The sequence below is a fragment of the Rhinoderma darwinii genome, chromosome 2 (assembly GCF_050947455.1).
Source record: "Rhinoderma darwinii isolate aRhiDar2 chromosome 2, aRhiDar2.hap1, whole genome shotgun sequence".
Taxonomy (NCBI): Eukaryota; Metazoa; Chordata; class Amphibia; order Anura; family Rhinodermatidae; genus Rhinoderma; species Rhinoderma darwinii.
In genome coordinates, this window is record NC_134688.1 from 401,639,666 (window position 1) to 401,783,844 (window position 144,179).

Consider the following 144,179-nt stretch of genomic DNA (forward strand, 5'->3'; position numbering starts at 1 on the left):
ATTAAAATCACCCAGGGCAGAATGGCAGGAGACACTAACCACACATATATGAATCACATAAACAACACAAAAATTTGTACAGCACATTCATACAAAATGAAACAATACGTGTATGCAGGTGCAAGAACGCCTGTGACTGCAAATTTATACAGCAAACAAGAAAATGGCGACAGCACACTGTGAACACTAATGCCACCTAAACCGCTAAATATAAATAAATATGCATCACTGCTAAATCTACTTACAATAGGAAGGTTCTTAGTGCACATTTTGATCAAATTGTGTTTGCCCACCTGCCACGACAATGTATATATATACAGGGTGGGCCATTTATATGGATACACCTAAATAAAATGGGAATGGTTGGTGATATTAACTTCCTGTTTGTGGCACATTAGTATATGGGAGGGGGGAAACTTTTCAAGCTGGGTGTTGACCATGGCGCCCATTTTGAAGTCGGCCATTTTGTATCCAACTTTAGTTTTTTCAATGGGAAGAGGGTCATGTGACACATCAAACTTATCTATAATTTCACAAGAAAAACAATGGTGTGCTTGGTTTTAACGTTACTTTATTCTTTCATGAGTTATTTACACGTTTCTGACCACTTATAAAATGTGTTCAAAGTGCTGCCCATTGTGTTGGATTGTCAATGCAACCCTCTTCTCCCACTCTTCACAATAAAGTGCAGTAACGTGAAGCAGTGAGAGCCTGGGATATAGTTTAGGAAGGCTAACAATCAGTCAGACAGCACGACAAATAGGACCCCCAATTATGGATAAGGTAGCCAGAAACGATGGGTAACCGCCATGGAGAAGATGACAAAAAATGTTATGGTTTTGAACATATAATGATGCAGTAAGATTATTTGAGGACAGGGGAACACAATGTGGGACTTTTAAAAAAAATGAAATGTGATGATAAAACCCCTTTAACTATTGCGTAGGGAAACACAAGAACAGTTAATAATGATAGCATGAATCCACAAGAAGGTGGCGCTGTTACTTCTCCTCAATGCATTATGTATATTATCACGCCTCACATATCTGCATGTCATCAAATGTTTGCAAAGTTTAAAAAAAAATAAAAAAATAACATAGCAAGTGACAACAGGGAATAATAAGAATACATCAAATTCACATAAATGATAACCATGTATCTGTATATAAATTATGTTCACACTATTCCTCAGTTAGGGTGTTTTAAATACATTCTGAATCATTATTTATTAAATATACAGCAATAGGATTAAAAATTATTTCCATACAATTCAATTAGTGTTATGTTTGTATTTTATCCCCTGAATAGCACAAGCTCATAGACGCTGCCCATGGTGCTGAACTTGCTGAATGACATGGATGCTGTGCTGTCCAGATAATTGGAAAATGACCCATCAGTTTAGATACAACACTGCACATTTCTGCACACATAGGGGGTATATTTTATTCTGTATGTATAAAGAAGCCAGCATAATGTTTGCATTTTTTTTTTCCCCCACTGTCTAAGACACATGTAAGGCATATGGTGCAACATGAAGGAGAAATCAAATTTCAAGCCATTGTAAAATACCAATGCATCCCACATTACCTATGCTGGAGTCACCAGTACAAGTCAGTAGTCATTAAATCAGCCTCTTGAATTTCCCACATGACCTGTTTTTGCACATGCATCAGTGATTCTATACCATGCCTCTTTGAGCATGGTGATGCTTGAGAGTTAAACAGACCATTGTTATAATTAGCAGTAGGTTGCTTAGGCAGAAGTTCACGCTTTTCACATCTTTGAGGCTTAAAGCAAGATCATATTATTTGCATATTTTCAAGATGAAATAGACAGAAAACATAAATATACTTGAGGTTATGAAGGACTTAGCTCTCCTGTGGCTATGGGATTTTAGTAGGTACTTGTCTCATCATTATGCTATGTTCATGTAAAAGCTGAGAACTATTCATGGAGTGATGCTGCTCTTCACCTACATTCTCTGTGCAGACTGCAGTTTCACATCCAGCATTAAAGCCTGTTGCTAATCTCACTGCTTCTCAGCAGGACTGAGGACAAAGAAAGAGTAGCACATTCCCCATTTGATTTACATGTTACAGACTACAGGCTATGGCTGAAGAAATAGGCTGCCAATATATTCATCAGTATTGCCAACATTTGTCCAGCTAAGGATGACATGCAAGAAGATATACGGATGATTTCTATAATTGTTCTCAGATTACAGACATTGGGTAGGGTGAGCCCTTCCCAGTTTTCTTAATAGTAATTGCTTAGAAATGAGAAATCTCACTGCAGGGTTATCACATCACTGCCATGAGACCCAGCTAATGCTAGGCAGGGCTTACATGATGTTAACCACCCATGGCACGTCCGTTTGCGTTTGTTTGCTCTTTCCTATATATTAGTGGCTGTAGAACACAATTCATCCTGGCATTCTCTTTGTCGTGAATCAGCAATGGATCCATGAAGCAGCAGTCATGGGGGATCCTGAGATGGGGGTGGCAGTTTAAGGTGAGTAAAGGTGTGAATTCAGCATCGGGGTGGAGGGTTCTGGTGCCAGTTCTCAAAGTATTTCACGGTAATTTATTCTTCTCTCCTGTATTTATTTCTCTCTTGAAGGAGGGAGTTGATTCAGGGAGGAGTGGCTGGAGAGGGGGGAGGATAGGGATGCGCTATAGATCATGCTGCAATAGAAGACAGCTTCCTGATGTATGGGGCTTAGATTTTATTATTATTTTGGATTTGCGTAGATGAGCGTTCATTCATTGAGCCTTTTGCATATACTTCTCTTAAGCTGTAAGTTTGTCAGGGCATTTAAGCAGTCTTACCTTTTCTAAGTAGTAACCCAAAGGCATGGGTGTTTGGGGTGGGAATGGTCAGGACTATATCTGTGCCCCTGCATTTTCCATTTATTTGTATGTCACCACTGCATTCTCTTTATTTCAGGTATTAACGCGCTGTATGAAAATGCCAGCTCCCGGCGAGTACCCTAAGAGGAGATTGCAGCTGCATACAGGAGAGAGATAGAGAGGTTTGGGAATAGCCTAGACGTTTCTGGCTGCTAGGATTTTTGCAGTCTTCTCTAGTCATGTGTTGACAGTCTAAATAATCGCCTGAGACCAATGAAATACACAAAACTGTATCTATGCGATGATCAAGCCTCTTTAATGATGGAATTCACCAATTCTCGTCTATGGCTGAGACCTCATCAAAGTAGTGAAAGGGATTTAAGACAGGTCTTGGAACATTGCAACTTTTAAATGCATCAGATCAACACTATCAAGCCAGGCGGGTGTATTTGACTTGTAGCATTTGTCTGCATTTCAGCGAAATTCTACCTCCTGCTACAGAAGAAGACGCAGCAATGGGACTTACCTAAAGTGGATTGCACTTTCCTTGACAGAACACTCATTCTGTTTCATTCAGCTGTCTTGCTTCTCTTTTCCAGCCTTCAAAATGGTCAAGTAAATGATCGACGTTAACCCTGATCCTAAAAATGGCTCGGGCACTAAGGACTGGCTCCCTTTAAAGCCTGAATAATTCAAGACATCATTTCCTCATCATCAGCAATTAAAAATCAATTCTCATCCTGAGAGTAAATAGTAAATGGATGGAACTGTTTAAACACAACTTTCTGAATACCTGATGAGTTTGTGTAGACTAGCGCACCCATCTAAAAGCCAGAGGGTTGTAGATTTTGGATTTGAAGCGCATGGTTACTCTGGTCTACCATGCCTTGAGGTGTGAGGAAAACATTATATTTCAACCAAACCACATACTTTGCACAGAAATGTTGCCTTAGTGATAAAGAAGAGATGTTTTGTTCCATGACTCTTTAATAAGACAAGTTTTGTCAGCAGCATTGTAAAGTCTATGTTGAGGTTTCTTATGACTAGGGAGTCTCTCCGCATGTTTGTGGTCCCTGATGGTCCTAGCCAGGCTCTGGGAGAGCCTCAGATCTCAGCCTGTGACTCTCCCCCTCCTTAGCTCCCTCTGCACTAGGATGTTGCGGAAGGTTCTGCACAGGGGGCTGAGATCGTGCTTTTCAAGATTGGGGTTTTTCATTGCTAGTCATCCAGTGTTTTTTGTATCAGCCCCAGTGCTGATCTCAATCTTGCTGGGGGCTAGTTTTAGCAGGTATAAGGTTGAAGAGAACATCGAATATTTGCTAGCCCCTAAACATAGCCTAGCCAAAATAGAGAGAAACCTGGTGGATAGTCTATTCCCAGTCAATCGCTCAAAGCACCGTCTATACTCGGATCTCCAGACTCCTGGGAGGTACGGCAGAGTCATCATCACATCATCCAGGAGAGCAAACATGTTGGACCAACACCACACGGATCTCATTCTGAAGGTAATTCTGCTGCATAGACTTGTTTCTCCAACCACCTGTTAGCACACAGCTACTCAGCATATTAATACTGCTCTCCAGAGATGCTGGATTATAATATCAGATTAAAAATGTCTTCCAGTTTCAAATGACAGAATATTTGTAAATAATTTGTAACGATGCTAACTAAATAAACATCACAACATCATGCAGTTTACAGAACATCTAGTTCAATGTGATTTATCATAAAACAGCCTTTGCTAAGCTAGTGCAGATGTGCAGGAGACTGAAAAACGACAACAGATTAAGATTAATCTAGATTACTTATTCACAAACTAAGGCAAAAAGCACTGCTTATAATGTGCTTTCACTTATCTCCTTAAATCATAGAAACGACTACATGGGCAGAGTCTTGCATTACAGTATCTATATTTGAGAGATGTGTGAGATATACTCATATAAACATGTATTCATTACTGTTTATTTGTTTCTTTGTTGGTTTGTTGGTTTGTTTGTTTGTTTGTTTGTTTGTTTGTTTGTTTGTTTGTTTGTTTGTTTATTGACTGGTGTAAAATATTGAAAGTGATAGTATAAGCTTCCTGTTTATAAGATAGTGAACATTATGCAGACTAGCTGAATACATTTGCATCCTTTTTGAAAGTTTTGATAAAAAGTTTTAGAATGTTAGAGTGTAGGAGTAACCATGGTCAATTTTGGCCACATTATAGGGATCTTTGATCCCTTATATCCTTTTTTTTTTTTTTTTTTTTTAATTGTCTAGGCTAGGTCAACTAGAATACAAGTGGAAAATTATCCATTGCCATGTTGTAATCCAATGACATACTACAATTTTTTAGTTATTTTGTTGATAGAATGTAAGGAGAAATTAAATATGGACAAAATTGCATAATGGCCAATGTATTAATCTCACATATCTCTCATTGCCTATGTCTTGCAGAGTATTTTATTTTTTGTTAGATATATCTCCAGTTTTGAATTTATTTTGGCTTCAATGTTAGGAAATTGCTCATTATTAACAATTCCCTCATATATTGCTAGTTTGCTCTCACATAAGTATCTAAGCACAGAGTAGAGAAGCTTCAGGGCATTAAAATTCCCCATGGATGTCTTTAGCTCTCAAAAGAAAACTGTTCACGGGATGCAGGGAAACCACAAGGAATTTAAATTTCCTTCCTGCTTTCTACACTGTGAGTATATATTACTCCTAGTTGCAGCTGAGATCATCTGGATTCTTCCAATATTAGGGAACTGCTTATAATTCAATAGCCTAGTATCTTAACAAAGTACTTTTGAAAGTGAAGTTACACATTCATTTCAAGTATTATGCAAAACTGACAATTTATGAAAGTAGTTTTTGCACAGTTGCATGACTTTGACCTATGATTTATAAAAGCCACAATGTGAAAAAAGACGCATTAATTATTAATATAGATTATATTTTTGTTATTGTTCATGCTCATTAGTACTCTTTATGGTTCTTGCATTACCTATTCCTAAGAATATTGCATTATGCAAAAAAAAAATAACCAGGTCCTTATAATGGTAAATTACAGTTTTTTATAGTTTATGCCATAAACATATGATCTCCAAGTGCCAGCCCGGTTTGGCATTGTATTTATGGGTCTAAAGACCTGCGTGTAAACCTTGCTCTTTTACTGTCTAATAGATTATACTGAAATGTTTGTAATATAACTTGACAGTATTAGGTTTTTCAAAATGTTGCATTATAATTGTGCATCTCTGTAATGAAACTAGCAAATGTGACATCTTAATAGTTGTCTGAAAGGCAAAACAGTTTAACTGAAGCCTATACCTAGAAACATCTTAAAATTGGTAGAATGTAGGCAGGCAGAAAACTGGTGGTGTGCAAAGATGGAAACTGTATTCAAAACTTGGTATAGTCATGGAACAGTCATTTATCAGTAGAAATTTATATATATATATATATATATATATATATATATATATATATTGACCATTGGTATAGCAGTAAGAGGTATTTTACATATATTTAGTATCATTGAAAAGAACTGTTGATAGTAAAATGAGTATTCATCCCTTAAAACAATGACGTGTATTTGCTAAATATTTAACATTGCAAATTTTAGGACAGGCCCCTTTAATTAATATACCCTAATAAGGCCAAACTAGCAGGAGTAATTCCACCCTTTAAATGCCTTTGTGGCAATAAATGGCACACGTATGTTTTAATAAACCCATGTGATAGCTTTCTTGTCCTAAATGGTCTCTCACAGCCAGTAAGCAATTCCAAGAGACATTATGTGACAAGTTGCATGGCATTCCTAACGAGTCTGAAAGAGTATCTGATGATCTCTGCCAGCACTGCTGATTGGCCAAGAGGGATCACTAAGTAAACAGAAACCCCCTCCTATGCTCAGCAGCGTGAGACCTGCTTTGCTCATTCTAAATCTCTGTTTGACATCTTATAAAATTCCACATCCCTGTTAAATTTTTTAGAATGGAAAGAATAATCAAGGAATACTCCTCTAGGGTACGTCTATTGTTGTCGGCATTCTCATCTCCATTCAAAAGTCCTAACCTGTGTGAGATGCAGACAGCAGATCGAGTGGCACTGTTGCCAAGGCAACCGTACGACGCCTAAAGCCTCTACTGCATTAGAAGTTTGCAGCAGAGGCTTAAGGCGTTATAGGGTGGCCTCATCAAAAGTAGCATCACATCTGTTAGGTGTGTCTCTCATCCTAATATTTAGGCTTCTGCTGGGAGATGAGAGCGCCAATCACATTAGAGGAACCCTTTAAAATGTCTAAATACTAGAGTAGGTAATATTGACAATATATCGTTGTTATTATTATTCTGAGGCTATGATCATCTGCATTTGAGGCTCCATTAGAGGTCTCCTTCACAGATCCGGTCCAAAACGCTATAAAATATAGTGCAGCATGCTGCGTTATTTCTTCCGGTAAAATTATGGACACCATGATAGAAACCCAATGGAGCCCATTAAGGTCGATGAGTTCCATTGGGGCACCGTTAGTGTCCGTCATGCATTGGATCCGTCACTGACATTATAGCAACGCAGTTGTGAACAGAGCCTTCATTTTCATGACAGTTAATTTTTAAGGGACTCAAAGTCGTCAGTTTCCATTAGTCGTGCCTCACGGATCAGTTTTGCTACAGGATACATTATGATCACTTTTTTTTTTATCAATGAGGTAAAGGGCCAATGTAATGAAAAAACTTATGTAAACTGATGGACCATGGTTAAAACTGATGTCAAATCATCATCAAATTTCCAGCGGTTTACATTAATTTGATAGTACAAAAACTAAAGTAAACCCTTAAAGGTGTATTCTGACCATAGACATTTATGGTGTATCTGTAGGATATATCATGTATGTCTCATAGATGGGGGTCCAGTGACAAATATTCAGCTGAGCAGGCAAGCTGCTTCTCTTCTCTCCTAAAGTCTATGGGAGTAGCTTAAATAGTTGCGCAACTGAGACATAACAGTCTATGGTCAATAAACCCTTTAACATGTGCCCTCCAGACAATATGGCTTGAAAATGAATAAAAGTGAATTGCAATATTATTATACTTATTCTCTGGGAATTTATTAGAATAAATCTTAGATTTTTAATGTCTGAATAACTATTAAAGATGGGTTCATTGAATCGTACATAGGAAGTGCTGAAACTCCACAATGGCGCACCACAGTGGACCATGTGATTTACTGTACTTGTTCCATTTCTGACATTTTAAACAAATGATGGAGATTTTACATGTAGAGAGATGCACCATATAGATCATTTAGCCTATTATAACTTTATATGAGGAGAATGCATGTCTTGTGCTACATACAATAAATGTTTATATCAACAATTGGAAAACACTATTCCAAAGTAATAGTACAAGACTCTGTTTAAAGAGTACCTAACAAATAAACGTATGTGCAACTGTGCAACTGTAATATTGTATAACCACAAAGCAAGCATTATGTAAGTGTATAAGTTATGAAATATGGTTTATAAGTAGTCTAGTTTATTTTTAGCTTGCAGATGTTAGATCAGATGCAGATAAAAAGTCCATCTTTTCAGCCGGTCTTTTTGGTTAGTGTGGTGACATATGTTAAAAAGTAGACTGAAAGGGGTTGACTCATCACAAACGACTCCTCTAATATGGGAGCAATACCTGCAGGGAAAATATTGTATTCAATGACGACCATTTAGATGTAATTCTAACTTGCATAATTTGAAATCTAGTTCTGGGCACCAGTTCATAAAAACGATGCCCTAGAGTTAGAAAAAGTGCAGCCCAGCTGATCAGGGGCATTGAGGAAAGATAACAAGAGTTAAAAAGCTTAAGTGGGGACATGATCAAACTGCCCAAATGTATATATGGTCTATACCAAAAAGCTGCTGTTTCGTTTAATCTGAGGTCCCCTGTAAGAAAAAAGTACACCCTTTCCAAGTGGGGGACAAAAAGTTGCATTTCTAACAGCAAAAATAAATAAATTAAAAAAAGTTGTTTTCTGTAAGTGCAGTTAGGTCCCTTGCACACAGTCATATGATGGATTCATGTTGTACACATGTTGTTATACAGCAGCCATAGACTGCTATGGGCCTGTATTGTATCCCTGTGTGCCTCTGATTTTAAAATGAAGGCATGCAAAGGTTGTTTTTTTCACAGATTCATATGAAATAGAAAGAATTTTCTCATTTTTAGGGAAATTGATCCATGCACTTAAAATGGGCTTTCCCACTAAGCAAATCTATCACCTATCCACAGAATAGCTGCTAAATGTATAATTGCAGTGAGCCCCACCACTGGGTCCCCCACTGATCTCTTAATCAGTAATCTCTGAACTCGATCCCCTCTTCCTCCTCACTGCACGATCGCATGCAGGAGGATTTTGAATGGAGCGGCAGTCGCACGTGTGCCCTGCCACTGCATTCAATGTTTATGGGCCGAAGGAGACAACCGTAATCATTTCAGGTTATTAATGATCAGTTTACAAAGTCATATAACTATTTATCCATCTGGAGAATTTCTTAAATTTCCCAAACATTTACCATGTCTAATGGAAAAAATAAATAAAACATTTCCGAATAACAATTAGCAAAAAATTGCTACGCCTAGTACATGTTGCAGTTATATAAAAGTGTACTTAAACCACCCAAAATTTTGTGATTATAGCCATTCGGAAATGTAGTCTTTGCAATCCTATTAGTTAGTCTCACGGCTGTTCACAGGTTTAACTGATCAATTTCGTATTCAATCTCTTTGCTCCATGTTGAAAATTGATGTATACTATTGTGTGATGCTAGGTGTGGTTCCAGAAATTAACTACACTTTGCCCAGCACAATAAGACGTGCGCCATTAGTCAATAAACTCTGGTTCTTAATGTGAAGCTAACATATGATACAAAGGAAACATAATTATAGCAGTTTGTTCTTGTTTTATTTTATTAAACTGTTCTCCATAAGTATCTCATTCAATTAGAAATTACTTTAAGGAAAGGTTAAAAGGAAAAAAAAAAAAAGTTTTTTTAAAAAATTCTTGTCGATGCAATTATGGGAGTTTTCCAGTTTAAATCAACTTAAAAGAATTGCTGAGCTACACTTTTTCTCATACTTAGGATAAGTTCACACAGATCGGATATGCTGCGTAAAGGTACACAGTGTATCCACCCTGTCGGCCAAAGGGAATACCGGCCGAAAAACCGCAAAAAATTGGGGTACAGTTTTTCGGCTGGAATGTACGTTGCGGAAACCAGAAGAGAAAAAAAAGTGCCCATACTTATATTCTGACGTCCTGCAGACCGGCTCCCTGGGATGACGTTTCATCCCATGTGACCGCTGCAGCCTGTAAACGGGCTGCAACAGTCACATGGGATGAAACATCATCCCAGGAGGCTGGCCTGGACGAAGCAGAACAGAATTCAGGTTAAGTATAAGATTAAATTTTCCTTCTGAGATCCGATTTTTGTGGTGGAATCGATGCTTTTACGCTGCAAAAATCGCAACATCTGCTCTTTGTTACGGGTTTTACATCCCCATTGAATTCAGTGGGGAAAACCTGCAACAAAAAAGCAGCGATTACGCAAATGCAATTGACATGCTACGGATTAAAAAAACGCACCGCAGGTCAATTTTGAAATCGTTTTTCCGCTCATCATTTACGCAGCGTTTGGATGAGATTTGTTCAAATCTCATCCACTTTGATGCTACTGTATTATGCTGTGGGTTTTACGCTATGTGTGAACGTACCCTTACAAATTTACTTATACATTTTAAGTAAATGTCTGTAAAGAAAACTACAAGTGGAACATTTTTCCACCGCTTTTGCTCACAAAACTGTGGCAGAGAGCTACACCAGGTACAACCTGGCATAGCTCAGTAGACACATCATTGCTCTTAGGGCATGACCACACATGGCGGAATTCCTCCGCAACTGTCCGCATCAATGCCGCACAGAATCTGCGTTGCAGATTCTGCAGCGGATCTGCACAAAATGTGCAGAAAATTGATGCGGACTGGCCGCTGCGGACTGCAGGAAAAGTGCTTCTCTTCTCCCTATTCAGTGCAGGATAGAGAGAAGGGACAGCACTTTCCCTAGTGAAAGTCAAAGAAATTCATACTTACCGCCCGTTGTCTTGGTGACGCGTCCCTCTTTCGGCATCCGGCCCGACCTCCCTGGATGACGCTCCAGTCCATGTGACCGCTGCAGCCTGTGCTTGGCCTGTGATTGGCTGCAGCCGTCACTTACACTGAAACGTCATCCTGGGAGGCCGGACTGGAGACAGACGCAGGGAGTTCTCGGTAAGTATGAACTTATATTTTTTTTTACAGATACATGTATATTGAGATCGGTAGTCACTGTCCCGGGTGCAGAAACAGTTACTGCCGATCGCTTAACTCTTTCAGCACCCTGGACAGTGACTATTTACAGACGTCTCCTAGCAACGCTCCCGTCATTACGGGAGCCCCATTGACTTCCTCAGTCTGGCTGTAGACCTAGAAATACATAGGTCCAGCCAGAATGAAGAAATGTCATGGTAGTAAAAACAATACGCTCCGCAGCACACATAAGATCTGCGGACTTCATTGCGGAATTTTGACTCTCCATTGAAGTCAATGGAGAAATTCCGCCATGAGTCCGCAACCAGTCCGCCACTGCTCCGCAACAGACAGAGCATGCTGCGGACACCAAATTCCGCTCCGCAGCCTATGCTCCGCAGCGGAATTGTACGCATCGTGTAAACGAACACTGCTAAATTAAAGTGAAAGTCAATGGAGAAACGGCTCCGCTGCGGATTAACGCTGCGGAGTGTCCGCAGCGGAATTTAAGTGAAATTCCGCTATGTGTGAACCCGCCCTTATAGTGCATATAGAGATTGGCACTATTCACATAAGTCCCTGTCCCCAATAGGGTTCACAATCTAATGTCCATATCTCAGACACATGAACACTAGGGCTAGTCTCAGGAAGCCGATTGCTCAGTATGATTTTTGGAGTGTGAGAGGATACAAATTCCATGCAGATGTTGTCCTTGGTCGGAGTAGCTACAAAGCAACAGTGCTAACCAATGAGCCACTTTGCTGCCCATGGATAAAGCTTTTTTCACTTTTCTTCTATTCCAAAGGACAAGCAGATATATTTTAGGAAATGATTGATAATATATTTCTTTAATGTAATGACTAAATTGGTTTAAAGTGGAGCATTATTTAACTGAAATGCATAATGCGTTTAACTTCAGTATGGAGAAGATAGAAAACTTTTTTTATAAAAACAAATGTGTAGCTTTTTATTTTTTTAAATATCCATGGGTCTGCTATATTAGAAACACATACTTTATTCCTGTATTGTCTTATAAACAGTGCAGCATGATGTGTGCGCTTTATGGCAACTGCCATGAATGAGAGTTAGGGTATGTTCACACGCCCTATTTACGGACGTAATTCGGGCGTTTTACGCCTCGATTTACGTCCGAAAATACGGCTCAAAACCGCCGGCAAACATCTGCCCATTGAAATCAATGGGGTTACGATGCTCTGTGCACACAGGCTTTTTTTTTACGCGCCGCTGTCAAAAGACATCAATGGGAGAAACAGCATTTAGTTCATACGGGGCGTCTTTTTACACTGGTGTTTTAAAAAACGGAGCGTAAAAAGACACTCTGTAAAAAGAAGTAGCATGTCACTTCTTGAGTTGTTTTTTGGAGCTGATTTTTCATTGAACACTATCAAAAATGCCTCAAAAAACGCCTCAAAAGAAGCCTGAAAAGAAGCTCCAAATTAAAAGAAGCTTCATTTTCAGCTTCAAAAATGCCTGAAAATTAGAGGCTGTGTTCTCTGAAAACAGCTCCGTAATTTTCAGCCGTTTTTGACTCAGCGTGTGAACATACCCTTAGGGTATGTTCACACGCAAACTCAAAAACGTCTGAAAATACGGAGCTGTTTTCAAGGGAAAAAAGCTCCTGATTTTCAGACATTTTTTAAGCCACTCGCGTTTTTCGCAGCTTTTTTTGCGGCTTTATTTACAGCCGTTTTTGGAGCTGTTTTCTATAGAGTCAATGAAAAGCTGCTCCAAAAACATCCCGAGAAGTGACCTGCACTTCTTTAAAACGGCCGCATAAAAAAACGGCCCATCGGAACAGAACGCCGTTTTTCCCAATTAAATCAATGGGCAGATGTTTGGAGGCGTTCTGCTTCCGATCATTCGGCCGTTTTTCAGGCGTTTACAGCCCAAAAAACGCCTGAAAATAGGCCGTGTGAACATACCCTTTATGGTCAGAAAAGTAACAATAAACTAATACAATCTCAAAGAAAAAAGTACAGTTCCCAGGAAGATGCATATAAAACCTTATCTCTATGCATAGTGTACATATCCCATAATTTAGTTAGGCTGCAACGCTCGGTATTAAGGCCCTATTACACCGGCCAATTTTGGCAGGTGCAACGAGCGCCGATCAACGAGACAGCTTGTTGATCGGCGTTCGTTTGCTCCTGTCACAATGAGCTTTGTATGTGGACGAGCGGATTTTACGCCGATCGCTCTTCCCCATACATTATTATCATGTCGGCAGTGTGTCTCCCTGTTTACACAGAGAGATGTGCTGCCGACAATGATAATATTTCAGTTTTTTTAAAACGACACAATCAGCAGATGAATGAACGTTTGCTCATTAACCTGCTGATCGCTGCCCTGTTTACACAGGGCAAATATCGTCAATGAGCATTCTATGAATGCTTGTCTGCATGATAATTGCCCAGTGTAAAAGGGCCTTTAGACTATAAGCTGACAAGCCTATCTGAATGCTGATCCTTGGCTAGTGTAGTGAGAACTTGGTTGGTGTTTCAGGGACAGTGATACAGGGCAGAGGCGTTACTAGGTTCTCCAGCACCCCTGGCAAAGATTCAGTTTGGCGCCCCCCCCCAACCTCTTTCCCGACATCTCCTTCCCCCTCGCCGTGTTTGTGTTTTCTACCAATCGACGTGTCATTTCTTTTCCACATTTCTTTTTATGTAACGCGATCATAAAAACATTTGTACATTTTACAAGCAATAGGGTTCTATACACAACACCAGAACCAAGCTCAGTACATATATACAGCCCCAGAACCAAGCTCAGTACATATATACAGCACCAGCACAAATACAGCTCAATTTAGTGCAACCCCTGCTGTATAGGTGTGTACGGCGTAAAACTACAGCTCCCAGCATGGCCCGAACAATGGTAAGGATATGCTGGGAGATGCTGTTTCACAAAAAATAAATCATATCATAATCACACCACTCATCATCTCGCTGCAGATCATACAGTGAACACCGAAAAAGGCCATACTTACAAATGGACACAGCCAGGCCAGAAATGCTGATGAAAGGGCGAGCAGGTGCTTTAAATAATAATAGCCACTCCCACTAGTCTTGAGGGGAGTGGTGTGTGGTGCATGGGATGTGTAGTAAGAAATAATAAATGAATAGTGTGTGTGCAAGTGTAATACTATAAGTGAAATATAGGGGGCAGTAATAAATGAAGTGCCTCAATAGAAATAAATGGATAATGGGGTGCAAGTGAGTGAAACATGGAGGGATAGTGTGTACGTCATGAGGCACAACGTGTATAGCCAGGTAGAAGCCTATTTGTGACGCCTTGATAATTCATAGAGCGGGCTACCCTGCTTGCTATGCCAAACAACAACACACCATGCTCTCCCAGCATCAAAGACCCGGCTGTGTCCAAGAGAAGCGAATATACATAATAATGAAAAATACCTGGGGTATTGGTAATCATTTTGGCCAAAAGGACGCAAGCTCAAGACTAGTGGGAGTGGCTATTATTATTTAAAGCACCTGCTCGCCCTTTCATCAGCATTTCTGGCCTGGCTGTGTCCATTTGTAAGTATGGCCTTTTTCGGTGTTTTTGTATATGTCCCTGTGTTTTGATCATACAGTGACTACAGTACTGATTAGAGGCAGAATAAACATTTACGTTAAGTGACTCACCGGTGACGTCTCAGATTCTAGTTATTTTTCTCCATCCGATCCAGACCTCTATGATGAATTCTCCCGGTCACAGCCCATTTCTGCAGTTTGCCGCTCACATGTCTTCAGCTTCTCACTTTTACAACATTTCTGCACCTATAAATAAATATAAAGTTATCATTATACCACACACTACGCCCCTAAATATAATAGCGCCATACACTGCACCTCTAATTATAATAGCCCCATATAACCGTGTCCCACACACACACACACACACACACACATACACACACACACACACACACACACTGTGCCCCCTATAGATAGTGCCCCCATAGAGCCCCCTGTAGATAGTGCCCCCCATGGAGAGTGCCCCCATATAGCCCACCCCTGTATATAGTGTCCCACAAATAGCTCCCCCTATAGTGCTCCACAGATAGCCCAACCCTGTATATAGCCCCCGTGTAGATATAGCCCACCCCTGTATATAGTGCTCCACATATAGTCCACCCCTGTATATAGTGCTCCACATATAGTCCACCCCTGTATATAGTGTTTCACAGATAGCCCACTCCTGTATATAGCCCCCCTGTACATATAGTCCACCCCTGTATATAGTGCTCCACTAGATAGTCCACCCCTGTATATAGTGCTCCACATATAGCCCAACCCATGTATACAGGGGTGGGCTATCTTTGGAGCACTATATACAGGGGTGGACTATATGTACAGGGTGGCTATATACAGGGGTGGGCTTTTTGTGGAGCACTATAGGGGGAGCTATTTGTGGGATACTATATACAGGGGTGGGCTATATCTAAAGGGGGACTATATACAGGGGTGGACTATATCTACAGGGGGACTATATATACAGGGGGACTATATCTACAGGGGGACTATATCTACAGGGGGACTATATCCGGGGTGGGCTATATCCAGGGGTGGGCTATATCTACAGGGGGACTATATATAGGGGTGGGCTATATCTACTGGGGGGCTATATCTACAGGGGGCTATATCTACAGGGGGCTATATCTACAGGGGGGCTATATCCAGGGGTGGGCTATATCCAGGGGTGGGCTATATCCAGGGGTGGGCTATATCCAGGGGTGGGCTATATACAGGGGCACTATATCTACAGGGGTGGGCTATATTTACAGGGGTGGGCAATATACAGGGGTGGGCTATATCTACAGGGGTAGGCTATATCTACAGGGGTGGGCTATATCTACAGGGGTGGGTTATATACAGGGGTGGGCTATATCTACTGGGGTGGGCTATATCTACAGGGGGCTATATTCTATATAGCCCCCCTGTAGCTATAGCCCTCCCCTGTATATGGTGCTCCATAGATGGCCCACCCCAGTATATAGCCCACCCTGTAGATAGACAACCCCCCGTAGATAAAGCCCCCCCGTGTAGATAAAGTCCCCCCTCCGTAGATAAAACCCCCCGTGTAGATAAAGTCCCCGTAGATAAAGTCCCCCTTGTAGATAAAGGTCCCCCCCGTGTAGACAAAGTCCCCCCATGCAGATAAAGTCCCGTCCCCCCCGTAGATACACCCACACTTTCATTACAATTAAAAAAAAAAAAAAACGATTGAAACTCACCTTAATCCCGCTCCCACGCCGTCCGGCAGCCATGGAAACCTGCTCTCTTCTGTGCAGGTCTCCTGGTACTTGAACGCAGCGTCTATGAAAGGCACTGATTGGCTGGGCAGGATGACTTTCCCTGTCAGTCAGCGCCTTTCATCGACGGAAGCTTCACTGGTACAAAAGGTACCAGTTGCTTCACTCGTGGAAAGGCGCTGAATGGCCGGGCACGGAACGTGCCCGGTCATGCATTGCTTCTAATTGTACCTGTGTCCTATAGACACAGGTACAATTATAGTGCAGGAGGAGGTGGCGCTGGCGCCCCCTCTAAGGTGCGCCCGGGGCACATGCCCTGCCTGCCCCCCCCCCAGCTACGCCCCTGTACAGGGTACCACAGTGTATCAGGAACAGACTTGTCAGAGAAGGAGTTGCACTTCAGTGCAAAATAAGTTTGGAAGCAGGCACGAACAATAAGCCATTGGGACGGTTATTGAGTTGGTGCAAGCTAACCTGAGGTGTGGAGTTCAAGGGATCCCCCGTTGATCCCCCTTTAAAACCTGCAAGGAGGTTTGGACTTTGCCGAAAAGATTCCCAGGATAGTCTCCAACAGTCCGGGCTATAGATGGCGGCTATGAAACTTTTCATGGTCAAACAGATCTGGGTCGCTAACTAGTGGGCAGTGTCAGGTCTAGTAATTGGTATCAGAAACAAGGTCAGGTTCAAGCCAGAATTCAGAACACAGATAAATCAGATCATGCAGAGTCAATACGAAAACCATGTTTAACACAGTGTAGATTAGAAAAGAGACACGGCGCCGCAAATGAGAATCTGATAATTATCAGAAGAATGGTGAGTGCGGTGATTCCGCTTACCTCGGGTGGTGGACACCTTAAGGTGTCAATAAGGCTTGGAAAGCTGCAGCCAGGTCCACGTCACAGTCAAAGCTTGTTTGCTGTCAATGTTATGGTGCGATTAGGTTGAGAAAAATGGGACCAACGGCGCTGCTTGGTTAAAGATAATCCACAACTATTCCAGTGGGTAAAGTAATAAAAGGATTTAATGATGACAGGCTACGCGTTTCGACGCCGTACCGGCGTCTTCCTCAGGCCAACAAAGGTTTGGCCTGAGGAAGATGCCGGTACGGCGTCGAAACGCGTAGCCTGTCATCATTGAATCCTTTTATTACTTTACCCACTGGAATAGTTGTGGATTATCTTTAACCAAGCAGCGCCGTTGGTCCCGTTTTTCTCAACCTAATCGCACCATGTTTAACACAGGGAATCACAGGGAATGATAGGAAGAAATGCAAGGAAACTCATCATGAGGGATAATAACCAAGCACTGCAATACTGGAGCTGTTCCCCTTTAAGGTCCAAGGGGAGTGACATCACACGCTGTACAGTGACCGTATTCTGCGGCTGGAGCCATGTTGTCCCGCCATTAAGGTGATATTAGAGCTCCGGGTGGGCCTATGCACTGCCCGCTGATCAGGGAGAACGCTGCGGCTGACATAGGTTTTCCTTCACCTGGCACATAGATTCAGTTTGCTGACCTAGTCTTGTATATAAATACCGTGGTTAAGGCAGAGTGGCTTGTTGATTTCACCCCCAACACATGGCCCATTTTTACCCCCACCCATAACGCCCCTGAATGGAGCGGTCATCTGTTATTAAATGCAACAACAAAAAAAAGTGCCACAAAAATGTAAAAAAAAAATATGTTTAGTAAAAAATGTAAATAATATATTAATTGCTGATGATACATTCTGGTAAAGTGTATTAGTAACCATTTGTTATATAGGCAATATTTTTTATATACACTGGTATGAACATAGATACCTGTGCAAGTTAAACTTTTAAAGGGAACCTGTTATTTTGGTTATTCTGCCGTCATTCCCTCAGAGAAGAATCTGATGTATTCATGAGCTAACATTCGTTTGGTTAGGATCGTTTTTTTTTATAACACACAGGGAGAGTACACTATCTAATAATTTTCTTAAACAATATGATTGTGTAACACTCAAGCCAAAGATTTACTCCCGCTAACTGTGTGATAATAATATTTATTTAAACAAAAAACTTTATTGACATAAATAGTGAAACATATTTGGTTACTGTATTAACCACACATAGGACATACAAATGTGAGTTAAAAGGTGTCCATGGACTGCCATTTTTTAAATATTTGTCGCTATTGTTACAATATTGGTAGTTGGAGAAGCCGAGGAAGAAATTTTCCAAATATTCCCCTAGAAATACAAGAGCTTTAATAGACTAAAGGGTTAATAAATTGCCAACTAATAAATAGATGCTGAAATATGTAGGGAGGTTGATTAGGGATTTGTAAAGGATTTGCCTGACACAGCTTCTGTGTCGACGCCCGTGGTTAATCAGCCTGCATCTGTTCCTAGGTCTGTTAGAGTGACTCGATCTCCTATCACTCAGGCTGGTGGGCTGAGGAGTGGGAGAGCCTTTCGCAGCCTGGCCAGACGGTTCTAGCTCCCGCCCTTGGTCTACTTATACCTTCATTTGCTGCTTGTCCTTTGCCTGTGATTCTCCTGTTTCCTGGCTCTGCTGTTTCTGCTGTTACCATTGACCTCTGCTTAATATTGACCCTGGCTTGACTGACTAATCTCCTGCTCTGCATTTGTTACCACGTACACTCCTGGTTTTACTCGGCTCGTCCACTACTCTGTTGCTCACGGTGTTGCCGTGGGCAACTGCCCCACTTCCTTGCTTTTGTGTACCCTGTCTTGTTTTGTCTCCCTATCCTGACATTACATAATCACAGGCCCATTTACCTTTTCTACCCTGGTCCCTGACACACTATGGACCCCCTTGAGGCCCTGGCTCAGCAAATGCAGGGTCTCTCCCTACAGGTCCAAGACCTGGCTCAGAGGTGCAACCAGCGTGATGCTACCCAGGTAGTACCCTCCACACCACCTCTTGAACCCCACCTCAAGTTGCCTGACCGGTTCTCAGGGGACCAGAAGACTTTTTTTTCCTTTCGGGAAAGTTGTAGGCTCTATTTTCGTTTAAGGCCCCACTCCTCAGGTTCTGAGAGCCAGCGAATGGGTATAATTATGTCCCGGCTCCAGGACGGCCCCCAGGAATGGGCCTTCTCCTTGGCCCCTGATGCCCCTGAACTCTCTTCTGTTGACCTTTTCTTTTCGGCTCTCGGATTCATCTATGACGAGACTGACAAGACTGACTTTGCCGAAAGTCAGCTGGTACCTTACGTCAGGGTAAGAGACCCGTTGAAGAGTACTGTTCTGACTTTAGGAAGTGGTGTGTAGCTTCTCGGTGGAATGACCCAGCCTTGAGGTGCCAGTTTAGATTGGGTCTGTCGAACGCTTTGAAAGACCTGTTAGTTAGTTATCCTTCTTCTGACTCTCTAGATCAGGTTATGGCTTTAGCGGTACGTCTTGACCGACGTCTCAGGGAACGACGACTTGAACGTTTTTGTGCCTTCTCCTCTGGTTCCTCTATGATGGCTCCCGAGGCTCCGTCGCTCCATTCTTCCACGGAAAACTCGGATGAACCGATGCAACTCGGGTCTCCGTGTCTCCCCAACAACGTAGAGAGTTCCGCAGGAGGAATGGTCTCTGCTTCTACTGTGGGGATGGCAAGCATCAAGTGAACGACTGTCCTAGGCGTAAGAATAAGCAGCCGGAAAACTTCCGCGCCTAAGTGACCATCGGGGAGGTCGCTTGGGCGCACAGGTATTTCCCGTATACATGAAACCTAATAAGATCTTGCTTCCCTTTCAGGTCTCTTTTTGTGGTAGGTCTGCCACCGGCAGTGCCTTCGTGGATTCAGGGTCTTCTGCTAATATTATGTCTGTGGAATTTGCTATGTCTCTAGCTATGCCATTGATTGATTTGCCTAAACCTGTCCCGGTAGTGGGTATCGACTCCACTCCTCTTGCTAATGGTTATTTTACGCAGCATACCCCTGTTTTTGAACTCATTGTGGGCTCCATTCATTTGGAGCAGTGTTCTCTGTTGGTGATGCAGGGATTATCGTCCGATTTGGTTTTAGGCCTTCCTTGGTTGCAGATGCATAATCCCACGTTTAACTGGAATACTGGGGATCTCACTAAACGGGGTAATGAATGCATGACGTCCTGTTTTTCTATTAATTTGGTTTCTCTCGCTGAGGAGGTGGACACCCTACCTGAGTTTATTCAGGATTTTGCTGATGTTTTTTCTAAAAGGTTTTCCGAAGAGTTACCTCCTCATAGAGAGTACGATTGCACTATCGATTTGGTACCAGGAGCTAAGCTCCCTAAGGGTAGGATGTTTAATCTCTCTTGTCCCGAACGTGAAGCCATGAGAGAATATATCCAGGAAAGCCTGGCCAAGGGTTATATTCGCCCCTCTACTTCTCCGGTAGGTGCTGGCTTCTTTGTAGCGAAGAAGGGTGGTGGTCTTAGGCCGTGCATCGATTACCGAAACTTGAATAAGGTCACTGTAAGGAACCAATATCCCCTTCCTCTGATTCCTGATCTCTTAAATCAGGTTCAGGGGGCCCAATGGTTCTCTAAGTTTGATCTTCCGGGGGCTTATAACCTTATCCGAATCATAGAAGGGGATGAGTGGAAGGCTGCGTTTAACACGCCTGAAGGCCATTTCGAATACCTCGTCATGCCCTTTGGGTTGTGTAATGCTTCCGCGGTCTTCCAGAATTTCATAAATTAGATTTTAAGAGACTACCTGGGGGTATTTCTTGTAGTGTACCTTGATGATATACATGTGTTTTCCAAGGACTGGTCCTCCCACATTGAGCATGTCAGGAAGGTGCTCCAGGCCCTTCGGGAAAACAAACTCTTTGCTAAAACCGAAAAATGTGTGTTTGGGGTGCAGGAGATACCTTTTTTGGGTCAAATCCTCACTCCTAACGAATTCCGCATGGACCCTGCCAAGTTTCAGGCAGTGGCTGAATGGGTCCGACCTGCCTACCTGAAGGCCTTACAGTGCTTCCTGGGGTTTGCTAATTATTATAGGAGATTTATTGCTAACTTCTCGGTCATCGCTAAGTCTCTTACGGACCTTACTCGCACTCTTCCACTGGCCTCCGGAGGCGGTCCAGGCTTTTGAGGTTCTTAAGGGGTGCTTTATCTCTGCCCCAGTGCTGATTCAGCCTAACCAGATGGAGCCATTCATCGTGGAGGTTGACGCCTCCGAGGTGGGAGTGGGTGCTGTCTTGTCCCAGGGTACTAGGTCTCTCACTCAACTCCGTCCCTGTGCCTACTTCTCCAGGAAGTTCTCCCCCACTGAGAGTAACTATGAAGTTGGCAACCGCGAACTCTTAGCCATTAAATGGGCATTTGAAGAGTGGCGCCACTTTCTGGAGGGGGCTAGGCAAGAATCTGATTTTCCTAGAATCTGCCCGGAGACTAAGCTCGATGGGCGTTGTTTTTTTACTAGATTCAATTTTGTGGTCACCTATAGGGCTGGGTCTAAAAATATTAAAGCTGATGCGCTGTCGCGTAGCTTCATGGCTAGCCCTCCTACGGAGGAGGATCCTGCTTGTGTTTTGCCCCCAGGTATAATCATATCCTCTGTTGATTCTGACTTAGACTCCGAAATTGCAGTTGATCAGGCGTCAGCTCCCGAGAACCTTCCTGAGAACAAGCTATTTGTTCCCCTGCAATTCCGGCTAAGGGTACTCAGGGAGAATCATGACTCTGCACTGTCTGGCCATCCAGGCATCCTGGGTACCAAGCACCTCATTTATAGAACCTATTGGTGGCCTGGGTTACCTAAAGACGTTAAGGCCTATGTCACCGCTTGTGAAATTTGTGCTAGGTCCAAGACTCCCAGGTCCCGACCAGCGGGCTTACTATGTTCTTTGCCCATTCCCCAGAGACCTTGGACCCATATCTCCATGGATTTTATCACCGATCTGCCTCCATCCCAAGGCAAGTCGGTGGTGTGGGTTGTAGTAGACCGCTTTAGTAAGATGTGCCACTTTGTGCCCCTCAATGCCAAGACGTTAGCTACCTTGTTCGTCAAACAGATCCTGCGTCTCCATGGGGTTCCTTTCAATATTGTTTCTGACAGAGGGGTACAATTTGTTTCATTGTTTTGGAGAGCTTTTTGTAGGAAGTTGGAGATTGATCTGTCCTTTTCCTCAGCCTTCCATCCTGAAACTAATGGCCAAATATTAATATTTAAGGGTTTTATCTCTGACTGCCAAGATGATTTGGTCTCCTTCATTCCCCTCGCCGAATTTTCCCTCAATTACCGGGTCAGTAACTCGTCAGGGGTCTCCCCCTTCTTCTGTAATTTTGGATTTAATCCACGATTCTCTTCCGTTTCCCCTGGTGGTTCTAAGTATACTGAGGTAGGTGTCGTTCATCGGGAACTGTGCACAGTCTGTGCCCAGGTTCAGAAGAACCTTGAGGCGTCCCAGAGCATAAAAAGGACTCAGGCAGATAGAAAACGTTCTGCTAACCCCTTGTTTGTGGTCGGGGATCTGGGGTGGCTGTCTTAAAAAAATTTGCACCTTAAAGTTCCGTCCGAAAAATTTGCTCCCCGGTATATAGGGCCGTACAAGGTCATTGAGGTCCTTAACCCTGTCTCCTTCCGGCTGTAGTTGCCCCCGTCTTTTCAAATACACAACGTGTTCCATGCCTCCCTCCTGAAATGCTGCTCCCCGTCCTTGGCTACCTCGAGGAAATCTCCTTTCCCTGTTCTTACCCCTGAATGGGTGGAATTCGAGGTGGCCAAGATTGTGGACAGCAGGATGGTCCACGGCTCCCTCCAGTACCTGGTCCATTGGAGAGGATACGGGCCTGAGGAGAGGACTTGGGTACCCGCCCGGGATGTTCACGCTGGGGTATTGCTCAGGAAGTTCCACCTTCGGTTCCCCAACAAGCCAGGTCCACCTAGGAAGGGTCCAGTGGCCCCTCATAAAAGTGGGTGTACTGTAAAGGATTTGCCTGACACAGCTTCTGTGTCGACGCCCGTGATTAATCAGCCTGCATCTGTTCCTAGGTCTGCTAGAGTGACTCGATATGCTACCACTCAGGCTGGTAGGCTGAGGAGTGGGAGAGCCTATCGCAGCCTGGCCAGACGGTTCTAGCTTTGTCTACTTATACCTTCAGTCGCTGCTTGTCCTTTGCCTGTGATTCACCGGTTTCCGGGCTTTGCTGTTCCTGCTGTTACCATTGACCTCTGCTTAATATTGACCCTGGCTTGACTGACTATTCTCCTGCTCTGCATTTGTTGCCACGTACACTCCTGGTTTGACTTGGCTCGTCCACTACTCTGTTGCTCACAGTGTTGCCGTGGGCAACTGCCCCACTTCCCTGCTTTTGTGTACCCAGTCTTGTTTTGTCTGTCGTGCACATATTCAGCGTAGGGACCGTCGCCCAGTTGTACGCCGTTGCCTAGGACGGGCTGTGCAAGTAGGCAGGGACTGAGTGGTGGGTAGATTAGGGCTCACCTGTCTGTCTCCCTATCCTGACATTACAGGATTTATATTTTTAATATCACAATTCCATGTAGACTAGCCAGAAGGTATTTAGAAGGGTCCAGAGGGTGCGAGCGTTGAGCTCAGCTCACAGTATAAATGGAAGGAATGCCTCCATTTATTAGTTTTTTGTTTTAATAAATATTATCACACAGATATTGTTATCAAGCTGACTACCTTAGCAGATTGATCCTTTAAAATAGGCAGAATGAAACCCCTTCTCATGTTGAACTAGAGAGATCCCTTCTGGGACGTAAGATACTTTGCTATGGGGTCGATTCACTGCTCACATACCTCTGACTAATCTCAACCCCATTTCTAAGAGTACCATCTTAGTTTTTCATAAATATTTGTCACTGAATTAACCTGGTTCTTTTTCCTCAATGATGCCTACAAATTTCCTTCCCTTCACCTTGGGAATTCCCCACTTTGAAGGCAGTATCTAGATGAGACTTAATGGTACTCCTCTACATACTGTATTTCAAGATTTCACGATCCCTAACATTACAGACGTGCTCTTCTCCCCAGGTACTGACACGAGTAACTTTCTAAATTAAGCTGGGTTTGAGAGCTTATGCCTTAAGTTTAGCCAAAAATTCCCCTCTCTCACAGAAACCTCTTGGATAGATAACTTATTTCGCCTCCCTTCCACACCCACCAAACAGCCCACTAAAATATATTCAGACCTTATCTTCCATTATGTACCCCCTAAACTGGTATATATTTTAGCGTGGGAGAAAGAGCTCAACACCTCCTGGTCTCCACTATTTTACGACGCTCGCATGGCATCTCGGGGTGTGTGAGCATACAAGAGAACTCTTTGAAAACCCTTACCATAGAATAGAACACCTGAATGATAAGTCATGCTTGCGTTGTGGCTAAGGTACCGGGTCTCTCACACATATCTGTTGGGATTGTCCACCTATTAAACCTTTTTGGAAAGCAGTATCCGACAAAATCTGTTATATTACTTGGAAAACTTTATCTTTATCTGCTCCTTTGATATTGGTTTGGGCTCCTACCCCTTCCTTTCAGCCAGCCAAGAATGATCTAGCCACCCACCTTCTTACTGCTATTAATTCCTATTAATTCCACTTAGTTGGAGATCCAGGGACCGCATCCATAACACAGTGGTATGATAAAATAGATCACATTTGCAGAATGGAAGAACTAGCTAGCTGGGAAGTTAGAAATCAATCTAAATTTGTGTCAATCTGGAACCCCTGGAGATACTTCAGAAATACAACTCCTCCTCCTCCTTTTACTTCTTTTGTAAACTTTATTTTGCCTGATCACTTTATTGTAAATATTTTATATTAAAAAATGTATTGAATTAAAAGATTTACACTCGTCCTCTTCCATAGCTCCGTGTGACAGGAGCAAACGAGCGCCGCTTAACGATGACTCATTGATCGCCTATGGCTGCACCAGACGAACATTGGCGGGTGTAAAAGGCCCTTAATAAGGAGAGATTTATCAATCAGTGACAGAAGGGCGGGGGGTGCGGCAGATCATGAATACACACAGACTCTTGTCTGGCTCCACTGGCCACATACTGCCACGGATTAAAGGGGTTTTCTTGTCATGAGGCATTTTTTTTATACTGATGACTGATCTACTGAATAGGTCACTAGTATATGATCAGTGAGGGTCCAACACCCGGCCCCCACACCGGTCATCTGTTCCGGCTGCCACCGGCAGTTATACAGTGTTCAGAGCCGGAAGCAGAAGGCTCTGATCACTGTATAGCAGCCGTGCTGGGTTACTGCAGCTCTGCTCCTATTTACTTGAATAGGAGCAGAGCTGAAGTAACCCAGTACATCCGCTATACAGTGGTCAGAGCTTTCTGCTTATAACTCTAAATACTGTATAACTCCCAATGCCTGGAGGCAACCAGAACAGCTTATCGATATGGGGTCCAGGTGTCGGACTCCCATCAATCATGTACTGATGAACTATCCTGTGGGGAGGTCATCAATATAAAAAAAAATGCCCCGTGCCACCACAAATCCTTTAAAGTGCAAGTTATACAAAACTACCTACCACCATTAGCACATAAGTGACAGTCCACTGAAATCAGAGCGTCTGTCACTACTTTATGTTGCTCTCAGTGAGCGCAGCATAATGCAGATGACAGGTTCCCTTTAAATCTTTAAAAAAATCACACCAAGTATTCAAGTTCCTGCAGATTTTAAAATATGGAGGAACCTATTGTTAGATTTTCTAGACTTATACTCGTGTTTCTAAGATTACAATGGAAGAACAAAATCTTAGGAAAACTTTTCCATGGTAATTGTGTATTTCTCACATTATAATTATTTTCCAGTACAATTGGATGCACCAAGGGAGGTTCTCTTGTACAATGTGGATACAAAGTCCTCATTCATTTTCTCTCTTTATCTGCCCTAAGCCTATAATTGTTGATAATAATGTAGCAGTTAAATGATGAGGCCGAGCTTCACATATATCTAGCACTAATACCTATTTGAGCACAATAATTAATTAGCAATTAGTTTGTCAGGTTCTGTGGTCTATGATAAACTTCACAACCTTGTCTCCTGGGATTTACTGGCAAAATCACACTGCAATATATTTTCAGCATACAGTATTTCATTATCATTCATGACCTTCAGTTACACCAAAGCAGCTAACTTTAAAGGGGCTGTCCAGTTTAGAAAACCCATTTTTATATACCCAGTTAGGGACTTCTGAGTCCTCATTTTTGGGCCAAAATGGCATTACACAGACAACATATTGATTTGAATGGGCACTGTGTAATCCGTTATTTTCCCTGTGGTGTCGCTGCAGGAAAATCGAACAGACAAACGATGGGGTCCCCGTAGGGGGATACTTAGTTCTGCTTATCCAAGACACACTTCTAACAAGAAGGGAATGTCCAAAGCGGACAAGCCCCTTAAATATAGATACAGTATGACTGTAGGTAGATGAGTAAGCTAAATAATACAAGGGAAGTAATAAATTAATTAATTATTTTATAAAACGAAAAACTGTGATACTGGCGCCATTTAAATCCTTTTGCTTTGGGCCTCATTCACATGAACTGTTGACTTGTATGAAGAATATTGAAGCAATATGGGCAACAATTAAGCCTACTGCATATTTTAAATATGAGCATAAATTTACCGCAAAAAACAGAATAAAGCATGCTCCAGATCGAACCGCCACAAAATGCCTATAAAACTGCATGATTATATGCTATTTTTATTTATAAATTTACTTCTATTGATTATACAGTGCCAACATGTTCTGTGGCACTATATAGAGATTATCAATCACATTAGACACCGGTTCCCATAGGAGCTCGCAATCTAATTTTTCCCAGACTCATACAATAGGGTCAATTTAATCGAAACCCATGCCAATATGGGGAGAACACATGTAAAATGTAATGTAGATTCATTCTTAATACCTTTCTGATCACATTGACGAACAACTATTATGTTTTTATATAAAACAGATGTCTCTGTTCATTTTTAATTTGACGATACTATTTTGTACGCAATATTCCTATTCTACTTAGAGCCCCAAGGATTTAGCATTCAAAGCTTGTAATGGGTTTAATGTACCATTTCTGTACCAGGTCAAACTTGTGAACTGATTAATGAGGTTGATTTTAACCATGCTATGCCCATTAACTCTGGTAACTTTAAGGCCTGTAAAATTGCCGGTAACTTAATCCCGATGGAATGCTAATATTTCATCTCTGTCAGCAGAAAGGACAAAAACTGCCAGAATACAGGATAGATATTTATGATCAAGCAATCTATTACTTTCAGGACAGGATAATGTACAAAAAAACATATTAAACGTTTTACAAGACTCCAGAGAAAGGTAATAAGTGAAATGCAGAACTAGAAAAACTCCTCCTGTGAAAACCAGAGTTCCCAATTGTGATCATTCATTAGCAAATCCTTCAGCCAGACTAATAAATAATGTCTGTAAGTGCTGCGCTTGCTACATGAGTCCAGGCGGCTGCCTAGCAACAGTCTCCGCCACCGGAGGTGACCACGTTGAGTGTAAATACTTTTTGTGGAGGTCACATGATATGTGACAGAAGTGCTGGTGGTATTGCTGACATTCTTTTGACATTTTAAATGGGAAGATAATTACAAATCCTTAGTCTTTTTTACTAAAATAAAGTAGAGTGGGGGAGGTGCTTGAGATACAGCGTGGGTCGTGTATGAAGGCTTACCTACTGACTGAGCAGTGCATTAGTCTGAGGAGAAGGCATAGTGGGCACTGTATTTATGAACAAAGTCCAGGCGCCTGAACAACACCAGGTATGCCAAGATAACGCTCAATGTATGTTTAGTAAACCTTTTCCCAACGCAAGAGAAAACGTTGTTCGTGTTGGGAAAGTGGGACCTTATAAATGTATTCATGAACGCCATTTTTTCATACAGTCATGCCATGACCTCTATTGTCTTCCTGTCTGTAGTGTTTCCCAAAGGCCATGACAAAAAGAAAAATGGAACATATGACCTTGCAGAGCTAGTTTGAGCTTATGTCGCGCACACAACAATATCTGCAGTGACTACATTTCACTATTCTGTGTTGGGAGCACTGGGGGAGGGGGAGGGGGAGTTATGAACATAAGGTATGTATCCCTGAATTTATTATCACATGGGAAAATATTGAATAATTATTTTATGTATTACAATTTACAGAATACTTTATTCTGTATTTTTGTGATAATATATACATCTTCTCCATAAGGCATCCATTTATGTAACATCAGTGAGCGAACAATAAATATGCCATCATTAGAGCCGACGGTGCTCAGTGTTTGAGGACCAGGTTTTAACCAAGCCTACATTGTATTAGAAAGGACTGATATGGATAATAATTTGTTATTTTAGTTCTGTGGTATATGGTTCCTGAGGACCGCATGAAGAAAGAGCAATAAAGAGGAAATGATCTCGGAACATGTGTCTTTCTGGACACTAAGTGGAATATTTCTCATTCTAGTTACAAATAGTCAAGAAATGTGAAGATATTTATGTTACTTCGATCTGGCTTTTTAATGGGATATCTATCTATCTATCTATCTATCTATCTATCTATCTATCTATCTATCTATCTATCTATCTATCTATCTATCTATCTATTTATCTATCTATCTATCTATCTATCTATCTATCTATCTATCTATCTATCTATCTATCTATCTATCTATCTATCTATCTATCTATCTATCTATCTATCATCTATCTATAAATCGCAGCACTCCAAAATAGTCAAGTGCAACGTTTCAGCTCTGTGGCAGGACCTTTCTCAAGCAATGTGATACAGCAAAGAGATAGATATTTATACCATGTTTGGCAATATAATTATATCTACAGTATCTCTTTACAGAACTTGGGAATAAAGAATGGAACACCACCTACATCACATGAAACTAGCGTAATTTTTTGCTAAGTGTTCTCTTTTTGTTAAACGGAAGTATTTTCTGTGGGTTGGGCTCTATGGTAGAGCGGAAATAAATATATTAAAATCGTTGCCAATTTTTTGTAACACCCTTTTAACCTTTATATAAAATTATGGCATAGACTTAAAAGATATGAAAACCTTCGAAAGCAATTAAGCAATTTATTTATTTTTTTAAATTAAAAGGTCAATCAGTGTGTTTTGTGCAACTTTATAATTAGTTTTTATTAAAAATTATTTTAACATTTTGAGACAGAGCTGCTTTGTATTCTGTATACAGAGCAGCTGTATCGTGCGCTAAGACCTGAATCTATCAGATCCGCGAGACTGACGGGTTTAGTGTCAGGGGGTCCTGTGTGTCTCTGCCACCTGTTATCGATCATATTTACATTATGTACTTAGATGTGATGGATAACAGTCCCGGGACCTGACGGCAGTGTTCCCTATAAGGTGTGCGGCCGCGTGGCCGCGCACATTACACAGTCCACCCGCTCACTAAGGTTTAAAGTTCGTTCACTGTCACGGGTGGCGGGTGGATGCAGTGGCGTCGTTAGCACTGTACAATTGAATACAATAAGTTGCAGGCCACATTAGGCTTGCAGTCTATAAGGTGCTGGGAAGACGTCACATAATCACTCGCAGGTCTGCGCATGCGTACCGCCCGAGAGTCAGTGTAGCGCTCCGTCCATCGCGGGAACGGGGCAAGGTATGTACAAGCTTTTGTTTTTTGAAGGGGCTGTGTGGTAATATACCGGGGGGGAATTGCTGTGTGGTAGTATATACAAGGGGAGATGGGGGCTGTGTAGCAGTATATTGTATTAATTTGTATCTACATCCTGAGGACACACATACAAGTGAATGTGGCTGTTGCTAGCACCCGAAACCCCCTCCGGCGCTAGCGACGCCACTGCAGCCACCCGTGACAGTGCACGGGCTTTAAACTTTAGTGAGCGAGTGGACTGTGGAAGGTGTGCGGCCGCTTATAGGGAACACTGCCGTCAGGTCACGGGATTGTTATCCATCACATCTAAGTACATAATGTAAATATGATCGATAACAGGTGGCAGAGACAAACAGGACCCACTGACACTAAACCCGTCAGTCTCGCGGTTCTGATAGATTCAGGTCTTAGCGCACGATACAGCTGCTCTGTATACAGAATACAAAGCAGCTGTGTCTCAAAAGTAAAAATAATTTTTAATTAAAACTAATTATAAAGTTGCACAAAACACACTGATTGACCTTGAATGAATTCAGAAGGATTCTTTTATTGAGTGTAATTGTAATAAGATTACAAGTTATGGGCACTAAATTATGTGAGATAGGTGGTTGATCCAGGGATTTATTCTGATTGCCATATTTGAAGTTGGGAAGAATTTTTTCCCTAAAATTAGGAAAATGGCTTTTGCCTCATGAGGGTTTTTTTTCCTTCCTCCAGATCAACATTACAGAATAATCGGCTGAACTTGATGTACTTATGTCTTTTTCAGAAACTATATTTCTATGTAACTATGTATCTATTTCTATATATTTAATTTACATAGAGAGATAGAGAGATATCAGTAATATTGATAGCTTGACTTGGACAACATTGACTATGCTATTGTTTCTGCAAAGAAAACGGAAACAAACGCAAACCAATTGTAATGGCTTCATTACCATTTAAATCAAAGGTAATGCAAACGGAAGCTATGGTTTCCACTTGGGTTTCCGTTCATCGGTTCCTCCGAAGGAAAGGTTGAAAGGAGGCCTGAGGCTGATGTGAACACACCCTAAAGTATGCAGTTTGGAGAGGATGTTAAATGTGTGAGTAATAAGAATCAACTGATAACAATTCCATCCAGCATATACTCAACATAACAAACTTGGTGACATTGTGTGGTCAGTAAGAGCTGGACAGCAACAATGGCTGCATAAACAAAATAAGTAAGAAATAAGAAAAATGTGCCATTGGCAGTAATTTTCTTGCCTGTTAACTTTAAAGGGTAGCTAAACATATTAAAAACTTTTGACATGTCATAGTCACCTGTCAGAAGTTTTCATTGGTGTGGGGGGGTCTGAGCACTAAGACCCCCACGATCGCTAAAACAAAGCGGCAGAAGCGTTGTGCTGCTTCGTTTCAATTCGGCTTTCCTTGGTAAGCCCAGCAAGTGGTGTACAGACTCCTAGACTGTTGAGTCTGTAAGCTAATCAGAAAATAAACTGCACATTGCTCACCCGAGCGCTTCTGCTGCTTTGTTTAAGTGATCACTGGGGCTCTCAGTGCTCGGACCCCCACCAATCAAAAATTTTGACATGATACTATGACATGTCAAAACTTTTTCAAAAGTTTAGTTACACTTTAAAGCAAAGCAGTGCCAAATCAGTGAACAACTAGCTAGGACTAGTATTTTGTCATTGCTACTATGTGCATACCATATGCACTGTGGCATTAACGTGTTGCAAAACTTTATCTATGAATCTGCTCTGTATAAACATCTTGTCTCGTACAATTGCATAGCTTTATGTGTACTGCTGCCTGGATGCTATTCACTTGATGGGTATATTTGCTATGTGTACACATTGCAACAGTGGTACAGTATATATATATAGGGAGATATTGCTAGAAAGATGTGTGTGAGAAGAGCTGAGGAAATACAATTTGCATGTCCACTGCCAGCTGTAACATGTTTATTATGAATCTAAGCTCTGTTCACACTGGCGTTTTCGTCAGGTTTTCTTTGTATTTTGACAGCAAGAATAGCGAAGTCTTAAGAGCTATTCTTTGCGTCAAAAATACCAGAACCCTTACGGAAATCTGAGAGATCCCACATTATCATTATTGGTTTCTTTGAAAAATGAGATTGGGAGGTAAAAGGGAAAGGGGAGGGGAGACAAAAAAGAGGCAGAAACAGTCGCTCCTCTAAGGTAATAACGTACGAGTAATTGGTTGGATGAAGAGATAGACGTGTGAGCTGGAGGTTTTGTTTTCATTTACCTTCTATAGTTGTGCAAGATGGTCGACACAACTTAATTGTAAAGCGTGTTAAGTCAATGGACTCTGCGGATGTACAGTCTGCAGGCCTCCAGAGTGGGCACCTATAGCTGGTGAAACACGATAGCAAATTAATTTTGAAAAAGATCACTTCTTCTTTGGGCTCTCCTGTAGTGATGATAGTTGCCTATGAGTGGCAATAACATTATTGATATTATACCCTAACCCTGGTTTTATTTTTTAGAGGTTTTTTTTACAGCATTTTAGTGATAATCAACTCAGACACTATGAGTAGAAATAAAGAAGCATGACATCAGAGAAACTGACCACTCCCCCTTTGAGCTTAGACCTACACCATTTCACCAGTCTAGGTAATCAATACAGGAGTACTTAAAGAGGCTCTGTCACCAGATTTTGCAGCCCCTATCTGCTATTGCAGCAGATAGGCACTGCAATGTAGATTACAGTAACGTTTTTATTTTTAAAAAACGAGCATTTTTGGCCAAGTTATGACCATTTTCGTATTTATGCAAATGAGGCTTGCAAAAGTACAACTGGGCGTGTTGAAAAGTAAAAGTACAACTGGGCGTGTATTATGTGCGTACATCGGGGCGTGTTTACTACTTTTACTAGCTGGGCGTTGTGTATAGAAGTGTCATCCACTTCTCTTCACAACGCCCAGCTTCTGGCAGTGCAGCACTGTGACGTCACTCACAGGTCCTGCATCGTGTCGGCACCAGAGGCTACACTTGATTCTGCAGCAGCATCAGCATTTGCAGGTAAGTAGCTACATCGACTTACCTGCAAACGCCGATGCTGCTGCAGAATCATCTGAAGCCTCTGGTGCCGACACGATGCAGGACCTGTGAGTGACGTCACAGTGCTACACTGCCAGAAGCTGGGCGTTGTGAAGAGAAGTGGATGACACTTCTATACACAACGCCCAGCTAGTAAAAGTAGTAAACACGCCCCGATGTACGCACATAATACACGCCCAGTTGTACTTTTACTTTTCAACACGCCCAGTTGTACTTTTGCAAGCCTCATTTGCATAAATACGAAAATGGTCATAACTTGGCCAAAAATGCTCGTTTTTAAAAAATAAAAACGTTACTGTAATCTACATTGCAGCGCCTATCTGCTGCAATAGCAGATAGGGGTTGCAAAATCTGGTGACAGAGCCTCTTTAAGAACCGTGTAGTAGATCCATATTTTAGGCCAGAAGAAGACCTAAGTGCTAGGTGGAAACGCGTTGCATGGTGTTCATACACATCTGTCATCTCTTTTTTTTTTTTTATAAATTCTCTTTTATTAAGGATATTGACATATAAAACAACAATTAACAACATTCCGTACATCCATCGTAATAACATTCTTACAATGAAGCAGGTTACATGAATCATAATATCATTAGTAAGATTGTCTCTGAGCGAAAGGGATAATTCCCGACACATCTTCATGAAATAAATTGTGAAAGAAAAAATCAGAGGTATGCATTACATGTCAAATATCAATAACCTACTGTGCGCTTACATCAACACAAAATATAGGAAAGAAAACAATAATACATAAAAGGTTAGATACAAAACAAAAAATATACATTCATATACATTCATGTACAGTCTCCCTGATGGCGGAAAAAATTTTGTAATGTCAACACTTTGCTACGTCCCTAGTTTCTTCCGTCAAAATAAATCCATTATCATGGTGTAGAAGTTATTCATCCCGTATTCCCCTCATATTAATTTACCTTATCACAACAGGGCTACCAGAGTTATTTCAGGAAAATTTTTCTAAATATTGCTTCCATGGTAGCCATGTCTTAAGAAAGCTGTCCCTTGTGAAAGTATTCCAGCCTACCAACTCCTCAAGTCTATATAGTTGATGCATTTTAGACCACCAGACCTCTATCGTAGGAGGATCTGTTTTCCTCCAATACAAGGGAATTAGAAGTTTTGCAGTGGCAACCAGAAAAGTAATCAGATTCTTTTTCGAAGGCGTAAAATCTTTCACTGGTAGCCACAACAGAACCAACTCCGGAGTTAACCGGATATTATTACCTGTTATCTTTCCTATAGCTGTTTCCACCTCCTTCCAAAAAGTCTTAATTTTAGGGCAAGACCACCATATGTGTGCCTGCGTCCCTGTCTCAAGGCCACATCTCCAACAAACATCCGTGCCAACTAGATGTATTCTATAAAGATAAGCAGGTGTCCTATACCATCTCGTCACCAGTTTATACGAATTTTCTTGATACCTCACACATCTAGAGAACCCGTGAGCGTAAGAGAGTATCGTATCAGTCTCCATTTGCGAGAAAATGGAGCCCAGCTCTACCTCCCATTCTCTAATGAAATGTGGTTTAGATGGAGCTCTTTGTAGGAGGAGACCAGAATATATCCTAGACAGAGGCTTAGTCGGGGTATTGGGTAAGAGAGAATAATTTTCAAGCCACGTAGGATCCGGATATGAGCTTAGGTTAGCTGACAAAAATTTACGACATACTGATTTAAAATTAAGTTGATGTAGAAAGGGGGCTTTAACCTTATGAGTAGGAGAATTCGGATCATTTCCCCTAAGTCTTGTCCTAAGAACATCCAATTCAGGTAGATCTGCTACCCCTAAAATCTCCGCTACTTTATAAGTTTTAAGTGTCCGCCACATTGAAGAGCTCATACTATGCGTTTTATTTACATAATGTGGTAAAACAGCCAATGGAGCCAATGAAGAAAGATTTCCACTAGACATGGCCAAAGCACCCGATTTCTGGCAAACTCTAAGCATTCCCCTGGTCAGTACACTAACCAGTGCCTTTGGTGGAGGTAATGGTAATTTCACCCACAGCAAGTGAGCCAAATCCTCCGAAAGGAGCGCTCTTTCCATATCCAGATGAAGAGCTCCTATAGACAAATTAGCTAATTGTGACCATCTAGACAACTGGACCGCTTCGTAGTATGTCTTTAAATCAGGCAATGCCATTCCCCCTTGCTTTTTTTTAAGAGTGAGGAGCCGATAAGCCAACCTGGGGTGTTTATCCTTCCACAAGAATTTAACAAAAATACTCCTGAAACTGTTAAAGAAGCTATTTGGCATCTCAATAGGTAGACTCTGCAGCATATACAATATCTGTGGGAGCACATAAGTCGCCAATAAATTTTTTCGTCCTATCCAAGAGACATAAGGTATGTTCAACTGAGAAATATATCTATGGATCTTGGAGAGAAGGGGTTTAAAATTAAGTTCGAAAAGCTGGGACACATCAGCTGAAATCATTATCCCCAGGTATTTAATAGCCTGCAAAGGCCATTTAAAGGGCGACATAGATTTCAGAACCAAGAGCTGACCAACCGGTACATTAATGCTCAAGGCCTCCGACTTATCGTAATTAATCTTAAAGTTAGATATCTCTCCAAATTCATTAAAGACGTCTATTATTTTTGGAAAGGCCTCCATTGGATTTGTAATCAACAATAGCAAATCATCCGCAAAGGCTGCCAGTTTATGATTATGACTCCCCACCTTCAATCCTTCAATCTCAACGGTTTGTCTTAATTTCGCAAGCAATGTCTCCATCACCATACAGAACAGAGACGGGGACAAGGGGCAACCTTGGCGTGTTCCATTTGTAATAGAAAAATAGTCTGACAAAGAACCGTTCACTTGAATTCTAGCAGATGGGGAAGTATATAGAGAAAATATAGCCTCAATAAACACAGGAGGAAAGTTAAATTTAAGTAAGGTAGCTCTCATGTACTCCCAACAGACCCTATCGAATGCCTTCTCTGCGTCAGTACCAAGGAGAACCATAGAGTGCCCCCGACGCCTTATTTGACATATTGCATGTAACACCCTGCTCACATTGTGTCTACCTTCTCGACCCTTCACAAATCCCACCTGTTCTTCATTAATTAGTTTCGGCAATATTGGTTGAATGCGAAGAGACAGAATTTTAGCCCACCACTTCACATCACAATTCAAGAGCGAAATAGGTCTATAGCTCCCACAGCATTCTAGGTCCTTTCCCTCTTTAGGAAGAATAGTTATAAAAGCTTCCAATGCTTGCTTAGGCAATGAAGCTCCCTTCATCAGGGAATTACATACTTCCACAAACCTTGGTACTAATTGCTGACTAAATTTTTTGTAGTACGAAATAGGTAGACCATCTGGCCCCGGGCTTTTTCCAGACGGTATCGAATGCAACACTTTCTCAACCTCCTCTTTAGTTATAGGCGCCAGGAGCTCCCCACAGTCTAACTCAGAGAGGCCAGGAACCGTGATAGAATCTAAAAAACTCCTTATTTTGCTAGTCTTCTCCTGTGGTGTCAACCCCTTATCCCCAACCGGGTTTCCCAGATTATACAGTGAAGAGTAAAAGGATTGAAAAGTCTTTGCTATAAGCGGAGTGGTGTTCACCTTTACCCCTTTGTCATCTTTTATGGTCTCAATAAATGTTTTGGACTGTCTTTGACGAATCAAACGGGTCATTAATTTGGAGCCTTTGTCTCCATGGAGATACATGTGGCTTTGAGCAGCCAAAAAGGCCTTCGCCGCCTTTACATTCAAATGATCCTTAAGTTCCTGACGTAACTGACTTAATTCCCTATAATCCTCAGACGAGTTAGTATTTTTATGTGATACTTCCATTTGAGATATCTTATGAAGCAAGTCTAGAATTTGAGCATTTCTTTGTTTTTTAACCCGTGAGGACAGGGCAATAAGTTCTCCCCTCATAAAAGCTTTTTGCGTCTCCCAAAGAATTGGCCTGGAGATTTGTGGAGTATCATTAAAGCCATAAAATTCTTCTATTTTTAGGCCAAGTGCTTGACTATGCTCTTTGTTTGCGATAATGGTATCGTTCAATCTCCAGGTCCATTCCCTACGAGGTAAATTAATCAATTCTAAGGAAAGCGAAATCGGAGCATGGTCTGAAACCGTAATGTTTCCTATATCCGCCTGGAGTAACGAAGGAACAAGGACCGTGGGAATGAATATATAGTCAATTCTATGATAAGTCTCGTGTGGTGCAGAGTAAAAAGTGAAGTCTTTTAAGGACGGATTCCTAACACGCCAGGCATCTACTAACCCCAATTGTGACAGGCTAAGTTTAAGGCGACGCATGGCAGGTATGGAGAACCTCATGTTAGAAGAAGTGGAATCCAGAGCGGAGTCTAAAGATACATTGAGATCTCCCCCAAAAACAAGATAGCCTTCGCTAAACGTTTTAAGAGAACAAAGAGTTTTGCGCAACCACTTCAATTGTCCTACATTAGGTGCATATACAGCTGCTATCGTAAACTTTGTGTTGGAGATGTGGCCCTTCAAAAAAACAAACCTTCCCATAGGATCTAGCAAAGAAGCTTCTACTTTAAAAGGAGTGTCTTTGTGTATGGCAATAGAAACCCCCCTCGATTTTGAAGAGTAAGTGCTATGGAACCATTGTGTGTATAAATGCGTAGGTAAGTTTGGGATATGTGTAGGCCGAAAATGAGTTTCTTGCAGCATTAAGACATCCGGTGTATTCAGCTTTAAGGAATGAAAAATACGAGATCTCTTTTGAGGAGAGTTCAACCCCTTCACATTGAAGGAGCAAATACGTAATCTACCCATGATATTTTACATTTAGAACCATTCTGACTGTAGGAACATTCGTTAAGTGCCCCCACCAGGGAGATGAGACCAAATCAACAATAAAACGTATAACAACAAAACAATAAGGAATGGTATCAAAAGGAAACCTCCATATCATCCCGGAAATAGGAGGTGCTATCATGATGCACCTAAGCATCCAACAAATCCCCTGCCAGAGGGGAGGGGGGGAGAAGAAAGTTGCCATTTTGTACAAAACAACACACCAATTCTTCATAACTCTTCAGACATGAACCAAATACTAATTCACTTATTAATACTAAATTGAGTCACTGCATGATAACACAGGAGGATTGAGAGAAATACATACACATAAAGTGAGTACAAGTCATGGCCTACTTTATCTTTGTTATAACAATCGCCTTCCTCCCCCTTATCACCGTGAATTTGCTACAGTATATTGGATCTACCTGAGTACAATATATAATGCCCAACATATATAAACAATCTCAACATTCTCAGCATTTCTGTGAAGAAATATAAACTAAATCACGTTAAGACATCATTCAAGTGTCCTCTGCCATACGCGTCTTCTTGCCTCTCGGAGACTTGGGCTTGGGAGTAGGTTGCCAAGGTTCTTGCACTGAAGGCAGTCCCAAATCCAGCGACACCGGCATCCAGGACGGAATCTCCATAGGCTCTATACCCAGCTTTTTCCATGCAGTGTCCAGGTCTTCAGGTGTGCGGATGGTGATCTGCCGCCCTTCTTTCATTGTAGCCAGACCGAATGGATAAAGCCAACGAACCGGTAGTTTCTTAGCACGTAGCGCCTCTGTAACCGGCTTCAGAATGCGGCGTTTGGCCAGTGTGCTTGCAGCCAGATCTTGGAAGAGTAAGATCTTAGTCCCTTCATATACAACTTCCGGAGCATCCCTTGCAGCTCTTAAAATGGCCGCTGTGTGAACATAGCTCAGGATCCCACATATGACATCACGTGGAGGTTCACCAGCCCCAGGCCTGGGGCACAGGGCCCGATGTACCCTTTCTACCGTGATATCCAAAGCCAGCTCGGGACCTATTAATGAGCGAAAAATAGAATCCACCGCTGCAGGTAAGGTATCATGGTCAGTTGACTCGGGGATACCTCGAAGGCGAACATTCCTCCGTCTACTCCTATTTAGAAATATGAGCATCCTCCAGCGCCATTACCCTATGGCCAATGTGATGCATATCGGTTTTGATATCAGATAAGTCTTTCATCACAGGCATAAGTGCCTGAAGCAGTGTTTTCTTCAGATAAGCCCTAGATATCGGTACAGAGTCTGCATCCCCCGCCGAGTCTGAAGGCGCACATGAGCTATCTGAATCCTCTCCCTGCTCACAGCGTGAAGATGTCGGCGCCATCTTGGATCTGCTCTCTGCAGGCGGCATCTTTTTGCCGAAGTATTTGTCCATGTCGGACGATTGTTTGTGGGATTTGGGGGTACCTGCATGTTCCTTGGACTTATCTCGACCTGTCCTCACCATTTTAGCCGAATGAAGTGGGCAATATCCTGAAGAATCGGTGGATGTAGTGTGGAGCGCCGGGATTACACGTCCATCACCTTGCTCGGCAAGCTCCGCCCCCCTCTGTCATCTCTTTTAAACAAATAATTTATTGTTATTAAGACTGTGGTGTTACCTATTGTCACAAACTAGCACGGCAACTATCATCACTACAGGAGCGCCCACAGAAGGAGTGATGTTTTCAAAATTGGTTTGCTAACATGATCATTATTGATATGGGATCAATTGGGATTCCTTGGTATCTATTTGAAAACCAATCTGTCATACCTGTCATGGCTCCATTATAAGAATAAACCATGAAGCTAGTAAGAACAGAGCCTTATTGACACTCATTGGCATCAGTATATGTGTGGCCCGGGCTGGCCTTCAGTTGGACGATGACTTGTGTGGTACATTCTGTCCATGGTACCCCCACAATATGATGTACGATCATACAGCGTATAAATAACCATACCATACAGTGCCTAATTATAAGCTCCATACAATGTAGTGCCCAAAAAATAGTTTTATACATTGGCCAAAAATAGTTGGCTAAAATACATCGCTATACGGTGCTGCCAACACCATACACAGCAAATATAGTATACTGTACAGTGCCTAAGTAGTGGTGCCACACAATGCCACCATATTGTGCTCAAGTGATACTACCATACCATGACCAAATAACAGCTAAATACATACAAATGTAGCATCCATATCTTAATTCTGATAACTTGCTGCAGCGTGATAACTTATCACTTAAGCTATTGAAAAAGCAAAAAGTTAATGTTTCTTGCCACAGTGTATTTAACTCGTGAAAAGTCAAGTTAAAGATTGCTACATCTGTAAGACATTCTAATTACAGTGCTATACAATGTCGAAATAAAACTTCTATACAATTATAATTTATTGGGGTAAGAGTCTCAGGTACCAGGTCATCAGTGATGCCCACTTCAGAAGTGGCAGATTATGAGCCCTGCGCTTCCACATATATCACATATACCCTAAGCCTGGCACTGTCTGTGGCAGTTTCCAATATTTTCTTTCACTGGTGATTTTGCTGCTTATATTATATAATTGTTCTGTTCTTGTTGTAATGCACATCAGCTTACTATTCACTGGCTTTCTGGTTAGCTTCAGTTTATACACAGCAGCAAATCTGAACAATAAGAGCTGCAATTTAAAGCATGAGGGAGGGACAAAGCAGTACCCTGTGTGGATAACCCAGAAAGAAAATCACGAGCTCACATAAGACATAGCAGCTAAGCAGAAGTCCATGATCATTATTGTACCCTAATAGTACAGAGCTAAAAAGCAGCTAAACAGTAAACCATGAAGCAGATGGTCAGGGGAATTAGAATTACATGCTCTATATCTCTATTATGGTAGCTATCCTGTGTTATATTTCTCTTGTAGGCTTAATTAGCATTTCATAGAAATGTCATAAATATTACATGATATAAAATATACCGACGAGAAAATAGAGCTTATAGTCAAAAATTATGGAAATATATCAATTTTATTACACAAAATAACACACATTTAAAAACACATGATAATAAAGACTCTAGTACTAACACTGTGGTACATGGTTCAGCACGGAGACATAATAGTTAAACGTTATACTGGCATAGAATGCAGGCTATATACACTGCCCACATAGATACTACACTATCACATAAAAATGGATTGTGTATTGGTAGCCCATAGTGACCTCACAATCTTATAAAGTTTAAAGGCAAATGCCGGGTATAGGGAGGATCAACAGGGGGTACCCCCTGAGGAAGCAACCATTAACAGCGAAACGCGCGTTGGGGTTCCCTGTGGTGGATCCTGCACGGATGTGCATAGATATTTTTCATCCCTTCAAAATGGGTAAGTTTGCATTGCTATAGTGCCCACCTAACAATTGTTTGGCCCCTGTTGATCCTCCCTATACCCGGCATTTGCCTTTAAACTTTATAAGATTGTGAGGTCACTATGGGCTACCAATACACAATCCATTTTTATGTGATAGTGTAGTATCTATGTGGGCAGTGTATATAGCCTGCATTCTATGCCAGTATAACGTTTAACTATTATGTCTCCGTGCTGAACCATGTACCACAGTGTTAGTACTAGAGTCTTTATTATTATGTGTTTTTAAATGTGTGTTATTTTGTGTAATAAAATTTATATATTTCCATAATTTTTGACTATAAGCTCTATTTTCTCGTCGGTATGGTCTAATAACTATGGAGTAGTCGATCCGATAAATTATGGGGGGAAGTTGGTGTCTTAAACTTTACCCAGCCTGTAACAAATATGTGGTCAGAGTCTATTTTCTTATGATATAAAATATGTTGTTTTTTTCTGGCCTTCTGAACTTAAGTTTACATCTCTTTTTACTTTATTTAAATGCTGTGCATAAATCTTTTGTATGATTTTCTTTTTTAGAATATGCAGTAAGTACCACTGCCAGAGATTTATTTTCAATCTAGAAAGTCAAACATTATTTTCCATTCTGTGACACATGGACAAGTCAAATAACAATGTCATTTTTCATTATACTGTCACTTGATTTGAAAAAATGAGATTCTGAGATTGCAACAACTATTGTAAAGATGCTCCAAATATAATGATAAGTCTATAGATAAAAAGATACATAAGGTGTTGCAATACATTAATACCAAAGTGCATATGGTAGTGCCATATAAATAGTACCAATTACCAATGATCAAAGACTAGCTCTTGTTAGTGGTTCACTCATTTGGTGCTGCTTTGCTTTAAACTTAACAGGACAGTAAAATAGCTGCCAGTGGTTAATTTTCCTAGTTTCCACAGCCGTTGTCATTGTCCAGCTCTTACTGACTACACAATGTCACCATCTTTGTTATGTGGAAGGTGCAACAGTATATACTGTAAGTGCTTATATGCTGGATCTAAGGGTATGTTCACACGCACTGTTTTCAGACGTAGTTCGGGCGTTTTACGCCTCGAATTACGCCTGAAAAAACGGCTCCATTACGCCTACAAACATCTGCCCGTTACTTGCAATGGGTTTTACGGTGTTCTGTTCCCACGAGGTGTTATTTTACGCGTCGCTATCAAAAAAGGTGCCCGCGAAAAAAGAAGTGCATATCACTTCTTGGGACATTTTTGGAGGCGTTTTTCATTGACTCCATTGGAAAACAGCTCCAATAACGTCCGTAAAATACGCCACGAAAAACGCGAGTTGCTACAAAAACGTCTGAAAATCAGGAGCTGTTTTCGCCTGAAAACAGCTCCGTATTTTCAGACGTTTTTGGTCACAGCGTGTGAACATACCCTTATTGTTATCAATCACATCTTAGAACTCACACTCTTCACATCCTCTCCAAACGGAATGTTTTACTGTATCTGAGGCTATCTATGTTGTCTCGATCAATCTATCAATATTACTGATACATATCTCTCTATATAAATTAGATTTACAGAGATTGATACATAAACACCTATATAAGAAATCACACATGAACCATTATTAGCGAAAAATAGACAATATTTTATTGAAAGACAAAATCTTTGAAAATAAGTACATTGGCGGTAACATTACCCATAGAAAAAGGATCCCCACATAGGTCGGGTCCCCTCTATAGTAAAGTGCAAATAGTGCATGCAAAGACTAGTACATAAGTAATACGCTGAATATGGATAGAAACCATCCGAAGCAAAGTAGTATAAAAAAAAACAGACAGCAGAAAGGTACAATTAAGGAGGCATACAGACCAGAACTATGAGGGGATCAACCCCCAACATGTGTTTAGCACGTAGCTTCTTCCGGGGGCTATATGAGATTGATGCATAGTAACAAAGTTTGTAAGGCTAAAAAAATACATAAGTCCATCCAGTTCAACCTATTTTTCTGCAATGTTGATCCAGAGGAAGGAAAAGACTAATCTAAGGGAAAAAACGGATTCCCAAATTCCTGGATCAACCACCCATCTCCAGTAATCTAGTGCCCATAATTTATAATTGTATTAAAATTATACTCATGAATGGAATCCAGTCCCCATTTGAACCGTTTTAGTGAATTCATGATAGATAAATATCATCTTGTAGTATCTGTGTATGTATTATTGATCTTTAAAGATCCATCACATACTATCGTAGGGAGTGGAGATAATTTCTGGATAGAACCACAGGTCCCAGCAATTCCACAAGGAGCAACATATGCAGAGCTATATGTCTATTCACTAATGGTGGAGACCAGATTATAACAAACAAAGGTTGCCATTATTGGTACAAATATGGACTATTTAAACAGTAAAGTACATACTGTATATATTTCTTCAGGCACCTTGGACTTTGCTTGTCTTTACCTGCTCCAAACCAAGGTGAATGCATTTTTTGGACAGTATTATTTAGACAGAGATATATAGATAGATAGATAGATAGATAGATAGATAGATAGATAGATAGATAGATAGATAGATAGATAGATAGATAGATAGATAGATAGACAAGAAAATGGCGACAGCACTCTGCGAACACCAGTGCCACTTAAAACACTTTATATAAATAAATATGCATTACTGCTGAATCTACCTAGAATAGTGAAGTTCTTAGCACACATTTTTATCAAATTGTCTGAGCCCACCTGCCACGATAAGGCGAGCTCACTTATACGGTGGGTCCCTACACTGCTCATACACCCAGACCAGCGACTAAGACTGCAGAATACACTTGGGAATGGTAGGAACTAGCATTAAACTAATTAAAAGCACTCTAGGGCAGAATGGGTGGTGTGCAAGGTCAAAAATAGAGGCAGTCACTACCCCTTTGTATATACAATACACAAGAGAGTATGATCAGCACATTGCAGCAAAATGAAGAAAACGTGTATACAGGTGCAAGTACGCCTGTGACTGCAAAACAATACACAAGAAAATGGCGATAGCACTCTGCGAACAACAATGTCACCTAAAACACTATATATAAATAAATATGCATTACTGCTGAATCTACCTACACTAGTGAGGTTCTTAGCGCACATTTTGATCAAATTGTGTGAGCCCACCTGCCACAACAAGGGGACCTCACTAACTCACTTATAAGGTGGGTCCCTACACTGCTCATATAGAATAGATTAGATGATAGATAGATAGATAGATAGATAGATAGATAGATAGATAGATAGATAGATAGATAGATAGATAGATAGATAGATAGATAGATAGATAGATAGATAGATAGATAGATACACAAGAAAATGGCGACAGCACTCCGCGAACACCAATGCCACTTAAAACGCTATATATAAATAAATATGCATTACTGCTCAATCTACCTACAACATTGAGGTTCCTAGCAAATGTTTTGATCTAATTTTCTGAGCCCACCTGCCACAACACGGCGAGCTCACTTATATGGTGGGTCCCTACTCTGCTCATACACCCAGACCTGCGACAAAGACTGCAGAATACACTTGGGGAGGGTAGGAACTAGCATTAAACTAATTCTAGCAAAATGAAAAAAAATGTGTATACAGATGCAAGTACACCTGTGACTGCAAAACGATACACTACAAAATGGCAACTGCACTCTGCGAACAACAATTCCACCTAAACCACTATATATAAATACATATGCATTACTGCTGAATCTACCTACAATGGTGAGGTTCTTTGCGCACATTTTGATCAAATTGTGTGAGCCCACCTGCCACGACAAGGTAACCTCACTAACTCACTTATAAGGTGGGGCCCTAAGCAGGATAGGACAGGACAGGACAGGATAGGATAGGATAGGACAGGATAGATGTGATCTCAGCATCATACTTTGAGACGAGTAAATACTAAATAGATTCAGTACTATGCTATCTTGTTTGCTACAGTTGGAGGGTAAGAGATATGAGATGAACAGAAACAAATTGCAAAACATAATTTGGGACCAATAAAAAAAACCTCAGTTTTAATCATTTATAACCATAGAGTTCCCATTTACAGTAGTATCATGACATAGTAAAACTTATATACAATAGCAGCAATACAATATACTTTTACACAGTAAAGTTTGCACAATATTGCCTACAAAAATATTCCAATAGAAGCAGCAACTAATACTTTTTTCCAATTTTTTTATTTTTTTTTCCCCATTCCCAAATCCCATCTATCGGGAAGCTTGGAGATGATAGACTTTATTTGAATATGGGTTTCTCAATAGATCCTTGTGTATTGCCACCGCAAAGATAACTTAGAGGGCTATATTCCCCAACATGTGTATATAGACTAAATTCTTAAATGTTAGACCTGATTTACTAGTCGCTAGTCAATTTAGGCTGATAACCAGAACTATGAAAGAACAGTCAAGTCATCCATAGAGACTGGCATACTGACTTGACTGTACTTTCATAGATCTGGTTATCAGCCTGAGATGACTAGCGACTAGTAAATCAGGTCTAACATTTCAGAATTTATTTAAAATGCAGAGTAAATAGAATTTGCAATCTGAATGGTATACAATCTCATCTAACAAGTTAAATATGTAACATAATAATATAACATAGTTCTAGTTTTTACCCATTTTTTTGAGAATATGGAATCTTTATTCACAAATTATAGCTGTGGATTTTAAACTGGGAAAGATAAATCAATTCTTGCGTCCTGCTATTTGACACCTTCTAACAAATTGAATTGTTTCCACCCTTTTACTCTCCATATTGCAAATTATTTTATTTAATAATTTACTTTATCTGGCTTGTATTTCCGTTTGCAAACCCTTTAACCTTAGTTTCACTTTAACATTTCTTATCAATAACTTTGGCTTCTACTTGTAAATTGGTTCCTGTGGTTTATTTAGTTATTGATAAAAAAAAGTATTGTTTTAAAATTTATTTCTCTTGTGGTTTTAAAAATTAACGGCAAAATATCATATTATGTTGTACATAGGAAGATGTTATTTATAATGTGACTCATTGCTCACTATAGTCTATGTACCTGCTACCATGAAGGTAGAGGATTATATCCTTTAGATATATCTTATGTATAATTAATACATAACACGTAAACTACTATTTAGAGGACTGTAAATATTGTCATAAAAAAACAAAGTAAGCTATAAGTTTGAAATTTGTAACAGTGACACATTCTCATATTGGCCAGTTGACCTGATAGTAAACTGGACCCAATGTTGTTGCGTTCACCTCTAGAGATAAGCGAACAAACTCTACACAAATTTAATTGGGTCCAAATTCCCCAAATCCACAACTTGTGGTGTTTGCGGTGTACAAATCGCAGCAAAATGGTGGATACTGGCAAACCATTTTACAGATTAGAGATCGGATCATCAGACCTTGAAGAGCCGTTTCCATAAAGCCTTGTAGGCAGCCTTCCCAAAATACACTGCAGTAATCCCTCCCCCTACCTATATATGTTGCTTTCACTTTGACTTTCTTAACCCTTTCATGACCAAGGGCCATTGATGCTCCTGTGTCCAGGTCAAACCTTCCATTTTTGATATGCACTATTTACAGGGGGGTGGAGAGACATCACGGGTTCCCTCTAGGAACGGAGTCCCCAGCTAGAGCGGGATGGTGTATTCAGGGGATCTCAAAGCCCCGGCAGGCATGGGAGTGCAGGGCTGCTCACACTGAAGCAGCACTGCACTTATTAAACCCCGTTCTAGCCTGCCAACGTTTATATGCGAGACAACAGCACGAGGCATCGGCAGTTAGAACATATATAGCTGTATGGCTGTCATGAAGGGGTTAATGCTGGCTTGGTATTCAAGAGCTTGAAATTGGTTGGACACAGTCTTAGAAGAAATCAGAGGGTCAGACGTGGGTTTTCAGGGCAATTGGGACACTTGCAACATGTGGTGAAATTAATCAGATCCGAAACAAATTTAGGGAAATTCGCTTATCTTTATTCTCCTCCCATTCACATTTTTTAACTGTGTTTCAGAATACATAATTGGTAGTCCATTTCATGTAATCAATTGACCAAAATTATTTTGTCATTAAGACAACCATTTTTTTTCATGTAACATTTATTTTGTAATGGAGTAAAAAGCTGCATTGAACAATGACATACCTCCCTACCACTCCCCTGCAAAGACTACTTTTTTTTTAAATTGAAGCTGGCCGACTGATGAGGTGATGGACATGGATCCAGCTTCAGAAATCGCTGTTTTCTCTAGAAGAAGTGGCGGCTGGCCTTTAAATTTGCTTTGTAGTTTTACATGCTTGCCATTCAAAGGATTGGCCACCATGTCAGACAATGATGGGTGAAATATGCCACTGCAACAGGCATTGTGTGATGTATATGTGCCTAGTACCAGATTTACATATCAGGATGTTTTAGGCACAGAAAATCTGATGCCTTAGACTCCATCCATGAACTAGGCCAAACCTTAAAATAAAGGAGAACATTGCAGGGCACTTCTTCATCAAGCGCCATCTGTAGCATTCCTCCCTGGATGTCCTTCTTTCACAGGATTTCATAATTAACACATAGAGACCTAGAATTTACATATGAATAAATACTTTTCAGTGTACTCATATGTGCATTTTCTATAGTCACACTCACATTATACCTATAGGTAAATCCAGCCCTTCACGTGCCATAATAGGTCATCAGAAGACAGCCCCTTTAAGTGGAAATTCCTAGTGTCCCAGTTTGTTTGTTTTTTGTATTTGCCTTCAAGTAGCCAGTTTAAAGCACCAACGTTTCTAAAACGAAAACTGTCATTGGCTGATTGCTCTCAGTTTCCTTTGTGACATCAAGCAGATGTCACTGTGCGAATTGTAAAGGTGAGGAATACTGGAGCAGCTGTCAGATATCAGCTGCTCTATTCGTTGTGATCAGACACAAACACTCAGTATAGACCAGTGGTTCTTGTTTCAAATGCCAGCAAAAAGATTCAAGTTTTAAGTATTGGTCATAGAGAGAAACACCTGTGGCAATACTTCAGCACTGGAGCAACAAGCTTTCCTGTCAAATTATTCAACAGGGCACTTACCCTGGCATCTGAAACACAGATCGTAAAGATATTTGATATCAGTTATTTAACAGGGAACACAGAACTGATTTTGCTTTTAATTAACTAATCATCAGTACCAAGAAATAAAGCAAATACAGTAATCGTTCTCTATGTAATTTCTATTAATTTACGGTAATGTTTTGCCTGGTACATCGGTTATAAGAACATTTCCCTTTGTCATATATTTCTATGATTAATTCTCTTTAAAATACTACTGTAAAGGATATATGAGTTTGAGGTGTCTGCATTGGGAATTAATTTGTTTCCAGCATTAAAGCAAAAATAATTTATCATTAGACGAGTTGATGATGTACAGGACAAGCCATGATAACAGCAGATTAACATGATGAAGGATCTTTCAGGATTTAATAGGATCTGCCTATTACCCAGGAAATGTATGCACATTTCTATTATGTAGAAAGCCCTGTTCTAAATTGCTCTTCATTTTTTAACTGTTGCCATTGTTTTGCAAATCTGTATTAAGCAACAAATCACATTTTTTCCTAGAAGCGATTTCTTGGAAATAAAAGGCACATAACCTCAGAAATTAATTGGTTCATTCAATTGCTACTCCAAAGATCTGAGATGAAGATATGGTAATTAATCAGAAAAAGTAGCTTTTGTAGCGTGCAATTATTAGTAGAAAAAGTACTGTTGGAGGAGGGTTAATTGCCACTCGTGATATATAAACTATAGATAATGGAATGCAGCAGTAGATACTCAAAGGCTGCAGGCTTAGTTGTATACAAGAATAAAGACATTTTTTAATATAATATAATTGTGTATAAGTTGCTGTTTTTATTTTTGCATAGAACAGGTTTAAGCTTTCAATTTATTAGCAGTGGTTCAGTATGACTGCAGTAAAATATAATACTGCAATAACTGAATAAAATATAAGGGCAACTTTTTGGAGTATAACTGTACTGTAGGTTAGATGGGTGATACAGAATGTGATTCTAGTGAAGGCTGCTGTTGAATAGAACTGGCAGATGCTCATACATACTATTCTTCATTTTTTGCTGCTTTAATGAACATTTGAACTGTTTTATTAAGGTGTCACCGAAAACCTACTTCAGTTGCAAAATAAAAACATCATAAAAAATGAAAAGTCACAGGGGAGTTCCAAACTTTTAAAAAAGGCACAAAACTCCAAGATAGTCTAAAACTATTTATACTGTATAGTTGGGTTCATTATTTCTTACAATACACACCTAGAAATATAGTAACAAATAAAAAAGACTGCATGGTCTATCTAGTCTACCTTTATATTATTTTTTTTTAAATTTTTATTTTAGGATAGATTTATGGTTATCCAGGCATGTTTAAATTCACTTAGGCCCCATGCACACGACCATATTTTTCATCCGTAATTACGGACCCATTTATTTCTATGGGTAATGGACACCTTTTCATATTTTTACAGATAGATGTCAGTTCCGTAGAAAATATAGAACATGTCCTATTCTTGTCGGTAATTACGGCACAGACTCCACATAGAAGTCTATGGGTGCTTCCGTAATTATGGACGGCTATGGATATGCACCCGTAGCCGTCCGTAATTATGGAAGTGATGCTATGCGATGCCAGGTTTGCAGATGTTGCACATCATTTGTGGTTTTCTTCTTTTTGGGGATCCGTATATACTGATGAATTACGGACCGTATTTGCGGATACCGTTCCATATATTCGGATAAGTTGCAGATGACTATGGATTTGTTTTTACGGACAGTATTTACGGATGGATGACAATACGGTGCATGGGGCCTTACTGTTAATTTTCCAACCACATCTGCAGGAAATTTGTTTCAAGCATCAAGTACTCTTTCAGTAAAATATTATTTATGACTCAGATACTGCAGAACCTCTTATTGTAGTAATCTAATAATATGAACTGTTTTCTGTCTTAGTCTAGGACAGCAGCATGATGTCTTTATTAAATTGCCACCGATTTTGTCCCATAGAGTGCAAACTACATTGTGCCCAAAACAGTGGCAGCCACATTGTGCCTCCAAGAGTCAGCTATAGTCAACAAAATGCAATTTATACTTAATTTGCATTTCCCCCAGTACTGTCCACCTTTCCTCCTGTGCAAGGGAATACTTACCATGTAGGAGTGGATTTTACTATAGACAGAGAATTATTTATTAACATGTAATTATTAACTGGCAGAATTTGTTTTTCTTTAACAAGTAGAACATGTATTACTGGGGTGTAATCACATGTGGAAATATGGTGGAGCTCACCAACGGCTGATCTTAGGCCTTAGCCCTATTATTGCTCCATTTCGTAAAATACCTTTAAACTTTTTTGTGCTCCGCATTTTGAGTCAACATTGCCAAACATTGATGATCCACTTTAAAATTGACTGGTAGAATTTTAAGAATACTTTTATATTTAAAAAGGCTCTTTTGAGTAAAATACCGTAAGTAATATTAGCTCACCCAAAAAGTTATTATCTGTGTTTATGCTCTGGGTCACCCTCTGGGTTTCTTAATGCTAGGCTTCTCAAGGCAACAAAAAGAAGTGAGCGGTGATGCTAATCACATTCTCCTCACTCATGCAAATTCTTTTCCCTGAAGGGCAGTGTCTTGTGAATTGCAACCCAAGTCAACACAACCATGGAGCTTAGATCATTTAAGAAAATATGCATATCACACTTAAAGAGGACCTGTCACTAGGTCATATACGTTAAACCGGTTTATTTACCTGAATAGTTCTGTCACCCTTATTCCAGCACTGGTTTTCTTTTTCTTTTTTCTATACCCCCCTGTTCCAGAGATATGGACACTATTGTATTGGCTCTCTCTATATGCTAATTTCCTGTACATAGCCAACAGGGCATATACTACCCTCAAGTTACCTTACACTGATTGGTCAGCATCAGAGGCAGGAAAGCTAGCTCCACCCCATTGGCTAACTACAGAAAATGAGCACAAAGGGAACCAACAAAACACAAACCGCTTCAACTTATATGACCTAGTGACAGGTCCTCTTTAACACTGGAAAGTGTATCTGGAGGCAGATGTTCTCTGATATACTGGATAGGATAGCATGGAGTGGTTGCGGAAGTGCTGAAGTGAAGGTTAGAGGCGTGCTGATATGCAATAGGCAATACCGCTATTAGATTGGCAATGGCTGACTCAAGGCATGGAGTCTAAGAAGCCCCCCTTATCTTCACCATAGACCCCAGCAATAGCTGAGAGGAACATGGTCAGGCAAACCAGGTCAGAAACATATGGATAATTATTGGTACCAGATCAGTGGACAAACTCATAAGAAGAATCCTAGCAAAAGATTAATAACATGGTAAGAGCGATCAAAATGGGAACAGCAGGCATAAAACAAAATCCAAGAAGCAAACCAGGGTCAAACACAGAAGATCAATCAGAGCTGAGGAAGCACCAGAGAATATGCAATATGGGAAAGATAATTTAAGCAATTATCTGCAAGTAGAGTGCTCTTTTAAAGCCCTGGTCATCAAACAGCTATTCGTCGGCTTCCTAGGTATCAGCATTGCCTATGCAGTACAACACTAAGACTGGGTTCACACAACCTATTTTCAGGCGTAAACGAGGCGTTTTACGCCTCGAATTACACCTGAAAACACTGCTCAAATATGTCGGCAAACATCTGCCCATTCATTTCAATGGGTTTGCCGACATACTGTGCCGACGACCTGTAATTTTACGCGTCGCTGTCAAAAGACGGCGCGTAAAATAACAGCGTCGTCAAAGAAGTGCAGGACACTTCTTGGGACGTAAGTTGAGCCATTTTTCATTGACTTCAATGAAGAACAGCTCCAAATTACGTCCGTAATTGACTCCTCGCAAAACGCGAGTACGAGCAATTACGTCTGAAATTCAGGAGCTGTTTTCTCCTGAAAACAGCTCCGTAATTTCTGCCGTAATTGACGTTATCGTGTGCACATACCCTAACACTACTATTCCTTGCACCCTTCTCCCATTAGCAGTGGTGTAACAATGCAATGTGAGAAAACATAACCACTTTACTATTATTTCTATCTGAAATGTATTCTTATGAAAATATAGCTTCCAAAAATCTCTCACCACTTGTGCATGTTTCTTAGATGCATTTACAAATACACACATGGGAATAAAGATTTGTTGCAAGGATTTCTTCTACTGAAAATCTGTTTCATATGTTTGAATAGATTTTCAGCATGTTCATGAATTTCTGCATGCCCCATTTGGATGAATGGGAAAGTTGCAGACATTTCTGCAACAAATCTGCCACGTGTGATCATACCCTAAGGGTATGTTCACACGAGGGCGTCCGTAACGGCTAAAATTACGGGGATGTTTCAGCCTGAAAACATCCCCGTAATTTCAGCCGTAACGGCATGTGCAGGCGCTTGAAGGCTGCGTCCATTACGGACGTAATTGGCGCTGCTATTCATTGGAGTCAATGAATAACGGCTCCAATTACGGCCAAAGAAGTGACAGGTCACTTCTTTGACGCGGGCGTCTATTTAAATTAAATTTAAATTACGCCTCGTGTGACCAGACAAACGTCTGCCCATTGCTTTCAATGGGCAGATGTTTGTCAACGCTATTGAGGCGCTATTTTCGGACGTATTTCGGGGCAAAAACGGCCGAATTACGTCCGTAAATAGGCCGTGTGAACATACCCTAAGAGATCCTCATTATTAAGTAGTTGTGCTCTGTTTTATTTTTATTTAAGCACTGATCTAGAATATATGTCACATAGACATGCTTAGTCCATAGTGTAGTCCCTAGCAAATAGGTTCAAAGCAGAAAGTATAATTTACCGTATAATATAGTGTAATTTATGAAGTTTAATCAGCACCATACTATATAAGCTGGCAGCAGAATTTTTACCTTTTAAAATCTTGTCGCTTGTGGGCCTAACATACTGTGCTGATTCATTTTTTAATGTAGCTTTGTGGGGTTTAAAGTGCAATTTTTCTGACACAGAGCTACAAATACCCTACTTTACTTCTTACTGCCATAAAATTAAATTATAACATTCTGGCTGCAGCTTCAACTAGGGTGTGCTTAAAGTTTATTATTTTATTCAGTGGCGGATTAAGTAGACGATAGGCCCTGGGCTGTTCCACAGACTTGGGCCCCCCTTCCCCACCGCCGCTCTGCCGTGTCTATAGTGAACACCACCTTTTTGTGTGAGCATTGAAAAATTGTTGTTATGATTCCCCTTGTCAAAGGACTGTGTCCCTACAAACTGACATTTCCAACCATCGCTAACTGTATCACACTGTTCAAGAACACTTCCTCCTGACAATAGGAATTGTAACACGCATTAGTCTATTAGTCCTGGGTACACAAAGATATGTAGAATACAAGGATTACCTGTAACAGACATGTCAGGAGAGGGGACTGATCCTCTATAGATCCAGTGACTCACAAGTGATGTCTTCTCTGATGGGAGTCGGTCTCTTTTCTTCTCCATCTGACACAGACCATTATGGTGACTTCTCCTGATAATTCACCTTTGCTCATGGCTTCTGCAGCCATTTCCAGCCTCTATAGAAAAACACAAATTCCGACAACAAGGTCCAGGACCATACATTAAAAGAGTTGTCCGGGCACGGACCGTTCTTTTATACTGATGACCTATCGATGTTCCATTGACAACCCATTTTACTCATACTAATAAATTCGGACCCCAGACTAGATCATAGAATACACACAGACACCAGATGTTCTAAACGAATGCAGTCCCCAGCCCAGAGCCCCCTAAAAAAAACAGCCCCCATCACAAGCACCCTAAATAAATACAGACCTCAGACCTGACCACCTACACTAATAATGACCCCAGACCAGACCCCCTAAACTAATACAGACCCCAGACCAGACCCCTAAATACAAACCCCTAAATAAAGAACCCCTAAATAAAGACCCCTAAACTAAGACAGACCCTAGACCAGGCCCACTAAATACAGACCCCATAAATTAATACAGACCCCAGACCAGACCTCATCTAATACAGACCCCCTAAATACAGAACCCAGACCAGACCCCTAAATAAACAAACCCTAAACCCCTTAAACTGATACAGACCCCAGACCAGACCCCCTAAATACAGACCCCTTTAACTAATACAGACACCAGACCTCCTAAATACAGACCACACCCCCTAAATACAGACCCCCACACCAGACCCCTTAAATACAGACCCATTAAACAAATCCATCTACTTATACTTACATAGCAGCTCTCCTCAGTCTTCTCTGGAATTTTGCTGCTGTTCAAGGACCTGCAGTAATGTGACCAGCAGGTCTCTAAACAGTAGTAACAACTTCAGAGATAAGGTCATGTGACCTTATGTCTAAAGGTCTTTTTGCAGGACATACACAATGCAGTTTCGTCATGATATTTGCCGTGATCCGCGGCAAAATCGCGGCAAAAACTAGACAAAACTACATTGTACTTTGGGCAGCCATGGGCCCCCCCTGGGAGTGTCTCGGGCCCCGGGTGGCCACCCAATACACCCTATCATGATCCGCCATTGATTTTATTAATAAATCTAATAACATAGTTGTATGCAGTAAGTTCTCAGGCTCCCCCTAGTGGTGACTGCAGGCAACCAGTATTTTATTATTAAACTCTATGGTTATGCAGGATATTTGATATCTTAAAAACTGAGCTCCAAATCCTTTAAAGATACATTATGAAATGAGTGACCACAGAATTTTGGAACTATTTAAAATAAAAAATGGTGTTCAATGCTGGATATTTGCTTTGGGGCCCCATACGTGTAAATTCTGGACTGTTGTTGTGTAATTCTATACTTCTGGTTATGGAACTTTAGAGATGTAGACCTACATGAATGTAGATTACTCATTCCTGATTGTAATTTGAACTATAGGGATTCTCTAAACTTTACAGTAGGAAACAAATTGTTACAAATTCCTCATTTATTTCCTTTCTCTCTTTTGCAGTTGCACTCTGCAGTGAAAAGGATTCAAGTTCACCGACCAGGGTTTAATTATACTTTTGCTCACATTTGTATGTTGAGCAATGAGAAAACCTGCATAGTGGATGATATAGTACACATTTTGGAAGAACTGAAGGCGGCTCGATCTTTAAATCGAACAAACTTTGTCATTACCTATCCCATCACACAGTTAAAGGATGGCAGAGAAGTTTACAATGGACATCAGTTGGGAGGTGTCACCGTGCACAGCAAAGATCGAGTTAAGTCGGCAGAGGCTATTCAGCTCACATATTATCTGCAGGCTATCACCTCTATCAATGAAATGGTGGCTGAAAAGTGGGAATCTATTTTCTGCGAGACTGTAGAAAGCTTCCAGAGGTTAAATGGAGAGGTCAAAATGTACCCTTTCACATCGTCATCTTTAGGAGAAGATTTTCAGAAAACCAGCAGGATTGCAGAACGTTATCTGATCACGAGTCTTATCTTAGTTGTTTCTTTGGCCATCTTGTGTTGCTCCATGCAGGACTGTGTTCGAAGTAAACCTTGGCTGGGTCTTCTTGGACTTGTGACTGTCACTCTTTCCACTCTCACTGCCGCAGGAATCATCAATTTGACAGGAGGAAAATATAATTCCACCTTTCTGGGAATTCCATTCATCATGCTAGGTAAGAAAAAATTATATTTTTATTTTTCAGAGATGCAAAGTCAAGAATATGACCTGTATAAGTATAAGGTTGAGAAGTATGAGCTTGTGTTTATATGATATATAAAGTTTTAAATGTTATAACAGATGCCAGAAGCCTAAAGTGCACAACATTTACTTAAAGGGAACCTGTCGAGTTTAATATGCTGCTCTATGGGCAGGCAGTTTATTATAGAGCAGCAGGAGCTGAGCAGATTAATATACAGTTTTGTAGGAAAAGATACAGTGCAACTGGTAATATATTGATTTATACCCCTGCTCACTTTTGCTTTATGAGTCCAGTGGGCGGTCTCACTCTTTGATTGACAGACTTCCCTGTATATGTGGGAATACAGAGTTACTGTAGCTGTCAGTCACAGATTGGGACCGCCCACTGGACTCATTAGGTCAGGGGCAGATTGGCTACGGGTGTGATAAGAAACAGATTATTGTAGATTTAATCCCTCGCACTGCATAGCTTAAATCCAGTGTGTAATTTCATAATATTTCTGCAGCACAATGAGCAGGTTGCAAGGATTTATTCCACTACATATGAATGAGCTTTTGAAAAGGCTATCCACATGTATTGTAACGTACGGTATTGTACTTAGGCAAATAGAGTGTTACATGCAGCTTTTGCTGTGGGTATGATAAGACGGATCTTCTGTAGATTTGACCCCTTGCACAGCAAAGGGTTAATTAATGGGTGTAAATCCAGATTAGTATTTTTTACAATACAATACAATGAGAATGCTGCAAGGATTTTTTCCGCTAAGTATGTAGGAGCTTTTGAAAAAGCTCTTATGTATTGTGCTGTAAATTGTAGTCGATTTTAAGCGTTGAATTTGCAGCAAAAATTTGCAATGATTTCGCCACTTCTGAACTTACCCATAGAAAGAGATTATACAATCATTAATACAAAAATATATAATGTTTATGAAGGTTTTGGAAATAAATATGATACAGTAGTGATTATGGGTTCAGACGATTTTAAGGCTTCTTGTCAGTATTTCCATTGAGGAACACTTCAATCAGCCGCTACAAAGATAGAGAGATTGAAGGCACATTCAACGTACATTACATACAAAGACTGCAAAAATAAACTTTTCTCTAGTGAGTTTAATGTTAAAAGGGAGTCTGTCACAACTTTTGTTCCCCACTCCCACACTGCTAACACCACTATATAGGCGTAGGGCAGACAAATTTAAGCATACCTATGCTAGGAAATGTTTGCATCCTGGGAGCATTGCTGCTTATATGTGGTCTCAGGATCCCAATGGCTGCCAATTCTCTTGGCAGGTGAATTCTGAAATTACACCCTTTGACACATTGCATCTTGTAATGTTTTATGAACACTGATCAAACTGCTCTGAGCACCATATTAACCGCATTAAATCTATCAGAAGAGTTGAGTTTGAAAATGAAGTCATTATACATCCTGAGAGGGGCGAGGAAAAGGATTTAGTATAAAATTTGCTTACAAGTGACCGAAAGTGTACAAATTTGATTCAAATATTGTATGGATTGCGTTACCTTCGCAAAACTGAATAGTAAGTGTCACAATCTGTGGGTATGTGGACCCACTAGGCCGCACCTCTGTAGCGGGGTAGCAGCTGGCCAAACAACAGTGTACCAAGTTTCTACAAAGTCCAAGCACACGGGTACCTGTAATAGTCCAGACAGTAGCAGCGGCACAGATGGTACTTAGATGGCAGGTGATGAAAAATGTGGCAGGAGGTACCAGGTGTGGCAGAGGACATCAGATGTGGTGTAAGACAGCAGGCGTAGCAGATGGCACAACACGACTTCAACGCTAGAGAGGGCACAGAAACAAATACCGCATGGGATACAGGATACAGGTAGCAGGGCACGGGAACTCAGGGAAAAGGATATGACTAAGGGACCATTTGCAGGACTAACATAGGAATACAAACAACGCTCAGGCAAGGAGTGAAAGGGCATGGCCCATTTTATAGTCCAGGGTGATTAGGGCTAACTAGTAACATATTTTCATATGCGCGTGCTGGCCCTTTAAAGCCGGGCACGAGCGTCAGCATGCACCCTACAAGACACTGCAGAGCGGAAGTGAGTGCTAGCGTCTCCTAGGGACGAGATGCCGACCAGCTCTCAAGTTACAGTAAGGAGAAAAATCGTTAGTATGTACAGTAGTGATACAGCATTTAAAGCAGATCTGTCAGGTTCAGAGGACAGCATAGGATAGAGGGGGAGAGTAAGCTCAGGGATATATCATTTTTATTCAGTTATTTTATGTAAAAAGCTGTTTAGCTGCTGCTAGGACTCGTAGAGAACGTTGTGCCACACCACATACAGTGTGATTGACAGCTTCTGTGTACAGGAGAGCTGCTGATCACAGCAGAACTCAAAGACTCTCTCAATGAGTTCTAACAGCAGTTACAGCTTTTTACATGAAAATACAGAATAAAATAATTTTAAAAAAAATTCTACCTATATTGAGTAATAACTTTTGCAGGCCTTGGCTCAGGAGAGAGGTGAGTTTCCTGCTGCTCAGGTATTGGAATGTGGTAGTTTGTCAGGGGCTCACATAATTTGATTAAAATGTGTGTAAAGAACCCTTAACATTGAGTATGCAAAATATGGAAGTAAGGGCCTGTTCACATCAGCGTTGGCTTTCCGTTCCGGGGTTCTGTCGGAGGTTTCCGTCGGGTGAACCCCGCAAGGGAAGATCAAACTGAAACCACAGTTTCCGTCACCATTGATATCAATAGTGACGGAAACATTGCTAATAGTTCCGTTTTAATGACGGCATCAATAGCGCAGTCAACTGCGCTATTGATTCCTTCGTTAAACTGATGTGAACAGGCCCTAATGCAATGTAAAAATGTATCAATATTTGCATATATCTTAGCGTGCTGCCATTATTCGTGTTTTTCTTGCAGACTGTGTTGCAGTCACAGCAGATTTGCACCTGCACCTTTATTTTACTTAGATAGGAGGTGATGACTAACTTTATAACTCACAAATTTGTCAAAGGCCAGTATCTTTTCTTAAAAGACTCCTATGGCCTGCATTCAATACATATTTTTTTATACTGTATGTATATATAGGTATCAGTTTAGTTAAGGAGAACACTTAGAGTGTAATATATAGGCAGATGGTGGAATTGACAAATCCATTCAGAACAAGGAGCATGCAAATTGTACGCTTTAAAATGGTTGTCCTAAATTATTTTTTAAAAAAATATATATATATATTATTTCCCTAGAAACAGCACCACTCTTTCCCAAGGGTTGTGTGTGGTATTGCAGCTCATCATAATTTAATTGGCAACCTCTTAAATAATGCTTAAAATTGTAATAATTTTCCTCTCCGTTGATTCTCTATGAGGCAAATCAGTGTAATTTGGTGCAAACCTCATACCCGGTGAATCAATTCTCCCCTTTTATATAGATAAAAAATAATTGTAAATAATATCTTCTCCACTAATTCTCCAAGATGTTCAATTTCTTGAAAATAGAAACTTGACTTTACCATGGTCTGCATTGAGTCTTTGCATAGATCTTTATGGAGAAAATAGTAAACTTTGAACTACCTTATTCATTAGTTTCAATGTATCCATTTTATGCAAAAATATTGATTCATTCAGCTAGATCTGTATGATAAATCATCCTTAACAATTAACAGTGGAAACATCTTTTATGCCAGTGTCTCGGCTCCCATATATACTGCCACCTATCTCTAGAATTATATGCACTGTCTTAAAAAAAGAAATATTTGAGTATAACTTTAATTGTCAAGTTAAATATAAGCCGTTGCGCTGCTTGATTGAGTATTTGTACTTTCATTAGAGACGATGGAATCCTCAATTTTTTTTACCGGTATACATAGCTAATTAGATTTGGGCCAGAATTGATTTCTAGTACAAATCAAGCACAAACCATTGTTAACATACATTGAGAATGATGTTAGCTGAGAAGATTTTTCAGGTAAACATGGCAGTTGTTACACAGCTACTTAGTATCACATGCTTAATTTATACGTAATATAGAGAAGAAGGTATAGAATAGGGTTAAATTGATCAATTTAGATTTGATCAGTATTAGAATTAGATTGTGTGTCAGAGGCACACAGGAGCTGCTGTCAGTCGAGCCGTCAGTCCAGCTGACTGACGGTTTACGGCTTACAGCAGCTTCTATGTAAAGTGAAATGTATGTTGGAAAAATGTTTACAATCACAAAACACATACATTCTAGAACTATATCTAGAAAACCTCTTACACTCCACCCGGTGTGTAAGAAACCTGTTTAATGCTGTGCCCTCTAATACAGAAAGATAATCTGCTCGGCATCACACAATTACAGGATTAAGTTATAACATTCTGGCTACATGCAGCAACCACCAGGTGGAGTCTAAGAGCTTACTGCATACACATCTATTATTGAGTTCAATGTATGGTTCATATGCAGTCAACTCCTCCTAGTGGTGGAGGCATCCAGAATTTCCTCATTAAACTCTGTGGCTGCGTGTATGGAGGCAGAGGATTCAGAAATCTATATCAGAGAATTGGAGCTTTAACCCCTATAAACATTTATTCTGAAATTTAAAAAAAAAAACAATGGTTAAAAATTATTACAGAGACAGCACATTATTTTGTATATAGAAGTCAAAGGGATGGCAGATGACTAATACTATCTTTTGGATCCATTTTTACTTCTGTAAAACATAGTTGCCCCCAAAATGTTCCAGTAACTACTGCCTAGTTTCAAAGTCATTCGACTAGAAATCCATCTGAAGGAAAGATCAGAAGAATTTGTTTGGTATATTAGTTTAATTTACTTTTAACAACTCCCCCAACCCAATTATCTATTGGTTGCGGTTAGAAATAGTGTTTCGATTCAATCTGTAATGTATATACATTTGATGTTTTTCTCCATGAAATAACACAATATACTTAATAGCAAGTTCTTTTTTTCTGCTTTGTATTTAATGGACGCTTCTATAAATAGTTCTAGATCATTACAGAGCCTTGTAACATAGCACTTGTTTTGTTACATATAGTCACATCTAAATATAGTTACATTTTTTTAGACTTAGATGTTTACAGAAGAGGCTAATCCTTGACAGACACAGATAATATAAAATAGGCTTATCAATTAATAATAATAATAATCCCAGCAAGATATATATATATATATATTACAGGCTATGTAAACCTTTGAAAGTCATTTTTATATATAGTGAAAGTGATATATATATATATATATATATATATATATATATATATATATATATATATACATATATATATATATATATATGTATATGTATATATATATATATATGTATATATATATATATATATATGTATATATATATATATGTATATATATATATATATGTATATATATATATATGTATATATATATATGTATATATATATATATATATATATATATATATATATATAATGTCAGTCAATGTGTTTGGTGCAACTTTCAAATTAGTTTTTATTGAAAATACTTTTTAACTTTTTGAGATACAGCTGCTCGGTATCCTGTAAACAGAGCAGCTGTATTGTTCGCTGAATCCTGTACCCATCAGGTCCACAGGACTGATGGGTTCAGTGAAAGCGGGTTCTGCGTGTCTTTATGATATGGGTATATAAAGAAGAAAGCAAAGTATTAAATACAAAGCTGTTAAAATTGTATTCCTCTATTATGCTATATAACTGAATGGTTTTGCTAGTGTTTTCTTTTTTTACTTATTATTATTATTATTATTATGAGACTTTGATGGTCAGGAGGAGCTGTAAAAACAAATTTCTTTAAAATGATGTGGTCACATATAGTACTGGGTATTTAATTTTAGTTTCATTAATTAAATGGAACCTATCACGTTGAACATGCTATCTGATCTGCAGGCAACATGTTATAGAGCAGGGGGAGCTAATCAAATTAATGTATCGTTTTGTGGGAAAAGATTCAGTATATTTTGTCATTTATTCATTTAAATCTCTGCTCATTCTAGGCTTAAGAGTCCATTGGGCGGTCCTACTCAGTGATTGACAGCCTTCCCTGTATGAGTGTGCATACAGAAATATCTGTCAGTCACTGAGTAATTGTCACGACTGTGGGGTATGTGGACCCATTGGGCAGCTCCGCCGTAGCAGCTGGTCAAACGGAAAGTCTATGACAGACACTAGGGCGAGAGTACCTAGGTAGCTGGCTTGTGCCAGGCTATCGGAAGCAGGTTTCTGCAGGATAATCGGACTTGAACACGGAAGTCGTCTCGGACACTTGACTTGACACGGACACCGAACACGGATAGTGGAATCGTCTTGTACACTGGATTTGGCAAGGACACCGAACACGGATAGTGCAGTCGTCTCGGACACTTGATTTGACACAGACACTGGACTTGAACATTGAAGTTTTCTCGGACACTTGACTTGACCCGGACACAGATAGTGCAATCGTCTCGGATACTGGACTTAGCTCGGACACCGGACAGATAGTGCAATCATCTCAGACACTGGACTTGGCATGGACACCGGACATGGATAGTGCAGTAGTCTCTGACACTTTACTTGGCTCGGACACGGATACGGATACAGCTAGCTAGCAAACCTTTGCAGACAAACACTGGGTAAGATACAACATTGCTCAAGCAACGAGGAAGTGGGCAGATATTCTACTACGCTTTTCAGCACTTTTCCAAAACGTATACATTTTTATTTGTATTGAAGTCAATGACGACGTATGGATGACGTATATAATCTTAAACGCTACGTTTGCATACATAAAACATATAAATTTTTGTAACCGTATATGGAAAATCTTGAGTTTACAAAGTTTGATTTAGCTAAAGAACAAAAAAAGTATACTTTTTTATAAGTAAGAACGGACACAAACTTATAAAAACGTATACGACATATACTATGACAAAAAACTTAAGCATATGTTACAAATGCATACTTTTTTGTAACTTTAAAAACGTATACGTCATTGTATACCACAAATGTGTACACAAAATGAGATATGAACTTAGCCTAATTCGTATGTATCCCTTAGGGCATGTTCACATCAGCGTTGGCTTTCCGTTGAAGGGTTCCGTCCGAGGTTTCCGTCGGGAGAACCCCTCAACGGAATGGCAAACGGAAACCTTGGCTTCCATTTGTATCACCATTGATATCAATGGTGATGGAAACATTGCTGACGGTTTCCGTTTATCACCATTCCGTGAGGTTTCCGGTTTTTTCACGGAATCAATAGCGCAGTCGACTGAACCTCCAACGGAACTCCACAACGGAAGCCAACGCTGATGTGAACAGGCCCTTAGCTAGTGTATTTTGCTTGTTTATTTATTGTCCATTGTTTATATAACACCAACACATTCCGCGTCGATGTACGGAGATTGCCGCCATTCACATCAGTCATAAAAGTATTTAGAAGAATGAGGGTACAAAGAGAAAGAGACGGCTAAGCCTCGGGTTGGAAAAGTATTTTTTAATTATAGTGAACATGAAAGTGGTCATATTTTTTTTTTTTTTATAGTATTGATCCATTCCTACCATGAGCAGTCAATGTAAAACCTCATATTGATTTATCATATCCAGTGTTATACAGATTAAATGCAGCTGAGTTTGTAATTTGACACATCTCATTGTGGTATTATATTTTGTTATCTGTGGTTTTCAAGCCTTCTATAATTTGCTGGAGGCATCTATTTGATCTCTTCTCCTTTCACCCCTTCTGAGTTAATACTATAACAACAAATTTGTGGAAAGGGCCAGAGCTTAGAAACATTTTGTCTTCGGATGGTCGCTTGTACCACCCTACTCGTACGGCTTTGACTGTAATAGACATTAAGCAAAACTAAGCCACACCCCTTTTTATTAAGCCACACACATTTCACATTCACCAGCCAAAACATGGGAAAAAAACAAGCTGTGAAAGATCTACATTTGTTTGTCAGATTTTTGTCACCATTCCCTCATGTGTTGTTCTCTTTAAATAATGCACAGTTAATGTTTTGCGCTGTGGTGGTGGCGATGTCTTTGCATGCTATTCAAATTTGCTAACAACTGGACATTAAGTAGTTGACCTGTACTTTCTATTCTTGTTCCCATGTCTGAAAATTATTTCAGCATGATCATCTTCGATTTTTACTTTTTTTTAATCTCTTTTTGCTTAGTACGTTTGATACTTAGAGACAATAATATCTTAAAACTTCCCACATATTCTTCACATCTCAGGGTATGCTGCCTGTGATGGTTGTTGCCACTAAATTATATTTTTAAAACAGTGTTCAAAGGGCATTGTGATTTGGAAGTGCAATTGACTATTATTTAAAATATAAACATCTGTACAGCTGCTAATCTCTGAAATTACAATTTATACAATGCAGTCAACATTCCCATTTAGGCAAATGGAATAGTTGAACAGCAAACTGCTAAATTTGTAATTATGTTGTCAGCTGAAAGCAGATGGATTATCGTAATTAACAAATATTACTTGAAATGCAGCAATCTTGGGATGTAGAAACACAATATAAGTTTGCTTATCCTTAAATAATAGAATGTTTACAAACGCATTCCAAAAAGATTTCCTGCTGAAGTCAATACATTCTGGAGATTCCAATCTTCAACAAATGCTTTAAAGGCTATGTACAACTTTGAAAACATTTTATATGAATGTACTGTATATATATATATATGTTTATATATATATATATGTTTGTTTGTTTTTTTTATTAAAAATAATTTTTACTTTTTGCGATACAGCTGCTTTGTATCCTGTACACAGAGCAGCTGTATCTAGCGTTGAAACCTGTATCAAGTCAGCGGTACTGATGGGTTAAGTGTCAGCGGGGGCCTTGTGTTTCTCTGAAACGCAGGGTCGATCTGTTACCAATCACATCTAAGTTCATACCTTAGCACTCAAGAAAATTTTTATAAAAAGTGATCTAAAAGTTCTATGCAAAAATAAATGATAGCAATAAAAACTACAGCCTGTCCTGCAAAAAAATAAGCCCCCACACCACTCAATCAACGAATAAATGAAAAAGTTCTGGCTCTCAGAACTATTTTTTTTAACAAATAGATTTTTCTTTATTTGGTATCGCCGTAATCGTATTGACAAGCAGAATAAAGTTAAGTTGTTGTTTTTATCGCACAGTGAAAGATGTAAATTCAAAAGCCAAAAAGAAATGGAGGAATCACCATTTTTTTACAATTCCACCCCACAAAGAACATTTTCTTAGTTTCCCAGTACATCGTATGGTACTTTGAATAGTGTCAATAGAAACTACAACTGCTCCTGCGAAAAAAATAAGCCTTCATACAACTCCATTGACTGAAAAGTTATGGTTCTTGGAAGGCAGGGAGTAAAAAACAAAAAAGCGAAAAATGGCTGTGAAGGGGTTAAGCCTTTGAACTTCTAGTGTCAGCAACATTAGGCAGTTTTTATGTCCATTATAAGTACACTATTGGGTTAAAATATAATTAATGAATGCTGTATGCGCACATCGTAACATTTGTACTGATCTCAAAGGATAAATGTTTTCCTTAAAAATGTATTGTTATAAAAAGAGTACAGCATTAACCCCTTAGTGACCAGCCCATTTTAGGCCCTAATGACCAAGCTATTTTATTCGTTTTTCTATAGTCGCATTCAAAGAGCTATAACTTTTTTATTTTTTCGTCTACATAGCTGTATGAGGACTTGTTTTTTGCGGGATTAGTTGTACTTTTTAATAGCACCATTTTTGGGTACATATAATTTTTTTATTAATTTTTATTAACTTTTTTGGGGGGGATTATAAAAAAAAACTGAAATTCCGCCATTGTTCTATGCGTTTTTAAATTGACGCCGTTCACTGTGCGACGTAAATAACATGTTACCTTTATTCTATGGGTCGGTACGATTACGGCGATACAACATATGTAGAGGTTCTTTATGTTTTACGACTTTTGCACAATAAAAACTCTTTTGAACTAAAATTATTTGTTTTTGCATCGTTGCTTTCCAAGAGCCGTAACTTTTTTATTTTTCCATCAATGTAGTGATTTTTTGGGCTTGTTTACTGCGGGACGAGACGTAGTTTTGATTGGTACTGTTTTGGGGTGCATGGCACTTATTGATTCATTTTTATTATGACTTTTTTGGGGGGCAATGGAAAAAAATTGCAATTTCACCATTGTTTTTTGCGGGCTTTTTTTTACGGTGTTCACATTGCGCTTTAAATTACATATTAACTTTATTAATGGAGTCATTACGGTCGCGGCGATACCACATATGTGTACTTTTATTTTATTTTTACACTTTTACTAAATAAAACCACTTTTTATGGAAAAAAATGGTTTTATTTATTTTTTTACTGTAATTTTTATTATTAATCTTTATTTCACTTTTATTATTTATTTCATTAGTCCCACTAGGGGACTATACTGTGCGATCTTGAGATCGCTGCTATAATGCTTTGGTATACTTCGTATACCAGAGCATTATTGCCTGTCAGTGTAAATCTGACAGGCAATCTGTTAGGACGTGCCTCCGGCGCGTCCTAACAGGCATATGTCCAGGGTAGACCTGGGGGCTTTTATCAAGCCCCCGGCTGCCATGACGCCCCATCGGAGACCCGCGATTGCATTTGCGGGCCGCCGATGGGTGACAGAGGGAGCTCACTCCCTCTGTAAACAAAGATAAATGCTGCGGTCGCTATTGACGGCGGCATTTAACGGGTTAAACGGCCACGATCGAAGTAAACTTCGATCGCGGGCGTTGGAGCAGGAGCTCAGCTGTCATCAGACAGCAGAGCCCCGGCTCCAGCCTGCACGGGAGACCCGTGCAGGACTTAGACTAGGCTCACGTGAAAAGGTGTCAGCGTAGCCTAAGGCCCCTTAGTGACTCACGTGAAAAGGCGTATTGGTGGTCACTAAGGGGTTAAAATAATAGCAAGTTTATAATAGCAGCCTATGACTTATGGTGTCAACTGTTTAAACTAGAGGTCTTAATATTCCCTGCTGCTAAAACTGATGTTTATACAGACAGAAATAGAACTTTTACTTAAGTGTACAAGAATGGGTTGTATATTTTGTTGATAACATTACTCATCTGTGATAAATTATATGATCTACCTGGGAATCCAAATGCAAAATCAATATACACAGTGGGATGTCCTTTTGATTCCTACATGAATACAGGACAGACTTCATTCATTTTCTGACAAGGGCGAACCTTATTCCAAGATGCAAGAGAATAATCCATTTCCAGATCAAATATTTTTAAATGCAAACTAGAGGTCATATACAATGTGAAGCTCCATAATGGCCTAATTTAAAGGGAAACTCCAGTCTAAATGGAAACGTCTGCTTATAGTAAATTGTTTTTAACAACCTGTTATTTGTTAACATTTTTGATAGTTCTGTACAGAGATTGTCCTAGAATTCAAATGTTTCACTTAGCATGTGTCCCCTTTTCTGGAGAGCCAAAATTATTTTTCTTCACTCATGGCTCTTCCACTGGCTGCTTTAAAGAGGCTCTGTCACCAGATTTTGCAACCCCTATCTCCTATTGCAGCAGATCGGCGCTGCAATGTAGATAAGAGTAACGTTTTGTTTTTTTAAAAACGAGCATTTTTGGCCAAGTTATGACCATTTTTATATTTATGTAAATGAGGCTTTCTAAAGTCCAACTGGGCGTGTTTAAAGTAAAAGTACAACTGGGCGTGTATTATGTGCGTACATCTGGGCGTTTTTACTTCTTTTACTAGCTGGGCGTTGTGAATGGGAGTGTATGATGCTGACGAATCAGCATCATCCACTTCTCTTCGTTAACACCCAGCTTCTGGCAGTGCAGACACACAGCGTGTTCTCGAGAGATCACGCTGTGACGTCACTCACTTCCTGCCCCAGGTCCTGCACGATGCATTCCCAGGTCAGCATCATACACTCCCATTCACAACGCCCAGCTAGTAAAAGAAGTAAACACGCCCCGATGTACATACACAATACACGCCGAGTTGTACTTTTACTTTAAACACGCCCAGTTGTACTTTAGAAAGCCTCATTTGCATAAATATAAAAATGGTCATAACTTGGCCAAAAATGCTCGTTTTTTAAAAAAAAAACACGTTACTCTTATCTACATTGCAGCGCCGATCTGCTGCAATAGGAGATAGGGGTTGAAAAATCTGGTGACAGAGCCTCTTTAAGCAACTCTTTGGGAATATCTTGGTGGAAACACCAATAGTAAATGTAATCCCCTCCACTTTAAAAAATGTAGAATCATTATGTATAAAGTAAAATTGTGGAATCCATGCTGCATGTATTCGTTATATGGCACCCATAGAAATCCTTTGGGGATGCCATGTGCGGCCATACAGGGTCATTGGACACAGTATTACTATGTGTATAAACCCTAAATACGACAATGAGAGTTAAAAATGCAAAAGAGCTATATGCTAATGTTTATTACACTGATATCTAAAATAGCCAGTATGTTCACTACCATTATAATTTATTCATTATAAAGGATAGCTACACTTGCAACCTTATTTATTCTATTTTCTGATTATGGGGTCAGCCATCCTACCTGAGCTGCTTTTAACAGCATTTAGAGATATGCTTTACAGCAGCCACATGGACCATAGGAAACAATAGTCTGGAGTTGACCTATTGGCTTCTATAGCAGAGTTTTCTAGGCATGCTCTGTGATCTGTGGATAGTGTGTTATTTATATAGAGGTGTTACCTGTTATTGTAATCCTGCCTATAATGATAATTAGATGACTGCTGAGAAGTGATCTCTACAGAACAGGAAGTGTCAGTCTATTTTGAGGGCTACAGTAAGTGGTCCTCACATATATACTGCAAGACTTTTAAAAAAATGACATAGAGTAGCGCAGACAGCGCAAATTAAGAACAGCTTATAATATACTCGCAAGATGCAAGTTTCATAAAAGCATATAGTAAACAATGTGGTACTCCCAGTATACCCCGAAAAAAGCTGACTGGGTGAAACCCAGGGTCGGGCAGATACTGGGCGTGCTTTTTTTTTTACTATATGCTTTTATGAAAATTTGCGTCTTGCAAGCATATTAAAATCTTTTCTAAATTTGCACTGTTTGCGGTGCTATTCTGTGTCAGCTTCTTACTGACTCAGACCTGGTGGAAAAAGATCCAGACGAGCTTGTCTTGTCAATTGTGGAGCCACAGAGCCCAGCTGACCATTGTCATGGACACAGGGTATGTGGACCCACTAGGCCGCTCCGCCATAGCGGGGAGGCAGCTGACCAGGTCACAGTCTATGCGAAAGTCAATGGCAGACAGTAACGCTTGGGTACCTGAAATAGTCCAGACGGTGGCTGTGGCTTCAGCATGGATGGAGGCTGGTGCGGTAGGTGGCGCCAGACGTGGCGGGCAGTATCCGATGAAGCAGAGGACACTGGATGTAGCAGAAGACACTGGACGTGGCAAATGACACTGGACGTGGCAGAAGACACTGGACGTGGCAAACGACACTGGACGTGGCAGAAGACACTGGACGTGGCAAACGACACTGGACGTGGCAGAAGACACGACTCCAACGCTGGTAGGCACAGGAACTGGAACAATACGGAATACAGGAACGGGTAACAGGGCACGGGTAACAGCTGGAACGGGGAAACACTAAGGGATCATTTGCGAGACAGACTGGGATAGACTAACAACGCTCAGGCAAGGATCAGAAGGCCTGGGGCCTTCTTATAGACCAGGAAATCAGGGTAGTTGATGATGATGACGATCCTTTTGTGCGCGCGCTGGCCCTTTAAGGAGTTTGGCCCTTTTGTGAGTTTGATTACAAAAAATGAAATTGAAAATCAATTTTAATTTCAGGTTGTAATGCAAAAAAATTGAAAAAACCGCAAGGGGGCTGAATACATTTGCAAGGCACTGTAGCTTTATAGCAGAATGTAGTCTGTGGGTTGTACAACTATACTGCTTATTCTCCTTAGAACTTTGAAAATAATATAATAACTGTTGTTAAACACAAATTCTGGGTAAAGGGATATATGTAGCATATAATAGTATAAACTTATGTCTCTAATGAGTAATAGAAAATAAGCAAATTATGACAAAAAATATACAAAAAGTTGTATTGAAACACCTGGTTACCAAACTCTGCTGCGATGGCACATATCCCATATCTATTTTTTTTTGGGGTTGAATCGAAGTGGAAAGCCATAAAGAAACGTACCTTTCGCTATTATGGACCCAGTCTGTTCATGTATTACATGGATTTAAATAGTTGGCATGTAATACTACTTTTACCCTACAGAAGTCACTGCAGTGTAAATTTATGGCAAGCTACAGCTTCCCCCAGTGATAACTGCTCATCACCAGGAGTTTCATGAGCTAGATCTGAGGCAATCAGTTGTGTTAAGCTGGCTGCAATTTGAACAGTGTGTCTTCTGGACCTTTGAGGCCGATTTTCATGTCAGAACCTGGTCCACAAGTCATTTTGAGAATTATTTTCTAAGCATTGTACAAGTTATTTTTGAAAACATTGTTAACATGTGTGGGCATTGACAGCAAAGGGCCCTGTGTCTACAATGGCAACAAAGCTAGACAGAGATACATATAAACATACACACTGGAACATACTGCAGAAAAGCCACTCACACATAAAACACATACCACATCCAAGCCACTCACACATAGGACACATGCAGCGTCCCCCGCCTCCACCATGGAGGAGTCTTCAGCAACAGAAGAGCTGTTTGTAAATTGATTTCTCCTGCCCTCCAGTCCTTTCTACTTATTCCCTGCCTGCTAGGTAGCTGGAGCTTTGCTGCCGGCCCACAGCTTCTGTAATGTTTTAATAACAGATGGAGGCAGCATCACTGTGTGTATAAGCTACCACTAAGAGACATAACCACTAAAGCTTCCTCACGCCAGCTCCCTGGGCCCTCCCTGCAGGCCCCTATGCAACTGAACCGGCTGCACAGGCGGTTTGTCTGCCCCTGACTGTGAAAAAGAACATTTTTAGTTTCTTTCCCTCAATACATTTGATAAAATTGTCCTTTTGGCCATTTGCTATTTTATTTAGATGAAGCATTTGTTTTTGGGTTGGAACATCTATCTGGAAATGCATGTGGTGTATTCAAATTGACAGTAGAAATATATTTCCCAAGGGAAAAAAATGTAGCAATTCAATTTTCAATATTTTATGCACTGCCAAAATATGGAAACTTGTACTTGCCCGTTTATGAATATTGCTCTTTCATTTCAATGTTACATTTTTACTGTCAGTTTTCTTTTAACATATCTGGTTTTAACTAAATGTGTCAGATCTCTGTGCATTTAAACCCACAGAGTATTTTCAGATAAAATACACATCTGGATTTATAAAGTAAAGATACAGTATCAGTAGACTGCAGACAGATTTGAAAGCTTTAATCTCTGAGTATCTAGGGATTTAACTTTTTTTCTGAAATCCATGCGGAATTTCTAGAATGCGAACACTAACTACAAGTTCATAGCATAGGCTTCAAATGTAAAATGGTTACGGGATAAAATCTTCACCGATATTTTCATTAGTGGAGATAAGACCATTAAACCTCGCAGGAAATAATAATATTTGAGACACATTATGCATGCTGTATTGCTATTCTTATTAACTTCTCTGTTACCACCCTCATATCATCAACAGTATCTGGGTTATAGGGTGAAAATACAAAACTTTTATCTACGTAATTGTATAACTAAAATTATATTTTGTTTTTGCTTTTGGTTTTAGTATTGGGTTCTATATGGTCATTAAGTATTTGAGAAATCAAAATGTTTTATTAATTCCAAATTGGAGTTTTGTCAATTCACTGTAATCAAATAGGGATTAAAATTAGAGATGCAAATGGCACTAATCCTGGCCAGTATAATAATAGTTGCCACAATATATGCTGCATAAACTAACAACTAGATCAGTCAGTCGTCCCCATTTATTATTGAGGGTTAGTGCTTTCAAATGACTCACTCCTTTCTCTAATCTATCATACATATCACTGTAAAAGGGCTAAAAGAAATTGTTCGAAATAGCTGAGTTTTTCTATATCAAAGGGTTGTACTATAGAGAGCTTGGAAAGTGATTGAACCTGACCAGATAGACTACATTTTTAATAATATATTATTTATACTACTATTTAAAATCTTACATTTTAATCATATCGAATTAAGATATATTTTATATCCCTATTTTTTTCTTAGGGAGAATAGACTTTTAGAACAACTTAAAGTTTTGTAAATATATTGTGTGCAAAATATTTAAGACAAAATATTTTATATTGGATTATTTAAAGCTGGTTATAGACATTAAATAGTTGATGATTGATCATCTGACCAAAAGCTATACTTCCCTCCTGCCTGGCGAAACATTTTATTTTTATTAGTGGATGGTAAAGTGGTTGCCAGAAACTGCTGGAACTGCTTAGCTCCGGGATGAACAAGGCTTTTCGACAGGTTAAAATCCAACTTCTATTCTAGTTCCCCTCTGCGGATGTCCGAGACATTCATTTGCTGGAGGATCTCATTGGAAAATCCTTGTTTCCTTGATAAGACACCATTAAAAGAACTTAAGAATATGTGTAAATAACCAACAATTAATTAATATATTTTAACTTCCTTTATTCAGACTATTAGACAAGCAGTGAACAAAGTGGATATTGGCTTTACATTTTATTGCACATTACTTCAGCTACTTCAGAAAGAAATCACAAAAAAGCATTGACAGATAACTTTTCTCAGAAAAATATCATGAGTCCCTGTCAGGCTGTGTTATACTGCAGTGCTAAACTGCATCCCGAGAGAATTACCTGCTGACTCCCATCATCTTTTCAACCCTTAATCTGAAGAATCCTATATGTCAGTCACCATCAAAGTCAGACACTTATTACCTACAGATACAAAGAACTGTTGTTAGAAGACTGGACGCTAAAACAGAATGACAATGGCCTGAAATAGGCTGGAGGTTTTTTGGATGGACAATGGTTAATTGTCAAACTCATGTCTGTTCAAATAACATCTTCATTAGGATTATTAGAAATACCGAAAAATGGATAGACCTTTCATAGTCCTCCATTATTTCTTGAACTCTCCTGCTTTGTATGCAATGGCTTAATTATAATACTTGCCAGTATAAGAGTAATGAATACTTATTAAAGGGCAAAGATCGTGTACATTGTAAAATGAGAAAATAATTTCTGTATGCAATTGTATGTGCAGATACCACAGATTGAATTTTTCGAAAACCAATAGTTTTGTTAAAAATAAGATGTTTTGCTGTACAAACCAAGCAACTACGATATAATGGCACTACTCTACCTTAGCATCATGAATGCTTACTCCAAAATGCCCTGGGTCGAGTAGTAGACCTAATTACAGTTAGGCATAATAACACTATGGTTAGAGGGACATTTAATACATTGGTTAGCCATATGTTCCCCACTAGTGTCTCCTCCCCCAACAGAACATTATTATTTCTACCAACGAAAAGAGGTAAAACCACCTTCACCATACTAGAAAGTACAGCTAGTAAAGCTGTTTTTTCCCAGCTACGTATGCCCTATTAGGCCACTTTCATGCAGCTGTATTTTTTTCTGTATTTTGCTCATTATTTGTAAGGTAAAACTAGGAGTGGGTCCAAACACAGAAGAAGTGCAAGCCTTACCATTATATTTTCCTCTGTATTGGCTCCACTTCTTTTGGCTCACAAGTCCTCAATTAAAATACTGCTGTTTAAATGACACCTAAGAGTATTTGTAGATGCGCTACAAGATCACCGTAGCGTGCCACAGTAGTCAAGTTTGTGACTGCTATATTTGTTAATTCACAGTCCGCAGAAATTTCGGCAACTATTCTACTTATCTGAATAGGGTTTTCAGAAATCCATGCACACTATGAAGAAACAACCCCCACTAGGATATATGGAAGAGATCTTTCCATTGCGAAAATTTATGTAATCCACGTGTGAACATACCCTAAGTGACTCAGATACCCCCTTCCCAGATTGGTTGCCACCAGGCTGGTGAACCACCAGCCCAACCAATGGTTACACTTTGAGGTCAGAGGTGGTAAAAATATGTTACTGGCAATAACTAGATAAATTGACATGTTGCAGATTGAGACTCCACAACATACGTAATTTTCCGCACATGTATTTTGCATGTCTTTTCTGTAGTATTTGTTCAAATCTCATCCACTTTGCTGCTACTGTAATATGCTGTGGAATTTTCACACAGAAATTCTGGACAGAAATGGCTAGAGACCTTACATAGAGTCATTGTCTGAGGCTCCCACACCTAAGATGCAAATCATACTAAGTGTGAAGTCATGCTCCTAAAATTACAGCTACATTTTACCCATGTTAGGGTGTATTTACATGTGCTGGTTTTGTGGTAGTTTTTTTTTTTGGCTACAATTTGGTCAAAATTGCAGCATTAATTCAGAAAATGAATGCAAATAATGTCATACAGCGCCAACAGGGAAAGAGTCAGAAAAGAGAAGACCTTCCATGTAGTGTATAGAGCATCAATGAGTCTGAAAATATTCTGCTGGAAGGCCCAGTGTATTGCACAGTTTGCTTTGTATTTCTAATCTGGAGTCTTGTTTTAGAAACTAGCACAAAGCTAGTTACATTTATTCTGGATTGAAAATTAATCTTGTAAACAGATATTTTTATTACATTACAGAAATGAACAGTAGATAAATGACAGCAATCATTTCATTGCATGCAGGTCTGGGTGGCCATTATTACAAATGTTTCTTGCAATGATTCCTTAAATCATACAATAGAATGTCCCAGAGTTTTTCTGCCTGCCACAAACGAGCTGCCTACATACATGACCCTTTATGTTCATGAAGATGAGTCATACAAAGGCTTATGGACACCACTCTAAATATAAAGTAGCCTAACCAAGGAATAGATGAACCATCAATCAGATGAACACCCTGATTCTTCAGAGATTTAAAATGGCTTATCTCTGTGTGTACCCTGCATTCAGGATCCTCAATATAATTATTTTCAACAAAACATGAGTTCTCCAAAATGAATAAAGAATTGTAACAACTAAGGTAGGAGAGGTGTTGTGTACCAAAAAGGAAGCTGTGTTGATGTTGTGGCTGTATTTGTCTATTCTTTAATGTTTTCGCTTCTCTGCCTTTAGGCTATGATCAAGTGTAGTACCTGCTCAAGCTGAGGTTAGTAATCATCCCTGCCGGTGGAAGATGGCCATCGTAGAGGGATGACAGAACGCTGAGGTGAGGGCAGGGAACCACAACGGTCATCGCTCTGTGTGTGCATTTGGTTTAAAGGTACCGTTTGTAGGTGACCAGGCGACCACCGGATCGAGGGCGGGTAGTTTGGAAGCCCGAGTTGCTATGTGCCCCTGGGGTGCCCTAACTCACTGGGGGTGGGATCCCACTGAGTGAAGGTACATTTGCACGCATGCCTCTTTCACACTTCTGAGCACACACCTTTTTTTTCTCCCGGCCTTCTGGCTGGGAGATGAGGAATTTTTTATACCTGATGGATGTCCACATCCACTTATTCAATTTTGTTTTTCACTGTGTGTTTTGTCACAAGGATTTTTGGGATGCGGTGCCCTTTTGGGACCCTCCTGAGGTCTAGGGGGAAAATGTGTGGCCATCTGGTTCCGTTTTCCCCTGCAACCCGGCCTCCCTTCTTTGGAGGGGAGGTGCAGCATTGATCCAGGCTCCTAGGTGGACACTGGGGTGACAGCACAGGTAGGAGCCTTGGAGTGTATTTGGGTCTCCCCAAGCTTCGGCGAGTGGGGATCATTGATCCTCCAGGCCTGTGGTTTGGAGGGTCGGGGAATGGTTATGTGGGGCCTCTCTCTTTTAAGAGAGGGGCTGCGATAGACCGCATCCTTGTGCACTTTTTGTGGGGCACTCCTGCACTTTTTATGCACTTGGGTGAGAGAAAGCACGGCTCGGGCTTTCAATCAATTTTTATGTTTTTGTTTGTAGTTGTCCATGTATTTATGTTTAATTTACTGAACCCTCTTGCACACGGCCAAGTGCCACTCGGGCCGTTTTCCACGGCATCTGTGTGACACCTGGTAGCTTGCATGGACCCATTCAGTTTAGTGGGGGAATTGGGTCCGTGGACCTGACTCTCCGATTCATGGAAAGATAGAACATGTCCTATCTTTCCATGGATCACGGACAGGCATCCTGCGCCACATGCGGTCATGTGCATTAGGACTAACTTTCTGTTGGACATGTTTTATGTTAACTTTGTATTGCCCAAGCAAAGGCAGTTACTAGAAACATTGTCTTATGTTCTAGCCCGTATAGTACCCAACCATATACACAGACTTATAGTCATATATTATGTGTCTCTTCTAATTATAGTGCTTGGCTATCAAGTGTATAAAATCATTCATAAGGCTAGGGCTACATGGCAAGTTTGGCTTCTACACAGGTCGTTCGACTAAAGATCGCTTTGTCTTCCTGCATGCATTGCAGTAATGAGATTGAACGTGGCCTCGATGCAAACCACATGTTACCACAATCACAACTTGACAGTCGCAAAAAAAAATACAGCAGGTTTGGTTTTCTTGTGACTGTTGTGTCCTAGTCGCAGCAACCTACAGGTCCAATGCTCCCACATTCACTTTCCTTACAGCAATCTTTGGTCATGGGATCTGTGTTGCGGCCAAAATTGCAGTGTAGCCCTAGCCTGAAGCTTAGCAATCCTCAGAAGAGGGCAGGGAGGAGTGGCAAATTCTCATCATTAACTTTTATGGTTTTAAAACGAGTCTAGACAAGTACATATGGACTTGATTTTTAGCTGTCCACATTATTTCGGCCATGTATTAGATATTGAAAAAGTGTCATCCTGTGATTTAATAGTATAAAAGGTCATGGAGACTGGATGGCTGCTTGCCATGATTTGCAACAATTAGCAGAGGAGGTCAAGGAATGTGAAAAGTGGACTAGTATGGAAAATTCGTAATATTTTATTCACAATAAAAAAAAATGACACTATTTTAGAACAATGGAATTACACAATAAAATAATTCTCTTTTTTTTTCTTTCAATCAGCTATGAAAACCATTCTCAAAAGAGCAAGACTTAAAAGAATGGTTGCAAACAGATCACTCCCTCATTACATCTTCAGTTTTCGGCCCTCACAGCTAAAATAGATGTCACCACCACACTGTTTTTGTCCCCTGTTGCCACTTGAACAGTGATAGTAAAGAATTTGAATATATCTCTTCCGATACTCCTGCCTTAAAGGCATTGTGTTGCCAGAAAAACATGTTTGTTTTTTTTTAATTAAACATTTAGTGTGTGGGTGATTAAACATTGTTCAAATTTTTTTTATTTTTTTCACGAGTCAGGAAATATTATAAATTAATTCTAATTTATAATACTACCCATTTTTGGTCACTAGATGGAGCTATTCCCAAAATTGCAGCATTGCAACATTGGGTTAAAAGCCCTCGCTCTAGTGAGCTCTCAGCATCCCCCCCTCCTTTATCCTGGCTAGTGCCGGGATAAACGAGGGGTTTGAACGGTGTAACCTCCTACACTGTGTGTCGCCATTTTTTGAGCTAACACACAGTGTAGTAGGTTTACATACAGTAGTAAACACACACAAACACGAACATACATTGAAATCTCTTACCTGCTCCTGCCGCCGCGGCTCCCTCCGGCCCGTCCGCTCCGTTTGCTGCCGCTGGTCCAAGTGCACAAATCCGGAAGCCGCGACCGGAAGTAGTAATATTACTGTCCGGCCGCGACTTCCGGTCCACAGGAAAATGGCGCCGGACGGCGCCAATTTCGAATTGGACTGTGTGGGAGCGGCGCATGCGCAGTTCCCACACAGACGCCGTACACGGAAGTCAATGGGACGGGAGCCGTTCGCAGTCCCTATGGGACTGTGGCTGCCGTATTCCATGTCTGTATGTGTCGTTAATCGACACAGACAGAAATGGAAAAAAAATGGCAGCCCCCATAGGGAAGAAAAAGTGTAAAAATAAGAAAAAGTAAAACACAAACACACAAATGAATATAAACGTTTTTAATAAAGCACTAACATCTTTAACATATAAAATAATAATTTGTGATGACACTGTTCCTTTAATGTTGTTAATACTGCTTTGACATGGTTCATTAGTGTCTTAGGAATAGGTATGGGAAAAGTGAGTCCGAAGTATGAGGTATGTATCTAAGCCTTCTCTGTGGTGGGGCCACCTGTAATAAAATTATAATTGTAAGCAATCATTTTGTATGAATGTGTAGACCAGTCGATGTTTCTAGTTTTGCTTCCTTGTGCTTTCTCTGATAGAATTCCTTTCATCTTTAAATAGAGGACTACCACTTTTATAACTGACCATTAAACACTTAAAGAGAAGCTGTCACCAGAAGCAGTTGTGATTCTTTTCAGTGATTAAAACTTATGGCCCTATAATATTAATGTTCTTCTAGCCATAAGGATTAGGGTGAAGATCTTACTGATATATTAACGTGCTATAACAGACTGCAGAGCTATGTTGTTCGAACCTCACATATGTTTAATCGTGATGTTGAGACCATAGAGTGTACATACTATACTAGTTATGTACTATGTACGTGTGTATATATATATATATATATATATATATATATAAAACAAATGTACACCTGTGTAACTTGAAGATTTGCTACCAACCAGATAAACCACTGACTCAGCCGGTAAAAATGTTGGAACGCCAGTGCCAGTATTAATTTTACGTTTTTAGAGAAAAATGTTGGGACCTAAATCGTGTTGTTGTACTCCAGCATTCGAGAAAGAATATTGGAAGGACTCGGCACTAATGTGGTGAGCAGAAAGTTTTTGTGACTGTCTCTGCAAGTCTTACACTATTCTTCAAATGTGGGCGGAAACCAGAGTTCCTAGAGAAAAAACACACAAACTCCATGCTCCAAACTTGTCCTTCGTCAGATTCAAACCCAGGGCCCCAGTGCTTCAATGCAACAATGAACACTTCTAACCACTCTAGTTACCATTCTGCAATGTAAAGATAAATTGTTTGTGCCTGTTGGAATTTAAGTCTAATGTTAAGGCTGGAATATCATATGCAGGGGCGCAGCTAAAGGGGGCAGGCGGGGCATGGACACAACTGCCCCGGACACAACTCTGATGTATGGAAGGGGGCGCCGCCGAGCAGCAGTGTCAAAACAGCTGATCGCTGCTGACAGGCGCCCTGTATGCCAGACGGCTGCAACAGCAATCAGCGTTAGGATGAGGTAGGAGGTCTTGCAGCGGCGTTCTGACTGGGGTCGGTGCAGCCTGTCATCTGACCTTAAGTCAGTGACACGAGGTCAGGTGACTGGACTGGTCCACTCCCGGGCCAGCACCGGCCCCAGTCAGAACGCTGCCGCAAGACCTCCTGCCTCCTCCTAGCGGTGAGTCACATCAGGAAGAGCGGAGAGTGGTAGTACAATGGAGGGTTGTGTGGCACTATGTACAAGGAGGGAGGGGGTTTGTATGGCACTAAGTACAAGGGGGAGGGGGGTTGAGTGGCACTAAGTACAAAGGGGGGAAGTGTGGCACTATGTACTTGGGGGGGCTGTGTGACACTAAGTACAAGGGGGAAGTGTGGCACTAAATACAAGGGACACCTGTGCGCAATATCTACAAGGGGGCTGTGGGTGGCGCTATTTACAAGAGGGGGCTGTGTGTGGCACTATCTAAAGGGAGCTATGTGTGGAGCTATCTACAAGAGGTGTGTGTGGTACTATCTACAGGGGGCTGTGTGTGGAGCTATCTACAGGGTGATGTGTGTGGAGCTATCTACAGGGGGGCTGTGTGTGGGGCTATCTACAGGGGGCTGTGTGGCTTTACATACAAGAGAGGGTATGTGTGTGGTGCTATCTACAAGGGGTCTGTGTGTGGCACTATCTACAAGGGGGACTGTGTGTGGTGCTATCTTCAGGGGGCTGAGTGTGTTATGTTAAACTACCTTATAGAACTATATTGCTTGTAAAATGTACAAATGGTTTTATGCTTGCGTTACATTAAAAAAAAAAATGACACCTCATTGATTGGTAGAGAAAGCAAACATATTGAGGGGGAAGGAGATGTCGGGAAAGAAGTTGGGGTGGACACCAATCTGAATTTTTGCCCCGGGTGCTGGAGAGCCTAGCTACGCCTCTGTCGTATGTGCATGTGTAATCTTTTTTCATTCGTTTCTTAACCTAGTGTGAGGGTTTCTATGAGTTCAGCACAAGTTTGCCGAGCTCATAATTCAGTACCGATGTGATCTTTGACATATAAAATTTATACTATTTATTTCGAAAATAGTAAGCTTAGGGGTGATCTAATAGCTAAATAAATATTTCATTAGTCAGTACAGAGATCTGTCTAATAATTGACTGTATTTATACCCAGGATATCAAAGCTAACAAGGGGATATCTACTATGTCTACAGGAAATAAGGTTTCTACATTATCATAGACGGGGATTCTTTACTGTAAGAGCATTAAGACTATTGCATTTTCTGCCAAAGGATGAGTTAATTTGTCAAATGATTTTAAAAAGAGTCTAGATGACTTGCTTGAAAGTAATAATATGACAGGTTAACTGTTCTAGATTACTAGAGATGGGTCATTGATCCAAGGATATTTTTTGAAAATATAGCTTGAACTAGATTGACCTGTCTTTTTGAAAACTTTACTATTCCACTATGTTATACTTGTTATACTATGTTATTAATGATTTATTTTTCTATTTTTAGTTGTATCACTTTGATAACTTGAATTACACACTAAATGATTGCCCTAATCAGGGACAGACTGACACGGAAATTCAGCCCTGACAATTAATAGCAGACAGGCCCACTTGTCACTTTTTCTTTAAAAAAAATGTGTTTTTAAGACAAGTGTCCACCCAGTTACTTTACATATGATGTCAGAGGTAAAAAGTTATATTCAACCCTGACATCCTATCTTTAATCTTGATCCCAGTTGTAGTCATGGCAAACAATATTATCATAACTTTCAGATTACTGCTTCCCCACAGTGGCAACAGGAATGGTGGAAGTGTTAGTCTGAAATTCTCCCTACACTGTGCTGATGCCTGTAATTCGTGTCAGCGGTGTAAGTGAATGGAGTGGGTGCAGCTGGCGAAGTCCTTTACAATCGTTTGTCCACTTACTCAATTTTGTAAAACAAACCTAGAAAAGAATAATTCCACACTTGAACAATGAGCTACTACAAGTCACAGCATAACCTAAAATACCCAGTGGAGCACTGAGGTGCTGCAAGTCACAGAATAACCTATGTATAAAGAAATCAATAAATACACAGAGGAGCACAGAGGTGCCTTAAGTTCCAGCATAATCTAGTAAGAAATAACTACACAGTGGAGCACTGAGGAACTACAAGTCCCAGCATAGCCAATAAATAAATAACTAATTACATAGTGGTCCACAATGTGTGGTCACAGGGGCAGACTTTGTAGGATAACTGACATCAGGATTTCTCAGCATCAAGGCAGCAATGGGGATAATCTTTAGGCTGCACTGTGTGGCCATCTCTTCTCTCTGCAGGCACAGCACCCTCCTCCATTCTGATAAACGATGCAGTGTTCAGAAATTGCAGAGAGGTCATAGGGGAGGTGGAGGAGGATAGGAAACTGCAGGCGCTGGGTGGATGACTAGCCCTGCTGCAAGCAAAAACAGGTCACAGGAGAGGAGCCACAGAAGCCTTCTGGGAAAAGAGGAGAATCGTCCATTACAGTCACTGGTCCATCTGGCATTTGCCAGAATTGCCAGATCGACAGTCCAGCCCTAGTCCTAATTACAAGAACATGGAATATAGACTGCTAAGACGCACCCAAAACCAACCATTCATGACCCCATACTAAATTAATGCACGGACACCAGAACATTTTGTGAGTGAGTGTCGGCCACAGTTTTCTTTGATTCTAATGATGTAACAAAATGTCTAAGGCACATATTTTAGGTCCAAAGCATTATGCCAACCACCAGACTCCATGCCTTGAAACCCACCACTCTCTAATTTATTTCGCTGACCGCCACTGTGACTTGCAGATGAAAACACTGTGGTTTCATGTAACATCTATAATGCATAAAATATAAAATGAAAAAAGCTGAAATATTATCATATATTTCCATTGACATCCTTATAGCACAAGGAATAATTTAGTAAAGTCTTTACAGTACTTAGAAAACTGAAATATATATAGTTAGAAATACTTAAAACATTCCGAGCCCAACTATTCCTAACATTTAAGGGTTTTAATGAGAAAATCCTCCATGATTCACTTCCATCAGATTGAACAATGCTAGCAGCCAGACTGCTTTGAACCATCTGCTCGTCCTCTATCTCTGTGGGATTTCTGATTTGCATTATTCTAGTGGAACACTGTCAGTACAGGAAATCACCGTTTTAATACTTATCACCTTACTCCATGATTGTATTATACGCAAATTAATTGCGGCACCACCCACTGTATAAAGTTTGCTTATTGGAGATAGATATATATCTCGGTATAAGGCACAGTTTCATTTCAGCACTTTTAACTGCTGCTGTATTTTAAGTTTCAAAAATAAACCACAATTTCTCTTAATCCAGTAGAAAAAACAAAAAACAAAAAAAAACTTTACATTGTAACATATTTCAGGATACTATTAACCCATTTTCCTTTATCAAGCCTCAAAGGAGAGCCTGTTACATGATAAAACAATCAAGGATATTATTAAAATATCATAGTTACTAAAGGATGACTAACGATTATTTTAAAAGAGGATTTACACCTAATACATAAAATTGGCTGTATATTAGTAAATCAGAAGTTAGAGCACCAGTCACTATATGGCAATTATGTTTTCTTTACATACAGAGATAGTTGGCATTTTTCCGTTTTGTTGAGGTGGCCATATTTGCCAAAGTTCTAACAGGAAACCTGTTTTGGAAAAGCTGCTTGAACACAAAAAATATCTATGAACCACAACCCATTGTTTTTGTGTGCTTATGCCAAAGCATCAATTAATATGGCTTCATTTCCTGCTGTCACTTATGCAAAAATGATAATCACAAAAAAAGCATAGCAATATCACTGTATGTAAAAAAGACATACCGTAATTACTAAATCTTTGTCTGCTGCTCTAAATTTTAATGTATGCTCTAATTTTTAATGTATGGTAACTTTTATGTTTATTTAAAGATGACATGTCCTTGTTATTTTTAGTACTCTTACTATTTTATTTTAATTGTTCCATCATAGTAGACATCAAATATGAAGAACTAGCAGGAAGTCCGTTAGTAGGGATCCCATGGTTTCTGTACTTCTCATGTCCTGGTTTTTAATTCACTTCCAAACACATAACAAATGCTTGTATGTCTAGTTATCCATCTGTCCTTTTGAGGGAGGCCCTTAATATAAACCCACGATTTTATATATATTACTAGCAAATATATTTCTATATTTTAAATAAGCTCTAAACTAAGATTCCTTTTTGTTAAACCGTTTCTTCTGGTTTAAAAGCCTAATCCTTTAAAAATACTATGACTATTGAGGTGGAAACACTTTCACTGTAACAAAATGTCTTTATGAGATCTATTACTTTTAAGTCTCCTTTTCAAATTCACAGTTTAAAAAAATAAAATAAAAAAAATAGAGATTGACCTTTCTGACGGAAATAGGTATTTTTCTCTATTACCTCTCAATATAAGATTACCCTTTTCATTCAGACTTCTAGTTAAGAGTATTTCATCATAAGCCAATGATCATTTTCTCTTCAATAGCAGACATATAGAATCCCTTTTGTGTGAAGCTTTGTCACTTGTCCAATTCCCAGACATTAAAATATCTTGCCAAAAGCTATGAAACACCTTTAGATTAAATGACGCACTTGTGCCCACTCATCCTCATCCAAGATTCTTTTAACAGCTATGAAAACCTTTGATGACGTTTTTTTTTAATGTAATATAAGTGTTTTTGCATACTAATCATTTTTCTAATATAGTTTTATTAAAAATTTGGTTTAGTTTTAGAGTTGCATCTTAGATTTGATTGGGATTAGGGTTATATGGTGTGTCAGAGTCACACAGGAGCCGCTGTCAGCCAAGCCGTCAGTAAGCTGATTGATGGACCCGGCTTACGGCGGTGTTATGCAGCTTCCATGTATAGTGGATACATAGAAGCTGCAGCGCTAAAACAAAACAAAATGTGGAATAAAACTGTATAGGAAAAATTATTAGTATGTAAAAACACATACATTACATTAAAAAAAGTAATCAAAGATTTTTATAGCCTTTTAGGCATTAATGCAGTTATGAGAATATTTCTCCTCACTGTATACCTAATTTTTACAAAAATATGCCGAAAGTTTTTGTTTTTACCAAATATATTTATCACCTGTGCACAGAGAGAATATTTTCAATAAAGTCGTTGGGACGGGTTTCGACTGCTCAATCGCTGCCCCAGTCATAGATGGTAAATGTATTTGGTGGTAAAAACCTCTTTATTACAGCAACGACACATACAGAAAGTCATGATTAAGACCTGCTAAGCCTTCTTGATCCTTTTCAGCCCTGAGTAACTTGCCATAGGAGAATATTTTTTAATAAAGTTATAGGGACAGGTTTTGACACTGCTTTGAACAATGTCTGCACCATTTTTTTAACTGCTTCTTGCTTTGTTCCATACATTTACAGCACGGCTTTTAAAGTCTTTTATGGTCAGCGCCAAACATGTTTTACTCAATAATCATGCAGGCACAGCAGCTGTGCCCACACGTATGGCTGCGATGGACTACCACAGTGCTGGATAAGAAGACTGGACAGGCACCCCCACAAACTTTATGTGCATTTTTATTTTAGATGTAATACTTACCTAGCATCTGTGTGCCACTGCTACCCTTCCACATAGCTGCTTCAGTATGGAGTAGGCAGACAGACACTAAAGAGTGGCATCACCAGCTTTTCCCGCCTGCTTCATTCACTTAGACTGTGCTGACATCTTATTACAGGTGTCAGCATAGTCTAAAACTGCTGCTATGCCCCATATTGCAACTGAAAAGAAGCTGCAGTCTGAAAGTTACAGTATGGAGAAGTCCATATGGTGATAAATGTCGGAGCTCAATACAACTATTTATCCCTGACTTCATATCCAAAGTGAGTGACTAAATGAACAGTTGTTTAAGATAATGCTTATTTTTCATTGAATATGATTTTATTACTTCTTTTATGCACACAAAAGTAGACACATGATGTCAGCAGACAGTGCCGGTGATGTAGTATAGCAGCCACTTTCAAGATCGATTGTGGGAAACACTTTCTAATTGTCTGAGAAATATTAGGTCAATTACATATACATAAATGTGTGTCTGGAATCAAAAAAGAAAAAATAATTCCTAATATTAACTGAAACACTGATATTAACTGTTCTCAGTAAAATGTCACATTCTACATTCATGGGAATAAAATGAGTTTTTTTAATAATGACATTTGCCACTTTGTTTAGACCGCTGGAGGCACTTGCTGGTTATTCAGGGAAATGTAGCAAGCATTATGCGGGTCTGTATTATTTATGAAACAAATTCTAAAATAATCACATCACAAAGATGATGGAAAACAGCTTTATTAAACTGTGTTTCTACTTTCCACTTTTATGTACATTTTTACGTGGTTTTCCATCAAAATACTATTGGCAGAGCATTTTATGGAAAGTAAAGTATAGTTCTCTGGAAGGAGTTTAGGCTTAATGTGCCAGAAAGGAACTTAAACAGGTTTTCCGAGATAAAAGTGACCATGTGTTAATGCTCGTAATTTATTAATGTAAATACATTTGTAATATACTTACATTTTCCAAATTGGCCCCATTTCAGATGCTGCCGTGGGGTACCTGACGGGAGAGGTCACTCTCTGGCCGCTGTGTTGATCTTCAATTCTCTTCTGGGCATATGACACGCCACTTGTGACGTGCTGTGTATGGGCTGTTCTGTTGTAAAGTCTGTAACGTGCATGCCCGGTCCCTTCTGTTCTTGAGATAACATGCACGTTATGGGCGGTACAATAGAACAGCCCATACACGGCATGTCACAAGTGACGTGTCGTATACCTGGAAGAGAATTGAAGATCAACACAGCGGTCAGAGAGTGATGTCACCCGTCAAGTACCCCACGGCAGAATTTGGAAACGGGGTCAATTTGGTAAATGTAAGTATACTACATCCAAACTAGCCAGCCAACACTTCCCCTCACATTAGATGCCCCTAGTCTTCTAAGAACATCTAAGGACATCCATCATATCCCTCACATGCGATTGGAGGGCTGTGACATAGGGGCACAAGATACAGTCTAGATACGAAGATATTTGCATTTGTACAAAGATGACAGACCTGGGGCCTTTATTAGGACCCCAGGCAGTGATAACAACTACTGTAAATGGCCGATCGTGCCAAGGGGGAGCGCGATTGTGTGTTTGGGGGGGCCCCCTGATTCGAACAATTTAAATGCCGCGGTCGGGATTGACCGCAGCATTTAAGGTGTTAAACGGGTGGAATCAAAGTGATCTTTGATTCTACCCGTTGCAGTGAGGTGTCGGCTGTGTAACACAGCCGTCACCCGCTGTTTATGGAGCGAGCTCAGCTCATGAGCCCGCTCCATACTTCCCCTAACGGCTGCCGTGTACCAGTACTTGACATGGCGTTAAGGGGTTAAAGTAGTAAAATATAAAAACAACCTATAGAAATTTGGTATCACTGTAATTGTTTTGAGCCACAGAATAAAGTTAAGTTGACGTTTTTACCACACAGTGAAAGCCGTAAATATTAAACCCAAAAAACAATGGAGAAATCACAGTTTTTTCCAATTTTAGCCCGCAAGGAATATTTTTTCAGTTTCCCAGTACATGCTACCAATAGGAACTACTCCCACAAAAGATAAGCCGTCACACCACTCTATTGATGGAAAAATGAAAGAGTTATGGCTCTTGGAATGCGGGGAGTGAAAATAGAAAATGAACAATCAAAAATTGGCTCAGACCTTAAGGAGTTAAGGGGACTGTGAAAGAGGCAAACAGCAGTCCCATACTCCGGTTCGAGGGGCTGCACAGAGTGCTCTGCGCATACTATTCTAACTGCTCGTAGGTATCTTATAAATGCCTGCATTTAAAGTGTCAAGGTCTCATGCAAGTGGCACTTTAATGTAGAATGTGAAGCTGTTCTTGGATGTTTCCTCTGGTTCCTCTTAAAACCTTTTCTTGAGAAGTGATTAATTCTGTATTTTGCCCTTTTTATGAATAAAGTAGAGAATGAGTCATTGTAAGGTTTATTTTGTACGACTGCCATGATCTTTAACAATGGAGCATTCCTTTGCTGGATAACATGAAAATAGTTTTGGTTTTTTTCTATTACATTCATTCTCATGTCATGGAGCCTTTCATTTCCAGTTACCAGTTTCTATAATGTACATAATTACACAGTGCTTTATTATACACTTGAAGATTGTAATTAAGTTCCTTATAAGACCTTTGATGCCAAGTATAGGGCATTAACTTTACTATTCTACAGTTTTCCAGTACAATGATCTGCAGTAATTTTGACGCACACAGCTCTACCTCCTTTAAATGTAAAAATAAACATGTTTGCTGAATAAATTACTTAATGCAGCTGTGGCTCAGGGGAATATCACCCATAAAGAGAAAAAATGTACGCTCCTAAAAATAAATAGTCCATACAGTGCCGATAAAAAACAGCATCTGTGCAGCTTATCACTTCTATGACAAGTTCAGGAAATTGCCAGAATTGCACACACAGTGTATTGGCTTTTATTGAATATTGTGCAATCTTAATTATCAGAAAAACATATAAAATATTATTTACACAAACCCCCTTTACTCACTGATTAATATTATTATTTATTTTGTATTTATTACATTTTAGGTTAAGATGATAGATAGATAGATAGATAGATAGATAGATAGATAGATAGATAGATAGATAGATAGATAGATAGATAGATAGATAGATAGATAGATAGATAGATAGATAATGCATGCTATATTTTAAAGGCATTCATTACTAGAATCATTGAGTCTAGGGCTGGGTTCACACGACCTATTTTCAGGCGTAAACGAGGCGTATTATGCCTCGATTTACACCTGAAAATACAGCTCCAATACGTCGGCAAATATCTGCCCATTCATTTGAATGGGTTTGCCGACGTACTGTGCCGACGACCTGTAATTTACGCGTCGTCGTTTGACAGCTGTCAAACGCCGACACGTAGAATGACTGCCTCGGCAAAGAAGTGCAGGACACTTCTTTGGACGTAATTTGAGCCGTTTTTCATTGAATTCAATGAAGAACAGCTCAAATTTACGGCCGTCAAAGACGCTTCGCATAATGCGAGGAGGAGCAATTAGGTCTGAAACGACGGAGCTGTTTTCTCCTGAAAACAGTCTGTAATTTCAGACGTAAAAGGCAGCTATCGTGTGCACATACCCTAAGGGAGAAAACAGCAGTTCATGGATGCACCATGAGTCGACTCAAAACTACGGAACCCTTGCCCAACGGAGACCATTGTCACCGGATCCGTCACCATTGCAAAACCTATGGTTTCCGTTTGTTTCAGTCAAGGCACCATTCTGACGGAAAGCTCTGACGGAATGTCAGAATAGAGCCCTAACGGATATGTGAACGAAGCCTAACTAAGTTTACTGGTGCGTCTCACTTAAATGCTTTGATTTTAATATTTTGATATCAGAATCTTTGAAATATTGGGGAGAAAAAATAGTAAATTATCTTTTGTAAATGAAGGGCATTTTTTTTTTTAGCTGTGCAAGACCATGCTCATTTGTGTTATGAAGCTAAAACCATTGGACCGTGTGACTGCACTATGCAAATGACAATTAGAATCTGATTAACAAAGTATATTTTTCCTAAAATGTCTTACACTATTTGACTATACTAAGGAGTAAACTGAAGGTTATACACATTAATATTTATGGCACTTAAGAACTCTGTAAAGGATTCTTAATCCTTATTTCACATACAATTGATGTCATAAACAAAGTAATTATGGTGTAAAATTACATTTATACAATCCCTTCTGTTTAGTTTGTTTGCATTTACAGGACATTAAGTTTTTGCTCTCATTTAAATGAGCATCTCATAAATGTTATACATGTGTAGTGGAGAGTTTGTCATTTAACTTAAAGAGGCTCTGTCACCAGATTATCAAATCCCTATCTCCTATTGCATGTGATCGGCGCTGCAATGTAGATAACAGTAACGTTTTTTTTGTTTTTTTTTAAAAAAAACGATCATTTTTGGCTATGAGCAATTTAATATTTATGCAAATGAGCCTTTCTAATGGCCAACTGGGCGTGTTTTCTCTTATTTCCAACTGGGCGTGTATTGTGTTTGTAACATATGGGCGTGTTTACTTCTTTCACTGCACAATTACACTGTGCTGTGGATCATGCTGGGCTGGAACAATGAGAAGTGTAGGACACGGATTAGTCACTGATTGGTCAGCCTCATACACTTCTCTCTACAACACCCAGTTGGTAAAAAGTAAAAACACACCCAGTTGTGCATTGAGAAACTCATTTGCATAAATCTAAACTAGCTCATAACTTGCTCAAAAATGATCGTTTTTCAAAATAAAAACCACTGCTGTCACCTACATCACAGCGCCAATCAGATTATGTAGGAGATAAGGCACTTATAATCTGGTGACAGAGCCTCTTTAATTTATAATATCATGATGTGTTAGATTTGGATTTCCATTAGGTACATATGATGTTGTGCATCTTTGTTGCCCATATCAGTGGCATGTAGAGGGGGGTTTCCAGGTGCCCGGAAACCCCTCCCCTGTGACCAGGCCCTTACATAGTATTGTACTCAATTGTTTCCACATCTGGATACAAATGACTGCGCTGACGAGGCAAGAGAACAACTAGTTCCCTTCCTTGGCATTCCCCACTCTTTTTGTGATGCAAGCGATGCAATATAGTCATTGCACCACGTGCGTTGTTCCACTGGAACAGGCCTGGTCAGAAGAAACCAGGCCTGCATCGCTGGGGGAGAGGACAGCGCGGGAACAGGGACAGGTGAGTGTTTATTGAAGCGTGCAACACTATCTACAGGGGGCAGTATGTGCCACTATCGACATGGGCAGTGTGTCGCACTATCTACAAGGTCAGTGTGTAGAAATATCTACATGGGCACTGTGGCACTATTTACAAGGGACACTATCTACAGGGTGCAGTGGGGGGCAATAGCTGCATGGGGTACTATCTACATGGGACACTGAGTGTGGCACTATCTACACTGACTTTTACAATACTAATAGTGGTCAGCACATGTCCATTAGAAAATAACTTGGTTCAAAAAGGTATGCATTTGGAATCCTCCCTTTAAAAATCCTGCATTTGTCCCTGTATATGATACAGCTATGAGAAGCACAAAAACTGCCACTTAAAATGTATTTGCATTGTTATCTTTGAAATTGCTATATTACATATATTGAGATTAATTTGCCTATAACATCAAGATTAAATGAGTGTATTGCTTTTTTATATGATGTAGCATAATAATTATCTGGAGATTATAGTTGTTCTCCCCTGACTAACTATTTAGTATTTTACTAAGCTGTTGTTTTATGTATCAAACAGGCACCACTAATATAATATAAATAATAACATTATTTTATTTTAACATAAATATGTATTATTATAGTAACTAATAGTTGATAACTATACCAACAGGTATACCTTTCCATATGAGTATATTCCTCAAATTTACTACATGAAATAAAGTAGTGTTTTTAGATACAAAGAACAATGATGTACGTACCTGCTTAAATAAATGTGAATCAATTGTATTACTAATACAAAAATTCTAATCCCCAGTTATATCCAATAAACAATATGTAAATAAATTTATAGCTATCCTTGTACCAAATAAATTAAATATTTGACACATACAGTTAGGTCCAGAATTATTTGGACAGTGACACAATCTTCATGATTTGGGCTCTGCTGCCACCACATTGGATTTGAAATGAAACAACTGAGATGCAATTGAAGTGTAGACTTTCAGGTTTAATTCAAGAGGGTGAACAAAAATATCCTGTGAAACATTTAGGAATTGCCACCATTTTTCTACACAGCCTCCTCATTTTAGGGGCTCAAAAGTAATTGGACAAATTAACATTACCATAAATAAAATGTTTTTTTTTTAATGCTTTGTAGAGAATCCTTTGCAGATAATGACTGCCTGAAGTCTGGGACCCATGGACATCACCAGACGCTGGGTTTCCTCCTTTGTGATGCTTTGCCAGGTCTTTACTGCAGCGGTCTTCTGTTGTTGCTTGTTTGTGGGTGTTTCTGTCTTAAGTTTTGTCTTAAAGGGAATGTGTCGCTAGAAATTTATTTTATTTTTATAGTTAAACAGTTAGTGTATAAATGATTACACATTGTTCTAATTTTTTTAACTTTTTCACGAATTTATAAATTCGATTCGAATTTATAGCATTTCCCAGTGCTGGTCACTAGATGGAGCAATTCCCAAAATTGCAGCATTGGCATGTGGTAAAGCAACCACATTGCTTTATGCTGAGAAATTTGAGAAAACACACTCGCTCTAGTGAGCTCACAGAATCCCCCCTCCCTTAACCTGGCTAGTGCCAGGAGAAAGGAGGGGATTGAACGTTCAAACCTCCTACACTGTGTGTCGCCATTTTTTGAGCGAACACACAGTGTAGTAGGTTTACATACAGTAGTAATCACACACTAAAACACGTACATACACAGAAATAACTTACCTGCTCCTGCCACCACCGCTCCGTCCACTCCGTCTGCTCCCTCCGATCCAAGTGCTTGCATCAGAACACAAGTCCGGAAGCCTTGGCCGGAAGTAGTCATCCGAAGACTTTCCATTTGGACTGTGTGGGAGCGGCGCATGCGCCGTTTCCACACAGACGGCGTACAGCATAGTGAATGGAACGGGTCCCGTTCGCATTCACTATGGGGCTGTATGTGCCGTATTCCATGCCTGTATGTGTCGTTAATCGACACATACAGAGATGAAAAAAAATGGCAGCCCCCATAGACAAGAAAAAGTTAAAAAATAAAAAAAAGTAAAACACAAATAAATAAAACATTTTTTAATAAAACACTAAAAGCAAATTGATATAAAAAAATTTTTTTTTCGCGACACCCTTCCTTTAAGCAAGTGAAATGCAGCTCAATTGGGTTGAGATCTGGTGATTGACTTGGACATTGCAGAATATTCCACTTCTTTGCCTTAAAAAATACTCCTGGGCTGCTGTCACAGAATGTTTTGGGTCATTGTCCATCTGTACTGTGAAGCGACATCCATTCAAACTTGCTACATTTGGTTAACTCTGAGCAGAAAGTAAATCCCTGAACACTTCAGAATTCATCCGGCTGCTTCTGTCTTCATTCATATCATCAATAAACACTAGTGACCCAGTGTCTTTGGCAGCCATGCATGCCCATGCCATCACACTGCCCCCTCCATGCCATCACAATGCCTCCACCATGTTTTACAGAGGATGTGGTGTGCTTTAGATCATGATCCGTTCCAAGCCTTCTCCATACTTCCTCCCAGAGGCGTAGCTAGGTTCTCCTGCACCCGGGGCAAAGATTCAGATTGGCGCCCCCCTAAGTTATTTCCTGACATCTCCTTCCCCCTCACCATGTTTTCTTTCCCTACCAATCAATGAGGTGTAATTTTTTTTCACAATTTTTTTAATGTAACGCGAGTATAAAAGCATTTCTACATTTTACAAGCGATGTAGTTCTATGATGTAATTAACATAAAAATAAATTAAAATAAAATAAATTAAAGAGGCCACACACCGCCCCCTGTAGATAGCGCCACACACAGCCCGCTGCTGCCCTAGTAGATAGCGGCACACTCCCCCCCCTTGTAGATAGTGCCACACACAGCCCGCTGCCCCTTTGTAAATAGCGCCACATTCCCCCGTTTTAAATAACGCCACACTCCCCCCCTTGTACTTAGCGCCACACTGTGGACAGAGCGGTGAGTGGTAGCCTACCGCTACCACTCTCCGCTCTGCCTGGTGTGACTTACCGGAGAAGCCGAGGACGTCATGCGGCGCAGGCAGCGGCGGAGTTCCTTCTGACTAGGGTTGGTGACAGCCAGGGCCGGCCTTAGGCTGGATGGCGCCCTGTGCGGGACTCTCTATTGCCGCCCCCTACACAAATCAAAAATTAACCACATATATAGACATGCACATACTGGAACATATATACTGTACATATATAAAGACAGATATTTAGACATACAGGCAAATATACATACACACATCTGGAATATATACATACAGGTAAATATATAGACATACAGACACATTTACACACACACAACGTCAGATAAATACACAGACAGGAACATATACAAATACATAAAAGGCACAAATATACAAGCACAAAGACACATTCACAAACAGACCCATATATACGCACACAGGCACATATGTACACAGCACAGATAATGTAGTAGATGTTACCTGCAGTCCTATGTAACGCCACAGATAACACAGTGATAACTCTGAGTACAGATAATGTAGTAACTGCTGCCTGCAGTCCTATGTAACACCACAGATAACACAGTGATAACTCTCTGATTACAGATAATGTAGTAGCTGTTGCCTGCAGTCCTATGTAACACCACAGATAACACATAGTGATAACTCTCTGAGTACAGATAATGTAGTAGATATAAGAGACAAACACATGCAGAGACACAGACAGACAGAGACACACACACACACACACACACACACACACACACCGGCAGATAAATACACAGACAGGAACATATACAAATACATAAAAGGCACAAATATACAAGCACAAAGACACATTCACAAACAGACCCATATATACGCACACATGCACATATGTACACAGCACAGATAATGTAGTAGATGTTACCTGCAGTCCTATGTAACAACACAGATAACACACAGTGATAATTCTCTAAATACAGATAGTAGTGTTACCTGCAGTCCTATGTAACACCACAGATAACAGTGATAACTCTGAGTACAGATAATGTAGTATCTGCTGCCTGCAGTCCTATGTAACACCACAGATAACACAGTGATAACTCTCTGATTACAGATAATGTAGTAGCTGTTGCCTGCAGTCCTATGTAACACCACAGATAACACATAGTGATAACTCTCTGAGTACTGATAATGTAGTTGTGTCCCATGCAGTCCTATGTAACACCACAGATAACACATTGTGCTAAATTACAATCTCAGCTCTGCTACACAGTACAGATAATGTAGTAGATGTTACCTGCAGTCCTATGTAACACTACAGATAGCACACTGATAACTCTCTGAGTACAGATAATGTAGTATATATAAGAGACAAACACATGCAGAGACACACACACACACACACACACACACACACACACACACACACACACACACACACACACACACACACACACACACACACACACACACACACACACACACACTGTAACATATACACATACAAACACAGAGACACATATTGTACACACACAGACACTCACCATGTCTCCTTGCTGACAGGTCAGGATGGGCTGTGGGCGGAGCTTCCTCCTCTGCTTCTCGCAGAGCACAGAGTAGAGGCAGATGCTGGGAGACTGCAGCACGGGAGTGGACCTGTCCCCTGACCTGAGTCATCTGACCTCATCATGTCACTGACGTGAGGTCAGGTGACAGGTAAGGTGACTGGACTGGTCCACTCCCTGGCCGTCACAGACCCCAGTCAGAATGCCCTAATTTCCTGGCTCTTCCTAAGCTGCTGCAGGTGTCCGACATACGGGGCGCCTGACAGCAGCGATCAGCTGCTCTTCGGCACCCCCCCTTCCCTTGCGCCCGGGGCACATGCCCCGCCTGCCCCACTAGCTACGCCCCTGCTTCCTCCCATCATTCTGGTACAGATTGATCTTAGTTTCATCTGTCCAAAGAATGCTGTTCCAGAAGTCTAATCTGGTCTTTCTATTTTTTTTAGGCTGATTAATGGTTTGCACCTTGTGGTGAACACTCTGTATTTGCTCTCATGAAATCTTCTCTTTATGATAGACTTAGATACTGATACACCTACTTCCAGGAGAGTATTCTTCACTTGGGTAGATGTTGTGAAGGGGTTTTTCTTCACCATGGAAAGGATTCTGTAATTATCCACCACTGTTGTCTTCCGTGGACGTCCAGTCCTTTTGGAATTCACGAGATCACCAGTGCGCTCTTTTTATTTCAAGAATGTACCAAACTGTTGATTTGGCCACTCCTAACATTTTTGCTATATCTCTGATGGAATTCTTAATTTTTTCAGCCTAACAATGATCTGTTTCACTTGCATTGAGAGCTCCTTTGACCTCATGTTGTGGGTTCACAGCAACAGCTTCCAAATGCAAATGCTACACCTGGAATCAACTCCAGACCTTTTACCTGCTTAATTGATGATGGATTAACGAGGGAATAGCCCATACAGCACATTATATAGCTTTGGAGATAATTTTCCAATTATCTTTGGTCCCTTGAAAAAGAGGTAGCTACATATTAAAGTTCTGTAATTCCTAAACCCATCCTCAAATTAGGATGTGAACAACCTCAAATTAAAGCTGAGAGTCTGCACTTTAAGCCCATATTTATTATATAACTGTATATTCAATATGTAAACAGCTAAAATGCCAAAACTTGTGTCACTGTCCATTTAATTCTGGACCTAACTGTACATATGTATATACATAAATAAATATTTTGCTTTCTGAAAGCATTCTGAGGTAGATATGTCCATGCTTTTATGTGTAATGCATTAAAGATAAGCCATTCTTACTAGTTAAAATGACAATTCCTAGTAAGATGCAGACAAGCCCGAATGCTGTATATGAAAAATGAGCGCAGGTCAATATACTGATAGTCAATCACTCACATTTACATGCTCTTCTCTACTCCATAACATCTAATCTCTTATTTATGCATACATGCATGCACAGAAATTTGTGTGCGATTCATAAACCCCCATTTTTATGAGGGTCATTAAGGGTGCTTATTCTTAAAGAGGCTCTGTCACCAGATTTTGCAAGCCCTATCTGCTATTGCAGCAGATAGGCGCTGCAATGTAGATTACAGTAACGTTTTTATTTTTAAAAAACGAGCATTTTTGGTCAAGTTATGACCATTTTTGTATTTATGCAAATGAGGCTTGCAAAAGTCCAAGTGGGTGTGTTTAAAAGTAAAAGTCCAAGTGGGCGTGTATTATGTGTGTACATCGGGGCGTTTTTAATACTTTTACTAGCTGGGCGCTCTGAAGAGAAGTATCATCCACTTCTCTTCAGAACGCCCAGCTTCTGGCAGTGCAGACACAGCCGTGTTCTCGAGAGATCACGCTGTGACGTCACTCACAGGTCCTGCATCGTGTTAGACGAGCGAGGACACCGGCACCAGAGGCTACAGATGATTCTGCAGCAGCATCGGCGTTTGCAGGTAAGTCGATGTAGCTACTTACCTGCAAACGCTGATGCTGCTGCAGAATCATCTGTAGCCTCTGGTGCCGGTGTCCTCGCTCGTCTGACACGATGCAGGACCTGTGAGTGACGTCACAGCGTGATCTCTCGAGAACACGCTGTGTCTGCACTGCCAGAAGCTGGGCGTTCTGAAGAGAAGTGGATGATACTTCTCGTCAGAGCGCCCAGCTAGTAAAAGTATTAAAAACGCCCCGATGTACGCACATAATACACGCCCACTTGGACTTTTACTTTTAAACACACCCACTTGGACTTTTGCAAGCCTCATTTGCATAACTACAAAAATGGTCATAACTTGGCCAAAAATGCTCGTTTTTTAAAAATAAAAACGTTACTGTAATCTACATTGCAGCGCCTATCTGCTGCAATAGCAGATAGGGGTTGCAAAATCTGGTGACAGAGCCTCTTTAAGCGCTGTTTTTATGGTGCTGTAGAATAACATCTAAGTAGAGGATTGTGCAACAGTGGGTCATACATCCAATATAGAAGGCATAAATGCTCATTTAATGTTTTTGTCTTCATTATTTCTACATACACATGTGTATACAATGGAGGAAGTGGCATGTAATCGTTTGGAGCCAGGTCACATCAAAAAGCTGTAGGCTTCACTAGACCCAGCAAAGCTATGGTAGCTCGAGTTACATGGGAAATATGTGGCATAAAATAAAAGTAAAATAATAAAATATTCAAGTCCCAAAGCTCCTTTCTTAACATTTTGGGTAACAATAAAATGAATGAAAATTAAAAAATGAATGACAAATAAACCTTTACAAATGACTGCATGTAATATTGATATTACTGAGAGACAGGGCCGGCTGCAGGTTTATGTGGGCTCTTGGGCGACACAGACTTAGTAGGCCCCTTTGCGGGGGAACTCGCGGCGGCAGTTAAATGGCAGGAAACTTCACTTTGTGCCCCCATATAGACGTTAGGCCCTGTTAATACCCCCATATAGAAGTTAGGCCCCCAGTTTGTACCCCCATAAGAATAGTGCCCTCTGTAGATAGTGCCACACAATACCCCTCCCTGGTAGTGCCACACAGCCCCTCCTTTCCCAGGTAGTGTCACACAGCACCCCCTCCCAGGTAGTGCCACACAGCCCCCACCTCCCACGTAGTGCCACACAGCCCCCCTCCCTGGTAGTGCCACACAGCCACCCCCTGGAAGTGCCACACAGCCACCCTCCCTGGAAGTACCACACAGCCACCCTCCCTGGTAGTGCCACACAGCCACCCTCTCTGGTAGTGCCACACAGCCCCCCCTCCCTGTATGTAGCGCCTTTGGTGCTCCATCTAGGAGTGGAATCCTAGCCAGATCATTGCCGATGCTCTGGTTAGGGATTCCGCTTTAGGAGAAGCCCCTGACGTAACTGTGGCAGAGCACTACTAGCACTCTGCCTGGGACTCCTGCTCTGCTCCCCACATCACTGTCCATGTATGCATAGTGAAGTTCCGGGCAGAGCGCTAGTAAAGGCTTCTATCGCTTTGCCTGGGACTCCTTCTCTCCTCCTGACATCACTGTCCATATATGCACAATGATGTCAGGGGCTTCCCCAGAGACGGAGTCCTGGAGCAGAGCCGCTAGCGCTCTACCAGGGAGTACTTCTCTTCTCCTTACATCACTGTCCATATACGGAGAGTGATGCCGTGATGACGGCAGCGTCAGCACCCAGCGACCGAGTGGGCCCCCCAAGTGTAGTGGGCCGCGGCACTTGCCCGGGTTCGCCAGGTGCTGATGCCGGCCCTGCTGTGAGCATTTTGCTTCCTTCCAGCTTCTCCCTTTTATGTATTATGTACAGAGTGCTTCATGGTGAAGTCTGTGTGGAGCAGACAACATAGTTAGCATTTTCCGCTGTACGTTCCAGTAACATGCATCAGTAGTTATTTCCTGTAGTGCTAACACCCTATAGTGTACAGAGAACCTTGGAAACTTTCATTTGTATGATCATAGGGAAAGAAATAACAATCCTAGAAAGTTACAAATTTCTTGAAGTTCAATTTTACTAATTATGAAAAATTTCACTTTAGAATTTATAATACATTTTATACTTCATTGAAGTTTTGAAGCAGGAACAGCGTTTGAGTAATAGAAACATTCACAGATGAATCACCTCAATATATGTGCATTAGAAACATTTGCATATGAGTCACATCCAATGACTTATTGCAGGGGTGTTAAAAATCAAATGATGATGTAGGGTTTAAAATCAGTTATGGATTGATTGTATCTCATATAAACTTTAATACCGTGGTGGAAATATTTCAGGAAAATGACTGTACAATGAGTTACACCTGGTCAAGTCTACATAAAGTAGAAGTTGGGCAATCTATTGATCTCTACAAAGCTTATAACTATGGAAGCAAGTGGCACAACCATTAAATTGCCTAAATTAAAGTGAATCTAAGGCATCAAAACTGCTGATTGAGCGATATAGGGGAGGGGGAGGGCAACATAAACAAACCTTTTTTCTTGGTCATGCAAGACCTTCCATCGCTTCAGTTATATTTGGGGGTCTATAGATTACACCAAAAGTAATTTTTCAGTGTTTACCTCCCTTTCTAGTTCCACCCACAAGGTTGCAACCTCCTCACAATTTTCACCCTCTAATGTCTCTGTAAAGGATCTGCCAGACAAAGCTTCTGTATCGACGCCCATGGGTAATCAGTCTGCAGCTGCTCCTAAGTCTGAGAGAGTGACATGATCTTCTACCAGTCAGGCTGGGAGGCTGAGGAGTGGGAGAGCCTATCACATCCTGGCCAGACGGAGCTAGCTCCCGCCCTCTGTCTATTTATACCTGCATTTCCTGCTCCTCCTTTGCCTGTGATTCTTTCCTGTTTCCTGGCTCTGCTGCTCCTGCTATAATTATTGACCTTGCTTCATTTTGACCCTGGCTTTACTAACTACGCTCCTGCTCTGCGATTGGTAGCTCGTACACTCCTAGTTTGACTCGGCTCGTTCACTACTCTTGTTGCTCACGGTGTTGCCGTGGTCAACTGGCCCATTTCCCTTAGCTTCTGTGTACCCTTGTCTGTCATGCACTTATTGAGCGTAGGGACCGTCGCCCAGTTGTACGCCGTCGCCTAGGACGGGCCGTTGCAAGTAGGCAGGGACTGAGTGGTGGGTAGATTAGGGCTCACCTGTCTGTCTCCCTACCCCATCATAACAGTCTCTTTCACACTCGCCTTCATATCACTTCTCACATACAGACATACACCACCGCCTTTCCTATTTGTCCTGTCTTTCCGAAAAAGTGTAAAACCCTGTAGATTTACAGTTCAGTCATGAGAAGAGTCTAGCCATGTTTCAGCAACACCAACTATATCCATATTTTCTTCCAGTATCAAGGCCTCCAGCTCCCCCATTTTTCTTGCTAGACTTCTGGCATTTGTGAACATACACTTTAACTTGCCTTTCAGATTTTCACTTTCATTATCAGAAATGTGATTATTTAACATTATTTGGGCATTTTTATTTTCATTGCTGTTTTATAACAAAAGGAAGTCCCTATCCTGTTGTCTAGTCTTTTCCCCAGAGTCTGTTTCTCCCCCACCAATATATTCTGACACCTCTCTAACCTGACTAGCCCTTTATTTTCTACATTGACCTCCCTCCTCAGCCCTAGTATAAATACTCTGCCACCCCAGCTAGAATTCTCTCCCCCAGCATATATCATAAATGTCCTTGATGAAAAAAGCCCCTTTAAGTCACCTGGACCTCACTTTGAGTAAGTGGGGTGATCAGACGGTGCCAAGGAGGGAATGACACGGCGGCACCGACGGTCAGAGCGAGGTCGGGGTGTGCTCTGATGGGAGTGGACCAGTCCGGTCACCTGACCTCACGACACTGACTCACGTCAGGTGACCGGACTGGTTTATTCTTGTGCCGGAACACACCGACCTCACTCAGACCGCCAACACCATACTCGGCTCCGTCCGCCCTCCTAAATGTGAGTGAGTAGGGTAGACGGAGCCAAGGAGGGAATGACACGGTGACAGCGGCAGTCAGAGTGAGGTCGGGCATACTGTGACAGGAGTGGACCTGTCCAGTCACCTGACCTCATGTCACTGACTCAGGTCAAATCATCCCACAGGCCTTATACGGCCGCGGGCCGCAGTTTCCCCACCCATATTCTAAACCTATAGACCATAAAGGGGTTTTCCCACAAGAGACATTTATGACACATCCGCAGAATATGTCATAAATGTCAGATAGATGTGGGTCCTACCACTGGGACCCACACCTATCTCCAGAAAGGGGCTCCCTAAACCCTGTTCAGCTGCTGTGTGTTGCGGCAGAATGAGGTGTTTTCCGACTATGGAAAACTTTATATGGTCGTGAGTTACGTAAACAGCATAACTCCCGGAGCTATGCTGTTTACACTCATAAGGCCTCATAAGGTACCGAGTTTTCACTCATAAGGCCTCGTTCACATCAGCGTCTGGTTCCGTTTATGGGTTTCGTTCAACCTTTCCGTCGGGGGAACCCGTGCATAGAAAGACAAACGGAAACCATAGCTTCTGTTTGCATTACGACAATGGTAATGCAAACGGAAGCTATGGTTTTCATTTGTCTTACCATTTATGGGTTTGTCTTATGGAAAGATCGAACAGAACCCATAAACGGAACCCCGACGCTGATATGAATAATGCCTAAATTTTTTATTATATCTAACCTGCCATAATGAACTTAGCCTCTGTCACAGGTTTCATCCGATTTGATGGGAAGAATAGCGCTGCATGCAACGCTTTTTTTCCCATCAAAATGACGGACACAGTATTGGGACCTAATGAACGCAGATGTTAACTGTAAACGTAAGCACCAAGTTTAAAAATATAAGGGCTTGTTCACATCAGTGTTCAGTTTCCGTTGATGGGTTCCGTCTGAGCTTTCCGTCGGAGGAATCCATCAATGGAAAGGCAAACGGAAACCATGGCTTCCGTTTGCATTACCATTGATTTCAATGGTAATGCTTCCGTTGCTAATGGTTTCCATTTGTCTCTGTCGACTACGCTATTGATTCCGTAAAAAAAAAAAAAAAAGAAAGCTTATGAAATGGAGACAAACGGAAACCATTAGCAATGGAAGCTTTACCATTGAAATCAATGGTAATAGAAACGGAAACTATGGTTTCCGTATGCCTCTCCGTTGATTGGTTCCTCCGACGGAACTCATCAACAGAAAACAAACAACTAATGTGAACACACCCTAACTTTGCTGTAACTTTTAAATAAAATAAATAGAGCTAGTCTTATTTTATAAACATAGCTATCACCAAAACTTACTATGGGTGAACCAGCATAGAAAAGTGTACTATATTATCAGTAATGGTGCATACATTTTAATATTTGCTATGTTTATTTTATTAAAACTACTGTTTTCATTATTGAAAATAGATTTATTAACAATCAGCTGTTGAAAGCAGACATAGAGTGCACTGTGACGTAGCTTAGAGTACTAAGCAAGACACTCATCATTCATAGCATGACAATAGAACATACAGCACAGGGGTCCCTACGCTATTCATCAAGCAGCATGATACACTACAGAATGAATTAATACACTATTGGGGAATTACTGCAGACTCATTCCAACAAGTCAAGCATTAACACAAACAAGACATTGATATGATATGGGGGATGTGAAGGAGGGTGAAAGGAAATCACAGATGCAAGGCTATATTGAAAGATAGACACATGAAGGGGTAGAGAGAAGGAGACAGGTGTAAACCCCCCTTCATAAATGTCAAGACTGTCTATAATATTACAGTCTTTAGCTAGGGCTTCTTTTGCACAAGTATATTTGGGATCTGTATCACATTGATCCTGAATGCAATGTCACTGCATTTTAATGGGGCTAGTCATACTACCATGGTGGTAAACAAATGGTTGTCCACATAAAACCAAATTGCAGTATGCCTTATCACATGCTGTGTATCGAACCAAATTCTCCCCTAAAAGTACTGAGTTCAATGCTTCTAGAGAAGAGTTTGAGCTGTTAAACTGAGCCCAAAAATATTCAACCGCAATACGGTTCCGCTTTGCATAATGTTTTATGAACCTGAATTCATGCACTCATGTGCATGAGGCCTTTGACAGTCCAAGATGGACATGTCATAAAACATGAAGTGCTGAATAGTTTGGGCAGAGTCTTTAAATTCATATTCTATGGCATTCAATATGCCCTGTCCAAATAATCCGTATTAATCCTCCACTGGTATTAGTAAACAGTAAGGCTATATGCACATGTAGCAGAATTGGGTGCAAAAAAGAGACACAAAGCTGTTTCCTCAGCTCCATGAGCACTACCAGGTTTTACACAGGTTAGGAACTATACCATATGCCATAGACATTTGTTATGGAATCATCTCGGTTTCTGGGGATTACAGTTTATCTGCCTGGAGGAGGTTCATTGTGAAGGCAGACATCCATTACATTGGCATTCATGCTTCAAACTTGTGATGTTCACATTTTTGCTGCCATTATTTTTTTACATAGGCTTTTCCACATATTTCTCTTTCAATTAGAACAGCTCAATGTAATGTTACACCATAGGATCAACTGTCTGTAACAAATTGTTCCCAGATCAGAAAGGAAATAAAGTAGCAAGGCACCTAAGAAATGCTCTTAAAACACAAAAGGCAGATATTTTATCAAAACTTGTCTCATTCCTTTGTAATAGCATTCCATGACCAAGATTTTTTTTTATCAACTAACCCATTGCCATGGACCATCAGTTTTCCAGCATGGAGACCTGAAAAGTATACCAGTTCTTTCATTAGAACTATAATTTCTTTCACAATACTGATAATTTACCGTAACTTTTGTCGGTCTGTCTATCTAAAAAAGTAGGAAAACACTTTAGAAGGAAATGTAATATGCCTGTACAGGATATGCAATGTAGGAAAAAGGCAATATTGAGGCATTAAAAACTATATTTCATTATGTTTCCAGAGGGATAAGTTAAAATAATTAAAGTCATCTTCTTTTAAGAAAATGTGTTAAACAGTTATTGCCTTCTTATAGGATTTTTAAACCCTATTTAAAGTACCCTATTACTGAATTCTTATTAAATTAACGGTGGTTTCTGATTCAGGACCTGCCTCTATTAGCAAGAGTGTGAAGAGGCTACAAACAGCATCTCTCTCTTTCTCTCTCTGGTGGATGCAGAACTTTTGTAAATTACATAGGCAGCACAAACCGTAGATGCTTAATTCTTCATTGGTCCTGTTGTGGTGCTATAGGTATACTAATCCCCTGCCAGCAAGTTCCTCCATAGATTACAGATGATCACTGGGGATTCCAAAAGCTTATATCCTCTGGAACGTTCTAACATCTAAAGCTGACAAGCCCCTTAACTCTTAAACTGTAGCTCCTGTTTGGAGATGTGCTTTTTTCTATGTACTATATTACCTTCTTAATATATTTTTACATACTATTGTTTCTGCTACTTTGTCTTTTTCTAAATTCATAGAAATAGCTGTTTTCAAAATTCTGCTGTTTGCCCTTGGATACAGACAGTGGTTGGTTTAACTGCACTTTGCTGTCAAACATGTGATGTAACAGTTTTGCTCTAAAAGTTTGACTGTCGTAATGCACTTCTCTTGTAACAGAAAAGCACTATATGTTGATTTAGCTTTAGACTTAAGTGGACACTAACTTTTCAAACAATGTCTAACATAATCTAATAGTATGCCTGATATAGATCAACTTTGTAATTTACTTACTGTTAAAATTTAGTTTTTATCCATGCAAAGTTTGTGTGAAGCTACTGCCACTAGGTGCCTCCCTTCCTGTAATCTGCTATCCACCCTGTTGTCAAGCAAAATTTGTCCCTAGTTAAAAAAAACTGATTTGAGAAGCTGCAGAAGGTTGGGGGGGGGGGGTTACTCTTTGCTGCCTGCCTATATAAGTCTATGAAGAGGGGAGGGGAGCAGGAGGATAAGGCATAAAGGAAGTTTTGCTGTGTTAGATTTGCAGTGATATATTTATATTTAAAATGTCGATTTTCTAGCTATCAGAATAAAAATGCTCTTGTTACATACAAGTGAGGAATGTGAATTGGGAAACCATCATTTTTATCTTCAAATTATTATTATTATTATTATTATTACATTCTTTATCATATTGATCTTGATAATAGACCATGAAGTTGATTCATGACAGTTTAATGGATTTTAATGGGATATTTTCTCAACTGTAGCTAAAAAACAATATTCACCTTGTAAATTTGCAGGTATTTTTACATGTATTTTTACATGTTTCATGCTATTGGACACCACTATGTGCACACACATTTTTAGGATAGTACATATTGCTCAACAAAATATACAAATGTTCTTTCTAGTAAACATAGTCCACATAACTATCCATAAACTGAAGCAAAATCCCTGTATTCATACTTGAGTAGTAACCGCAAAGTGTACTACCTGAGGAACACTAAAATCTAATAATTTGTAATGAAATTGTTTCAGCTCAGAATGTTTTATGTATCATATATTGTTCATTGTCATTATGCAGTAAAAAATAATGTGCAAATAGTAATAAGTGAAAAGGATTAAACTCCTATCTCGTAGACTTGGCAGATGATGAAATATGTGCAAGTAAAGGTCAAACTGTTTTTATTAAGAGCACTATGAAGAGCGCTATGAAAAGAACTGTAACAGTTCCCCTGCTGGGAAATGAATATAACTATTTAGAGTGTAATTAATAATGAATTGTCATTTTTAGTTACAGTTAAATACAACAAAAAGTTAAAAAACCTTCCACTTTCAACTATAGACCCCAGCTTTCTGAATTGTTTGCCTAAAATTAGTTGTTCATTATAGTTGTTTTTATAGGAGGTTTTTAGCATTTACGTGTGGGGATCCTTGCATCATGGGTTTGTGGAAAACCTGTAACAAAACAAAACAAAACATTTTTGAAAATGAGGTATAAAAAACGCCCCATTGGAACAGAACGCCGTATTTTCCATTGAAATCAATGGGCAGATGTTTGGAGGCGTTCTGCTTCCGTATTTTCAGGAATTTTTCGAGGTGTAAATGCCCCAAAATATGCCTGAAAACACTCTGTGTGAACATACCCTTATAGTTCCTTTACAGCAGATAATAGTAAATCAAATAATTCCCCTAATCAACCCTACTACAACTATAATAATGATAATTGTTTACATATTATAATCCAAAATAAATCTGGACTAAACTGCAAGAAGCAGAAACAGGAGTACATATCAGCTAGCATTTCATTAATTCACAAAATGGAAAGAGTTGCAACCCTTATATAAACCACTACACTACACGAATACACATACTTTAGAAAATGGGATTTCTCCTCCAGTCTAAACTAGATATTCCAAATTCAAATATATATATTTGTTTATTTACACATTCCTGAACATAGCCATAGCAGCCAGAATGAAAACATGCATTGTTTATTTTACACATATATATATATATTTATTTATTTTTTGTTTATTTCTACAAATTATTATTTTATTTTCAATATCCAAAATTATTATTTGTTTGTTTTTTTCCTCTTTGTTGATATGCATCATAGTGTCAGGATTCTGTTGTTGTACTGCAAAATTACCACTAGTGGCCGCTGTTTTACACTTTGAAGAATTGTGCTGCACTTTTACTCCTTACCACTGGAGGCTGCTGTTTTGCCCTTAAACCTGCCCTTAACCAAGATGGCAAATGTTGCATCGTGTGAACCATCTTGTTTCCTGTTTGGGCCTACTTCAGACCACATGGAATACCAAACAGTGCTTGAGTATTGTGACTTGTTTCCAGTCTCCTGCTCCTGAGAACTGTCTTTGCCAGACTGTTCCTACTTCCTTGCTATTTACTTCTACTCGTGTTCCACCCTCCAAGCACTGTTCCTGGGGACGTCTCACCGGGTTCTGCACTGTGCTCCGCTCGCTACTTCTGACCATAGGATTCCAGCAGTGTTCGCCAGTATCGTAACACATAGTTTTCCTCCAACGGTACACATAGGCTTTTGAATTCCTGCCTTTGGTAAATACAATGTTCCAGTTTGCACACAAAATATGAATCCTATGTGTAGCTATATCTCAGTCTATGTGCCAGCTTTCAATATTGCCAGTTAGGTCAAGGATAAGCAACTCATAGTGACCTAAACGCTTGCGGAGATGCACAGTCCATTACAGCATTTGCCCTTGAACAATGTATTCTACATAATTGACCATATTTCATAATTGCTGACAATTCAGTAATGTCTGTGAGAAGAAATGAATGGAATGAATACGAAATGTGTGTTCTTTCGGCAAGGTCAGATTACTGCACTAAACCTAGTCCTTGTATTTTATTGGTGTTCCTTAAAATGTCAGTTATGTCTAAGAGCAAAAATCAGGAGGATTTGGTGGAGGTTTTAGACCGGACAGATTTCTTTGCCTTTTGCTGTTGCTTTCACCCATTGTAACTAAAAGGATGATATCCATAACAATATCGGCTGCATAATCTAGATATAAATCCACATGTTAATACATGTGAATTTATGTGCAGATTTTGTAGGGTCCGGCTGCAAATATTTTCCACAACTTCTGCAATGTATAAACATACCCTTAGAAAAATAATCTATAGCAGAACCTCTGCCTTTCCTGCTAAAAAATATAAAGACTAACCAAAAGAAGAGATGGATTTTTTTTCCCCTCAATCATAAATTCCCAGAGGAGTGGAGAAGTGATAAATACACTGCAGTTTTCATCTCCCTTCTCCACAAATTACAGTGAAAAGCACTGTAGGAAGACTTTCCTGTGCTAGAAGTGCCTCAGAATGCTCTATTCATCTTTGGCTCAAGGTTTAGAGTAGGGACAAGGGAGAGACAAACTTCACTCATTATACATTAATAGCATATATAATGGAATAAAATACTACAATAATCCACGGCAATGCGCCACATTTTGAGGTTTTCCGATGAGAGTATGTTATAGCATATCACTGAGATTTGCCATAACCTACTGACCAGCAAGACCCCTATAAGGACTTGTCCACATGTAACGGAATTGCTGCAGAAAATTTCTGCAGCAATTCCACAGAAACTAGCAGACATTCCGCTGCGTAAAAACCACCATTTCCTGCATTTTGTACTGAAGAAAATGTTGCAGATTTTGCTGCGGTTTTCTCAATGCTGGGAGATGGTGACATCTCCTGTGAAAAACTCAGCAATTCAGTCCACTTTCTGCAGCAGGAATTGACATGCTGCGGTCCGAAAAATACGCACCACAGGGAAATTTCTGGGTGGAATGCTTACGCAAAATGTGGATGGGATTTATTAAATCTCACACACTTTGCTGCTACTGTATTCTGCTGCATATTTTCCGTCCGCAATTCCGGAAGAAAAATATGCAGCAATTCCGCTACGTGCGGACAAGCCCTCAGTCTCCAAAAAAAAACCGGCAGTGGCCCTTTTGACTTCCAATTAGCATCTGTGCAGAAAAACAGCCCCATTCAAGGGATCTGGTAAAAGTTGTAGTTCCCTCACAGTTGCGGGCCAGGAATGGTGCGGTGCTTTACTACTGTTGCAGCTCCATTGTTTTAGGGATCGGTTATGGTTCCAGTGATCAGATCCCTTCTACCAGTAAGAGATAGATATATGATAGATAGATAGATAGATAGATAGATAGATAGATAGATAGATAGATAGATAGATAGATAGATAGATAGATAGATAGATAGATAGATAGATAGATAGATAGATAGATAGCATCTGATACAGAAATTAAAATAACAGATAGAATGTTTAACAGGAAATAGAATAGCATATGCTAAATATGTTTTCTAGGTGTCAGACTTCTGGCAGTTGCAATAAATATTTTCCTGAAGTGATGTACTCTAAATAATTAAGTCTTATTGAAAGGATGTGTTTTAACTTTGTCGTGTTCTTTCTTTTTTCAAGGTCATGGATTATACGGGACTTTTGAAATGTTGTCTTCTTGGAGGAAAACCAGAGAAGATCAACACGTAAAAGAGAGGATGGCTGTTGTGTATGCCGACACCATGATTTCCTTCTCTCTGACCACTGCCATGTATTTAGTCACCTTTGGGATTGGCGCTAGTCCCTTCACAAACATTGAAGCTGCAAGGATATTTTGTCGTAATTCATGTATAGCAATTGTCTTCAACTACCTCTACATATTATCATTCTATGGCTCTAGCCTTGTGTTTACTGGGTACATTGAAAACAATTATCAGCATAGTATTTTCTGCAGAAAGGTGCCAAAGCCTGAAATTCTACAAGTCAAGTCATTGTGGTACAGGTTTCTTATGACTGCAAAATTTAGTGAAGACACAGCAGACTCCGTAGAAACAAATTCTTATGAAAGTCATCTTTTGGTTTGCTTCCTTAGACGCTATTACTGTGACTGGATAACAAATACGTATGTAAAACCTTTTGTAGTTCTCTTTTACCTTGTTTATATTTCCTTTGCCTTAATGGGCTACCTGCAGGTCAATGATGGATCTGATCTGGGTAACATAGTAGCAACCGAGACACGAACCATAACTTACACAAGCATCCAGCAAAAGTATTTCAGCAACTATAGTCCAGTTATAGGCTTTTACATCTATGAGTCTATTGAATACTGGAATACAAGTGTTCAGGAAGACGTTTTTGAATACACAAAAGGTTTTGTGAGAATATCCTGGTTTGAGAGCTACTTAAGTTATCTCAGAAAACTTAACATGTCTACTGGATTACCCAAAAAGAACTTCACAGATATACTACGGTATTCTTTCCTTAAAAATCCACGGTATGCACATTTTTCTGAAGACCTTATCATACCCAAAAAATACAACAATGAAGTTGATGTGGTGGCCTCTAGGATGTTTTTGATTGCTAAGACCATGGAAACAAACAGGGAAGAACTTTATGATCTCCTTGAAACTTTAAGGAAACTTTCTCTAACCTCCAAAGTAAAATTTATAGTCTTCAATCCGTCCTTTGTCTACATGGATAGATACGCTTCTTCAGTGGGAGCCCCATTGCAGAACTCCTGCATAAGTGCTTTGTTTCTGCTCTTTTTCTCTGCATTTCTTGTTGCAAGCTCTATCATCAATGTCTGGATTACTCTAACTGTGGCCTCTGTGGAGTTTGGAGTCATTGGATTCATGACTTTATGGAAAGTCGAATTGGACTGTATATCAGTACTTTGTCTTATCTATGGAATTAATTTTACTATAGACAACTGTGCACCACTGATATCCACATTTATTTTGGGAAAGGAATTTACAAGAACTAAGTGGGTGAAGAATTCATTGGAGGTACATGGGGTAGCTATTTTACAGAGCCTCCTCTGTTACACTGTTGGTCTGATCCCTCTTGCAGCTGTGCCTTCAAATTTAACCCGTACACTGTTCAGGTGCTTGTTTTTAATAGCATTTGTCACATTCTTTCATTGCTTTGCAATTTTACCAGTTATGCTTACTTTTGTACCACCCTCAAAGAAGAAGAGGAAAGAAAAGAAGACACAGGAAAATCATGAAGAGATAGAATGCGTTGAAATGGTGGATCTAGACAGCACCAGAGTAGTTGACCAAATTACAACTGTCTGATATATTTTTTTCTCTGTTTTTGTCACCCTAGGTCTTACTAAGAGTATGTTTTAATGGAACTTTTGATCTGAATGGGGAAGAAATATTAAAACAAATATCCAATACAATCCTATTGATGGATGTTCCAAAAACTTACTTTTAACCTCAGTAGAAAGAATGACAGATTTACAAGATGGTAGTCTATACCCAGATAAAACTGTATATCTTGGTTTTCTCTTTAAACCTGTGGAAGGTATATATAATATCTTTACAAACATATATATATATATATGTATATATATATATATACATATATACATATATATATATATATATACATATATATATATATCGATATCTATACATACACATATATATATATATATATATAGGTATATCTATATATAGATATATATATATATATATCTATATACACCAGTATACACATATATATATATATATATATATATATATATATATATACACATATATATATATATATATTCCAAATAAAAGTAGAGGGAGAATACAATACAACGTCTGAGTTTGCATTAATTATTTAAGCAGGAACTGCTATTTATATGCTGCTTGTAAGGCTGTTACTGTTGCTGAGTCCAAACGCCTTCAAAGGTCAGTTGTTGATGCAGAGTTACTTGTACACATACTTTTTCTAGCCTTTTTTGTGAACTTTCTCAGATATTGAAGTTTGAGAGATATACTGTTGAAGCATTTCTGTCAATTATTTTTTTTAAGCTAGTGTATATTTTATATAGAACAAAATACTCAACATTGTATTTATAGTCAATTAAAACACTACACAGATAAAGAAGAAAATAGCAAAATGTATCAGTCACTGTACAGCACAGTCACATGTAAACTTGGAGGGATTACTGAGCGTAATAAATCTGAAAAAATAATGAATAGCTAGAAGTGTACACAAAGGTCTTTTGTTTGTATATTTTGGGAAGGGTTTTTTTCAATGGTTTTGCTTTTTAAAAAAAAAAAATTATTAGAGAGCCAAAATTAGTTTTTCCTATGTCTCTCATTATTCACACAGTTACAATGGGGCAATAGCATCAATATATTTACGTCAGTTTCTGTCGTAACTACATTGAAAACATGCCAATGGGGCAGAGCCTCACGTTTCTGAAACCAACTCGACACTTTATTTGAAATGTTCAAATGCGTTGACGAAAGTGGGGGGCAGTTAAAAGTCACAGCCTGTGCAACCGTTAACACTCTCCACTATTTTTATAATTAAAAAAAAGTGATAGAACACAATGTAAAGTTCGATACATTTTTGTTTTTACCCAGCGTCACATTCATTAATGTGAATGTGGCGATCACTGCACATGAGAGAGACATAGGCATATCACTTGCATGATGCACCTGTATTAATAAATCTCAAATCTCAAACAATTTGGTTTTTCTCAGTTGTGGCAAGACCAGTATTATAAAAATTGGGAGCTATTTGATGTAAAATGCCAAAATTGAGGTTGGATTGAAAGGGTTATACAGGATTAGAAAAACATGGCTGCTTTTATTTTATCAGACACAACCCGTATACATGGCCGCTATTTTTGGAAGAAAGAAGTCATGTTTTTCTAATTTTGCGCAGCCATTAAACTCTACTATTGCAATCTCACAACCTTGTAGCCAAAAAAATAAATTGCTAATCTTAGGAGAAAGAAAGAAAAATAGATATTGATTTAGCTCGCAATGTTTAGGACTTCAGTTCTAATTAGTCTACGAAAGTCTAGCAATTGCTGTTAAATTATTTTCTTATTATAACACTAAATATCTGAATTTATTCTTGTCCAGAGGCGTTTGGATCCAGAAGTAAAAATAACTACTAATAGTACTTTGATGTAGCATTCATAAGTTTAGTTGTATATTTATTTGGTTTGTTTAGCTGTGTTGTGTTTTATTATTTTAGTCATTCCGTGTTACTGGCACTAAATCCTCTGTATTTTATCAGCTACCATAGTATTTTATTTTTAAAAGGTCTGGAGTTGCACAAGCTCAGGGATCTTGCACAAATGCCCTTTGAATACTGACGCCTTTAAAGTTTTAATGCAGAAATTACAAAAAAAAACAATCTTACATGCATTTGCTGGTGTGAGAGCTCACTTTTTTGTTCACCTGAAGTAATATTGTTTGGACTAAAAGATTTATAGAAATAATCTGAGCGGAAGTGATCTACTATGTTACGCCTTGTACAGGGCCTAAGGAGGGGGACATGACATAGGGATTCAAAGAGAGAATCCCTGTGTCATACACCACCCCCTTAGCTTCCCCAGTTTTGTAATTCACAGCCTAGAATATAATTGTCTTGTATCAGTCTTTATTTCAGCAAGAATACAGAATAGTTTCTTACCAACCTTGTCTCCTTGTGTTTTTTTTTTTAAAAAATTGATCAAAAAGGCAAAAACTTGTAAAGACAAGTGTCCCGCACTAACCCCAAAAAGCCGAACATACAATGTTTATTGATCCACAGTTACATAAAATACTGATTAGTCAATGATATAAAGTACACTAAGAGAAAATTACATGTGCTTTATTTCACATAACAAGTGTGTCTTACATGTGTTATATAAAAGTTCTGATTTAAGGAGAAATATTCTATGGCACATATTGGCAATTGTTTTCGTCTTAACTATTTTGTTATATATTTATAATTTGTCAGAATGGAAAATTTAAAGAGGCTCTGTCACCACATTATAAGTGCCCTATCTCCTATATAAGGAGATGGGCGCTATAATGTAGGTGACAGTAATGCTTTTTATTTTAAAAAAACTATCTATTTTTACCACTTTATTAGCGATTTTAGATTTATGCTAATGAGTGTCTTAATGCCCAATTGGGCGTATTTTTACTTTAGACCAAGTGGGCGTTGTACAGGGGAGTGTATGACTCTGACCAATCAGCATCATGCACTCCTCTCCATTCATTTACTCAGCGCATAGGGATCCTGCTAGATCCTTATGTGTTGTCTTATACTAACACATTCACAATACTGAAGTGTTTAGACAGTGAATAGACATTCCACGGGATGTCTATTCACAATTTCTGCACTTCGTTACTCTGTCTGTGATAGTTACAGCAGAGGAAGCGTGATCTCGTGAGATCGGGCGAGATCTCGCTGTAAATGACAGGTTACAACGAAATCACGCTTCCTCTGCTGTAACTACCGTAGAAACAGTAACGAAGTGCACAGATTGTGAATAGACATCCCGTGGAATGTCTATTCACTGTCTAAACACTTCAGTATTGTTAATGTGTTAGTATAAGACAGCACATAAGGATCTAGCAGGATCCCTATATGCTGAGTAAATGAATGGAGAGGAGTGCATGATGCTGATTGGTCAGCGTCATACACTCCCCTGTACAAAGCCCACTTGGTCTAAAGTAAAAACACGCCCACTTGGGCATTAAGACACTCATTAGCATAAATCTAAAATCGCTCCTAATGTGGTAAAAATAGATCGTTTTTTTAAATAAAAAGCATTACTGTCACCTACATTATATTACCGATCTCCTTATGTAGGAGATAGGGCACTTATAATGTGGTGACAGAGCCTCTTTAAAGGGTTCTCCGAGCTTATAAAAATAATACACAAAAGTACCTGTATGTGTCTGAACACTCACCCGGTGATGTCACAATAGTCTAGAAGTAGTTAATTTTTAATTTTCCATATGTTGCCCAACTCTATACAGCACTGTTGTTTGTAAATGGCTATAGTTTGCTGTGGGAGGTACTGACATTAAAAGGACTGCAAAGGTAAAGGACCACCGTTCCCATGTTTCGTCGCTCTCAAATACATTGCCTATATTGACTGCTGCCTGCATGTCCCTCTATTACAAGGTGTAAGGTAGTGCTGTAATTATTTGCTATCTGCTCCAGAGGTTATATGTGATGTCGTCCGCTACACTACAAGGAGGGAGAGAGGGGGATATTACCGTGTGTTCAGTGTATGGAAAGTCACACAAGCAGGAGATAAACACCAGGAGTGTGACTACATGTGAGACTGTCTTACATAGACATTTCAGGTTCAGACAGCATATTAGAAGTGACTAATCTTACTGAAGTTAAACAATCTGTACTCAATTTTAAAACTAGAAAACCCCTCTAAGTACAAACAGATGCGTACCATGTTTACGTTGATGTATTACTCATTTTGATGAATTGTGCAAATAGTAATTTACTAATCAATTGTACACAGACTGTACAATTTGTTGTATGAAATAGTACTATATAGAGTGCGAATTTTGGATGATATAAAATTATATATTGTAAGAAAAGTATAGTGTTAGTATAAAAAAGTGTAATCAAGGTTATACAGCCAGGTAAATGCATCTTTTTAGCTATGGTTGCTTAATAAGTGCAGATTTAGAAATATCATTCTTCTTGTATTTATGTTATCCCGTAGTACAGTGACAATAACTTGATCCAGGAAGTGATGAATGGGGCATACCGTCCCCCAAATATTTTGGTGTCCAACTTGTGATTTTGGAAAACGTGTGGTTGTTCCTACCGCTAAACTGTGCACTTTGCGAATGGTAGAGTTAAAAAAAAAATAGAACTCTGCAGGAAAGTACAGCCGCTATTGGGCTCATTGACCCCTTTAGGCCTCATTGACATCACGTTTTTCCATCCATTGGAAATATACGTCGGGAGGAGTTCCAGCGTATACCTCTGACAGAAGGTAGCAACGTATCCCACTGTATAGGCATACAGTGGGATATGTAGCCTAAACCCCCAAGGCAGAGTGCTACCTGAAGAACAGTGCCCGGGGAAGTTCCTGACGTCACTGTCCATAATGTGTATGGACAGTGATTTCAGGTGCTACAATGCTGGAGTCCCCTGCCAGAACATCGCAAGCACACAGGCCAGTGACTGCGGTCCTGGGGAAGCATTAGTCGCCACTGTCCATATATGGACAGTGATGTCAATAACTTTATAATGCCGGAATCTCCGGCTAGAGTGTTTTAAGTGCTCTGGCTGGGAATGCCAGATTTGGTGAAGGACTAACGTATCTGTATATTTATGGACAGTGACGTTAGGAGCTTTGTGATGCCGAAGACTCCCAGCCAGAGTGTCAGCAACGCTCTTTGCGGTGATTTCACCACTGAAGAAGGCCTTGACTTCACTATACAAATATAAACAGTAATGTTAGGAACGTTAAGATCCAAGAATCTCCAGGCAGAGTATCGGCAATGCTCTGGCCAGGGATTCCACCTCTGGAAGAGCCCCTGGTGTCACTGTCCATATATATGGACAGAGACTTCAGGATCTGGCTGGGAATTCCGCCCCTGATATCACTGCCCATATATGTGGCTTTAAACTATGGATGGAGTCCCTAGCCAGAGCATCAGAAGCACTCTGGCCGGGGACCATCCCTGGAGAAGCCCCTGACATGACTGTCAATATATGGACAGGGATATCGGAAGCTTTACGATGCAGAAATCCCCGGCCAGAGCGTCAGCACTCTGGCCATGGACTTGTACTAAAGAGGCCCTTGACATCACTGTGAAAACCCTTATTCTCAAGTCTCAAAATCACTGGCCAGAGCAATTCTAATGCTCTGGTCGGTAACTCTGTAGTTGAAAGCCCCTGACATCACTGTCCATAATTAAACAGTGGAATCAGAGACTTCCCACTCCAGGAATCCCAGGAAACAGCGCTTCCGAGGCTCTGGCTTGGGACTCTATATATAGAAAGTGGTCAGGGGCTTCCCCAGGGCCAAAATTCCTGGGCTGAGCGCTACATGATGCTCTTCCTGGGGACTCCGGCACTGCTGACGTTCCCCCGAGATATAAATTTTCGTATACATCTGACAGATTCCAAATAGTGGCATCCATCACACCTAGACTCCCATGTTAAAAAAAATTAGTATATCGCGTGGTATACGTTTTATATTTTTTGCCTGATGTCTCAGGATGGAATACCCTACTAAAAAAAAAAACATGGTATATCAACATATACCAGACCGACAGAGACCAAAATGGATAATGTTTTGGTCTCCGTTGGGCTAATGGAGCCCTTTAGACACATTTAGTGTATACGTCGGGAGCCTTCTCAACATACTCGCTAAACGTAGAGCTAAAACGGGATGTGAACTAGGCCTTAGAATGTTGTTTTGACTATTTTCTTTCCAAAGTGCATGCAGCCTAGAGATAATATTAATTCCTAGTACTTTTTAAATTTTTGTGATCAAAAAGCGTAGATATAAGCTTTTGTATCCTAAAAGTGCCTTCCCTTCTCTGGATATACTTTGAAACTGTGCCATTAAAAATAATTAAATTTTAAAAATATTAATACTTACCAAGGTGTTCGAATCCAGTATTGAGTCCTGGAAATCATCTCCTCTGCTAGATGAGCTTTGAAATAGTGGAATACATGAATATGCACTATTAGCCTTGATATCTGAAGAAAAAAAATATGTTTAACTGTATGCAGTATATTTGTGCAACAATATGGTATACTTGTGGACACATCTGCTATTGAACTTCATTGTAAAATAACATAAACTGTATATAATGGTGGTGATGTAGGCAATAAAAAGTGTGTAGGGTAGTCATACACTGCGGCGTAACATAACTTCATTGTTGTTATTATTATCTGAGTAATGAAATCTCAGAAGTATGGCTATAGCTTCAGAAGAGCTTCATTAAAAGTACATCTTAGATTTAATTTGCTATTAGTTGATGTTCATTATTTTTTGTGTACTTTATGTGGCTGTAAATACGCTCATAGAGAAGATAATTCTGTCTGTATGTTTCTTTTTTGACTGATGGATTTCAGTATTTCCTTTTTTTATGTTTGTTCCTAGTACAAAAAAATGGCACAGTAATGCACAATTAAGCTATACAGTTAGTTCTGTTCTTTTGCAATTACTGTTTAGTTAATGGTCATTTAATCTATTTCTTACCATACTATATGATAGTCTTTCTGCAAGTATGCAGTAGCTTAATTCAAAGTTAAATGGTCATTGCATATGAAAATAATTTGAGTCCGATAAGTTAGATGATAATCATCCAATTCTAGCACAATACATTTCAAAGAGAAGCTATCGTCTTCCACATAATACAGTAATCACATAGGGGCACGTTTTCTAGCTAACAGTTTTTCATGGCTAGAAATGATGCAATTGTTACTAGGATAGATAGATAGATAGATAGATAGATAGATAGATAGATAGATAGATAGATAGATAGATAGATAGATAGATAGATAGATAGATAGATAGATAGATAGATAGATAGATAGATAGATAGATAGATCATATGTACACAGTACACAGAATGTGGACAAGTACTCTAAATTGGAACTAACTTGCCAAAAATTAGAAATGTTTCTTAAATTTAGCAAAATATATGTAATATCACACTAGTTTTCCCTTACAAAAAAAAAACTCTCTACATTGTGTGCCTGCTCTATGCTGGCATTGCCAAATACTTTTTTTAATTAAAAAAAGTTGCCCCCTCTTTACAAATGTGGCACATGATTATAATAAACTAACTCACACCCCGAAACAGAAAACTGTTGGGCAAAATGAGAAATGGTGGCCTGACAGTATATAAATTTGGCACATATGTGTTTTCCACTGCCCGCACCAGACATACTTTAAGAAGCTGTCTGTGAAGGTTTGGTGTCACATTTTACAAAATTGATATGGCTTCAAAAACAATCCTTGTGATATAATAATGTGAATTCATTGTTTACTTATAAGAGAATTGGTACAAATGGTAAACATTTTAAACCCGCACAAAGATAAATTATGGAGTAGAGAAGAGAGTGACCATCTCTCCATAGTGTTGTGACATATAAACATTCTCACCTTTCTGTTCCGCAATGAATTTCAGTGCAGCGCGTTCTGTTACAGATAATTGCTGCTACCATGCTCATGATGAAATAGCACAAACGACTTCGAAATCGACCTATGTCTATCCAACCATACAATGATCAAATTCAAGACACTGCTAATAGGCTTTATTCTTTTCAGCATTTACCCAGGGACAGCCGCTGCTGTTATCTAACTTGCAAAAATGTCTACAGGGCCCTTATTTTTAGATTAAACCAGGAGGTTGAAAACTATAAATTGGCTCACACTCCCAGTTTTACATATTAGCAAGCGCTTCATGAATCATGTTTTTTGCTTCATTATACTTTAATGAAACTTCGCATTTCCAAATCACAACCCTAGTGATAGAAAAACTTCCTGCCAAGATATTGGTTTTCCAAATCAGCAGTTAGTGTTAATGATAGCAATAGACATTTCCATTTCGCTAATATTTTTCTCAATGCAACAGCTGTGTTTTCCCAATAACGCAAAGAATCTTTGGACCAGATTAAAAAGACTAAATGTTTAATAAAACCAGTTCATTTGTCTTCAGTGGGAAGTATTTGCAGCCGTGCTATTATAGTCATGTGGTTTTGTGTTTTATTTTCATGTTGATTCCTTTGTCATCTCATTAGCTTTTAACACAGAAAAGAGACATGTCCACTATGAAGTACCGGTCCAAAACTGTACGGCATAGGGAATTCTAGGGATAATCATCACTTTACACATCATTCCATTCCTTACAGGCCATACGGGGTTAACCTTTGCCTAGACTGGTTTTCTGAGCTTGCAGTTGCTAGCCTGCTTATGCAACATAATGGCCCACGTTGCTGCCTAAGGGTAAGTTTACATGTTGGGTAAAAAGTGCCATATTATATGTACCCCAAAATGGTGCTATTACAAAATACAACTTGTCCCACAAAAAAACAAGTCCTCATTCAGCTATGTCAACGCAAAAATAAAAAAGTTATAGCTCTTTGAATGAGACGATGGAAAAACGTAAAAAATAGCTTGGTCATTAAGGCCTAAAATGGGCTGGTCACTAAGGGGTTAAATGGCGTAAATAAACATATTTTACCATTATAATTGTAACCGTATAACTCCTGAAATTCCTTTAGACCGTTGTGTCAGAAAAATACACACAGTTTCGGAGGTGCAACTTGAAGGTCCTTTGCACAAAATCTGTAACAGCCCTCCCTAATTAGGAAACTGTAGGGTTTTTTTCACATTGGGATTATTGAGAGCAAGATTATCATAGTCTGAAACACTATAATTTCCATCATAAATACCAGTACTCTGATGAAACCTGACAATGGGATCTATCATGGTTCATTGGGTTCCATTTAAAAATTGATCTGTCATACCGATCGTGGCTCCATTAACCCCTTAATGACCAGCCTATTTTAGACCTTAATGACCAAGCCCTTTTTTACGTTTTTCCATCGTCGCATTCCAAGAGCTATAACTCTTTTATTTTTGCGTCGACATAGCTGTATAAGGTCTTGTTTTTTGCGGGACAAGTTGTATTTTTTAATAGCACCATTTTGAGGTACATATTATTTACTGATTAACTTTTATTAACTTTTTTTGGGGGGGAATAGAAAAAAATCTGAAATTTCGCCACTCTTTTTTGCGTCCTAAATCTACACCGTTTACCGTGTGGTATAAATAACACAATAACTTTATTCAGCGGGTTGTTACGATTGCAACAATACCAAATTTGTATAGTTTTTGTATGTTTTACTACTTTTACACAGTAAAAACGCTTTTTTTTCAAAATTATTTATTTTTGTGTCTCCATATTTGAAGAGCCGTAACGTTTTTATTTTTTCGCCGATGCGGTTGTATGAGGAATTTTTTTTTGCGGGACGACTTGTAGTTTTTATTGGTACCATTTTGGAGTAGATGCAACTTTTTGATCACTTTTTAATCACATTTTTTTAAAGTCAGGATTCACAGAAAACAGCAATTTTTTTGTCGTTTTCTATTTAATTTTTTACGGCGTTCACCGTGCGGGTTAAGTAATGTAATAGAATTATAGTCGGGTCGTTACGGACGCGGCGATACCAAATATGTGTAACTTTTTTACTTTATTTTGGTTTTTTAATAGTAAAGCAGTTTGTAATGGGAAAAAGTGTGTTTTTCATTTTTTTTTTTCACATTTTTTTTAAATTAGCTTTATTCAACTTTTTTTTTACTTTTTTACTAGTCCCACTAGGGGACTTTAATATGCGATTCTGCGATCGCTATTATAATACACTGCAATAATTCTGTATTGCAGTGTATTACTGCCTGTCCGTTTAAAACGGACAGGCATCTGCTAGGTCATGCCTCCGGCATGATCTAGCAGGCATTCATTACAGGCAGACCTGGGGGCCTTTATTAGGCCCCCGGCTGCCATTGGAGACACAGACACTGGGTGATCGTATCGCCGGGTGTCGGTGGGAGGGAGAGGGAGCTCCCTCCCTCTCTCCAAAACCACTTAGATGCGGTGCTCGCTATTGAGCACCGCATCTGAGGGGTTAAACGGGTGAGATCGATTCTAATATCGATCTCACCCGGCAGAGCAGGGACGCTCCCAGCCCTCAGCTGCCTCTGGCAGCCGAGAGCAGGGATATTTGACAGCTCCCTGCTCTGTTTACTTACTCCGATGTCGCGACGTAAAAAGTCTATTGCATCGGAATAAGGCCCGTTAGTGACCGATGTAAAAAGACTATGGGACGGTCACTAACGGGTTAAGAAGAGAAGCCATAACAGTAATGTGTACTGAAAGTATACATCACAAAATAATTTTTTTTTTATGGTTTTGGATCAGTAGTTTTAGAATGTTATTATAAATTTATATTCTGCAATATGTAATGGTTATTTTAGGAAAAAGAAAGAGAAAATCCAGCGCTGTGTTTGATTAAAAAGGAAAATTGTTCCCAATTTTATTGAAAAAATGGTTAAAAGTTACACGGAGACGCAGTCTCAGGGTGTATATATAGCGGGCTGGATGACCTTGGCCTACGCGTTTCGAGCAAGCGTGTTGCTCTTTATCATGGCAAAAAGGATATGAGTGCCCCCAATGCTGTGTCTGCTTTATATACAAAGCAAACTACTATTCCAGAGTCAGCATAGGCTGACATTGATTGATAATTAATTCCGCAGGTGGAAACTTTAACCCATGTAGTGAACATGGGTGGAGTGTGTTTTCGTTACTTTGTATAACATGGTAAATTGGCTCTAAGTATCAGCGATCCACTGGTTGGTTTTTTACAAAACCAGAGCACTAATATAATGCTCTGGTTTTTCAGATCGTATTTGTTGAACCTTGGATCGTTTGATATTGATTTTATTATGAGTACTGGCCAGAAATACAAATTGAGATAGTCAGCGAACAGAAAATAGACTCAGCATAAAGGGGGCAAACATATATTAAACATTCCAAATATATAACAAGCGAAATAAGAATAAAAGTAAAAATGAATACAGATATAAAAAGACATTTACAGATCATGATCTAGTAATCTAGCTTCTAATATATCTGAATCACATTAGGATATAAACAAAAACAACAAGACATCCGCTTGTATATAATATTTAAACAGAACATTGTATTGGCACATGTGGTTTGATTAAAAAGAATGAGGGAAGAAAGAAATTTCCCTGCCACTATGACCCATTAGACTTGAAATTGAAAATTTAGTACATATGTATATATCCAAGGTATAGGAATTACACTTCTCTCGAGAACATTTGTATATTGTATATAGAAAATCAAACATGCATGGTTTCGTATGGATCAAGATGTCCTATCAATGTATCTTACTATAATTGTAGGCTAATAATCGCGAAAGATCTTTTAATAGCGTACTAAAGTATACTTTGAATGTAAGTGTGTATGATTCACAACATTCCCCATGTTTTCATTATTGTTATGTTTATTTTGAATGTGGAGACTAAACTAGTTCGAATACACAGGGCTGATGTCTATTAAAAAAAAAAAAAAAAAATATTACAAAAATCTAAAATAAAATTTATTTTTTTTTATTTTTTTTTTTCCCAAAAAAAAAAAATAAATAAAAAAAATTTACGCTACCATCGCCGCGGCACCTTCTTTGTCCATACAGCGCAGCCTATACTGAACAACGGTCATATCGTGACACTCTTCAATCAGAGCCACCCGATGGCACGACCTAGCCTCAACCAGCACAAAAAGCAGTCCGACAACCGCCTCATGTGAACGGTGAGTACAATTCCACTATACATTTTTGTATTGTATTTGGGTTTATTGGATTTGTAATAGAACTAGATGTTGTAAGTATTTCGGAAACATAAAGTGTGTGTATACAAGGATTCTTCTAGTACAAAGTTTACAATACCGAGACTAATATGTATTTAAAGTGCATCTGGATGAATAGCTTGAATCCTCGGGCTATGTTAGACAATTGTTAAAGCAGACACAGCATTGGGGGCACTCATATCCTTTTTGCCATGATTAAGAGCAACACGCTTGCTCGAAACGCGTAGGCCAAGGTCATCCAGCCCGCTATATATACACCCTGAGACTGCGTCTCTGTGTAACTTTTAACCATTTTTTCAATAAAATTGGGAACAATTTTCCTTTTTAATCAAACACAGCGCTGGATTTTCTCTTTCTTTTTCCTGATATACCTACCGCTGGCCGTAGCGGGGATCCGTGCGAGGTGTCTGGAGACGCAACTACTGGTGAGCTGGAGGTCTCCTCCTTTCTTTACTATAATCAAGTTTACGGCACATGCCTCCGTGCCCACCGGATTATCTTTGCGTTAAATTGAACAGTATTTCATGCACTATTGGAACGATACTAGTTGCAATATACCAACTGGAAAACCAATTGTTTGATGAACATTTGAATTACGTATGAAATATCTGGAATACGCATGCAGTCGTCTCAAGGGGCTTACACCTGACATTTATTCAACTTCCATAATATATATAACTTAAACATGGCTTGTTTTTAACCACTATACGACCGATAATATATCCATTCAAACTAGGTATTTTTTCTCTCAACAAACAGTGGAACTAATTGACACAGGTGCGGATATGCCAAATCCACAACGCTCTAGGGCTGAAATGGTCGCACTAGTATTTGGGGAACCCGGACACAAGGAATTTTCCAGCCCCAATTTAACAAACAGTTTCAAAGAACTGGAGAAACTTTCCGCAAATGAAACTAGGTTATGGTGGGATCTCACTACCTTACGAAATTACATATCAAAAAACATGATCCCAAGAGGTCTGAGACTACGAAAAATGCCTACGAACAAGTACTCAGAAGAGTTTATAATTGATTGGAACAAAACACTATCAGATTGTTCAATCAATCTCATGTTACTCATCACCAAACATGAGGAAATCAAGTTGTCTCAACTTCAAAATGACATTTCCAAAATAAAAGAGGAAATAAGTTTACATACCAGCTCACCAGATTTTTTGACCTTACAAAGAAAAATGGACAAACACCTTGAACAACTGGAAAAATCTATCGCAGACATAAAAAAATCAAAATTCTTGCGAGATGGTCAAGATTACAGCAATGACGAGGTTTATACTTGGAATAAAGCCAACTATCATAAACGCAGTAACAAGTCTATTCTCAAAAACCGCAACTATCCACGAAGATACAACTCCAGCTCACATAGGGTTAGTTTCAGCTCTACGGAGCTGGAAACTACGGATGGAGCAGAGGAGGAGTCGGATCAGGATCTCTCACAAGGTCCACGCAAACTCAGATCCAACTATGATGTCAACCCTGGTACATCAAAAAACGGGGGAAGAGGGGGGGCAAGAAACACAAGCACCCCGGAGACCATACAAACACGGAGATTAAGGAACCACAGATAACAAACCATCTCGATGTGGTGAACCTATCTTCGGTGTCACTTTCCCCCGCACAAACCAAGGTCCTTACATTAGGACTCAACTTTGTACCTAACCAGGACTTTGACATATTTAAGACCCTCCTGGATATTAACAAATTCGTCCGAAACCTAACGGTCAAAAGGCATTTTGTAACATCAGAGCCTGAAAATTTAACACAAGTTGAGGAGACATCTACCATACCGGGTGAAAATCAATATAGGCGACTTATGTTTGAGGAACAGCAGACATTATTACACTTAGAAGATCTTGCCGAGGAACACACTGAAGTTGCCATCAGCAACCAGTCAACCAAGTTTGTAACCAGAAATCCTCACTATTACCCAGTACAATCCCATACAGAGTCCATGGACAGATTCCAATATATCATGGAAAGAGAGTTACATGGAATTAAAGACCGGACAAAAAATAATGCTTCCACTCACAACCTTACCCTGGCCGAAAAACAAGCATTGAAATCCTTACAGGACAATGAAGACCTTATCATAAAGATGGCAGATAAGGGCGGTTCCATCACTGTCATGGACAAAGACATGTATATAGACCAAATAAATAAATTGTTGAGTGACACAAATACCTACACCAAATTACAACATAATCCTACTAACGTTTTTTCCCTAGAGTTGAACAATCTACTGGATAAGGGTCTGAACACGGGCATACTTACCAAGAAACAATATGATTATATGTTAGTAGAGTCTCCCGTAATACCTATACTCCATGCCTTACCCAAGACACATAAGGGTATCAATCCCCCTCCTATGAGACCTATAGTCTCAGGTATAGGTTCTCTTACTGAGAAAACATCTGAATGGCTGGATTCCTTCTTACAGCCATTTGTATCTAGGGTACCGGGTCATTTAAGGGACACAAAGGATGTTCTATCTATTTTCCACAATAAAATCTGGAATCACAACCATATATGGCTCACATGTGATGTGGTGTCTTTATATACCAGCATTCCTCATCCAGTGGCTATTAAAGCTCTCACCCATCACCTCCACAAGTATAGTTCATTTGATGAAACATTACAAAACTTTTTGATAGAAATAACCTATTTCTTAATGACACACAATTTTTTCAACTTTGCAGGTACTTTCTACTTACAACAACGAGGGGTGTCCATGGGAGCTAAATTTTCCCCATCCTTGGCTAATTTAGTTATGGCATGGTGGGAAGAGTCTTTTCTCTTCTCCCCCACCAACACGTATGCGGAAAACATCCACTGGTATGGCAGATACATAGATGACCTTCTATTCATCTGGGAGGGAGATGTATCTGCCATTCCTAAATTTCTGGAATTCTTAAATGCCAACGATCTCAATTTGAGATTCACTTACTCTTATAATCAAAATACCATCAATTTTCTCGATATAAAATTTACATCTACTGTAGGTTCCCATATTGATTCAGAAATCTTTCATAAACCCATATCAGGGAATACCATCTTGCACGCCACCAGTTGCCATCCAAAACACACTATCACGGCAATACCAGTAGGTGAACTAACACGTGCAAAAAGAAATTGCAGTACGGAAATAGGTTATGCCAAAGAGGAATCTGAGACATGTCACAAATTAAAAGCCAGAGGTTATAAAAATTGGATGTTAGATAGAGCCAAAAAAATAGTGGGCACCAAAACGAGAGATTCCCTTTTAAAGGTTGACAAAAAGACGGAAGCTACCGAGTTGGTTGGAATCAATTCCAACATGCCAACCTTGGTACTAGAATACAGTAACCAATTCAATTTAATTAAAAAAACAGTGTTAAAGTATATCCCTCTTTTGTTTGAAGATTCCAAATTAGAACAAGTTTTGCAAAATGGTTGTAGAGTGGTATCCCGCAGGGCAACCACCTTAGGCAATAAATTGTCCCCGTCACTTTTGACGTGTAGTAACTCCAAACCCACTTGGTTAACACATAAGGGCTTTTTTAAATGTGGAGTACATCCTTGCAAAACATGCAATATATCTAAAACCATCAAACATTTCTCTAATTCCATGGAGGACACTAATTTTCAAGTCAAATCATATATCAACTGCAATAGTACGAACGTGGTATATATTATTGAATGCACCACATGTAATCTAAAATATGTGGGATGCACAACAAGGAAATTCAAGGTACGCATCCTAGAACACCTAGGTTATATAAGAAATCCTAATATAACCAATATATCCAATGCTGCCCGACATTTTATATCATGTCACAATAGAAATATAAATTCTTTCAGTACATACGCAATAGAGAAAGTCAGAGGTACAGTGAGGGGAGGGGATCTCAAACACCTTCTTTTGACCAGGGAGGCTTTCTGGATATACAATCTACAGACACGTTTCCCTGCAGGTTTGAATCTTAAAAAAGAGCTCATGTTCCATTATTAAATAAGCCACATTGTCATCCAACTCCATACAGGTCCAAGAGTTTCTCAATTTCGCGTGGTTTCAAATATCCAGACAAAATAACACTACAAAGATCTATACTGATCAATTATATAAATTATTAGTATGCATCATACATATCAATTAATATTATACGTAACTTCGTTTAGATATTGTGTATATCAAAAATGGTCCCATGTCTATAGGGACTATACTCACTGGATACATATAATTTTTGCTACTAGGATTATGATATAGATTAAAGATCTTATAAATAAAATATATATATCAATGCCCAGAAAATTAGTAGAATAATCCCAGGATTATGGGACATAACGAATTTATTATCCAGTTCACATATTCCCCAGGACATTCCTTTAACAATTGTCTAACATAGCCCGAGGATTCAAGCTATTCATCCAGATGCACTTTAAATACATATTAGTCTCGGTATTGTAAACTTTGTACTAGAAGAATCCTTGTATACACACACTTTATGTTTCCGAAATACTTACAACATCTAGTTCTATTACAAATCCAATAAACCCAAATACAATACAAAAATGTATAGTGGAATTGTACTCACCGTTCACATGAGGCGGTTGTCGGACTGCTTTTTGTGCTGGTTGAGGCTAGGTCGTGCCATCGGGTGGCTCTGATTGAAGAGTGTCACGATATGACCGTTGTTCAGTATAGGCTGCGCTGTATGGACAAAGAAGGTGCCGCGGCGATGGTAGCGTAAATTTTTTTTATTTATTTTCTTTTTTTGGAAAAAAAAAAAAAAACAACATTTTTTTTTAGATTTTTGTAATATTTTTTTTTTTTTTTTTTTTTTAAATAGACATCAACCCTGTGTATTCGAACTAGTTTAGTCTCCACATTCAAAATAAACATAACAATAATGAAAACATGGGGAATGTTGTGAATCATACACACTTACATTCAAAGTATACTTTAGTACGCTATTAAAAGATCTTTCGCGATTATTAGCCTACAATTATAGTAAGATACATTGATAGGACATCTTGATCCATACGAAACCATGCATGTTTGATTTTCTATATACAATATACAAATGTTCTCGAGAGAAGTGTAATTCCTATACCTTGGATATATACATATGTACTAAATTTTCAATTTCAAGTCTAATGGGTCATAGTGGCAGGGAAATTTCTTTCTTCCCTCATTCTTTTTAATCAAACCACATGTGCCAATACAATGTTCTGTTTAAATATTATATACAAGCGGATGTCTTGTTGTTTTTGTTTATATCCTAATGTGATTCAGATATATTAGAAGCTAGATTACTAGATCATGATCTGTAAATGTCTTTTTATATCTGTATTCATTTTTACTTTTATTCTTATTTCGCTTGTTATATATTTGGAATGTTTAATATATGTTTGCCCCCTTTATGCTGAGTCTATTTTCTGTTCGCTGACTGTCTCAATTTGTATTTCTGGCCAGTACTCATAATAAAATCAATATCAAACGATCCAAGGTTCAACAAATACGATCTGAAAAACCAGAGCATTATATTAGTGCTCTGGTTTTGTAAAAAACCAACCAGTGGATCGCTGATACTTAGAGCCAATTTACCATGTTATACAAAGTAACGAAAACACACTCCACCCATGTTCACTACATGGGTTAAAGTTTCCACCTGCGGAATTAATTATCAATCAATGTCAGCCTATGCTGACTCTGGAATAGTAGTTTGCTTTGTATATAAAGCAGACACAGCATTGGGGGCACTCATATCCTTTTTGCCATGATTAAGAGCAACACGCTTGCTCGAAACGCGTAGGCCAAGGTCATCCAGCCCGCTATATATACACCCTGAGACTGCGTCTCCGTGTAACTTTTAACCATTTTTTCAATAAAATTGGGAACAATTTTCCTTTTTAATCAAACACAGCGCTGGATTTTCTCTTTCTTTTTCCTGATATACCTACCGCTGGCCGTAGCGGGGATCCGTGCGAGGTGTCTGGAGACGCAACTACTGGTGAGCTGGAGGTCTCCTCCTTTCTTTACTATAATGGTTATTTTCTTAATATCTCTTACCATACAAAATGTATCTGCTTCCTGCTACATGTTGACTCCTGATTGGTCTGTGATGTGACTTTAACTACACTGCTAAGTAACAATGAATGTGATTGGTCGAAGCCTTTTAGACATTTTCAGATATAGGTAAACCCCTTAACCTGGCCATTTGCTGATTTTAGACCGTATTCTGAATAAATAACATTGTAAATTACAACTACAAATCGCCGAACGATCTCTTATCTATATTATATATGTTTCCAGAATATATTGTAATATTACATTGATTATAACTAAAAAAATTGTCGGTGTCACATGTGTTTGGAAAGGGAGTTTGGTTTTATATGCACTTTCTGCAACTTTTTCTTGTTTGCTACACAAAAACAATTATTGTTAAATAGATTTTTTCAAAACTTTTATAAAAATTTGGAAAATAGAAAGAAGATTTAATTGAATTAAAAAAAAAATTACAAATTAACATCTATTTTATTTCATGGCCAAACGTATTTCTTTTTAACAAGATTTATAACCCCTTTAAAAGTTAAAAATAAATATCATCTCTTTTCAATGTTAACTGACCAAATATAACTACAGAATGAACATTGCATATATAGTGCCCACAGAGATGAAATAACAGGGTTTAAAAGTAAATTTTCTTAGGCAGTGGATGAAACGTGGAGAATTTAATATCAATTTCCACCATGACATGAAGACTTCAAATTCAGGACAACAAAAAACAATTAAATAACAAGCTTTATATCAAAACTAGTTGAAAATTGTGTTTACAAATTGCAATTTGACAATATTGTATTTTTTCAAAAAAATTGTAGACAGTCACATTATTCTGGAACATTGTCATGAATTGTGTATACAAAGTTTATAAATAAGTTACAAAATAAATTTTGTCAATTAAAAAGAAACATTTAGTTTACACGTGACATTAAAAATGAAACTAAAATGTAAAATATATTTCATAGCTTATGGGTAGGGGTCTGCGCCCTCTGATCTTCTCTCACCTACACTCTTCCTAGGGCCATGCCCACTCATCTTCTAAATCAGAGATCTTTGGCAGTGAATGGGAGATTTTGGCACCATACTTGGAAATTCTTAGATCTCTGGGTCAAAAGACAAAGGGGCACAGTGCTGTCAGACTTAAGCACTAAAGCCCGCATAATTGAGTATGCAACTGTGGACTATAATACAAGTTGAAACTCGGAATAAGTATAATGTACTTGAAAGGATACCCCCTTTATGACATTAAAATGCCCTAATAGGGTATATGGACAGGGTGTGTTTTTATGAGACAACCCCTTTAATGCTAGTATAATTGGTGGAGGAGCATTTGCCCCAGAGCAAGTTGCCCTGGTTTGAGATTTGCCTATGCAGAGAGAAAGTCTTGGATCAAGTAAAGAACGCAATGCTCATCCGTTAGAGTGTTTAGCTTCTCACTATTCGAATCAATGGAGCTGTGACCTGGGGCCTAGAGGGAAGTGGGGCTTTTTCTAGTGAGTGGAGCTCACTGCATTGAAGGAAGGGCTTCTTCTCAGCAGGAGAAGCGACCCTGAGTCCTGCCTGCATTGATTCTGCAGGGGTCAGCACTGGTCAAAAGAAATCTGGTAAGTATTCACTACTGTGTTTGTGTAATAGTTATGTGTCACTTAAATATATTCCAGTTTGCGTGTACAGCGTGTGATTGGTGCGTGTGCAACATGTATCATGAATGTGTGGGGCATCTTTGTAACTAAAGTGTTTGCAACATGTGTCCATAGTGTAACTGGGGGATGTGAGTACTGCAATTGAAGCATGTATCAAGCAAGTGAGTGGTGTGTAAGCTTTGTGTGATTTATTGGCATTAAAGCGAGAGCGGACCAAACACATTTCTTGCACAAGGGTCCTATGCTTTCAGTGTCCGCCCTTAAGAAGATGGATAGACTGTGGTCATAAGTGGATGTACATGTTTTACAACAATACTCAGGTAAGCTACAGTATGCCTATTAAGTGCTGCACATTTAGTAATTTACTGCTTCCTGCGATTAAGTGTGACTGTACGTCCAGATTGCAAGTGCTTTCCCGCAATTGGGCGTACAGTCACGTCCAAGCTTTAAACTGTCACCGTGTTAAGTGACACGGTGACAGCGTCCCGATCGCAACTGTCATAGACAGTTGCCGAGCAGGACTCACTGCACAGTAACTATCAGTATGGTCCCATGCCGGCAAACGCTGTGATTGGCCAATCAGTACTGACTGGCCAATCACAGCGCAGGAGGCTTGATTTGCCGGCATCTCCGTCTCTGACAAACTCAGTTCTGTCAGAGAGCTTGTCAGAGACGGCTGACAGTTTATGAGAGTGAAAGAAAAAATACCAAAACCCAGCAATCTGCCCACTGACTAGTGATCACACTTTTGGTGCCCACTGGCCATCATATATTTCAGTTCAGTCACCCACAGTGCCCTTCTACCATGCTGTGATCTGTGCCCAGCCATCACCTGTCGCAGTACCTGGTCGCCCTCGCCTGTTAGATCTCATCTAGATATTTAACCTGGTAGGTAGGGTAACCTTACTCGTTAAATACAGCAGGGTCACAGGTCCTCTCACTGCTCACTTGGGAGTAGCGGTGTTTTTTTTTTTGTTAAAAAAAAGTTGGAAAAAAAAAAGTTAAATAAAAAAGTATAAAAAATAAAAAGTAAAAATTAGTTTTTACTTAGTTGTTGCAATTTGGGTGCAGCATTTAGTATACTATTCTAAAATCCCCCAATGTGGCCGGAAGAGTCTTAACAGCCGAGGAAGCATATCAAATGTTATGCTCCGATACGGACAGTGCAAGCGAGTGTGAAGCACAGTTCAAGCTGTCATCTTCGTCCATATCAAGTGACTCAGAGTCTGGGCCCCCCCGTCCACGCAGAAGAGACAAAGGTCCTGCTCTGCCTGAGCTGACATGTGTAGCTGTGGACAATTAAAGCCCCCAGGTGCCTGAATTTGTAGTCCCCTCAGGCAATCAAATTTGCACTACAGGTTTCAGCCCCATTGATTATTTAAAACTTTTTTTCTGACATCCTTTTAGATTTAATGGTGCAGCAGACCAACATATATGCGGATCAGTTCATCTCCAAGAACCCCGACTCTTTTTAAGGGAGAGACCAAAATTGGACCCCCACATACACAGCGGATTTGGGAAAGTTTTGGGGCTTATATTTTAAGCTTTGGTCTCGTAAAAAAAAAAACAAGCATTAGAGACTATAGGTCCCCTGATATTTTATATAACACTCCCCTTTACCACTCAGTAATGAGAAGGATGCAATTTGAAGCTATCCTAAAGTTCCTGCACTACGACAATAATCACCTCCCACCCCCACAGAACCCAAATTTTGATAGGCTCGATTAAATTAGACCATTAATTGCCCACTACTCCCAAAGTTTTTCCCAATTTTATACCTCCAACAAAACATTGCAATGGATGAGTCACTAGTGAGCTTCAAAGGTAGGCTACATTTCAGGCAGTATCTACCAAGAAAAGAGCCCGGTAAGGCATTAAACTTTATGTTATGTTAGAGTGCCACCGGTTACACCCACTCTTTTAGAGTTTATGAGGGGAAAGACTCCTATATAGATCCACCAGAATCCTAGGGATTAGTGCAAGAATTGTATGAGACCTTATTCATCCTTTGCTCGGCAAAAGGATATCATCTATATCTGGACTAATTTTACACCAGTGTCTCATTGCTAAAAGTTCTCTCATCCAGATCCACATTGGCGTGCAGAACAATCCGCAAAAATCAGAAGGGCCTCCCCAAAACTTTGCTGGGTCAAACAATAAAATTAGGAGAGAGCAGGGCTGTCAGCAGCGTCAATCTGCTGCTCCTAAAATATAAGGATAAAAGGGACGTACTTATACTGACCAGCATTCATGACAGTAGCTGCAGCCCTGTACGCAGATCCACCACCCAAATCCCTAAACCATTTTGTATACAGGAGTACAATAATTATATGGGTGGCGTTGACCTGCCTGATCAGTGCCATGCGCAAGACAAAGATGTGGTATAAATAGCTTTCTGTCCATCTTACACAGATTGCTTTATACGATGCCTTTGTCCTCTGCAGATACTTTACTGCAATTTCAGGAAGAAGTAATCAAGGCCCTGATATTTGCTGACCAGGAAGGGGAGGGCAGTTCATCTGATCCTTCCGTCAGCAGGATAATTCCCGGCCAGCATTTCCCCACAGAAATCCCCCCCACTAAGAAAAAACAGAAACCCCCAAAAAATGGCAGGTTTGCGCCAAGCAAGGCATTCGTAAGGACACCACATACAAATGTGAGATGTGTCCCACAAAGCCCGGCCTGTGCTTGAAACAATGTTACAAAATATATCACACCTCCTTGGATTTTTTATTTATTTATTCATTATCTACCTTTTCTGTCTCCCATAATGGCCATGACAATTTTTTTTTTTTTTTTAATGACCAGCCCTTAAAATTTGTAAAAAATAAATAAAACAAAACTAACAATTCTCACTATACCAAGAACCCGAGGGAGTGTCTATCTCACCTAGGTTGCAAATCTGGGTAAGAAGAATGAATCCAAGTGAGATTCGTTGTCTCAGCAAATATTTTTTGCTGAGGCCTTTGATTTATTTTTTGGGCTGGATTTTATGGAATGGTGGGGTAGGTTGGTAGTGGAACCTGCCATTTATTCTCCCTCCATTGCGGGTTTTCCTGGTGATCCTCCCTTACTTAAATTAAAGTAATTAAAAATTCTCACTATACCCCTAGATGAATACCTAGAGGGGAGTCACTTCACAAATTAAAAATTCTCACTTTACCCCTAGATGAATACCTTGACAGGTGTTACTTTACAGTCTAAAATTTCTTACTATACCGTTAGAATAATTCTTTGAGGGGTTTAGTTTCCAAAATGGGGTCACTTTTCTGGGGTTTCTAATATTTTGACACTGTTTTATGACACTGGGCAGTAAATGCCACCATAGTAGGCCACAAATGTTGCATGGTGCTCTTTAACTTCTGAGCCCTACCAGGTGCCCAAACAGCAGTTTATGACCACAAATGGGGTATTGCTGTACTCGGGAGGAATACTGTAACAAATTGTGGGGTGATTTTTCTCCTATTACCCCTAACTAAAATTACGAATTTTGGCCTAAAGCAACAAATTATTGAAAAAAATAGATTTTCCATTTTTATGCCCCAATTCTAATAAATTCCATGAAACACATGTGGGGTCAAAAATGTACACAGCACCACTAGATGGATTCTTTCAGGGGTGTAGTTTCTAAAATGGGGTCATTGTATTGGGGTTTCTAATATTTTAACCCCCAGACCCTCTCTTTTCATGACACAGGTCAGTAAATGCCACCATAGTAGGCCTCAAATGTTGCATGGTGCTCTTTACATTCTGAGCCCTGCCATGTACTCAGACAGCAGTTTATGACCACATATGGAGTATTGCCGTATTCTGGAGAAATTTCGTAACAAAATGTGGGTGCTTTTTTTCCTTTAACCCCTTGTGAAAATAATGAATTTGGGGCTAAAGCAATATTTTCTTTGAATAAAGGTAATATTTTTTTTTGTATGGCCCACTGTATGATACACCTGTGGGGTCAAATTGCTCACTATAGCACTAAAAAACTCCTTGAGGGGTGTAGTTTCCAAAATGTGGTAATTTGTTTGGGTTTCCACTGTTCTGGTATCTCAAGGGCTCTTCAAATACGTCATGGCGCCTGAAAACGAAACCAGCAAAATCTGCACTCCAAAAGCCAAATGGCGCTCCTTTCGTTCCGATCCCTGCCATGTGTGAAAACAGCAGTTTATGACCGTATATGGAGTATTTCTGTACTCTGGAGAAGTTGCTTTACAAATGTTGGTGTGCTTTTTCGCCTTTATTTATTGAGAAAATGAAACAATTTTGAGCTAAATCGACATCTTATTGGGAAAAAATTGAATTTTTAATTTTCACTGCCCAATTATAAAGAAATCTATGAAACACCTTTGGGGGTCAAAATGCTCACTACATCCCTAGATGAATACCTAAAAGGGTGTAGTTTCCCAAATGGAGTCACTTTTGGGGGGGTTCCACTGTAATAGTACCTTAGGGGCTTTTAAATGTGACATAGTGCAGAGACTTCAATCCAGCAAAACATGCGCTCCAAAAGCCAAATGGAGCTCCTTCCCTTATGAGCCCTGCTGTGTGCCCAGATCACACTTTGAGACACATATGCGGTATTTCCGTACTCAGGAGAAGTTGCTTTACAAATGTTGGGGTGCTTTTTCTCCTTTATTTGTTGAAAAAATGAAAAATCAACATCTTATTGGAAAAAAATAAATTTCATTTTCACTGCCCAATTCTAATGAAATATATGAAACACCTGTAGGGTCAAAACACCCCTAGACGAATTTCTCGAGGGGTGTAGTTTGCCAAATGCAGGCACATTTGGGGGGTTCCCACTGTACTGGTACCTTAGGGGCTTTACAAATGCAACATGGTGCCGAGAAATCAATCCAGCAAAATCTGCGCTCCAAAAGCCAAATGGCACTCCTTCCCTTCTGAACCCTGCTCTGTATAATGTAATTTTTAATTCTCACTGCCGAATTCTAATAAAATCTATGAAAACAACTGGAGGTTAAAATGCTCACTACACCTCTAGATGAATTCCTTGTTGGGTGTTGTTTCCAAAATGGGGTCTTTTTTTTTGTGGTGTTTCATTTGTTTTGGCACCACAAAACCTCTTCTAACTTGACATGGTGCCTAGAATATAATCTAAAAAAAAAAAAAGCCGTCAAATCCTCTAGGTGTTCTATTGCTCCTGAGGCCTGTGTTTCAGTCCAGTAGAACACTAGAGCCACATATGGGATATTTCTAAAAATTGCAGAATCAGGGCGATACATATTCAGTTGTGTTTCTCTGGTAAAACCGTCTGTGTCACAGAAAAAAAATTATTAAAATGGAATTTCTGCAAAAAAAATGTAATTTGCAAATTTCCTCTCCACTTTCCTCACTCCTTAAGGACGCAGCCTAGTTTTGGCCTTAAGGCTCAGAGCCCATTTTTCAAATCTGACATATTTCACTTTATGTGGTAATAACGTCAGAATGCTTAAACCTACCCAAGCGATTCTGAGACTGTTTTCTCATGACACATTGGGCTTCATGTTCGTGGTAAAATTTGGTCGATATATTCAGTGTTTATTGGTGAAAAATTGCAAAATGTAGAGAAAAGTTTGAAAAAATTGAATTTTTCAGAATTTAAATGCATCTGCTTGTAAAACAGACGGTTATACCACCCAAAATAGTTACTAGTTCACATTTCCCATATGTCTACTTTAGATTGGCATCGTTTTTTGAACATTCTTTTATTTTTCTTGGACGTTACAAGGCTTAGAACATAAACAGCAATTTCTCATATTTTTAAGAAAATTTCAAAAGCCTTTTTTTTAAGGTACCTCTTGAGTTCTGAAATGGCTTTGAGGGGCCTATGTATTAGAAACCCTGATAAAACACCCCATTTTATAAACTAGACCCCTCAAAGTATTCAAAACAGCATTTAGAAAGTTTTTTAACCCTTCAGGCATTTCACAGGAATTAAAGAAAAGTGGAGGTGAAATTTGCAAATTTCATTTTTCTTGCAGAATTTCAATTGTATTCATTTTTTTTCTGTAACACAGAAGTTTTTACCAGAGAAACACTACTAAATACGTATTGTCCAGATTCTGCAGTTTTTAGAAATGTCCCACATGTGGCCCTACTGCGCTCGTGGACCAAAACACAAGCCCTAGAAGCAAAGAAGCACCTAGTGCATTTTGAGTCCTCTTTTTTTATTAGAATATATTTTAGGCAGCATGCCAGGTTTGAAGAGGTGTTGAGGTGCCAAAACAGTAGGAATCCCACAATAGTGACCCCATTTTGGAAACTACACCCCTCAAGGAATTCATTTAGGGTTGTTGTTACCATTTTGACCGCACAGTTTTTTCACAGCACGTATTTGAATTGGGCTGTGAAATGAAAAAGTGTAATTTTTTCCAATAAAATGTCATTTGTGATCAAAATTTCTTATTTTCACAGGGAACAAAATACCCCATTTTGTTGCCCAATTTGTCCTTAGTGTGGCAATACCCCATTTGTGGTGTAAACTGCAGTTTGGGCCCATGGGAGGGCTCAGAAGGAAAGGAGCGCTATATGTTTGTTGGAGTCCAGATTTTGTTGGATTGGTTTTCGGGTGCCATGTCGCATTTGCAGAGCCTCAGAGGTATCAAAGCAATGGAAACCCACCAAAAGTGACCCCATTTTGGAAACTACACCCCTCAAGGAATTCATTTATCGGTAATGTGACAATTTAGACTCCATAGTTTCTTCACAGAACTTATTTGAATTGGGCTGGGAATTAAAAAATATATATTCTTTCCAATAATATGTCATTTTAGCTCAAAAATTCTTATTTTCACAAGAAATAAAATACTCCATTTTGTTGCCCAATTTGTCCTGAGTGCGGCAATACCCCATTTGTGGTGATAAACTGCCGTTTGGGCCCATGGGAGGGCTCAGAAGGAAAGGAGCGCTGTGTGTTCTTTGGAGTCCAGATTTTGCTGGATTGGTTTTCTGGTGCCATGTCGCATTTGCAGAGCCCCAGAGGTATCAAAGCAATAGAAACCAACCACAAATGACCCCATTTTGGAAACTACACCCCTCAAGGAATTCATTTATGGGTGTTGTGACCATTTTGACCCCATAGTTTTTTCACAGAACTTATTTGAATTGGGCTGGGAATGAAAACAAAATTATTTTTTTCAAATAATATGTAGTTTTGGCTGAAAATTTCTTATTTTCACAAGAAACAAAATACCCCATTCTGTTGCGCAATTTGTTCTGAGTGCCGCAATACCCCATTTGTTGTGATAAACTGCCGTTTGGGCCCATGGGAGGGCTCAGAAGGAAAGGACCACCATTTGGCCTACTGGGGATTTTCTAGTGCGAAGTCATGTATGCAGAAGCCCCTGAGGTACCAGTACAGTGTAAACCCGCAAGAACTGACCCCGTTTTAAAAACGACTCCCTTAAGGCATTCATCTAGAGGTGTAGTGAGCATTTTGACCGGAGACCTACACCCCATAAACTGTAATGTGGGTTCTCCCGGGTATGGCAATACCCTACATGTGGCTGTTATCAGCTGCCTGGGCACACAGCAGGGCTCAGAGGGGAAAGACGAGGGGGGATAAGCTGTGTGGAGTGCATCAGGGTAAGTAAAATTGGGGTAAATTATAAACCAAGGGATGTATGATCAATTTTAAAACACTCTTTCATACAGAGCTCTGGTTATTCGGGACACGTGTCACAATGATATATTGTGTCATCCATTATCGCCCTCTTATAGCAGACTTTGCACCTCTTTTGACTTTTTCCCTTCTTGCCAGTTTGGGGAACTTCTCCTGGAAAGTGTTGCCCTGGTACGATGCGTGTGGCCTCGCTTCCAGAAGTACTGGGTGCCCCCCCTTCTTGGTCCCTAAAGATTAGGTTCTTGATAATCACCTCTTGAAATTCCAGGAAAGTTCCCGTCTGGCCTGCACATCGACGTAGCACGTACGCATTGTACAAAGCCATCTGTATGATGTGCACGGCCAGCTTCTTATACCACACCGCATAGCGCTGTAGGGCTTCAGGGCTTGATCTTACAAGTCCATCCCTCCCATGTACCTATTGTAGTCCAGGATGCAGTCTGGTTTGGGGGTGGCCTTTCCTTCATATATCCTAAATCTGTAGGTATACCCTGATGCACTCTCACAGCTTATACATCTTCACGCCATACCTTGCCCTCTTACCCGGCAGGTACTCGCGGAATTGAACCCTCCCTTTAAAATTTACCAGGGACTCATCAATAGAAATACACTTCTCGGGGGTGTATGCTTGGGAAAACCGGGCACTGGAACGGTCTAATAGGGGTCTCCATTAATACAAACGGTCAAAACTGGGGTTATCTCGGGGTGGGCACGGCTCATTATCAGTATAATGTAAGAAGCGAAGTATTGCCTCATTTATTTATTTTTTTAGGTTCCAGTTCAGTTCTGAAGTTGCTTTGAGGGGCCCATATATTAGAAACCCCTATGAAATACCCCATTTTAGAAACTAGACCCCTCAAAGTATTCACAACAGCATTTAGAAACTTTATGAACCCTTTAGGTGTTTCACAAAAATTTAGAGCAAAGTAGAGGTGAAATTTACATTTTTTTTTTTGTCAGAAAATCCTCTTTATACCATTTTTTTTATAACACAAAAGGATTTATCAGTGAAACGCAAATTAATACGTATTGCCCAGATTCTGCAGTTTTCCCACATGTGGCCCTAGTGCGGTAATGGACTGAAGCACCGGCCTCAGAAGCAAAGGAGCACCTAGTGGATTTTGAGGCCTCTTTTTTATTAGGCACCATGTCCGGTTTGAAGAGGTCTTGTGGTGCCAAAACATTGGGAACCCCCCAAAAGTGACCCCAATTTGGAAACTAGACCCCTTGAGGAATCCATTGTAGTTTTCTTGGGGTGCATGCGGCTTTTTGATCAGTTTTTATTCTATTTTTAGGTGGCGCAGTGACTAAAAAACAGCAATTCTACTATTGCTTTTATTTTCTTTTTTTTTTACAGCGTTCACCGTGCGCTATAAATGACACATTCACTTTATTCTGCGGGGCGATACGATTACGGCGATACCAGATGTTTATAGTTTTTTTTATGTCTTATGGTGTTTGCACAATAAAATACGTTTTGTAAACAATCATTCACTTTTTGTGTTACCTTATTCTAAGAGCCATAACGTTTTTATTTTTCAATCAATAAAGCCGTCCGAGGACTTATTTTTTGCGTAACGAACTGTAGTTTCGATCAGTACCATTTTTAGGTACATGCGACTTTTTGATCTCTTTTTATTTCATTTTTTGGGAGGTGAAGTGACCAAACAATTGTGATTGTGGTTCGGTTTATTATTATTTTCTTTTACGGCATTCACCGTGCGGGATAAATAATGAAATAATTTTGTAGTTCAGGCCGTTACGGACGCGGCGATACCAATTATGTATAGTTTATTTGTTTGTTTATATATTTTTATTAATAATAAAGGACTGATAAGGGAAAAGGGGGGATTTTTACTTTTATTACTTTTAAATCTTTTATTTTCTTATTTTTACACATCTTTTTTTAACTTTTTTTTAACTTTATTACTTTGTCCCACTAGGGGACATGAGGGCAGGAGGCCCTGATCGCTATTCTAATACACTGCACTACATGCGTAGTGCAGTGTATTAGAACTGTCAGCTACTCACTGACAGCAAGCATAGTGGGTCCTGACGTTGTCAGGACCCACTAGGCTTCCGTCTATGGCATAGCCGGACGCCATTGTTTGGTGTCCGGTTGACATAGTCACCATCGCCGGCCGCTATGGCGTAGCAGGCCGGCGATGGCAGCTTAACCCCTAAAAAGCCGCGTCATGGAGCGCGAACGATACAGCTGCCATGACGTAATAGTACGTCAAGGAGCGGGAAGGGGTTAATTCCTGTAAATCGCCTAAAGGGTTAAGAAACATTCTAAATGTTGTATTGAATACTTTGAGTGGTGCAGTTTTTAAAATGGGGTGATTTATGGGGGTTTCTAATATAAAGGCCCCTTAAAGTCACTTCAGAACTGAACTGGTTCCTAAAAAAAAAATAGGCTTTTGAAATTTTCTTAAAAATATGAGAAATTGCTGCTAAACTTATAAGCCTTGTAACGTCCTGCAAAAATAAAAAGTTCAAAAAACATTGCCAGAATAAAGTAGACATATGGGAAATGTTAATTAGCAACTATTTTGTGTGGAATAATTATCTGTCTTATAAGCAGATACATTTAAATTTAGAAAAATGCAAATTTTCTCAAAATGTTGGTGTTTTTCACAAATAAGGAATACATTTATTAATCAAAGTTTACCCCTGACATAAAGTCCAATAATGTGTCACCAGAAAACAATCTCAGAATCGCTTGGATTGAGAAAAGCATTCTAACGTTATTACCTCATAAATTGACACTTTAGGATTTTAAAAATGGGGCTCTGTCATTTAGTCCAAAAGTGGCTGTGGCAGGAAGGAGTTAAGAGACTAATAAACAAAACCTTCTCCACACAATTCTCCACACAAAGCAGGCAGATATCAAGTATTCATATGGGTTATGCCAAAGTTTGACCTCATCTTCCTTAGATGACCTATTGTCAGTCTGGCCAGTCTTCTCTGAATTATGCTATTAACTCTCTTTTTTATGGTTTTGTTTTTTTTCATTATAAAGCATATTTAATGGGTTGATTATTTTTACTTGAGATTTTTAATATATTAATTCTAAACTTTATTAATCTTTTTTTTTTTAGTCCCACTATGGGACTTTCCTATGCGATCGTTTGATCGCTTTTATAATACACTGCAATACTTCTGTATTTTGCCTAAAAGTGGAAAAATTACAGGCATTCTGTTAGACCTTGTCTTTGGCAGGGCTTTTTAGGCATACACTGTTGGCAGACGTGTGGTCCCCGGCTGCAATAGGAACCATTGGCACGGAGTTCCTCCTACGTGATTTGCTAAGTAAAAGGAGTCCTGTGACAGATTTACTAAAAATTCTGGGACAATATCTGGTTTCTGGAGTGAAGAGAGAAGTGTGGCCACCCACTTTGTTAAGACAGCTCTGCACTTGAGCTGTGCTCTGCACCCTCCCAGCATGTAGGGGGCGCCACTGAGCTCTGCTCTGTCCTCAGCTCCTCGTTACACACACAGGGTAAACAGGAGCCGAGGAGCAAGAGAAGATGAGGAAGCTTCTCCTGCAGCCCGTCCTGCAAGAAGCCCGTGATCCTGTCTGCAAGGGGAGATTGTAAGTGTGTGTGTGTGTGTGTGTGTGTGTGTTTATATATATGTGTGTGTGTGTATTCCAGTATGTATGTATATATTCGTGCGTGCGTGCGTGCGTGCGTGCGTGTGTGTGATTGCTCATCTCCCGAAGGCCGCAGCTATGGATCTGTGATCGCTGGCCCACATCACCTCCTCAGGAGATGCCAGCGCTCACTTGCGCTTCATTCTGTGGTGTCCCGTAGGGTGCATACGCACGCTCGCGCCCGGCCTTAAAGGGCCAGCGTGCGCACATGAATTAAACATGTAATTAGCCCATACTCACCCTGGACTATAAGAAGGGTCCTGTCCCTTCCTTCATTGCTTGAGCATTGTGTTTACCCGTGTTAGTCTTTGCAAATGGTCCCTTAGTGTTTTCCAGTTCTCAGTGTTCCCGTACCTGATACCAGTATCCTGTATCTTGTGCTACCTTGTTTCTGTGCCATTGAGAGTTGGAGTCATGTTGTGCCGTATACTTCACCTTCCGTGTTACACCGCACCTGGTGTCTGCCTGCTGCCAAGGTCCTATCCGAGCCTAGCATCGCTACTGTCTGAATTACCACAGGTACCCTTATTCGAACTATAGACATTGACTTGGTATCCTGTTGGCCAGCCAGCCCGAACTGTTGTCAATTTATTTCTGTATTTTTGTACAATAAAATTGTGTTAAAACGTGAACTGCAGATAGGCGGCGAGGCGTGGACAGGTAACGTACGTACACGGTGTAGTGTCGTGTTATGCTGTGCGCCTAAACCTTTTTGAAGTTCAGACGAGTAACACAGTTTTATTTAAGGCTTGGTACAGGATACAATTGATCAGCGAACCTATTGTTTTTTGTTTTATTTTCTGAGGTATTAACGTCTTTTATTTTGCTTTGCGGCATGCTGCTCTACGGCGACGAATCGTCGGGCGAGCGAGCAACTTATACAAAAGAGTTTGCAGAAGTATCAACGTCGGTGTTCTATCGGTGAAGTCCAGCTGATCGGGAAAAGGCGTTCCGGAAGAAAAGGACCTTTTTCAAAACAGCGGGTGAAAAGGAGGACAACGCAGACGGAGATGACTTCTGCAACAGTGAGTATGGACTTCTCCACACTTAAACACCTCTCCAAACACAGTAAATTTAATCCAGTAACACCCACGACATACAAGTCAGCAGGAATGCTGTGGTCCACTCTGCTGGACGAGGCTTATGCACATGATAAGTTGTGTATTAGCAAGAGGAGTGTTCTTAACAAAACCTCCAAACGTCTCCACATGCTCGCTAAACTTATCTGTGTGTATGAGGAGACGTGGAAACCTGATCACTCAGAAATGAAGAGTGATTCCCCAAATTTTCACTGCCATTGTTGTGTCAACAATGTGAAGCAGGTTTGTGATTTGCAGACACAACTGGCAGAGAATGCCCAATGTAGAGATCAGCAAATTTGCATGCTGGAATCGCAGGTGATAGATTTGAGAAATCGTGGTGATGATATTGATGCACGGCTGACTGGGTCTTATGCTGTGATCAATGCGTTTAAGGTTAAGGCAGCATCTACGGATGCGATCATTGCCAAGTTGAATGATGAGCTTGCTGCTAGGTCACAATTGGTTGCCAGTATGCAAAACATCATAAAAGATTTCTCAAAAATGTTACCGGCCTTGTCTTTTTCAAGGCCTGATTCCGCTGTAAGTTTGCCCTCTACAGGGCAAAAAGGGGGGAGTAGTAAGAGTGATGGATCAGATGTCACAAATCATGATCCCATCCAGAAACCTGAAGGTAACATTGTTACGAAAGTGTTACGCAGATGTAAGCGTACGATATTTAGAAGTGCGTCCCTAGCCATGCAGAACTTTAAGAGATCATGCACTGCTGACTGCCCTAAGTCCAGCAGAGCATGTACTGTTAAATGTTTTGCATGTGCCGGATCAGGCCATATTGCGAAGTACTGCGAGTCTTTGAGTACTAAGAAATGTGGTCCTGTTAAATGCTTTAAATGTGGTCAGATGGGACATATTGCAAGGAACTGCCACGGCATAAGCAACCATGGAAAGCCCAGTGAATGGCAATAGAAAATGGCCACGTCACAACAAAACGTGGGTTTAGACAAAATGGCTGCACAAGAGTCTCCTTACAGCCTTATGTGCTCCGCCACGTACTTAAAGAGGCTGTCACCAGATTTTGCAACCCTTATCTGCTATTGCAGCAGATCGGCGCTGCAATGTAGATTACAGTAACGTTTTTATTTTAAAAAAACGAGCATTTTTGGCCAAGTTATGACCATTTTTGTATTTATGCAAATGAGGCTTGCAAAAGTCCAAGTGGGCGTGTTTAAAGTAAAAGTCCAAGTGGGCGTGTATTATGTGTGTACATCGGGGCGTTTTTACTACTTTTACTAGCTGGGCGTTCTGACGAGAAGTATCATCCACTTCTCTTTAGAACGCCCAGCTTCTGGCAGTGCAGACACAGCCGTGTTCTCGAGAGATCACGCTGTGTCGTCACTCACAGGTCCTGCATCGTGTCGGACGAGCGAGGACACATCGGCACCAGAGGCTACAGTTGATCCTGCAGCAGCATCGGCGTTTGCAGGTAAGTCGATGTAGCTACTTACCTGCAAACGCTGATGCTGCTGCAGAATCAACTGTAGCCTCTGGTGCCGACACGATGCAGGACCTGTGAGTGACGACACAGCGTGATCTCTCGAGAACACGGCTGTGTCTGCACTGCCAGTAGCTGGGCGTTCTGAAGAGAAGTGGATGATACTTCTCGTCAGAACGCCCAGCTAGTAAAAGTAGTAAAAACGCCCCGATGTATGCACATAATACACGCCCACTTGGACTTTTACTTTAAACACGCCCACTTGGACTTTTGCAAGCCTCATTTGCATAAATACAAAAATGGTCATAACTTGGCCAAAAATGCTTGTTTTTTAAAAATAAAAACGTTACTGTAA

General features: G+C 39.8%; 1 protein-coding gene across 2 annotated transcripts; it reads left to right on the forward strand.

Moving 5' to 3' along the window:
* Window positions 1-1,990: 1,990 nt before the first annotated feature.
* Window positions 1,991-110,459, forward strand: PTCHD1 (patched domain containing 1). 2 transcript variants are annotated; one of them, XM_075854050.1, is made up of 4 exons: window positions 1,991-2,511; window positions 2,947-4,354; window positions 55,384-56,044; window positions 108,556-110,459. In XM_075854050.1, the coding sequence occupies exons 2-4, from the start codon at window positions 3,926-3,928 to the stop codon at window positions 110,208-110,210; spliced, it is 2,745 nt and encodes a 914-aa protein (XP_075710165.1). In that variant the 5' UTR covers window positions 1,991-2,511; window positions 2,947-3,925; the 3' UTR covers window positions 110,211-110,459. The 2 variants fall into 2 exon arrangements, with proteins under 2 accessions (XP_075710165.1, XP_075710164.1); XM_075854049.1 differs by lacking the exon at window positions 1,991-2,511 and adding an exon at window positions 2,665-2,796.
* Window positions 110,460-144,179: the final 33,720 nt, after the last annotated feature.

Bases quoted from the DNA above. Each gene is read 5' to 3' on its own strand.
- PTCHD1 (XM_075854050.1), top strand. From the start codon at position 3,926: ATGGTCCTAGCCAGGCTCTGGGAGAGCCTCAGATCTCAGCCTGTGACT. The intron at 4,355-55,383 runs GTAATTCTGCTG...TCTCTTTTGCAG, and splicing joins ACACGGATCTCATTCTGAAG to TTGCACTCTGCAGTGAAAAG. The intron at 56,045-108,555 runs GTAAGAAAAAAT...TCTTTTTTCAAG, and splicing joins AATTCCATTCATCATGCTAG to GTCATGGATTATACGGGACT.